This window comes from Carassius carassius, chromosome 37 (genome assembly GCF_963082965.1).
Source record: "Carassius carassius chromosome 37, fCarCar2.1, whole genome shotgun sequence".
NCBI classification, from domain to species: Eukaryota; Metazoa; Chordata; class Actinopteri; order Cypriniformes; family Cyprinidae; genus Carassius; species Carassius carassius.
The window spans coordinates 18,725,019-18,829,998 of NC_081791.1; the positions used below are offsets into that span (position 1 = coordinate 18,725,019).

Consider the following 104,980-nt stretch of genomic DNA (forward strand, 5'->3'; position numbering starts at 1 on the left):
ACATTAGGTGCTAATAAATGTTACTGTAATTTTATTAAGATAGAAAACATATTTCCTCTCTTAGCTCACATTCTCTTTTTCCAAGTCGGCTAAAAACACCCTTTTTGCTTTCTCTCTTTCTCTTTTTGCTCACTCTCTCACACACATACACACATCCAAAACACTGAAAAAACAGTGTGTCGGTGTGAACGGGGCTTATGAGAAACAATGAAAACAATCAATTTTGTGTGACAGCTGTAATGTGTAAAAAGATTTTTATTGTTTCCGCATCATGACTTCAGTCACCGCTGCTAAGAACTGCTATCAAGTATGAAAGATCAGTCAAGTTTTTTAGAGGATCAGATAACAGGGTCCATTTGTTTACACAGTAACACCAGTGAGACACTACAATATCTAGTCTACATACAGACACCTTCCATCTCTTCACCTTTCTAGTCACCTCAAATCAAAATAAAGACAGACAAGTTTCATAAGGCATGGAACTCTCTTGATCTCCAAACATTTCTGTCAATCTCAATATAAGTTTAATGCATATAGATGTCACGTTACGAATGTATTGTGTTAAAATTGCTTTGCTTTAAGTGAGGACAATGTCACAAATCCCTCCTCACTCCAATTCTTACGGTTGGCAATGTGAGTAAAAAAAAAAAAAACACCTGTTCAAGCAATGGTAAAATGCGGTGCATTTATTTTAAAACCATAAAAATGACTAGCAGTTTTGAGTAAAAGAAGATATGTTTGTTTTGCTGGTGATACTGTTGATCCATAAAACTAAGTTAGCACTTCCAGAATGAAAACTGAAGGGCACTCCTCTGGCCATGAGAAGAGATAAAGTGCGCAGAAAAGCTTTGTGTTAGTCCCTCGGGTCTAACTGCAAGAGCACAAGCGCTGCTCTATGGAAAAGGCAAATCGGAAGTGGCACCAGAAGTTGGACATTGAAGTCAATGCAAGTGGCGAAGATGTGGTTTCACCTGTTTTAAAGGGCAGAAATATGTTCTAAAAGAAGAGCACCACCCTCCTGGATGTCCAGAGAAGGTCGGATGGCTTGAGCCAGGGGACCGCCATTGGTCGAACAGGCCACAATCACATTAAAAAGAACATAAAAATATGTACAAGGCTCAGCGCAGGGGCAGAGAGGACTAGCCAGCTTCTTCCTCCATGTTGCGTGCTGACGGCCCAGAGGAACAGCTTGTTGTGAGTGGTTATTTTGGGTGAGCTTTAAGCACGTTAGTCCACGCTCACATGTTGTACGCCACGTAGATAGGGTCCAGCTGGTCGGCCAGGAAGGAGTCGCGCAGGTGCATGCGTTGCTTCTCGCCTCGCGAGTTGATAGGGATGACTCCGGGGTCCACGATGACCACCACACCGACTATGAGGTGATGCTCTTTCAGAACTACATTAGTGACCAGGGGGACCAAATCGAGAGCTTCCTGCTCAGATCCACTGAGCTCCACTACAACCACCAGAAGGTTGGTCCATGTAAAGACGGCACTGTAAGATAAAGCATATGATCCAATCAGAGACATGAACTTAAAAACTCAAGTATAATGTGCAGTAACAACAAAGCTTGTTTAGCGTGGTAATCTGAAATGGATATGTTCAGACAGGAGTGTCACCTCTCAGCGATGCTGCGTTGCGCACGAGACACAGAGGTCTCAATGTCAATGGGATGATAACGCAAACCTCGCAACTCCAGTGTTTCATCGAGTGAACCCACCACAAACAGGGCATCATGGGGATCTGATGTGGAAGATAAAGAAGAAAAAGGAGCATTAGAAAATGTCTCTTGTCCTATTGGAGCAGTACTATACTGTATGTTACATTGTCTGAACATAGGGCTGTGCAAAAAATCGAATGCGATTTTCATTAACATCTCGTCAGTAAAGATCAGGGTTGCCAGGTTTTCAAAACAAAACCTGCCTAATCGTGTTTCTTTCCGAGCGATAAAATACAAGTATTTTGGCGGCGTTCCTTGGTAAAATTCACATTTTAGGAGCTAAATATGATGTATTGGGATTGGGGTCTCTTCGACCTGCGGACATGGAAAACAACCACAGACTTGGCAACACTGGTTGGGATTTACTATACAGAGCCTTAGTTAACCGACAGTATACACAAAATTTATTTCAAAATCGCAGGTGATTCATTGCCGATTTTGAAAGTTATTTTGTGTAGCTTGTCAGTACATACGGCGCTGTGTAGTAAATGCCACTCCACCTGAACCAGTGTTGCCAAGTCTGCATTGTTTTTCATGTTCGCGGATTGAAGCGACCCCAATAGCGTGATATTTAGCCCCTAAAATGCTAATTTTACCAAGGCAACCCTGCCAAAAAACGTGTATATTATCCCCGGGATGCAATTTTTTATCGGGAAACACCCTGGAAACGCGATTGGGCTAGTTTTGGACTAGTTTTGAGAAGCAACTGGGCAGGCTTTGTTGTGTAAACCTGGCAACCCTGATCTGAACACACGTGCTAGAGATACACTACTAATCACAGCAGGACCTTTACTGACGAGATGCACATGAAAATCACATTTGATTTTTTGCACAGCCCTATCTGAACATATATGTGCATTTTTATCCCCTGCAAATTAAAACATTTGGTTGTGAATATGTTTCTGTATAATTAACAAAAAAAAAAAAATCCATCTATTATTGCATTTTTTTGAAAACTGAACATTTGATGTATAAATAAAAGAAATTCCATGTAAAAAAAAATGATAAAGTTTAGGGTCAGTCCCTATTATTTCCAATAATACTTTCACAATAATCATCATTATGTAATATAGTACAGACCTCCTCTTGCATCCAGTAGCTCTGTCCTCGTGACAAATCCCAGATATCCAGTTCTGGCCCAGAGCGTTTCAGTGTCTCCAAAGCTCAGCCGTGTGTTGAAGTGGTCTGCCTGCAGGCTCTCCTCACCGTAGATGGTATAATAACCACTGGCATTATGAGGACTGCTCACCCAGATCTGGAAAACAAGGCAAGAAAGCCATGAAGATGTTAGCCATCAAATGGAGTATATTGAGGGATCTCCGATGTGGACAGCCGTGGATACATCACTAAAACAAGTTGTTTTTGTGTTATTACTCAAATAATAGAGTATTTGATCACCTCTCCTAGATGAGAGTCTCCTAATGGTCCTCTCGTCTCTGGGTTCACAATGATTACTCTCACTCCAGGAAGAATCTAAGGTAAGGCAGAGAAAACAATATGGGATGACTGATATGTCTTTTAATAACAGTGTAAGGTAAAGTAGGACAGAAGTAGGATGGTCTTACAGTTCCAGACTCCATCAGCGGCAGACTCTGAGGAGCTCCTTTCTCCACCAGCCTCACTCTATGACAGAGAAAGTAGGACAATGTCACACTGCAAGCATGTAGCAGACTGTCTTTATGTCGCCACCAGGTTCATCTCACACATACCTGTCATGCCGGAGGGACTTCATGTCTACATAAACAGTGGATGGGTCTGGACCAGCAGTGCCCTGATGGAAGGAGACGGAAATTAAAAATAAGGCCCTGCTCTTGCATCATGACACTGTTTATGCAATACATGTTTTGCCCCAACCTGTAGACAGATGGCCAGGTTGACTCTGGCGCCGAAAGCTGTGCTCACTGCACGTGGAGACAGGCCCAGGTCTTTGAAGAGCTTGGAGAATGACTGCCTGAGTGCCAGACGAGGCCTCTCTTCGGCTATGACGACACAGCTCCTTACACATGAGAGGTTCACGCCGCGCGCCTGCACATATATCTCTCGTCAGCTTTTATAGACACTTCCACACTGTTTATCTTGAGCATCCCTTTCTGAAAGCTATTTTTCCCCACTATTGCAGGATTAGTCACCCAAAAATTTTGTTATTTACTCAACCTCATGCTATTCCAAACCTGTATGACTTCAGAGGAATACAAAATAAGGATGGTTAATAATGTACTGGCTGTTCTATTGAAGTACATGGAGAATGAAAAGGGGTTCATTTGGCTTGTGTGTTTCAATTCTTCTGAAGCTATACGATAGCTTTGTGTGAGAAACTGACCAAAATGTATGTTATTTCAAATCCGATCTGCCCCTGGCAGTGAGATGAAATGGGAACTGCATCAGTCCTTTTGGTGAATAAATCATTCACTGGTTTTGTGTACTAGATTGATCGAAACATAAAAAATATCTAACTAACATTGTCTACAAAACGGACATTGCTTTTACATGCCAACCAGAGAGGAGTCTCTTCATGTACTTGAACCTATTGTATGGTAAGTTGAATGGATCACTTTTATGTTTTTTTTTTTCGAGCTGTAAAGAGTGGTCAGGATATTCCTCAAGAATATTCCTTTTGTGTTTCACTGGAGTCATAAAGGTTCAGAATGACATGTAGATGAATAAGAACTTTTATGTGACAGTGTGTGACCATACACTACCGTTCGACCAAAATTTGGGGTGAGAAACACATTCAGCAAGGATGCATTGATCAAAAGTGACCGTATTTTAAAGACATTTACATTACTACCAGCATTATTTCCTAACTTTCTAATCAAAGAATTTAGAGAAATCATGGGTTCCAGAATTTTTTTTTCAACATCAATAATAAAAAAATTATTTTGAGCAGATTCGAATGCTTTCTGAAGGATCATGTGACACTGTTGACTAGAGTAGAGCTGAAGATCTTTGCCCGAAGATCTTTGCCTGGGTGCGATGGGACCCGACGGGTTCGGGCTTAATTTATATCATCTTACGCGGGCTCGGGTCATGCTCGGGCTTGCACTCCGGTTTGCAAGGTAAACGAGCGGTCACGTGATGTGTTTCGGTTAGTGCGAGAAAGATGGGAAAATGGAGAAAGATGCGAAAATGGATGCTGAGTAGGTGTAAAGGAGGCTTGCCTCTGGCGATTACGTTATGGTTGCACTAGCAACTAAAGCAAAGTCTGAGGTGTGGAAAAATTTTGATCATGTTTATAATGAGAATAATGAGTGAATAATGACGCACCATCAGTGAGCACAGGAACGCGCTGAAGACATCTACAGTGGATTCAATCATTTTCCTCCACAAAAACATGTAGGCTTAGCCTAATCTCTGTGAGTAAAGGTTTTTTTAAATGATAACTAAATATTCATTGAGTGTTAAAATGCATAATGTGGACTGAGTATTTACGCTAATGTTGGCATTATTTTTTTATTAAATGTCAGCTGCTAGTGGCGAAGCAAATCCGGCGGAGCCTTTATCTTAATTTCGTTATTGCCAAATACACATCTTAATTTAAAATTGATCTTAAAAAAAGACTCGTTTTTATTGGTGCGTTGGTCTATTTATAGGCTAAATTAGCTTATGCCTATTTGTTAAGATGTCACAGAGGACTTATTTTATTTATTCCAACTTCCAAGTGGTGTAGTCTACATTAGTTATGAATAAATTGTTAAAACATCTATAAATGACTCATTCTTGACAAAAGAGCTGTGTGCGTGCGCACATTTGAATAATGTCGGGCTGTAAACGGGTTCGGGCTTTTAAAAAGCTGTCAATCAAAATGTACTTGTCGGGCTCGGGCCGAAACCTGTCGGGCTCGGGTCCTGTTGGGCCTAACTTTTAAGGCCCGATTACAGCTCTAGACTGGAGTGATGGCTGCGGAAAATTCAGCTGTCATCACATAAATAAATAATATTTTAAAATATATTAAAATAGTAAATACTGATTTTAAATATTAATAATATTTTGTTTTTTAATGTTTTTTTGAACAAATAAATGCAGCCTTGATGAGCATTAGAAACTTAGTTCAAAAACAAATCATAGCAACCCCAATATTTTGAACTGTAGTGAGTCTACATCCTGTTGACTCACCTTCAGAGCTTCAGTCTGTGTGCCAAGGCCCTTGGTGCACAGCTCCATGACCGAGTATGAACAGAAGGTGTCTCTGATCTTATACTGACTAAGCGTGCTCAGCCACAGAGGCAGAGACGTCTCCAACTCCATGGGAGGGATCAGGATTGACTGATGACCTGAATAAACACTAGACACACAGATACAAATTACAGTGGTTATTCTAGAAATTCCATGCATGGCATCCTGTCCTAACTAGGTGCGGTCTCATCTTAACCTCAGATTATAGATTTGATTTATTGCATTACGCATGGTTAGGTCATATATATAAGGTTTGACTGTGTGTGCTACCTAGACATACACCACAGTACAAAGCCAAAGCCACAGTAGGGGTCCATGCAGATGGCAATTTGTCTGGACGAGTACAGCTCACACTGCAGTTTGATGGACCGACACAGAGCATTGACCGCTGAGTGAGATATCTAAAAGAAACAGATAAACAAGTTGTTTAGCATATAACCAGTCAAAGATCCTACATACCTGTAAATGTATGTTGTAAATGAATAGATAAGTCTTGCCTTAACTCCGGTCAGCATGCCAGTGGTGGACACACTGAAGTCCAGGTAGGCCAGCATTTCTGCAGTGGGAGGTTTATAGATGTGTGATGGCCGTTTCCTGGGAAGATCATCTGCACACACAAAATCATTCAAGTCAGGGACAGTTGTCATAAAAGCTATGTGAATATATTTCATTTCTGTACCTGTGTCTATGATATTCGGCCAAGTCTTCACATTCACACTGGCCGCCGCTTCTTTAGACCGCAAAGTCTTCATCAGGGTCTGAGTTGTGAGGATGCAGACTGCTTTGCTCACCTAAAAAAGGCAACATTTGTCAGATTAACATGCTAGACTTCATAAAAACATAAATGGATGCCATATGCAAAACAGACTGACATCTATGATCATTCGGACTGTGGGGAGAGTGGCAGCGAGGTTCTGTGGATGAGGAGGCCTGACGGTGACCGGAATGCAGCCAGCATACAGACAGCCATAAAAGGAGGCAATTAAGTCTATGCCTGTAGAAAAAAGAAAAACATATTTCTTGATAACATTCCATTGTGATGATTCATGCTGAGGGTGCTGAGAAATGCACCTGGTGATTTTAATGACCGGTAGATAAAACCAAAAGGTTTTCTATGTGCCTACCAGTAACTAAAGTTACCATATTTAAATCATCTTAAAAAACACGCACACTTGAAAGTTGCAAAATAAATGCATATTAAAAGTCTGTGCATTAATGTGTTAAATTCTAGCTGTAAATTCACATTAATAAATGTTTGAATATTCCTGGGCCAACAAACAATGTTATTAATGTTTGCTCACAGAATTTAAATGGAATTTCGTTGGAGTGACCACATCCTAAAATATACAGTCGTGGCCAAAAGTTTTGAGAATTACATAAAAATTAGTTTTCAAAAAGTTTGCTACTAAACTGCTTTTACATCTTTGTTTCAGTTGTTTCTGTGATGTACTGAAATATAATTACAAGCACTTCATACGTTTCAAAGGCTTTTATCGACAATTACATGACATTTATGCAAAGAGTCAGTATTTGCAGTGTTGGCCCTTCTTTTTCAGGACCTCTGCAATTCGACTGGGCATGCTCTCAATCAACTTCTGGGCCAAATCCTGACTGATAGCAACCCATTCTTTCATAATCACTTCTTGGAGTTTGTCAGAATTAGTGGGTTTTTGTTTGTCCACCCGCCTCTTGAGGATTGACCACAAGTTCTCAATGGGATTAAGATCTGGGGAGTTTCCAGGCCATGGACCCAAAATTTCAACATTCCGGTCCCCGAGCCACTTAGTTATCACTTTTGCCTTATGGCACGGTGCTCCATCGTGCTGGAAAATGCATTGTTCTTCACCAAACTGTTGTTGGATTGTTGGAAGAAGTTGCTGTTGGAGGGTGTTTTGGTTACCATTCTTTATTCATGGCTATGTTTTTGGGCAGAATTGTGAGTGAGCCCACTCCCTTGGATGAGAAGCAACCCCACACATGAATGGTGTCAGGATGCTTTACTGTTGGCATGACTCAGGACTGATGGTAGCGCTCACCTTTTCTTCTCCGGACAAGCCTTTTTCCAGATACCCCAAACATTAGGAAAGGGGCTTCATCGGAGAATATGACTTTGCCCCACTCCTCAGCAGTCCATTCACTATACTTTCTGCAGAAGATCAATCTGTCCCTGATGTTTTTTTTGGAGAGAAGTGGCTTCTTTGCTGCCCTTCTTGACACCAGGCCATCTTCCAAAAGTCTTCGCCTCACTGTGCGTGCAGATGCGCTCACACCTGCCTGCTGCCATTCCTGAGCAAGCTCTGCACTGGTGGCACTCCGATCCCGCAGCTGAATCCTCTTTAGGAGACGATCCTGGCGCTTGCTGGACTTTCTTGCACCCCCTGAAGCCTTCTTTACAAGAATTGAACCTCTTTCCTTGAAGTTCTTGATGATCCTATAAATTGTTGATTTAGGTGCAATCTTAGTAGCCACAATATCCTTGCCTGTGAAGCCATTTTTATGCAACGCAATGATGGCTGCACGCGTTTCTTTGCAGGTCACCATGGTTAACAATGGAAGAACAATGATTTCAAGCATCACCCTCTTTTTAACATGTCAAGTCTGCCATTCTAACCCAATCAGCCAGACATAATGATCTCCAGCCTTGTGCTCGTCAACATTCTCACCAGAGTTAACAAGACGATTACTGAAATGATCTCAGCAGGTCTTTTAATGACAGCAATGAAATGCAGTGGAAAGGTTTTTTGGGGATTAAGTTAATTTTCATGGCAAAGAAGGACTATGCAATTCATCTGATCACTCTTCATAACATTCTGGAGTATATGCAAATTGCTATTATAAAAACTTAAGAAGCAACTTTTCCAATTTCCAATATTTATGTAATTCTCAAAACTTTTGCCCACGACTGTACTATGAAAGCCAAGATGGACATCGTTACCGGGAGGATAGAGCAGTACTACATTGTCTCCAGTGTTAATTCCTCCTCTTTCCAGCAAAGCTGCAGTGATCTTCTCTGCTCGCTTGTGCAGTTGAGAACACGTTGCTGTGCTCACTGCTACACCCTGAAGACCAAAGCAAGAAGAGTCTCAGTACAAAACGGTTTGACTAAACGATCAGGTTTTTTTCATGGGGGTTGTATGCGTGTCACCTTTGCATTCAGCAGCATATAGAGCACATGATCAGGATCAGTCTGTGCTCTCCACTGCAGGGCTTCAGACAGGAACTGATGCTGTAGAACAGAAGAGGACAGGTCTCAACTTACTATCCATGCAAAGACCTCAACAGAAATCTTAGCCTTGAATATGATTACAGGAGACAAAAATCAACTCATTATTTCAGCAAACAGCATTACTAAGCCAGCAAACAAAAAAGGATCTAAGGTTTATAATATATATTTGGGGGGATGAAAGTTAGCATAGTTTGTCTGTATATTTAAACACTCATAGCAGGACTCATGCAGGTAGAGGCAATAATAACCACACCATGCAGCAAAAGAGCAAGTGTATTCCTTCTGTTTTCAAAACATAATGTTTTGTCTCGGTGTAGAAAAAAAAGAGGTACTTTAACATTTAAAATATTATAAGATATAAATATGAATTGCGACATATACAAAGTCATAGTTAAAAGAAACAAAGTCACAATTCTGAGATATTAAGAGATCTTTCTCCATTTTGCTTTTTTTTGTTGAAGTAAAACCAAAATTTCTTAAATAAAATCTGAATCTTTATGTATGTTTTTCAACTCTAAGGCCATGAGGTTGCTGTTTTTATGGCTGGTTGCAAAGGGGAATCGAAGCTCAGCGCACACAAATAGCAGAGCATTGCTGGTATACAGGCTTACCATGTTAGTGGGCCACACACAGAGCTACAGCCCCGAGTACAAGAGAAAAAGAAAGACCAGAACACAAGCTTAGAGGAGACAAGACTCTCTTGATCCCCAGTTTTCTTTTTAAACTCTATTTGTGTTGAGTTAATGACACTATCATTTAAATCAAATAGAAAGGTGGTGTCTGGAGGTACTTAGAAACTGGAAGCTTGATGTTGCTAAATAATTATAAGAGTTGTGTATTATGATACAATTACAGATTTTATTACTTTATTATAGAGACCAGAGGGATTAATAAAATTGCCTATCATCATATCCTGGGACATCTAGCTCTACAGTGAATTTACTAAGCAGTGTTCCTGAAATCTTTGACTAACCTTTTTGGATTGCTCTTGTTCATCAATGAGCCTAAGATCTCTCCCACTAGCCTGTGCGATCCTCTTTCCTGCCACAAGGTTGCCCACCATAATGGAGGCGGGACCGACTCCCACTGTGAAAAAAGGACAGTATATTTTAATAGCAAATTTCACACATAATGGTAATTTAAAGTGCTTTACAGATGAATAATAAAGATTATGATAAATATATATATATATATATATATTTTAAATGAACAAAAAATAATAAATAAAGTTTATATTAAAAAATAAACTAATTGATTAAAAAAAGAAAAGGAAAATAAATGCAAATTTCACACATAATGGTAATTTAAAGTGCTTTACAGATTAATAATAAAGATTATGATAAATATATATATATATTTTTTAAATGTACAAAAAATAATAAAAGTTTATATTAAAAAATAAACTAATCGATTAAAAAAAGAAAAGGAAAATAAATATAAAAGGACAATCTGTAAACATAAGTGCAGGCTATAATAGAGGAAATAGTTAAAAAAAATCTGATGTTCTTATAAATTTTTCTCAGTTAACTTGATGCTTAAAAGTTATTCCCGTCATCATATTAACAAAAAAGTGAGCAGTTCTTTAAGTTTTGACTTAGGTGCATATTGAGAGTACCTGGTTGCTTTTGTCTGGGTTTCGGAAGGTTGGTCACACATGTATGAGGGCACATCAGAACATTGCAAGGGTGCAGACATCCCTCCAGAAAGTGCTGCTTGGTCTCAGACAAATGAATACCACCCAGAGGAGTTTTGGGTAATGTGTTAGCAGGGACCAGGGCCAAACAGTACAAGCCCACCTGGTGGATACTGTCTATCGCCTGTGGGAAAGCATGCAGAAAACAGGGAGCCATGACACCTATTACTGTCAAACAGAGAGTCAAAATCTATAAATGGCAATATTGTATAATGTAAATTTGTCATTGTTTTCTGCCTCATTACATTTAGCCTGTCAGCTCAGGCCGATTCATCTCAATGACCTACTTTAAGACTAATCTAAATAGATTTTAGCTAGGTCATTCAGGGTAACTTGTGCATTACCTGTAGGACTCTACTCATCCACTGGAAACTGTCCTCTTCGTTGGCATCAGGCCTCTGCTCTGCCACAATCACTATTCTCTCGTCATAGAAAACAGTGACGGAGAACACAGCAATTCTGCGTACACGAGACACAGTCTCAGAAGAACCACATCACACTATGACATTAGTCTACACACTTTCACCTGTAATCGGAATGAGTTTCGTGACATTCGTACCTCCCTCGATAGACAGTTTTGACTGGCTCCACCGCAAGCGCTGTGGCCACCAGGTCGTCTGCATTGTGTCTGCGCCCACTGACTGAAAGCAGACCCTCTATCTTTCCAACCACAAACACTAAACTTCCCTGAAGGCACAGAGAAGAGGTTTTTCAATAAAAGACAGATAACCCGTCACAAATCTGCAAATAGGCTTTGTTCTACAGGTAATCCAACTGGCCCCAAATGGTCAGAATGGCAGAGAGGCTTTATAAATGCAACAAAGTCTACTATACTTTTACTTACCGGACCCACAAAGCCCAACAGTCCAGTGCGTATGAAGGGAACATCTCCAATAGGGGTACCACCTGAGTTTATAGGAATCACCTGCAGACAATAAGGTCAGTGAGACATTGTTTTGAGTGAATGTGTTTTTTCTGTGTATTGATTGTAAAAATATTTCTTCCTATGCATTTTATCCATACCTCAAAAGAGTTTTTGGTCACCCCGGGCAGGCCGTAATACATGGTGCCTCCGGCACGGGAGTTCAAAACTATCTCTCCGATCTCATCGGTCTTACAGAGCATGGGCGGCCCATCAGGCTTCACAATACACATCAGAGCTGTGGTTCAGAAAGAAAAAACAGAAATGCTCTTTAATGGAATGAATTTACTGAAATCTTAAAATATTCAAATCCAAAATTATTAAATTAACTGAAATGGGGAAAAAAAATCAATGGTACAATTAAGACTATACAATAATTTATATTTATTAAAAGAAATAATAATACAAAATACATTTTTCCCACAGCATTGCAGTGAGCATTCAGACAAATTAAAAATTATGCATGAATGAGGTTTGGACTGTTTATACTCATTGCATTTTGTGCATGCTACTAAAAAGATTAAAATCTGATACAGTTTTTTTTATGTATTGCATGCTAAATTTGTTGCCAATACCCATTAGTAGTTTCCAAGTTGGCAGTTGGTTTCAAACTTGGCAACAGTTCACGTCATGTATACATGATCTACAGTGAAATTTTTAAATGGTTGTGGAGTCTCACCTCCAGGCATGACATGTCCTACATCTTGCACGGTAAGGGCAGAGTTCTTATCCTCTGTGTTGACCCGAATCACCCCGTGACTGAGTCCTGCCATTGACAGAATGGCCCTGGCAGGGAGCGGAGCGCCCTGAGTGCCAGGCCTAAACACATAAAGTAACTTTATAACATATCTATGGCAATTAAGTGTATACTGATGATGTGTATGCCTCTTGATACATGCAGGTACCTGCGGATAGCCACCGTCATGGCCTCAGGAGAGGAAGCACATGGACAGATCATCTCAGGTTTCAATCCATGAGACTGAAACACGTTCAGGAATGCATCACATGAAGAGACAGACCCTAAGACAGAAATATGGATCATTTATTTGCACTGAAATACAGAAAAACAGCCACTTCAAGCTATTTCTCACAGCTGTTAACTCACAAGGATTGGCTCCATCAGCTACGATCAGCATGCGCAGGGAAGACAGATTGGTGTCTTTCTGATCTTTGTGAGCCATCATAGCCCAGTGCAGATCTCTACATTTCACCAAGGCCACACGAGCTATGCACACACATATTCATGAAAGACATTTAGATATTGTAGCACAGAACTGTTGCTCTTTTGATAATGTGCCATGATTTCTTTCTAGATGACCGACCATCAACCAGACTGCTGAAACAATTAGATGCACAGATGTTGAGGATGTCTTTACCTTTGTGAACATGAACTCTCTGCACCCAGGACAGAGGACAAGCCTTCATGACGGAGTATGACACACAAATAATGTGGATCCTGTTCATGACACTCTGTAAGAAAACAGAGTAAGTCATGCGGGAAGTCTGTAAAACTAAAAAAAGAACTCACAAAACATAAATAGTCAGTAATACTCACTGTTAAAACTCCATGCCAAAGGCCTGAGTCTTTCTTGAAATCCAGGACATTAACCAGTGTTTCTCCTAAGAAAGAGAACAGAAAAATACAATTCTCTTTGTAAAAAGAACATTAATATAATAGCATCATGTCATTATATTATATTATCTATTAAATTATTTGTTGTTATTGTTAACTAAACGATTAAGAATAGTTTCCGGTACCTGAAATAAAGCTGAAATAAAATAAAATATAAATATTAGATGAAAAACTTAAATTATAAAGTAATTGCCTTGGCCACTATCTGATATAAATACATTTTAAATTCAAGCACTTAAACTAGCAAATAAGTGCTAAGATTTACACTAAAATTCAAATGAAACAAAAAAAAAAAAAGCTAATTCAAAATAATTCATAATAAATACTATAATACTAAAATAACACAAAACTGCAACTGCAAAAATTATTTTAGACCTAAATTTAAAGTATACAAATTTAAATTCTAAAATTAAGATAAGCCAGTCAGCAGGTCAAGATTCAAGAATTAAATGGAAAAAAAAAAAGACAGAAAACAAGTATCTCCACAAATCTCCACTTCAAATTGCTATTCAGAAAAATATAATTGGTATAAATCTAATGAAATAATCTACGACTAAGCACTGGCTATAAATTCATTTATCTCAATACTTAATTCTAGAGCCAAGAGGCACTCAGCATTTAATAACTGCAATAACAGGATTACGTGCGTTTGTTGTACAGCAGCACGGTAGCACTCACCTTCACAGTAATTACAGGCCTGCGTTAGAGCCTGACAGTGTGTCAGCATGGAGATTTTCGACACAGCCACTCCCATCACTGTACCCTCCTTAGAGGCCTTGTACTGAAAACACACACATCACAGATTTAGACAGACTGAAAGGATTCTTACTCATCTAAACAAACGTGCGCTCTCCTGCCTGCACTCACCTCTATGTAAGCAGTGTCAGTGTTTGCAGTAGGAATGTGTGGCTGCCAGTCCTTGGAGGGTTTGGTGAGATACTTGGTATCAGTGACCACCCATTTGAGCCGAGGCCATCCTGTAAGAAAACAGGTTAGACTTCCATTCTACAGCTTCAACAGAAAACTTAATGAATTTGATGAAGCAAGGTGATTAAATGAGAGAAAGCAACAGGGAGCTAACCTTTAAATTGCATTATTTCTCCATTCTGGGTCTTTGGAAGTCCTTTTAGACACACTTCACTAGTGAGAGCGAGACCCACACCACAGCTGCCCAATAAGAAGCCTATCTGCTGACTTCCTGCATCCTGAAAATCAGATAAACAACTGTGAACACTTCATTTTTAATCAATATCACGTTTGAAGAGTTGTTAATACTTAATCTTCTCTTATACCTTCCGAGATAAAGGCACCTCTATCGGGACAGGAATGACCTCGGCGAGAAGGCACCCATAAAAGGCCACCCAGAACATCCCAGGGTCACTGTTGGGATAAACTAACGCCACCTAAAGGGAGAAATATGGAGAATAAGACGAAGCCTTGAGCTGAGAGCAGTATATAGTACCAAGTACTGTGTTGAAATCTTACCCTATCTCCAGGTTTCAGAACTGGTTCATTTTTGGTGCCAAGTTTGTTTAACAGCGTGTATGCCAACTTCAGACTGCGACTCCACAGTTTGCCTACAGAGATCAAGGGGTGACACGAGCTCAGACAAATAATAAATATAGTAGAATATGGGTTTTGAATGACATGAAGGGTGAGTAAATAGTAAAAGCTTTCATTTTTGGTGAACTATTCAAACTATTAAATTTAAAACATTTCTAAACTATTGTGCCAGTCCAAACATCATACCATAAGTAAGGGTGTAGAGTGGTTTGCCGGTGATGTCCAAAGCAGTAATGGCTGGACTCTTGGCCTGTGTGGCTCCCCAACGTGCCAGTGCCGCCTGCAGAGCTGGAGGCCAGTTACTCACCACCCCTAGTGGCTCCCCCTTTACTGGAATGATCTGTCGCCCCTCTGGCCTGGGTGTGTTGGGATCTGGCTGGGGAACTGTAAATAGAGAAGACAAAGCATAGTAACAGTAAGATCCAAATGACTGGGAACACACTGAAAATCTGGGACTAATTCTAGGTCACTAATAAGATAAATTTGGGACTCTGATCAAGTGATACCTTCAACAATCTCTTCGGTGTCATCCAGGAAGAACTCGCAGAGTGGAGGCCGCTTGGGTCTCTTTAACGTGTTGAGCAGCTGCTGTATTTTGGTGGAGACACGACTGTGTGCTGGGACACCTGTTGACAGAAATATTCTCATTCACCTGTTCATATTACTGGAACATGAATTTGTCAAAGCACACCATATGGAACAGACAGAGTCAAAGCAAATACAGATGATTCAGGTTTGTCACAACAAGCAAGCTGGAACACCACACATAATCATACAGGACCAAGTTGGGAGGACAAAACCATGGGTGTCACTGCACTGCACTAAACACCCCTCCGCCCCTACCTTTTCCTACAGTCAGATGGCATCACGAACAAGAAGGAAGCAAAAAACATTAAAATGTCAACAGAAGAAACTCTCTTACAAAAGGCACAGACAGGAAAATTTCTGTGTTGCTCATTCGGGAAAGTGAATAGTGCTAATAAACGGAAGTGATGAACCAGGCATCACTTTTATACGTAACAGGAAGTGAAAAAAGCCATTCAAATCAATGAATTCACATTATATTTTACAGTCGCTTGTGATTACTGGATAAGGATTTTTTTGAAATAGGTTTTCTTGCAAACAAAATTTGTATGAGCTGAGCTTAACTGGAATTGCTCATATACAAAAAAATATATATATAATTATAATTAATATATTTGAAAAACTAATTCTAAATCTAATTTTTTAATCCTCATAAAATTAAGATATAAACTGCAATCATACTTTCCATCAATTAGTTATACCTTACTATATCTTCTAAAACCGAAAAGTAATAATTAATTTATGATTAATTTAATATAAAATATTTATGTTTTTAATAACAGCTAATTAGCTATCTACCAAAGGTAATATTAAAATTGAATATGGGATGTTGTAAAAAAAAAAAAAAAAAAAAATGCTATTGTGTAAGAAAATACACAAAAAAAATGCTTTGAATCAAATATTCAACACAAGCTAGATATGTGGTGTTGCTCATACCGCCGGCAGTGTCCATCATGCTTGAGCGGCTCTGGCCGCGGCTCATGCCCCTCACTACGATGTTGGGTGGCACGTCCACTCTGGAGTTCCTGTCCTGAGGCGCTGTGGACGTGACGTCAGGCGGAACACTGCTGCTCTCTGAAGTGAGGACACATGACAGCACAGTGATTCATCCGGTGAACATGCTCAATATGAAACACAATTGAACAAACAGGTTTGATTAGTCTTACTAATGCTGACTGATTTGGAAATTATGATTTGCTACTGCTTTGTTTCGCCTTGACCAAGTCAAATAGTGCCTACGCAAGTGCGAGACAACTATAAAACTGAAGCTCTTTTGTGTGTGTATTTGTGGTTGTCTATGATTCAGCACCTGAACATGTGTGTATGTGAGTCATTATCCTGCAGTACCTATGCGGGTGTGTGCCAGCACGTCAGCGAGCACGCTGGTCTGCCCCTGGCTGTGAGTTTTGCCTTCTCCATGAGAGAGGGTTGAGGAGGCAGAAGAGGAGGTGGAGGAGCCCTGGACAGAGCGATTGATCCAGTACTCGGGACTCTGGAGATTCTGAGCCAGCATTGCACTGATTGCGGCCTGACGCCTCCGTAGGGAGCCCTCGTCCTCTGACGCCGATGATGTATCTGTGGTGACACATATACGACAACAATAAAAAAAATAAATAAAAAAAAGCTATTTTTGCACAGTGACAAAAAACAAAATGCAGACAAGACAACAAAGGGCAGACATATATATTGCCTTAAGAGTGTATAAGCTATATATATGGGGCCAGGGTGTGCCCTAAAGGTTTGGGTGTGCTTGTAGTTTCTGAAACCCTGCTGGTCAGTGTGATCTGGACAGAAGGAGCAGCAGAAGGCTTGTGGGCGAAGTGGGACCAACCGGGAGGTGTGCAGTTTTCCGCAGGAGATTGGACGAAGGCTGAACGACGCTTAGTGGGCATGGGAAGGGCCATCTTCCCCTCTTTATGCCTGGCCAGAGCTGCCTGCACAGCCTCTGTGTGGATATCTATCAGACGGATGCAAAGAACAATGAGAAGAGAGAACAATACAGAAAGGCAAATGGAGAGAAAAACAGTTACACAATGTCACATGACAGGAGGCAGATGAGGCATCCAGCAATGTCACAAAATAGTAAATGTAGTTACTAAACTGACTCATGTGGAGACAAAGAAATGTCTCTTTATGGTGACAAATACATTAGAGAGCTACACAGAACCATTCAGTAACACAATGTACATTTATTTGGGCCTGATTTAAGAAACGACTTGAGGTTTGGCTGGTTAGTACCCTCTGGTTGATGCTGTAACTATATAATAAGTAGATGCATCAATGCATCTTTCTCCACTGCTAACTTTTAAAAAATCCTCCATCTTCCAAATATTATAGATATATTTTGATACTTTGGGTCAGTCTCAAAAAGCAACAATAGAAATATAAACTGCTGTTCCAAAATGTTGTTCCAAACTCATTAGACATCTTCGGAAGAGAAAAAATTATTGAATACATTTGTTATTTTTGTTTTCTCTGCACACCAAAATTATTCTTGTAGCTTCATAAATGTCACATGGACTATTTTAATGATGTCTTTACTACCTTTCTGGGCCTTGAAAGTGTTGTTTCCCTTGCTGTCTATGCAGGGTCAGAAAGCTCTCGGATTTGATCAAATATATTATAATTTGTGTTTGGAAGATATACGAAGATCTTACAGGTTTGGAATGACATGAGGGTGAGTAATTAATGACAGAATTTAAATTTTTGGGTGAACTATCCCTTTAAGACTGGAGTAATGGCTGCTGAAAATTCAGCTGTCATCACATGAATCCATTGCATTTTAAAATATATTAAAATAGAAAAAGTTATTTTAAATAGTAATATTTCACAATATTACTGTATATCTTATAACACAAATACAGACGAGAAACATAAAAAAATAAATAAAAAAACACTTTCAAACTAGGGCTGCAGCCCTATTACCAAACCAAAAAACTGATTTTGCTTACCTGACCGGTAGCGGTCATCTCGTGTTCCCCCGCTGCGGTGAGCTCGGAGTTGCCGTGGGGCGGCAACAGGGACTGCATTTGGGGTAGAGGTAGGGTCTGAAGAAAGGCCCGGGGTTAGCTGGATGCTCTCATCCACATCTATAAAAATCACAGGGTGAGTAATGGTGTCAGGGTAAATAATGGTGAGTAAATAATGAAAGTAAGCTGTTAACATGTTTGGTATAACATATGTTATATATACAGTATGGGGATGGAAATTAGGTGCAGAAAAGGCAGAAGTGGACAGCAGGGGGTGAACTTTAACTTCAAAGCGTTAAAATGGCACCTTTGAAGACACAATGGCACATCTGATATCGGCGGTTTCAAATGAAAACATATCTACACAACAAATATGGCTACGTATTGCGATTGAGATATTTGAAGGTCAAACCTATATTGTGTAAACAACTTGTCCCTTCAATCTAGTATGTAATGATTTGTGTAACTATAGAAAAAGGACGTCAAATATGAGGCCAATGAACTGTCAGAACCCACCAATATTGTGAACTTACCTGTTTCTGTTCCTCTTTCTTGCCTGCCAGTGGGCTGCTGCTTACAGGAAGCCTATATGTATGTGTGTGTGTTTGAGTGTGGACATTAACAGGCCGGAAAGACACTGAGAAGTGTGATGGCATGATCGGAAAAGAATCAAATTTCTTGATGCTTCCAGATAAGATGGTTTACTAATCGCTGCTTTGGCCACAATACTATTTCAAATGTTCATTTTATTTTTAAAGTGCAGTCTCTGAATGAAGATATTAATGCATTCAGCAGTTGAAGTTCTACAGATCGCCATTAGGGTGCAGCAAAGGAAATAAAAACAAATCTCAGATGCATATTTTATGGAACTGGGTTAAAATAGTGCAACATAATTAATGCAATGTCACAGATGTCATACTTCTACATTATATTAATCAACTCAACCAGTGAGACGACGGCACTGTGTGGCATGCAAAAGAAGAAACAGAGAGGAGGAGGAAAATTAGCAGACAGGAAGTCTGCGTGGTAAGCCTTACTTTGGGTCTGTGGTACGAATGGTGCGAGAAGTTTAGCTCGTTTCTTTTCATAGCCCTTCTGTGTAATATCACCTGTAAGAACAAAATGCAAAAGACAGATATATATTCAGTTTGAGATGTGATGGGGCCACATGTCTACAAACATAAGCTGACCTTTCTGGCTTTGTGTCGACTGGTGAACAGACAACACACACAAGTTTCTCACAGTGTATTTCCCAATTAGCGGTTATTGCAAAAGCAAAGCATCCCTACTGTTGCTCATACTTATGGTTAACTTGTATCTTAATGCTTTTGTCTGTGGAACACAGAAGGAGAAATGTATAAAAAAAAAATTAAATTCATATTTTCAGTTGTTTTCATTTATATCTTATGTTGTTTTACCATTATAGTATTTATTATTCTGAATGAGCTTTGATCTGTATATTACGTTCATTTAAATATAGGCTATACTTCAAGTTTTATAATTTTGTGCTTTTTGAATTTTTATTTTTTTATATCTCTATTTTGCTTTATTCTTATGTCAGTTTTAGACATTTTTTGTTATTTGTCGACAAAACATTTCAAATTTTTATTTAAATGTACATTTTTCATGTGATATTTATTTTATTTTAGCTGTATTTCAATGAACAAAAAAAATTATAGTTCTGACCATAACACTGCACGAGACTATAAGCTATATTTTAAGTCTCCTAAAGTTAACATGATCAACATTCACTTATCTTCCCTTCATATCTCATTTGCACTTACACATATATTCAAACCAATTGCTTCATTATTGACCACCTGAAGGTTAAATGGATATGGATTGCATGACTTTCAGTCTGTTCCTCACATAAAGCTATCATCTTCAGAAAACCTGGAAGATAATAATTTTGACTGCTTTTCTAAAAAGTTTATGGTACTTTTGAATTATTTTGAAGCTTGGCAGCACAGATCCCCATTCACTTTCATTGTAAGGTAAACAGTGGCCAGTACATTTTCAACATTTCTCCTTGTGTGTCCCACAGAAAGAGGAAAGTCATAAGGTTTAAAACAACACAGAAGTGGGTAAATAATGACGGAATGTTCATTTGAGGGCTAACGGTTCCGTAAAGTTAAGGAAAAGCAAACAGAACAAGCGAAAACACAGAAGGATGGCCATGTGAGTTACCATCACGTGGCTCTACCTTGATTCTGTTGATTTTCTCATTTCTCTTTTGGCCTTTTACCATTAAAGACCACTATGAGAGCTCCTTAAACTTACACAAAACACCCCTCTCTCACCCATATTCACAAACACACACACACACATCTCCTCTAAGCTGTGGCAAACAAGTAGCTCCTAAACTCCAGTGACACACGGTTAGATGAGATTCACACCTCGTGGCCTGCAGCGAGTTTGAGGCAAAGTGCATTACACAGCCAAATCGGGGCTAAACAAAACCAGGAGTGACAGATCTGCTGACAACTGTTGTTTTTCCAGAGGATACAACCAGGCTCCCGGTAATTTTCTAAACCAGATCTGGTCTGTCTAGGAGACAGCTGTCAGCTTCAGGTGATAAGATTACACACAATGGTGTTTATGCTGAAAAATCAACATGCAACATGTCAGCATGAACTTTTGCAGACAAAGGAAGTGAAAAGGAGGCAGGTCAGAGGGGCCAAGTGGGTTAGTTCAGCTATGAGAGGAGAAAGAAAAAAAGAAACCAAGCAGAGAAAAGAGAAAGAGATGGCTCTTTCTGTGGTTGTATGAGAGGGGACGAGCCAAACTGAGCACAGACTTCATGCCTGGTTACTCTCTCTGCTTAAGAATGTGGCCTAGAAACACAACAGCCCTTTTCTGCCCCCTCTGCTCAGTATGTGACAGCTCACAGAAACACGCAACATTCCTTATTCAAAAATTTAACAAACATTATAAATGTTATTTTTGCACACAAAAAATAGTCGTGGTTTCATAATTTTAAGGTTGAACTACTGGTGTCACATGGACTATTTTAATAATGTCCATATAGAGTCCTGCATTTCAGTCCGGGCCCCCATTTTTTATGCCACTTGAGCTGGGCTTTGGGCCAAATTTCACGTCATAGTTCAGACGCGGGCAGGGCCTCGGGTCTGTTTTAGTCTTCTCCTTATTTTTATATTTTAGACATCCATCAATTAGTGATGAAAACAATTGCCGCCCTGGTGGAAACAACATGAGACCATGCTACCGTGACTGTCAAGAGTGGCTCGAAAGTTTACTGTCTCGCAGCAGCAGCATGTACGGTGTGTGGCATCTGCGCAGCTGAACAGTTGTGCGTTCAAATGCACACAATAGGCTTAAGCTTGCTGTAAAGCAACGGCAAAAGAAATTTCCATAAATGTGATGGGGGAAATAGTCAGGAAATATTTGAATTATTTACTATTAAACTATGGATTATGATTATAAATTAAGGAGTTTTTGTTTTCAGTTTTATTTCGTTAAGTAGTCATTTAAAGCTTTCTACAGATATATTTATGTCTGTGAGGCATGTATTCGCTGAGTTTAGGTTCATTATTGTGAAGTGCTCCTGTTAAAGACGACACGGCAGAAAGCGCATCATGTTTGTTTTCTTTATTTTTATAAAAGCACAACGTTTTGTTGACATTGTGCATGTACACAAATAAAATTAAACCCTTTGCAGTTACGAATGATTACTTTTACCTTTAATGAGCAAAAATTACGGCGTATCCTCTTTCTTCCCGATGATTATGGAGATTAAATTGTTACAGTGGTGCCGAAGCCCGGGAGAAGGAGGGACGCGCTCCTGAAGATCCCTGTGGCCGCTGTGGTGCATCCGCGGTGCCATCGTGCAGGCGAGGAGGTGTGCCGCCATGGACGCTCGAGGTGGTGGGCTGGAGTGAGTTGCCGGGGACGGGCGAGCTAGCTGCCAGCCGCCCGAGATGTGGAGGGGCGGCTGCCGTCCGTGAGGGAGCGGAGGAGTCGGCGCCGTTCGCCAGGGGGCCGGAGCCTGCTTGCCTCCGTGAAGGAATTCGGAGTAGCAGGGAACGGGGGACTCCTGCCGGCTGCCCAAAACTGGAGGAGCCGTCCAGTGCCACCGCCAGACACCGCGGAGGAGATCACCCAGCTGGTGGAGGGCCGAGCAGCAGTGCGTCTGGGAACCGGATTTTTTTTTTTTCTCATCTCTCCCCTCTCTCATCTCTGTCGCTCCTCCTTCCATCTCCTTTTCTCTCGCCTCGTCTGTCCTACCCCCAGGTTCCCGCAGGTCCCCGTGAGCGGTCCCCCCCGGAGGGAGGGAGGGGAGTAGAGCGCTGTCTCGAGGGTACCCCCCGGCCTGCGAGGGGCGATGGGGGTATGTGACGAGTGGGGCGGGGCCGAGAGACGTGGGAACAGAGCGAGACCGGTGGAGTGATTGGAGATGAACGACACCTGTTCGACCCACCGGTCTCGAGTCCCACGGAGGAAATGGAAGGATATAAAACTGGAGCGACGACAGTGAATGACGAGAGAGGACCAGGCCTGGGTTTTAGTTTGTGTTTGCTTTTTATTTGTGCGCGTCAGTCGTCTGTGAGGGGCTGACGCAGTGTTTTTTCTTTATTTTGATTATTAAAATATCATTTGATTGTCCGCCGGTTCCCGCCTCCTTCTTCCCGATGATTATGGAGATTAAATTGTTACATGCATGTCTAAAGTTTTATGATATGATAAAGATATGATATGATAGGTTCACGTGCTGCTTGAACTGAGGCACTACTCGCGATCGCGCCTGCCGCATGTCGCGTCTTTTGCGCGCTCAAGTTCGTTATTTCAAATGTAGGCGCGCGGTATGCGTGCGTGCTCATAATGGAAGCGACGCGCTCGTTTCTTTCCAGGCGCGCCCGCACCGCATCAAGTTAAAAAAAATCACAACTTTTCAGAATCCAGCGAGCGCACCGCAGGTCATGTGACAAGAACCAACCAATCAGCTTCATCCTTTCCAGTACCAACGTTGAAAGCTCAGCCAAGATGAAGGAACAGCTGATCATAGCTGTATATGAATAGCCATTTTTAAATAAATTTAGTAACAGAGCTACTGCAAGCAATTTTTAGTGCTGCAAATCCATTTATCCTTTGCTGAAATTTACTCGTCTTCATGGAGAGAGCAGGTCATGGTCGCTTAGCAACGGCAGACGCCTCAGGAGTGCAAGAGCCCGAAGGCTTTTGGAAAAGAATCAGAAAGCGGCGCGATATGTTTTCCACACGTTTTTAGGCGCGATATGTGAACAGCCCCTTAAAGAGCACCAAAACTGTATTTATTGTTTGAATTTTGTTATGAATTTGGAATAATTTTAAAGCTGATACTTAGTAAATTAAAAAGTAACAAAGCACAAAGCTTTTTGCGATTACTGGACGGCAAGTGCACTTCAAATAATGAAGTTCATGCATTAACAGAACACAGCATGGACTAAGATCTTGTTAAGAAAAAGCCTTATGATTATAAACGAGAACTGTTAATGATATTGCCAATATCCACACAGATGACAGCTTTACCTGTTGTAGTTGGTTCAAGTTATGAACGAAATGGAGGCTGTTTTCTGCACTTTCTCTTCAAGTCTCCATAATTTCTCTCTCTCGCGCGTTTATCAGGTGTGTGTCAGCGCTGCTGCGCGGCAGATGAGGACTGTTTAAAACTCTTTTTCCCACTAAAACTTCGATGTGCATTCTCTCAATGCGCGAACATAACAAAAGATGTGAATGCAAAACAATCAGGAAAAAAGGCATAACATGCAATTTTTTAAGAGATAGCATGTAAATACATAGGCTTAGTCGCCAGTGGCGACCTCAGCAAAAACTTCACTCGCATTTTAATATTTATGGTTGCAAATGCGACCGTTTTAGTCGCAGTTTGGAGCCCTGCTAACAATACAAGTAGTTATGTCTCTTTGTATTATTTTGTCCTGTTATTGACTTAATGCGTGTCATTGACAACATGCGCCACCAGATGTACGAATAGTTCGAATATTCGTGTTTTTCTTAGAGGGAATATTCGAACGTCATTTTTGAGCAATTTTGACAGCCCTATCGTGTACGCGCACCATCCGCGCGGTCTAAAAATATCTCGAGACTTTATGTTGGGTTTTTGTTCCCCATCCCACTGCATCTCATGTTTTTCAATGAAAAAAAATTATTCTGTGTGAGTGGTTTTCCGCCCTTTTTATTTATTTAACAATGCATGTATACATGAAACTGTTTTTTATAGTTCTTTAAGCAATTTAATTAATAATAATTGTTCACAAAAAAATTATTTTAAATATTATGTTGTTTTTTCAAAGTCATGTATTCTAATGCTTTGAATAAACATGCAGCAATATTTTGCTCTTGAGGCCTCAGAAGAGAAGCAAAAAGCTTTTCTTCACCCTAACTGAAATTATTATGCATTTTAAATTCGAATACAATTCGAATTTGTATCATATTTAAGTAAAAAATTCGAATTTAGTTTTTCAGCTATTTTGACAGCCCTAGGCGATTCTAGCCCGAATCTGTATCTGTATTAGGGCTGGGATAAACGATTATTTTTTAAACGATTAATCTAGCGATTATTTTTCCGATGCATCGATTTAATCTAACGATTAATTTTCCCAGACCGATTCGATTTTCGATTATCTCCCCATTAATTGACTACTAACAATTTATACATGTTGATTTACATATCTGAATGAAAAAAACATGAATTCCTTAACATTGCAATATATGTTTATTTCTCTTAAAATTACAAAATAAAAGACTGACTAAGAATGCATTACTTTGCACTTGTATAGAGATAGCATTCAATAAAACCTTGAAGCCTTGAAAACACATAGCTTACTGAAACAAGCTTACTGAACACATAGGGCCTAGCTTACTGAAAAAAAGTTCTTCTTTCAGATGAAAATAACAACAACTTGATGTCTAGCATTCAATAAAAAAAGTTCACCCAAAATACTTGTTTAGAGCAATTGAAAGAATACAGTAACCAATGTTAACTTTAGGGCTTTAAGCTAATACAGAGAGTGCTTTTCCAATAAATAAAAAATAAAAATTAACAGTGGGAGCCAGCAGCCTGTCATGTAGAAAAAAAAAATCTCCGAATGCTCCACGTGAAACTTTGGCGTTCCGCCCTTTTTCTATCGTGTCTAATGATTTTGGTTAATATGCACGAGGGAGAGAGAGAGAGAGAGAGAGCAAGAGAGAGAGAGAGAGAGCAAGACAGCGCTCGTGTAGTTTGAAGACAGTGAGTGCGCGAGCGCGCGTGAAACTTGGGTGTTTCGCCCTTTTTCTATCGTGTTTAATGATTTTGATTAATATGCACGAGGGAGAGAGAGAGCAAGAAGCGCTCGTGTTGTTTGAAGACTGTGAGTGGGCGCGCAGCCGGGGCTCTCTCTCGTACACGCCCTGTCACTGTCACTCACCGATCAAATAAGGCTTTGACAGCCGCCAAAAAAAAAAGACCAATGCAGAAAAACCCCTGGATTGGTTATATAATGTTGGACAGAATGTTGATCCGGCCATCGCGTATATTCAGCTCACATAAGGTAAACGTTTTGCAAACGTTTTTTAGAGAAATAAAAACAGGTCGACGAATTGATGCGCATATTTTGCGTCGACGTATTTTTTGCATCGACGTCATCGATGACCTCGACACGTTGTCCCAGCCCTAATCTGTATGCATGAGGCTGTCTGAATACCGGCAGAATTCACATTTCTGTTGTAAAAAGAGAAACAGTGTGCAGAAGTATTATTTGCTGTTATGCTTGTGTCCGAAGCTATAGTTGCTGTGTGATGCGTGTTCCAAAAAAAAAAAAAAAACCTGGACGCGCTCCGAGAGAAGGTCGTTAAAATCAATTTCCTATTTTCGTTTTCGAAACTTGTGTTGGTTGGTCCAATCGATTCGTGCAATAGATTTTCGAACACAAAGTGACAGTGGACACGGACATGCTTTTAGACTAGACGGGAGAAGGGATGGGAAAAGATCTGGGCACAGTTTTTCCAGAACTTCTTGCCAAGTTAAAGCGGTGTTGAGCTGTTTTAATGCATTTTTTAGATGTATTATAGAACCCATATGACTTTGAACAGTGACCGCAAACATTTTGTTTACTGCAGCCGCAGCCATCTTTACCAAGCGCAAACTGTTGACTCTGACAGTGAATGAGAGTATGAGACGAAGTGAACGCCATAGTGTGACATCCGTTATAGACGTCACAGGGTTTTTTTTAAATTAAGGAAGATAGCCTTCGTTTGTATGTAGGCCTAGAAAATTTATATATTTGCAATATTTAAATATAATTAATATTATTTTATTGGTTTTGCATTAGTAGTTTGAAGAGTAAAAAAAATTTGGTCGGTCTTAACGCAAATTAACAATAGGCAAGTCGGTCCCACTAAATGCAAAAAAATTTTTAAAAAAATTTACTCGGTCCTAAATTGACAGGGTCGGTCGGTTTACGGCAAACAATAATATTTTTAAGGATGGCCTAAAGATTTTATTTTAGGCAAGTCATGATGATTTGAGAAGGCTCAGTCACTGGCTGCTTGGTCGTTACTTAAAAGAAAGAAATAGATTATATTTAACAAACAAAAAATGCTCCAACAGTTTTTTCTAAATTAACTTAACTCAGAATGCTTTACATGCCAATGTTTCCTTAGGTTTAGGGATTTGATCAAAAACCTAAACATGTGTATCATCATCAGTAATAGAGGTGCTTTTCTCAAACTGGGCTAATAAAGGGCTCAGCTAAAAAAACTACACACACGTGTGAGAGTGTAAAGCTGCTCTTTGCATACGGGCAGCGTGCTGGGCATATGGAGGGATGGCTGACTAGAGTCTCATTGTGCGTGTGGGTGATGTGGGAGACTGATGTAATGCTGTGAAGGCAGCTGGGTCACACACACACACACAAACACACAGAGCAGGGTCTGTGTTCACACAACAACAGGTCCCCACAAACTGTCAGTGCCACTCCAGCACTGAGGGAGCTTTGTGCCCACTCGTTCTTCTCTAAAGACCAATTCTTTCCTTCCCTTTCTCACGTCCTTTCATCTGTTCATCTACACATACCTGTCTATTTAAGCACTGAGGAATCATGCCTGACTGTAACTGATTGGCTGACAAACTCCAGAGAACATTTTTTTTTGGTCTATTGTGACGTCTATGATGTCTCATACAAGTGTGTGTGTAAGGGTCAGAGCACAGGATATGAACATTACCCCACCCAGTGTGTCCTGCCAAAAGTGGTCCAAGTGTATACATGGGGAGGAATGTGCTGATTGGATGATGACTGGGGCCAACTGGCTAGCAGAAAGGCAATGGTGGCCAAATGGGATATCTAGCCAGTTCCCCTCAGGACTCAAAACACAGATTTCATGCTGAACGGACACACAAGCACACCAGCAGTGGCCACAATGTGAGTGTTTCTACAAATACCTGTTTTACGTCCTTGCTGTTATCTGTGTCAGTGTGTCAGCCCATGGATTCACCCTACAAGTCTGTCAGGATCTGAATGAGTGTGTTTACCATACACGCGGCTCAGGCAGAGTCAGAAGCAGAGGAAATGATAAGCTTGTGGGGCTTCCTCCTCCCTTGGGCCCCAGGGTGACTGGGAAAAACCCATGAGCACAAGGGAGGAAGTTCAATGAGAACACACACACACACAAACAAGAAAGTAAGCGCAAAAACAAAGAACCCGACTAAGAGGGTGCTGAATACCCCACCACAGGAGTGCTGTTTTTTTTTCTGTGGGTTGCTAAGCTTCAGGCTTTAGCCGTCTCTACAATGAGGCGAAGGCCCCGAGAAAGACAGGAATATAAATAACTCGCCTGATGATTTTTCATAATCTAGCCCATGCTAAACATAATTCCCATCAGCTAACAGCTCTCATTCCTCAATGGTAAAACAGTTGCTATGGTGACGTTCTTCTTTAACTCATACACCGCCTAATTAGACTTGTGCTGGTATTCGGTAATGCGATATATTGCGGTGATTAATATGCATGATATTGTTATCATGGGCACTTCTAAATACCGTGAATAAATATACATTACAAATTATTCAGAATTTGGAATGCATTTTAAGAATAGTATTCCCATCAGCTGCTTAAAATGCACAACATCGCTGTATGCTGCTTGAAAGAGCGCATGCACTCTGATGTAAACAAGCACGCATGAGAAGCACATGGAGGAACACGTGAGAGATGCGCTGAATGAAAGCAAATTCACTCTCTGACAGCAGATGGCGCTAAATGCAGCCCTGTAAACACAGTTAAAAAAAAAAGCAGCTGTTACTTTCTAAACCATAAATAATCTTAAATAACCATTCAGATTTTTGTTTTCCCTATGGTGTTTATTACAGTGCCAACTACTGAAATATTTAGACTTAATAGGCTATTTATCTTCAAACACTCATTTTTATTTTTTTTTATCTGGACTACAAATGCCCTAGATATTGTTTGAAAGTGTTTTGATCTTTTATTGTTCATTCATGTTTATGGCTTATTATGGGAATTATGGCTTCATTTATTAACATAAACTGCCAATGAAAAAAATTATTCTGAACATTCATTAATCTTAGGTATTCCAATATTTAATAACACATTGTTAAAATTGAAAGTTGCAACTGTGTTATTTAGTAAGCTAACATGAACTAAGACTTTTAAGATTTTATAACAAACGTCTATAGTAAATGTAGCTATTGCTCATTGTTTAGCTGTGCACTTATTGAACGAGCACTATGCGATGTCCGAACTGATTACACTATATTTTATGTATTGCACTATTTTATGTAAAACCATTTTCTATTTTTAAACTGTCTTAAATTCATTTTAAGTCAATTTTTAAATCATTTTCATTTTCAAGCTCTTAAATTGCTTGTTTTATTTTTGTGATTATTTTTCTTCATTGCTTTTTTTTTTTACTTTCTTTTTGAATTACCATTGTGTACGAAATGTGCTATATAAATAAACTTGCCTTGCCTTGAATGTTAATGCATTAACTAAGGTTAACTAATGAGGTCTTATTGTAAAGTGATAACTATTGATTTTTATAGTTCTTTTGCACTTTAATGTGTAAAACATTTAAGTTTTACATATTTTTCTGTATTGCTTTACGGTTTTAAATGTTTAGTTATTTTTGTTATAAGAAAAAAGTTATTTAACCTTTTATACTGTATTATGACCACTTTTTTAGGAAAAAAATTCAATACCGTCATAATACCGTATACCGTGATAAAAGCATTATCAATTAACTGCAACAGGAAAATTTGATACCGGCATATCCCTACGCCTAATAAACAAAGCTAGGTGAGGGGTTAAGTAAGTCCAAACTACAACGATTATTGCAGTACATTTTATAAGAAAATACCATTTCAGTATTTTATCTTCAAAATGTCACATTTAATTCAATATGTTACTTTCAAAATCAGAATCAGAAAGAGCTTTATTGGCAAGTGTTTGCACATACAAGAAATTTGTTTTGGTGACAGAAGCTTCCAGTACACAAAGATAACAACAAAGAGATAATGAAATAATAAAGATATATGAATAAAACACACACACATTTTTTTCTTAGAAACAATGTCAGTTGTACTCACAGTTTCTAAGTGAACATTGTTTTAATGTAAATTCTACCCCATTTCTGTCAGTGTAGTGCTATCGGAGTGACTTGTCATTAGAATTAAAAGCTGTGTGTGCTCCATGTATGCAGCATCTTTGTTTGGATTGTGATTAAAACACTGAACTGCAAAAAGGTATTCGTACTGACTGACACTGATTTGCAATGAAAAAGTGACTTCAAGTTGTTCATTTTCAGAGCAATTTGAGATGACACCATCTATTGGGAATTCAACAATGTTGAGCAGTTTAACATCATGTCCATCAAGAAAGATGATTCAATTCATGATTCTAAGTTCATATTTAGAATGATTTAGTTTGATTTAATTCACAATTAAATTTTATTTGAGTCAAATAATGATTCAATTACATCTTTTTTTAAATGCATTTTTTTTTAAACGCCATGAACCAAACTGATCATTGCTTGTTGTGACATATTCAAGAGAAAACATTATTCGTTTTGATGCATAAAAATCGATGACCTCCAGTGATTTAAACACCCTTCAAGGAAGAACTTGAGTAGTTAAACTGTCATGAGAGCACCATATTGGAGCCGTAAACATACTTGAGACAATCTAAATAACATATTTGAAAACATCATGATAGTATTTTACAACAGCAGCAACAAAAAAAGCTGTTTTTTCAGCAACACTTCTCAGTGCTGACTCGACAAATCTGTGGTCTGACTCTGAAAACTGGTTCACCGAAGCAAACAGGTCTTTCCAAAACAAACAAAAAAGAAAACCTAAATGACTGTTCTCTACACTGAAAACACTTATCAAGGCTCTGTATACAGTCCAACTGATTTAAGAGGACTCTTAATAAACACCCTCACAAAAGCTGCTTAACAACCGTTCAGTGTTACTAATAAAAACACAGTGCCAAAGAAGGTGTCCTGAAGGCAGGAATGCATATTTGCTGCATATTTGACTTTGACCACAATTGGGCCAAATTTAGCTGCTGATGCATGTCACAGGGTGCAGGGGTCAGTCCAAAAAGAATCAGCTGTTATTAAGACAATGTGATGAGCTGGTGAACATATTAACAGACTTAAAGGGACCAACTTGGCAGATGGAATGTGTGGAATTACACACGGATGTGCGAACACCCACATGCACACATACTCGGCACACTTTAAATTCATATTTCATCCATATGCTGCAGGGTTCAGCGATAGATCTGCATTGCTTCATTTTCACATTTACACAACTATCAAGGTTGTTATTTGTCAGTGTACATATGCAAGGTCATATGAGTGTGTTTTGAAAGCAAATGGTTGCCAGCATCTGCCATTTTCCCAAATATTTAACTCCGATCTAGCAGTGCAAACTAACACTCTTGGTCAAATACAACTTTGGGACTTAATGCTCTCGCAAATTTCCTTGCATCCCAAAGTTAAAGTCTGTTGAACTCTGCCCTGCAAATTTGTATCACGTTAAGATGCGTGACCAATAGAAGATCCATACGTCATCTCATTACCTCTCAGCTAAAAACAAAAAACAAACATAAAAAAAAAACCTTAACACATCAGTAGTACAGTGCTTCAGTAAAGTGTAGTAGATTATATATTTACATGATCAATTTAAATTATTTCAATACTTTAAATATGAATACATTTAAATAGTTTGCAACCTGAAAGAAAAAGTGTGCAGAGTGTGGCATCATATTACACAGACCAGTACATTTCTGCTTATTTTTTGCTGGCCAGTGTTATGTGGTGGCCATTTGCACTGCTAACAACAATGGCGAGATTTTATGCAGATGGAAGACAGGGCGTCTGGTGCTGATATCACTTCCAGTCAGCTTTTACAACCATCGTTACCACCACTCTCACACCACATGCAAACAACTCGCCTACTGCGTCTCATTTCAAACCTCTACTCAACAGTGTGGATTTCGAGGAGTCTATAGCACATAAAGATAAAATGAGTGTAGCGGTGCTAGGAATCAATCAATCCTAATTATGTTTGTGTGTCTGCAGTTCAAAGAGATGATCTGAATCAACTAAGAAGCAGGATCTAGCAGGGCCATACCGTATATCTCACCCACACGTGTAGTATTGTGATGCTGAACACTGCAATCTGTGATCAAATGATGTGAAACAAGATCTTTGAAACAAGGTGCTGATTGTAGTGGGTGATTTCCGGTTCTTCATGTATTGGTGACAGTCTGCTCTGTAGCTTCCGGAGTGAGAAAAAGCTCCTTGTGAGCAGCATAGAGCACTGATGGACAAACAGACTGGATGCCGACAAGAAAATAAAGAAAACCTGTGTCATGCCATGTCAACTGATTATTTCCCGAGAGAGGAAATACCAAGTGTCACACCAAGTGTCACCAAAACCAAGGGAGCCTCTAAACTAGACAACATTTTTTGCCCTCATTGGTTTGTTCGCTATGTAGGTAGCTCACTAGGTTTGAATACAAAGTTATAGTCCCTTTTAAATATAAATGTTTGGTACTAATGACAGTATTTTTAGGAGACAAACACATTACAAAGAATGAAAATGAGGCGACCAACAGCCTATAGCGGTTGTAGCATGATTGGAACCCGTTCTTTTGGCCTGTTCCGAGATGTTTAACTGCCTCCAATTTTTAATATAAGAATTAAAGCCACCTAAATGCAAGGAATAAGTTACATTTAAAATATAAAATAAACAACTACTCTTATATTAACCCCTTACCAGTCACCCCCCATTTTTGGCATGGAGACAGAAACGACATACCCAAAATAAAAATGTTTTTGCTCATGATTCTATCATGAGCCCATCAAGCCTATCAAGGGATGCAAAATGGAAATTATCATATTCTACATTCTCTATATGTACAATACAAATTATTCAGCTGCTTCTTGGCTGGAATCATGATATTTGCACCGTTCCCACCTAAATAAACCAATGAATAAATAAAAAAGAACTGCTCTTCTATTTAACATTATTAAATTTGTTGTTAACAATCTAACTTTTGAAATAAATTTTTAGCTAAATGATTTTTAAATACTTTATATTTTAATAAAAATTTAAACACAGCACTACTTAAATTATAAAACCCATTATCAAAGTAATAATAAATTATAAAATATTAGAAAAATAAATCTAATAATACAGTATAATTTTAAATGTTAATATGAATAATACTACCTTATTACATTGATATTACATAGCAGATTATCAGAGTATATAGCAATACATATAAATATAATTCTATGAAATATGTAAAAATAATTTTATAAAAATAATTTTCTATAATTCTAAATATTAAATAATAATACCAGGGCTGCTCCGATCACGATCAGACGATCGTTAATGCGCATCTCGTCAGTAAAGCCGGTTCTATAATCAGCGGTAAATTCCATCAGGTGCGTGATTTCACATAGAGCAGCTGTTACTACATAGTAAAGGTCGACCGATATATCGGGCCGATATTTGTCATTTTTTAATATATCGGCAACGGCCGATATCCGTGTTTAGTAGCGCCGATTTAAAGTCAGGCACGTCGGCGGGCAGCCCCGTGTTATTTGTGCGGTGGAAAGTGCTGCTGCTGCCGCTGCATGTGAAGCACCCCAAGCCAAAACTTTTGGAAGATTCAACAACAGTCCTGGGAGATAAAGGTAGTCAGAGAATTTCACTCTGTAAATGGGGTGGAGAAGTTGGCAGCTCAAACAAACAGCGTGACGTTACCAAAGTAAACTGTCTCTGACGTTACTCCGCCCCGCTCACAGACAGCACCGTGCTCGGAGAGACAGCTGTGCTGGAGCTGCCCAGAACGGTGAATGACATTTGTTCGGAAGCATGGTTTGATGCAGACAATAACCAGTTTTCCATCCAACTCATTTGTATTTAGGGATGTCAATATTCGATTATTTCCATGATCGATCGTCGTTTAAATTAATGATAAATCAATTAGCCTACCTTAATGCTGCAAAATGCGTCTGCAACGGTATTATTATTATGTGCAAAAGCCACTTGGAAACAAAGCTTTCTCACCCGAATTAAAGGGGTTTTAGTCTGAATAAAATGCTAGTAGCAGGACTATAAAATTAATAGATGTGATTATGATCATTTGATAAAATGAAGAGAGCGCGCCATACGTTGGAGATCATTTTACTTGTTGACTGTTTCCCGTCAAGGAGACCGCTGAATGAGCCTCTTTAAATGGTTTCGTGGTGCTCGTTGTTGTATTTTAAAACGCAACTGCAATGTTTTCAAATGACACACTATAGTAGTGGTGCAACGGATCATCATTGATCCGTGATCCGTTCGGATCAACATCTTCGGTTCGGCACACACGTGACCCGCGGATTGATTTATGGAAAAAAAAAAAAAGTTGCGCATGTTCAGTCCACACTCAGTGGTCATGGCAAGCAGAGGAATGGAGGAGCTTGAACGGCCCGCGCATTTTGGATTCCCTGTCAGATATAATGATGAAGGAAAGAGGTTAGAGTGAAAAGATTGTGCCAGATCTTTGTGAACAGGAGAAGAAAAAAGTTGTGGATGAACTATCCCGAGCATCCTCTGTTGCGCTCACGACTCTGTGACTCTGCGCTCTGTGACGATAACTGCTCACTTCATCACAGCACACTGGAAGATGAGAAGTTGGGCTATTATGTTAAAAAGAAGATATTATGTGCACTTTAAGTTGATTACATATATTTTAATTTAATAATTTAATGTTAATAAAAAAAGACAAAACGTATGTTTATTTGTCTTGGCCTTTTTTTTTTTTTTGCTGATTGTTATATTACCATATATATATTACCTGTTTTATATATTTAATACTTGATCAGTTTAGCACAGATCAGTGCTCAATAAATGATGATAAGTTTAGAAATGTTGTGCCTCGGCAGCACATATCGGCCATCGGCTGACCCTGACCTCTAAACATCGGCATCGGCTATAGAAAAACCCATATCGGTCGATCTCTATTGCACATCCTCCACTCAGAAGTGATGAACGCGGAAGCGCAGGGGATCACTAATTTATCTTCACGAATTTAGGGGATCACTTCTAATTTAGCAGTATGTTAGCTGATAATAAGAAAGTGAAAATAAGAAATCGTCGGAGCATAGAAGATGAACTTGTGCCATTGCCATTGTCAGCTCCTGCTTTTCCTGTTTGTTTTGTGTGTGTTTGTGTGAGGTGGTTTATCCACATCAGTGGTTGACTTTAACTGGCCTGTGTTGAATGTGTTGCCTAACTGTAGTTCTGACCCACTGGATGGGTTTGTCTCTGAATCTGTATTCAGATATCAGTACAGTTACACAGATTCTTTGAGTCAGTGGTGTGCCGTTGATTCCACCATCTGTCACGCCAGACAAGTCTCGAATACAAAGCCCTCCAGACATCCAGTTGCGACATGAAACCTCCTTTTTCCATTTAGAGAAGACTTAGATGTCATACCTGCACAGACACACGTTAGTTGTAGTGCTTGACCCAACATACATTCTTATACACTGTGGGTGTTATACATGGATTAAAAAGTAACTTGTCTGTTCAAGTAAACTTTTTTTAGTCATCAAAGTATTCATTTAGTGTGACTATCCTAGACACGTACAATTAAAATGCATCTTATTTTTTTTTATATAATTTTACTTTTTACATTTACGTTTAACCAAATGTTTCTGAAACAAATCAGTAATTTTTATTTTTTCAAATTTATTTCCTGTATTTTTTGTAAATTGTCATGCATATATTTTATGAAAAATAAAAAAACCTGTACTTCCATTTTTTTTTGGGCAATATTACAAAATTACAAAAAAAAAAAGTTTTAGCTTTTTTCAAATTATTGATACACTCTATAAGTCCTCATACACTATATGTATGTACACGTATTTGCTTTGACCGTCCTTTATTGATCCTTCTCACATGCCACAATTTGTCAACTATGTGGACCCTAAAGTGCTTTATAAAGTTTATTATAAAGTTTGAAGTACACAAAACAATAGGAAAACAAAGCCAAAACCTTGACATTTAATGCATTTTAGAAATCCTTACCAGGAATTGTACTGGAAAAAGAGAAACTTTATAATCTACTGAAAACCTCACAGAGGTCATTGAAGCCTTAATATTACCCTTAGAGTCTGACATTGACACTTTAAATGACTCCAATCGAGCCTGGATGAACCGGACACATCAGCTCTGTTTCAGCTTCAACATAGTGAGCTGCCTCACTGCCTATATTTTAGTGATAGGTCACGATTTTCAGTCGTGACCCAGTCGAATTCACCATAGAATAAACATCTCTGTGAACTCTTGTGAGAAGCATTCAAATTTGTCGCAGAATTCTGTAAAAGCTGATATCAGCACAAACGCCACTGATGTGGAAACTAGGAAAAACATTGTTTAGTAAACACAAATCTCCACCACCGTTCACCATGGATTTAACATAGTAAAATTACAGGAACAACTTGTGACAGAAATGTTCTAATGTTTTCGAGTGATTTTAAATGCTTCACACAAATTTTCCCAGCACTTCAAAGCTTAAAGTATTACCGAATTTAAAACTTATTTTTAATGTGAGGATATCGGTTCATCTTTAAACTAAAGGTTTCATAATGTAGGAAAGCAAACAATTATTTAAAAATAAAAAATATATTAAATTACCACTAGTAGATGGCTGCAGAGAAGTACTTATAGGCCATTTCCATTCCCTAATATATATATATATATATATATATATATATATATATATATATATTTTTTTTTTTTTTTTTTTTTCATTAAATTATATTTAGACATTATGAATGACTAATAAAAGTACTTTTTATCAGATTCAGTAATATATTTACTAAAGATCTGGGAATCATCTGCTGTGTACTCTGATAAACGTTTCAGACATGCAAATGTTTTACATGCAAATGTCTATTTGACATCTGACAGGAAACGTCTTAAGAGACGTACTGCAGATCAGAAAGCACTCTTAAAAATACATCTTGCAGACATCAGATAAACATCTCTGAGATGTACATGTGTGATTAGGGTGAGTGCTTTACTGTCAGGTGCTGGTGCCTCCTTCTGTAGAACTTAATGGCACTAGTGCTGGTTAGGGCTGGGCGATATATCGAATATTAGCGATAATATCGGAATAATTTTGACGACGATGTACAATTTGAATATATCGGGAATATCGAATATTTCAAATTCAAGCATACTTTCCCAAAAGAACGCGCCGAATGACTAAAAAAAGGAACCTGTAACTGCTGACTGCTCTACGCCCCTCTACTACGAGAGCTGTAATGATAGCGGTTGCCAGATAACAAGAGTTTAAATCTCCGAATCAGAGCTCCACTGTTACAAGGATACATTTTCTGCCCGGTGTTTGCTTATTTTAAGCAATCTGGCAACCATGCGCACGTGCTCACTCCTCATTGCGGAAGAGCCGCAGACGATAATCTGAAAACATTAACAAGCTGGAATTGAGCGATCTAATGAAAGCGTCGTTCAGCCGGTCTGTGTTCTGTCGTGAGATCTCAACTGTATTGTTTGCATTTGTGATCGCAAAATAAATGCACTTACTCGACCGCTGATGTTTGAATAGAGAAACATAGGCTATGGCCATTTGGAATTACTATTGGGGAATTTCACTGATATGTTTACCAGTTTCCATAATATAGACAGAGAGAATGCAAAAATCTTTGGTATTCATTTATATATATTTATATATAAGAAATAGCTATGTGCTTCAGCAACTAGCTCCCCATCTAAGAGGGTTTTTAGTGTCAGTAGGAACATAGTTTCATGCCACAGAGCTTCTCTTAAAACCACAGACAGTTGACAGACTTGTGTTCTTAGCTTAAAAACTTGTTAAAAAAATTAAAATAAAATACTTATCCCAGTTGCATAGTTTAAATTGTGAATTGCACGCACTAAAAAGTTGACAGAATGCACTTTCTGTAACTGTTACTTAATTTGCACTGCTTCAGTTACATATAGGCCTACATGTATTCATTTAATAAAAAGCAGTAAGTGATCCCTTGGTCTAGATTTTTCAACTGCTTAAATTAGCTGTTTAATCTAAATGTTTTTTTTAATGGGCAAAAGAAAATCATGTTTTATTTTTTATTATTTAAATGCAAATGCAAACATATCGAGATATATATCGAATATCGTAAAAATTTTGACAATATCGAGATATCTTTTTTTTTTGTATATAGTGCTGGTGTCCTCAAACGTTAGTCTGGAGACATACAGTGGTTCTCAAAGTCAGAAAAGTCATAAGTCTTATTTTCATTGCAATAAGAATAAGAAATGCTGCAAATATGACAGCAAATTTTGAGAAAAACAGCAGCAAAATATGTCATTTTGGGCCGCAAAAATCAGAAAAAAGTTATGCGAAATCCTGGAGGGACTGATACAGTACATAACATTTCTTTTGCTAAATAAACGTGTGCTCATAAGTGATTTCAATGCTCCACATATTAATACCGACTCCCTGATGCCCGTAGTTTATATACAGTATAATTACCCAATGATTTAATTGTGACAGAAGATACTGAAGTAGATTTTTCCTCCCATCTCGTATCTATTCCCTTTAGGGGTTCCATTTTTTTTTTTTTAAATTGAAGTGTCCTAGCCTTATGAGCAGTAGATTTATGCTAATTCGACAGACCATTTGGTTATGTTTATATTATATTGATATGTTGTAGCACGTTGCAATCATTATATGGCTTGAGTTAAGGTAGTCTATCGTCTAAACAGTTTATCAAACAGATTGAAAGTGTGAATCTCGTCTCTCTCCCTCTCTCTCTGTTTATGAGTGTTTTTGTGTGCATACGGGGGAGGGGTGTGATTTTTGAATAATAATCAAATAATACCCAGTGATTTTTCAATATTTTTGCTTTAAATGCACATTCCTACTATATAGGTAGCTGCTTCCTATAGGTCAGATCCATTAGTCACTGGTTTGATACTCTTTAGTTAAACAGCACTCATAATGCAAAGCGCACAGGGCACTGAAAACTTATTTTAATTTAATCAGGAAAGTGATGCATTGATGCATATACATGGAAGAATGGAAGTCACATTTAAAAATATATTTCATTTTTAATTGATGCATTTTGCTAAATATTTATTAATGTTTACATGCATTTTTGTAGGTATGCACTGAATATTGGGCTGAAAATAGTTTAGCCAAATAAGCTAAAAGATGAGATAAGTTGAAATGAACAATGACGTGACATGATCAAATAAGAGGCGTGCACTAATGCAGCAAACATGACATCAGTGTGAAAGCATTTAAAAGTGTCCGAGAAAGACCGACAGTGACAAGCACCGACAGCAAGAGAATGCTTTCTTTGGAGGCAGCACAATTAAGTTACCTATTTTTTTGGAAAAACCATACTGCTGGGCCTATGATGCCTAAACTGCCTCTGTAGACACCTTATTATGTTTTGAAGTGGAGCAATCAACTCAACAAAATTTCCATTACAGCTTCTGTATGAATCATCCATCACACATGGTGATCATATGAATGTAGCATTGTTTAGTCGTTTCCGTTTTGTTGTCAGTGTAATGTTTTATGACTGTTGTGAAAGTGTTTTGGGGAACTGATGTGGGACAGAGTACATTTGGCTGAAGTTAAAGCACTATAGAGGTTTCATGGAGGGATCCAGTCTGGTCTCTTATGAATGCTGTGGTTTGGGGAATGGGCTGATGTTTTTGTCATAGAGACCAAGGGAATTTTTTCGAAGAGAATCATGCTGACTCTCTGCAGTTTAGCTCTAGTTCAGGCTTGTCTGTTTCTCTCACGGCCCTACAACAGAGACGGCTCCCCGGGGTCCATGTTCATCTGCATTAGAGAGACTGTAACCCTCAAATGCAAGAACAAGTACACATGTTCTTAAAGTCTCCTTAAGCCACACCCTTGCATGGCCTGTTCATTAGTTGCTCTGGGGGAAGCTTAGCGAGGTGTAGTGTCCTGATTTAGCTGGTTAAATGAGGCCAGAGCCCCGTAGGGATGTGTCTGCAATAGTCTGAAACACAGACACAAATACTTATCAAAACTGAATGTGCAGCAATGCTGACAATGTATAGCACCCATAATGAATGGATGGATGGATGGATGGATGGATGGATGGATGTGGTTATATTGCAATATAGACCAAATAAGTAATAGATAGAAGTGGTTATAGATGCACTAGATTGAAGTGATTATAGGTAGATATAGGTAGAATACACAGAAGTTATTACAGATAGAAGTGAATTGATTATAAATAGACAAAACCAATAGAAGTGGTTGTAGATATTGGTTTTAATTAGACGTGAATATAGATCAATATAGAGAAAAGTGATAAAGTTTTTCCATGTGTTATTTAGTTGTTATTTATTTATTTTATTTTTTTTTTATATAACAAATGTTTTTTAGTGATAACACAGGGTCCAAGTTGTTAGGGTCCAAGATTTGCGAAATATTGGCACCTTACAGTTTAAATTATGTTGTTTGACTTTTTGTACCGGTATACCACACAATCTTAATCCGCCCTCCCATTTGTAGTTGTTGCACATTGAATGAATTCAAAACGAATTATTTGTGGTTGCTTTGTCAATGCAAATCGCAGCCAGAGTGAACGCCCATTATATAGTGCGGTGACTCAATTTTGTATCCTGTGTGTTGATTTACAGTGGATATTCCTCCGTCTGTGACGTGTTAATATCTCATATGAATCATACCATTCACACAGTCACATATTATTGTTTTAGTACATTCAGTGGAAAATGCTCCCCCAATTTTCATTTATTTAGAGGATTAGTGGCTAAATTCACACATTGTTTAAATAGCTGGCATTCCCCTGGTGTTAATTCTGGCCTGTTGGGTCATTTCATTGTTACTGGGACTGCAGAGCTTTTATTGAGCCATTGATGACTGTTGAACTGCCTTGGTGTGTAAATAATAAAGACAGGAACACATCTGTGAGCACTTCTGTGATGGAGAGTGTCAGCCTGTTAAATGCTAGTGACACGACTCTTTACACAGTGCACTTTACAAACCAGCAGATCTCAAAGGTCAGTGTGATTATTGATTTGTTTGGTGCTCTATGACTGATCTCACTTGTTCGACTAAAGGCCAACCTGCTGGAGGATGTGTGTCTTCCTGTTTCTTTTAACTGTAGTTTAGGAATTATTATAAATCTCATGCACTACTGAAGTTTATTTAGTCTGATAGTCTAATGGTCTAATGGTCTCTCTTTATGTGAAACAACAAGCTGCAGTTCAGACAATCAGCTTTTACTTTCCGACCCTGATTGTAGTCAAAGTGATGGTATCCAGGATGTAGCCCTGTAGTGTAGCATTATTGGATCTGATGTACTGAATTCTCTCTTCTGTTGGAAGAATTAAATACAGATTACAGGGAATTCCTGCCTCTTTGCCTGTTTGACTTTATCCTCTCAGCTCTTCTAGAACAGAATCTCGTCAGTAAAGCCGGTTCTCTAATCAGCGGTAAATTCCCTCAGGTCCATGATTTTACATAGAGCAGCTGTTACTACACGGAGCCATTGTTAACTGAGAAGATGCGCAAATCCACTTCATTTTCAGCGTTTATTTTATTATATCTGACAGGGAATCCAAAATGTGCGGGCCGTTCAAGCTCCTCTGTTCCTCTGCTCGCCATGACCACTGAGTGTGGACTGAACATTTTTTTTTTTTTTCCATAAATCAATCCGCGGGTCACGTGTGTGCCGAACCGAAGATATTGATCCGAACGGATCACGGATCAATGATGATCCGTTGCACCACTACTATAGTGTGTCATTTGAAAACATTGCAGTTCCGTTTTAAAATACAACAACGAGCACCACGAAACCATTTAAAGAGGCTCATTCAGCGGTCTCCTTGACGGGAAACAGTCAACAAAGTAAAATGATCTCCAACGTATGGCGCACTCTCTTCATTTTATCAAATGATCATAATCACATCTATTCATTTTATAGTCCTGCTACTAGCATTTTATTCAGACTAAAACCCCTTTAATTCGGGTGAGAAAGCTTTGTTTCCAAGTAGGGATGGGACGATAACCGGTTTTATTGATAACCGTGATAAAATGTGCTGAAGGTTAGTAATATCGTTTAAAAATGAATTATCATTAAAACCGTGTTTGATTATCGCGGTTTTAATAACTCACTATTAAATCATGTCCAGCCAGCAACAGTCTGACGCAAGCGCAGCGCACAATGTTTTTTTTGTTTTTTTTCGAGAAGGAATGGCGAAAGTCAGTGACTTTTCTATGCTTTTCTATGCTTCTACACTTTTCATTGTAAGGAAGGAAATGCCACAGAATTTAATCTTTCTTTAAATTAAGTGCATAGAGTTGCTTGTTTTATTAGTTGTTTGTTGATTATTAAATATAAAACTTGCTGAAATGTTTTCAGTGTGAGCATCAACTATTTTTGAACACTTTCATCTCGTTTCAACAAAACCGTGATAATATTGATAATCGTGATAATTTTAGTCACTATAATCGTGATATTAAATTTTCATACCGTCCCATCCCTATTTCCAAGTGGCTTTTGCACATAATAATAATACCACTGCAGACACATTTTGCAGTATTAACCCTATCAAGTCGATTAACGCGGATACGCGTTTTGAGTCACTTTCTCCTGATAACACCGAAAGGAACTTAAATTACACTTTCAGTTTTAATCGTACAGATAAGAGCAATACATCAATCGAATCTGTAAAGGGTCTACTTTTTTTTGGATACAGACATAATAACAACAAAACTTTGTGCACTTATAAAATAAAGATAACAAACAAGGTGCGCTGTCTGCAGCCTTTGTCTGCGCTGATCTTCTTTTACAAACACGTCATTTAAATGAACTGTAACTCCGTGAATACTCAACGAAAATACATGAGAGAGATATCTATAGAAAGCTTGACATGTCTACTTTTAAACTAAACAAGTGCCGCCGAAAACAGATATTCTGTGATAAAGTAATCCATATGAAAACAACGCTATGTCTGTTTTTCATGTCTCCCTTCATTATATCTAATGTGACCACGCCCCCGCGCCGAACGCGCTATTCAGATTCAAACTGAAGCGCGCGGCTTGAATACGCCCATAACAGAAGAAAAAGCAGTGAGACTGTTCTTCAAGTGTTTATTTTACTGTTTGCTTAGCGATGAGAGGAATAAGACATAATTCACCCCAAAAAGATGTGATGTGGTTGAGGATTTGAGAAATGGATTTCCTCAGAAAAAAAGAATGAAGCACTTTATTCAGCAGAGATCATAAACATGAGTAAGTCTCTTTTTATTTATTTATATACTTGTACTAGTTTTCACATAACGTTTTACTAGTTAGACTTTTTCCAAATTATAATTCCTGACTAAATGTATAATCAAGTGAAACATTATGAAGTTGCAATAACAATATACAACACTATACCCTTCGAAAGCTTGATGTAAATAATATAAATGTAACAAATAGATAACTGTAACAAATGTAAAAACAATGCTTTTCTTTCAAATTATTCCCCCTAAAAACCCAGAAAAATATTCTCAGCTCTTTTCAACATTAATAATAATGATGATAATAATAACAACAAACGTTTTTTTTTTTTTTTTGTAGAAAATAAGATTGTTAAAAGGATTTCTGAAGGATTGTGTGACTGGAGTAAGCATGCCAAACAATTTGTTTGAAAGTCAGCTTTGATTGTTTCTAATAAACTGTTTAACTGCTCCCCCAAGTGGATATTAAATTATGTTGTGGGATAATTAAATATATTCTTAATAAACTACAAACATAAAATTATATAGATTTATTTTGTTCTCACATTCTCTCTTGTAACTCCTCACTCACAGTGGCACAGATGACTGAATGGCTCATTATGCAGGCCTTTGTCTTCTCAGGTGTAAATCACAATGATATTCATGGTAGTTGACGCCTACTCGCATATGACTTTTACCAACAAAAAGTGTCTTAGAAAAATTTAAATCAATATATTTTTTTCTGTGAGTGAGTAAACAAGATGATTTTCACATCATTTAGAAAGAAAAATTCTAGGCTACAAGCTCCAGTTCTCAAAAATCCCGGGAACCATTGTTCTTTATGTGTTTTTTTGCCTTATTCAAGCGTTTTAAAATTTTTAGTTTTTCACTAACCACGCATAATATTTTTTTTCTCAAAAACACAATCATGTACATACATGCATTTCACATATTATTACAGCCCAGTTTGTGCTGATTACAGTGAGATTAGTCTTTACCCATTTAGATATTTATAAGAAACTGAAAAAAGCACAAATGTCAAGGCATGACAAAACTTCTCCAGGCCCCAAAAATACCCTTAGACTCCAGAGGGTTAAGGTAATTAATTGATCATTAATTTAAACGACGATCGATCATGGAAATAATCGAATATTGACATCCCTAAATACAAATGAGTTGGATGGAAAACTGGTTATTTTCTGCATCAAACCATGCCTCTGAACAAATGTCATTCACCATTCTGGGCAGCTCCAGCACAGCTGTCTCACCTGTCTGCTGTCTGTGAGCGGGGCGGAGTAACGTCAGAGACAGTTTACTTTGGTAACGTCACGCTGTTTGTTAGACCTGCCAACTTCTCCACTCCATTTACAGAGTGAAATTCTCTGACTACCTTTATCTCCCAGGACTGTTGTTGAATCTTCCAAAAGTTTTGGCTTGGGGTGCTTCTAGGGCTGTGTAAAAAATCGAATGCGATTTTCATGACCATCTCATCAGTAAAGACGCTCCTGTAATTAGTAGTATATCTCCAGCACGTGCGTTCGGATCAGGGTTGCCAGGTTTTCACAACAAATCCTGCCCAGTTGCTTCTCAAAACTAGTCCAAAACTAGCCCAATCGCGTTTCCAGGAGGTTCCCCGATAAAAATTGCTTCCGGGGTTCAAATATACGTTTTTTAGCAGGGATGCCTTGGTAAAATTCGCATTTTAGGGGCTAAATATCACGTTATTTGTATTGGGGTCGCTTCGACCCGAGGACATGAAAAACAACCACAGACTTGGCAACACTGGTTGGCATTTACTACACCGAGCCGTAATTCACTGGCAATCTACACAAAATCGATGTTAAAATCGCAGGCGATTCTTTGTCGATTTTGAAAACGATTTTGTGTTAGTTGTCGGTAGACTACGGCTTTGTGTAGTAACTGCCGCTCCACCTGAACCAGTGTTGCCAAGTCTGCAATTGTTTTTTTTATGTCCGCGGTTTGAAGCAACCCCAATACAAATAACGTGATATTTAGCCCCTAAAATGCAAATTTTACCAAGGCAATCCTTCCAAAAAAATTATATTTTAACCCCGGGAAGCAATTTTTATCGGGGAACCTCCTTGAAGCGCGATTGGACTAGTTTTGGACTAGTTTTAAGAAGCAACTGGGCAGGATTTGTTGTGAAAACCTGGCAACCCTGATCTGAACGCATGTGTTGGAGATATACTTCTAATCACAGGAGCATCTTTACTGATGAGATGCGCATGAAAATCGCATTCGATTTTTTGCACAGACCTAGGTGCTTCACATGCAGCGGCAGCAGCAGCACTTTCCACCGCACCAATTACACGGGGCTGCCCGCCGACGTGCCTGACTTTAAATCGGCGCTACTAAACACAGATATTGGCCGATGCCGATATATTAAAAAATGACAAATATCGGCCCGATATATCGGTCGACCTCTAATGTGCAAGGCCGACCTCATACATCATCCTCTTGGAGGTGCTTCTGTGTAAAACAGTGAGTGTAAGCTAGATTCAATTGATTATTACCTTTTAAATATGGTTATTTTTCTTACAAAAATGCATCGATTCATTACAGGAGGACTTTATTCACCCCCTGGAGCTCTGAGAGACACTTTTTATTAAAGATGGGCGCTTTTTATTTCCCCTTATTTGGACTGATGGAGTGATGCACTGCAACTCCCGCTGAGTGGCATTAAACAGCTTGAAAGATCAAAGACAATTTTTTATATAACTCCGACTGGATTCGTCTGAAAGAAAAAAGTCTTATACACCTAGGATGACTTGAGGGGAGTAATTTTTAGGCTAATTTTCATTTTGGGTTTATATTAGCCTTTATATTATGAAGGGAAAAAATATATATAATTTCACTTTCTCAAACACGGATATGCCATATTAAAAGCTATTTCTCAAGCCACTCTTCTCAAGAAACCATCCAGCCTTCAAAACCACATAAACATGAGGAAGCACAGAAACATGTGCCCTTACAACATGACTTCTCACAGCCAAATGTAGATTTATAACGTTTATTAAAACAATCCTGACTCCCTTTCCCCCACATCTCTTACTGTAGTGGGATAAGACTGAATTTTCAGCTTCAAACTTGCAGTTTCCAAAGAGAGTGAGCATTGCTCACTCCAAACTGTTTACATGGAAAACTGTGACATCATCTAGGCCGGCCCTGTAAGAAAATAGCTGATTTAAACATGACCAGGAGGGGAAAGCCCAGCTTTCAGGATATGTTTACTCCGACTGCTGTAAATACACACTGATACATGCAAAAGTTGGCTGATCATTATATCAGAGTGTATCGTAAGGCGGCTTGGGATTGGTTGAGCTGCCAAGCTCTGACGCGTCCTGGTCTCCATCCAACACTTTGGAAACATGGAAAAAGTCTCTGAGCAACAGGGTGTGTCCGCCGGGAGAAGAGCGGGAGGAAGGGAGAGTTTCATTGCGAAAGAAACACATGCGATCCTGATTCATTTCTTGCCACTTTGTGACCTCACACCCCCTTGACCCTCACTCACTTCTAGGTGGAACCTATAGACAAGCAGATGAGTCATTTGACAAGCAAACCACTAGATGAGCCATAAGGCAGGATGGGATACATGAGAATTTTCTTCCAGGAAATGAGGGAGAGGCAATAAAAACAGGTGACTGGTAGGTCAGCCCACCTTTTTTTAGGAATCGATTTCTGTCACCAGATTTAATGATGTTTACAACAAATTGCAGCCTAGATCATACTACAGAAAACCTTGATGCTTGACAGCTTCATGATGTGGCAAAGTGCCAAGACATCTCAACTGCTGACAGAGTCCAGGCATCTGTGCAACCACACCTTTAAATATATCCAGCTTTTGTTCTTTTGTAGTCTAAATAAACTTCACTAAAGAGACTGCCTTTGAGTCAGAGTTAGTAGTGGACACCTATATGTTACATATATAAACATATATGTGGTATTCATTTAAATTTGTCCTAACTGCCCCAAAGCAAAAATGTCACGTCGAGTCAGATTCACAACCCATTTTACTACTGTAATGTGATACTTGTAGTGTATTTCCAAGTGCAGTAGCATATTGAATGAGAAAAAAACTAACAAAAAAAACACAGGTTTGTAAACCATGAAATTGCTTCGATCTGATTACATACTAGAGATATGTATATAGCCCAATTTTTTTGCCTTCTTGAGAAGTGACAAAATCTTGCAAGCCCTTCTGTGCCTCATGATGTCACACTTGGATTTAAAATTAGACCGTGTAGAGCTCCTGTTAAAATGCTTAACAGTGGTGACACCCTCCACCAACAATCGAGTGTTCATAATCTGATTCAGCAGGCCCGACTCCAGCACAATGACACACTGAGAACAGACAGAGCAAGGAAACAAGGGAGGAAAGAAGATATTGGAGAGAGGATTAGAGCTGAACTTTTGTTAAAACACAAGAAGTGTTACTTTATCTGTGTATACTGTTCCTTAAGTTTTTTTTTTCATTACTCAAGGGTTAAATGCAGTTCACAACAACATAGGCCAGAGTAGACTTGACAAGAAACACAACAATTCGAGAGAATGCGAGTGTTGTGACTAACTTCCGACTGGGTCATTTGCTAGCAGAACAATAAAAGTAGTGATAGACTGACTGATTAATGGCCAATAATTAGTCATTTTGAGCTTAACACCATAATATTACCAAACCCACTGGGCCGATTCTCAGAAATGGCATCAACCAAAAGTCTCTATGAATAATTGGCTTCAAATGTTTTTGTGTAAAATAAATGTTAATTAGTTATGCTTGAAAAGCAAACTGACTTCATTTTTGACTAAAATAGAAAGAAAACAGCCCTGGAGTCTTGGCGGCACATTTGGTCAACAACTAAAGCAACTTAAACCATGCTGTGTTTTTTTTTTACAACATATTATGCAAGAACTCCCACAAGTGAGTCGTGAAAGTCATACACGCATCTGAGAGAAACAACATGCAAAGTTTCGACCCAGAACCTCCCGTTCACCTATATCACAACAGATCTGAAGTCAAACAAACTGTTGTAAAGAAGCTCTGACTGAAACCTGATGTCAGTGAACATGACATGGGAGTTCAGGAGGGATCTGTCAGCACTTGCCAGTCAATTCACACTAACTTTGGGCCTACAGGACAATAGTGTGCATTGCAGCTCACATGTCAAGCATCAAGAACTCAAAACTCAGGTTAATCCGGTGCTTGTCTGAACTGTGGGGGTACAATACCCTTTTCCTGAAATGTAAGATCTCATTCTAGGTGCTTTTAATCTGAGAAAAGTGCAGAGCAAAATCCCACAAGTTATGTGTGCAAATCGAGCAAAAACATTAGGACAAATGCAGGGAAAACTGGTTTTCACAGTCTGAACGTGTGTGAAACGCTTTTCCCTGGAGGGAAGCGCAGGATGGAGGGATACAAAAACAGGAGTGTCCCGGGTGATTTGAATAAAAGCTGTAAACAAGGATGAGGTTTGCAAACAGCAGCAGACTGAAGACTGGAGAAAGGTCTTGAATTCTATTGGTCTGTAAATGTTCAGATTTTTCCCTAACAACTGGAATTTGTTCAGTAAACAACTTTGTCAGGATTTAACTAACCTAAAATGTACTTTTTGGGCAGCATCAGCGAATTACTCGCTAAATATAGACTTGGGTCTTACACATTACTGCAACTCCAAAACAAGCCATTTTATATCATTTTACTGTTCCAAAGTAGTTCAATTATATCCTTAATCAAGGTTTCTTTCACCGTGCAGTTGTAATTTACTTTTACATGTCCATTTTCCATCTTATCTATGAATCTAAGAAAATAGGCTGTTGTTATGACTCATATGTAAATGAGCTTTGTTTTGATTGGTTAAGCTCTGTGCACCAGTGTCGTTCACGGTGTTGCTAATCAGAGCGAGCCATGATGGAAACAATAGGAGATAATGTGTAAGTGTGTGTGAGAATATGCAGGCCCAGACAGATATTTTAACACTGATGTTTGGAGTAAACTCTGAGGAATTCTGTTGAAAAGATTGTGGTCAGTAAGTTTATAAAGAAAGTTTCTTATGCAAACCTAGGCTACACTTCTTTAAAACTTTTTTTAAGCATACGCCTATGTCCTACATTCTCTGTCCTCCACTGGAATGCCAATCTCTAGTGAACATGAGTATGAGAGCTAGTGGAAGCTAGAGATTATGCTTTATGAAGTTTTAAATATGGATATTATTCTCACACAAACACATCGATTCACTTCAGAAGGCCTCTATTAACCCCCTAGAGCCATGCGGAGTAATTTTTATGATGGATGGACACACTTTTTTGGGCTTCAAAATCTTAACCATCATTCATTGCCATTATAAACCTTTGAAGAGCCAGGAAATGAATTAATAAAACTCTGATTGCATTCATTTGAAAGAAAAAAAAGTTGTATACACCTAGAATGGCTTGAAGATGAGTAAATCATGGGGTAATTTTCTTTTTTGTCCAATTCCTTGTTGAACATTTTAAAGAAAATTTAATAAAAGAAAAAACTTGAGCCCAAACATTTGAGCAGCCACAGCTCTAGGACATCTTATTTCAAACACGTAAGGAAATGTTTTGATATTGCCTTTATAAGAAGACCTCATCCTGTTCATGGATGGCACATTGTGTTGTGAGTTATCAGTGTTCCCTTGGCAGCGCATAGCTCCGTTATACCAAAACACTAATTTTCACTCATGGAGCAGTATGACGGCACTTCCCCCGTACACACCCTGGTTCACATAGTGCCCGTAAAGGGAGGTTCAAGCAAAGCCTCATGGTATTTAATGAAGGCATGTTAATAATTCAGGCTCAGCACCATTTAAGACCACAGTGATGAAGCATTAACTATTCACAGCCAAAGGGCAGCCTGGACCGGTTTCTTATACAACCCACGCTGAGGGAGCAGACCCAGTGGGCCCTGTACCAGGAGAAGAGGCTCTGGGCTTTTGTTTGAGGGAAAGGGAATCTGTGTGAAGCCTGGACATCTGATCATGTCCCATCTGTCTAAGCTTAGCACTCGGTATAAATATGATGCTCCCACAAAGAAAGCATTTTGTGCTTGATTCCCATGAGGTCCCTCCTGAGGACAGATTGGAGGTTAAGTTTGACAATGTAAACCTTGACATGCAAACCTTGGTCACATGCGGTGACCCAAAAAGGGGTTTGAACACTTTTAGACACTTAAGCCACCCTTAAAAATGTCTCGATGTTTGCATTAGATATGAACATCCAAACCAAATGACATCTGGTAAAGGGGTCATATGACGATGCGATTTCAATTTTTCCTTTCTCTTTGGAGTGTTACAAGCTCTTGGTGCATAAAGAAGATTTGTAAAGTTGCAAAGACTAAAGTCTCAAATCCAAAGAGATATTCTTTATAAAAGTTTAAGACTCATCCACACCCCGCTAAAATGGCTCATTCTAACACGCCCCCACATCTCTACGTCACTATGTGGGAAGATTTGCATAATGCCGCCCAAATGTTCACGCAAAGAAAAAAGGAGTAACTTTTATTCTCGCTGTTGCCACTGGCGCCATGTTATGTAGTCGCGGTGTGTTTCGTTGTGAAAGCTAAACTACTTTGTTTGGCCTTTCAAAAGAGGACACAACTAGAAATCAGTGATTATGTTATATTTCAGGACTGTTTCCTGAACCAGGAGCCTGCAATGCATCTTTGCCACAATGGCTGTTATATAAAGCTGGGCAGTTCAAACGTTGCAAGGACAGTCTGGACTTCTGACACACAGCCTTTAAGTAAGTTTTTAATATTTAAATAATTTGCCAATAATGATTCAAACAAGAGTTTTGAGCAGTGTAGAGTAGATTTGTTTGTTGTTTCTCAGATCACAAATGGAGATATGGTTTTATGTTTACGCACCACGACGTGTAAAAACACAGTATAAGTCATTATAAGCAGTAATTATGTACCCACTTGATGCAACAAATGCCTCGTGTGTAATGGCTTTTATTGGTTTTGTCTCATCTAGTGATGTCCGGACCGTGATCCGGACATCACTAGACCAGTTCAACCAAATCGATCTGAATTGTTTAAAATGGTTTGTGTCTCCAGTACACACTAATCCATAAATTACTTAAGTTATACGGTTTATAAACCTGCTTGTCACTCCCTCTGAAGTGAAAAAAACCAATACCCCAAATGATTTGGGGCGCAACATTTACGTCACACGCTTGAGGCATTCAGTAATCACAAAGCAATGGATAGCTGGCCAATCAGGGCACATCTCGATTTTCCAGAATGATGCGCTTTGTAAAAATTGATGCGTTTCAGAAGGCGGGGCATAGGGGAGAAACAATAATGTGCATTATATGGAAATAATGTGTTTTTTGAAACTTAAACTACACACATTGCATTACACCAAATACACAAAATAATGTTCTTTTTAGCGGCATCAAATGACCCCTTTAACAAATGTATCCAACTCCTTGTCTTGATTTAAACATCTGTTTTATTGTTTTATAGTTTCTATCAAACAAATGTCACTTGGTTCGATATTTATAAATGAAATGAAACTCATATCATTTTAAGTTTGTTTAAAGTGAAGAAACTTTGTTTGTTTATCCAACAATTATGTGACAAACCTTTCCTCCATAAAATGTGTAACAAAGGGACATTTACAGAAAAGAGGAACTTTTTGTGACTTTCCAATGGAAAAAATCCTCAGTCAAACTCAATTTGAGCAATTTGATGGATTACACAAAACTACAGATGGAAAAAGGGGAACAACTTTATGGCAAAAATAGATATCTGTGGCTTCCCTTAATGGTTAGAGCTCAGAGGACAGTTGAACTGAGAGAGAGAAACGGAGAGAATGACTCAAGAGCAAATGAGACAAACAAAGTTCAGTCCATGTTCGGTCACTCTGTGTCATAGATAGGAAGCAACTGGCAATAACATTCCTCCTCCATCAGTATGGCGACAGTAAAGTCTCAATACTGAAGTCAGCCTGAACTCAACCCTCTTCATAACAGCAATCAATACTAACAGACTACACACATTAGCTTCACGTCACAGCGGTCCACAGAGGTCAAAGTGACAGGAGTGATTTAAGTAAGATGGCACACCATAGGGGCCATCCATGATGTTCAGAAGATGCAGGGTAGCATATCAGACTAATTTTCCTTTGTTCTTAAGAAGAACAATAAACTATTTAGAAGAGATTAGAGAGCTAAGTATCTTCCGACCAGATGTCACCAGGAGCTTGCAATATTGCATTATTTTTTATTGTTTGAGTTCAATTGTACATTAAGCCGGTTAGACAAAGAGTGGCACATATTCAAAAGCAGAGTCAGGTTGCACTCGACTTCCTGCAAAACCTTTATAAGACTCACAGATGACAGCATTGGTTTTATTACATGGTGTACAAGCACTACTAGACAGAAGAATTATAATTAGGAGCTCACTTGAATATAGAGATTATTAAGGTGTTTTTTTTTGTTTATAAGAGTCTAGATTTATCACAATTGTTGATGGGATGCTTCATTTGGTAAGGAGGCGATAGGGTGGATGAGCACGCACACACACACTGGCAGACTGAGACCATGTCTCCTCTCTCAGAGCTGGTCATTTGGGACACAAAGGTTTCAGTTGAAAGCTTCAAATGCCAGTTTAGATCAAAACCACCATAGTCCAGATCAGCTCAATGGTGCTTATTGTTACTATTATCACTACAACCCTGCAGAATTAGGTCATTATGTAGGAGATCATTTGGACAGAGTCTTTTCACTGTAAAAAGCCCCAGTGGAGCATGGTAATGAGAAATATCTCTACCCTCTAAGGTCATTGTGTGCCCTTGTGGAAACCACGCACAGATCCAGAATTATAGGACAGACGCAAGAGATGGCAACAGCACAAACACCTTTTACACAGCTATTCATTTTTTTTTTAAATCATTATGGTGATCACTGGTGCAGATTTCCATTTGGATGTCTGGAAAATAGGCCCAATTTTATGAATTAATAGATTTAAACATTTATAGCTACTTATTAGTGTACAAATGTTTGTAATAAGATGCTTAGTGGGCAGACTTAGTGCTGACTTGCGGTCAAGCTTTACTTTATATGCAGCCAAAGCATTATTTTACAGCAAAGCAAAACTAGAATAAAAAAATAAAAAACCATTCACAATTTTCAAGTCTTTACATTGTATATGGGGTTTTAATGCATTTTCTTTTTAATTTAATAGAAAAATACCTTTTATGAAAGTACGAGAATACTTTTTGAGCAAATTTATTTTTTTTATCAAATAACTTTATTCAACCATTTCTTCTCTTCGATGTCATTCTTTGATGCATGTTCACGAATCACGACATTACCACGACGCTTCATAAAATTAGGGTTGAACCACTGATATCATATGGACTATTTTATTGATATCTTTACTACGTTTCTGGGCCTTGAGCTGCGTTGCTGTCTATGCAGGGTCAGGAAGCTCTCGGATTTTATCAAAAATATCCTAATTTGCGTTCCGAAGAAGAACGAAGGTTTTACGGCTTTGGAAAGACATGAGGGTGAGTAATTAATGACATTTTTGTATATAATTAATTTTGACAATTTTCATTTTTGGTTGAACAATCCCTTTAACAACATTAAATACTTTTATTAAAGTATTTGCATTTTTAAAGAGATGCTTTGGTGAGAGTGAGGGATTCTTACATACGTGCAGAATTGACGTGCTACATGTAAACAATATTCTTTGTTTTTTTTTTACAGTCAAAATAGTTCCTTTGGACAAAAGCAAGATGGCGGCGCAGTGAACGAATGCGTGAAGTTTGCCTCCCGAATACATAAAACTTTTCTCTAGATTGCACCAAACCCTTTGAAGCTGCCTTGCTATCCAAAGCCGCCGAAAGCCTAATCTTTCATTCCTGGACGACAAAATGAGCAAATCCCACGGTGGTCGCAGTAAAAACCAGCCTCAACTTACTCAGCACTTCAACTCGCCGACGCCAAGCAAGGAAGCTAGCGGGCCGCTTCTACAACAGCAAGTAGCACGGGGCAGCTAACCCTCGAAATGCTAGACGGAGAATTAGAGAAACTACGTAAAAGTGTAACCGGTGAACTCACCAACTCTCTGCACAAAGCGCTGGCTCAAAACAATGCCTCACTTCAGTCTATATCTGACACGGTAGCGGCCCACGCCAACACCATTTCTGAAATGGAAACTGCTCTCACTGCCCATTCAGAGGGACTATCCACTTTGGACAATGAAGTATCCTCACTGAAATCGAAGTTGGAGTCCACGATGCAGGCGAATGAAGCATTACAATTGGCAGTCGAAGACCTAATTTCCCGCTCCAAACGCAAGAATCTCTGCATTATCGGTATTCCTGAAGGAGCGGAGGGGAGTGACACTCGACTGTTTATGTCCAAGCTGCTCAAAGAGTTAACCGGCGACACACAACAGGACCTGGAGCTGGAACGCACACACCGTGGCCTGACCCTGAGACCATCAGAAGGCTGCCGTCCCTTTATCATCCGTTTTCACAAGTATATTCATAAAGAGTGCGTGCTTTTGTGGGCCAAGAAGTACAGGGACATCTCGTTCCATGGCCAATCTATCAGGATCTTTGAGGACTTTAGCGCCACGCTCGCCAAGAAACGGGCCAAGTTCAACAAAGTGAAATCTCTGCACTACATTGACGGCATACGCTTCGGTATGGTCTACCCGGCTTGGCTGCGGGTCACTATCAACGGACAGACTCGCACTTTCGACTTGGCGGAGGATGCAGAACTTTTCTACCAGAATTTTAAGAGTAAGTGGCATAATATGGACCTTGCAGACGGACAGCCCGGTTTACTGCATGGTGCGAGGACATTCGGAAAATAACTATGGTGGCTTAGAATGTTTACTCTGTGTCAGATGAACAGCAATTTAAAAGGTGTTTTATTTATTTTACTATTTTTTTACATTGAAATTGAGCAATTTAAAGGGTGTTTTATTTATTTTATTTTAAAATAGTTCCTTTGGATTTGTTCAGTTTTTAAGAACTTTAGGTTTTCCAGTAGTGAGCAGAACTAATGCACAAACGGCAATCTCATTAGCTGGCACTCATCTATTATCATCCCTGGTTTGATTTCAGCGAATCACTTCGAGTGAACAAATACAACCTGATTAATATTCATGAATCCAGGAGCTCACTAATCCTTAATGCATTTAATACTGTTCTTATTAGTAGAATGTATATTATTATTATTATTATTATTATTATTATTATTATTACCATCATCTTGTTGGTTTTTCCCCATTTTTTATTTTACAGAAATGCTGAATGACCAAAAAAGCACCACCACCAGTCCTAAATTAAATTGTATATACATTCATACTTGGTTACCAAATTGTTATTCTAATTGCTAAAGTTCTATCATTAAATAATACTTGATTATCATAATAATATATTATAATGCTTGACTGACTGATGTTAAGAGCGTACTTTCAGATATTTAAAAAAACATATACAGTATTATATAGTAGGAATATATATATTATATATCTCGGTCTGGCAAATTAATACAAAAATTTACTAGCCAATGGCGATTCAATTGCCAAGGTGTCCGTACAGGGTTGAATTGTTCTCCTGAAAAAAATTCTTCATGAATTCTGGCATATCAGCCCCTCCTTATAGTGCTTAATAAACATGATTACTGAATATTGAGCAAAATATCCAAATATCTTATCTGTTTGTCTGATTAAGATGATTAATGTGCTTGTGCTGAATTTACGTGTCTTTTGATAGGTCAGTGAGCAGTGATTGATTTGAGTCATATCTGAAGGAACAACTTAGCCCACGTGTTAGAGAGAGAAAGAAAGATGGTGGAAGCAGAAGAGAAGCAGGGACAGGAGTGTGACACACTAGTGGGGAGGTGACCAACCGGGGGGGGCGATAGCGAGACTGGCAGCTGCTCCTGTAGGACTGGGCCTGCAACCGCCCTCTAATTGACCAAACACTCCAGATCACTCATCTGCCCCAAGGGCACTAAGTGCCCTCCACTAAACACACAGTTGCAAGAGCTTTCATGTTGTTTTCACACACTCTCAAAAGTCACAGACCTCTAGTTCACATGCAAAACACTGGTTTAAAACACAGTTCACTCAAAAATGAACATTCTGTCATGATTTACTCACCCCATGTCATTGCAAAGTCATAAGAACTTTCTCGCTCCAACATTGGGGTAAACAATTCCATTACTTTCTTTTGCATTTAGCAATCATTTTTTACTGTGGCTGAATGACAAAAAATATGTGACTCAACAGTCATCAGTAATTATATGGTCATAATTTATAGTATATCATCATACAGTCATAAAATGTTGTGTTTCTCCAGTTACAGTTTCTAAGGCTAGTTTTCTTGATAAGCAGCCTGGAGCTGCACACGTCAACAAGCTGTTTGAGAGTGTGGCCCACACACTAAATGCTTCCAGTTGTGTAACACTATTACTTAGCTGAAAACTGACACATCTCCCCCACATAGTGCTCTCTGACAGAGTGAATGAGTACAGCGGCCCTGCCTTTCACAGACAGATGATACAACGGTGAGAAGATGCATGACGGTGCATGAAACACCATCGCTGTGATGTCATGAACATTGAATGAACTTATAAACCCTGTGAATAGACAGGATGGATGATGTATCACATAAGAACACTAACATAATAATATCATATTGGTCAAACCGTTAAACATTTATCGTTGCAAAAAGGTTCTTTATGATACTGAAGGAATCGGTATGATTCTATGCATGGTCTTAAATATTAACAAAAATTCAATACAATATCATTCCAATAATAAAAGTAAGATTTTTTTTAAGTACCGGTAGTAATTATTTTATTCAGCAAGGATGCATTAAACAAATCAAAAGAGACATTAAAGTGTTTGTAATGCTGTTCTTCTGAACTTTGCATTCATGATTCAAAAATGTACCATGGTTTCCACAAAATTATTAAGCAAAACAACTGGTTGCAACTAGAGGTCGACCGGTATATATCGCTCGGCCGATATATCGGGCCGATATTTGCCATTTTTTTATATATCGGCATCGGTCGATATCCGTGTTTAGTAGCGCCGATTTAAAGTTAGGCACGTCAGCGGGCAGCCCCGTGTTATTGTTGCAGTGGAAAGTGCTGCTGCTCATGTGAAGGACCCCAAGCCAAAACTTTTGGAAGATTCAACAACAGTCCTTGGGAGATAAAGGTAGTCAGAGAATCTCACTCTGTAAATGGGGTGGAGAAGTTGTCAGCTCTTACAAACACTGCAGCGTGATTGAGGGCTCCGTTACTCTGCCCCGCTCACAGACAGCACTGTGCTCGGAGAGACAGCTGTCCTGGAGCTGCCCAGAACGGTGAATGACATTTGTTCGGAATCATGGTTTGATGCAGACAATAGCCAGGTTTCCATCCAACTCATTTGTATTTAGGGATGTCAATATTCGATCATTTCCATGATCGATCAACATTTAAATTAACAATCAATTAATAACCTTAATGCTACAAAATGCGTCTGCAGCGGTATTATTATTATGTGCAAAAGCCACTTGAAAAAAAAAGCTTTCTTACCCGAATTAAAGGGGTTTTAGTCTGAATAAAATGCTAGTAGCAGGACTATAAAATGAATAGATGTGATTATGATCATTTGATAAAATGAAGAGAGTGCGCCATACGTTTTAGATCATGTAACTTTGTTGACTGTTTCCTGTCAAGGAGACCGCTGAATGAGCCTCTTTAAATGGTTTCGTGGTGCTCGTTGTTGTATTTTAAAACGCAATTGCAATGTTTTCAAATGACACTATATTATTAAAAATAAAATGATCCTAAACGTAACTGTGGCGCTTGTGGCTGTGCTGCGCAGTCAGTGAACCGCTTTTTCACATCAAACATTTTATGCAAGTATTATGACTAGAGCCCGACCGATATATCGGCCGGCCGAAATTATCGGCCGATATAAGCTAATTGCATTTAAATCGGCATCGGAAACAGAGTCTCATGCTTCACTCATGTTATGAGTGTTGCATAGTGTGCCCACCAGAGGGAGCTCTGCAGCTCCAGAGTTAACAACAGCGCCAGAAGTCCACTACAGAAGAAAGCGATCAACTGTTTTGACGGTGAGTCTGTCGTTCGTCATGTGAAATGATTGTAGATTTAGTTCATACCCTGTATATAAAAACTGTGTGGTAGTTCTAGCTAACGGTCCTATCATTATTACTTCTAAATATTCTGCAACATCACTTACAGCCGCTGATGCATTGCTATATTAGATAAGCCACAAAGCTAATACCATGTTTATCAGTGGAAGAGCGCGAACGTTAATAGGAGGTCAAACTATAACGTTAGCGTTTAACTTATTCTTATTCTATTGCGGTGTGTTTCCCACATAATGACCGCGTAATTGGGCCTTTCACACAGTACGCGGTATGCACGGCGCTTGCCGCTGGGCTCAGCGTTGCCCTTCAGATACAACGCGATTTGCGCTGCGCTATGGCATAGGCGGAGTTTTAAAAACGTTTAGCAGGAGCTCTTTCATAGTCTGTTCCTCCTCCTTTCGGTCAGCAGCAAACATGTATCTGTCCCGTTGTAAGAAGCGAGCGATAGCGCTAGTCCTGCTGATGAGAATTAAGAGAGAAGCAAGGAAGAAGAGGCTACCCTCAGGTCCAGAGAACAATTTGGTGAATTCAGGCTGGTTACGTTACTTTAACGCTAATAGCTTCCTTTTTAGCAGGCCCCTTAAATGCTTGCTATTAACTTGTTTGAAGGTGGTTCTTCTCAAAATTGACAGCGGTGTGTTCATGACACTAACGTTAACCATTCAACTTTGAATTGATTCCGTAATCTTCCGGTAATAGTAGGCAAGACGATGTTTTGATTCAGACTGCACAAAGAGAAGAGGAGAAGATATACGGGTCTGTTGTGAATGTGTCTGTGAGAGCAAATATAGTGTAGTTACAGTAACTACAGTAGGTGCGTCAGAAATGATTAAACCAGAGGGGACATGTGATATAAATGTGAGCTGAACAAGCGCTTTTTTTTTTTTTTTTTTTACATAGTTTCAAAGCAGCTTTACAGACATAACAGGAAAATGTTGAAATAATATTGTTAAATATAAGTAGGTAATACCTATTGCTTCACAAATTAAAACAAATATATATATTTCTCATTTTTGCCTATGTAGGAGATCCCAGTTTATTATTATTATAATTCTAATGATGACATGAGTAATGATACATGGTGATATTATTAATACACATGCTTATTCTTTCTCCGTCTCTCTTTCTGCCTACCGATGGCTGAAAAAGGTGAATGCTGTAGCAGCAAAGTGTGGGACTACTTCTGCAAATACTTTAACTTTAGTATTATAATTTATTTACAGTAAACACACAGACTGTTAAAACCAGCTTCAACTGGAAGAAAGTAAAAGTGTTAAATGTTTAAAACCAGACTGTTTTTTGATCATTAAAAAATATATACTTTTGATGTGCAATTGTTTAGTCATTGAGACTGTAATCTAAGGCTTTTTTTTTAATATAGTCCATTCTGGAAAATGGTTTATACAGCCCACATACATAGAACAGGCAGATATTTTGCTATTGAATGTTGTGTAAATGCAGTTTATAGGAAATGGGTCTAATATCCAGATTATTTTTAAAATCAAAATATCAGCTTATAAATCGGCTCTTTTCGAGTTAATATCGGCATCGGCCCCCAAAAATCCATATCGGTCTGGCTCTAATTATGACCAGTACTTTTTTGTTTGATCCTGTTCTGCAAAATATTAGATTTAGAATTTTTGCGTTCCGCTAGGCCTATTTGTTTTTTAAAAAATCCTGCATTTACAGAGCATTAGATCGAGACGCATGAGTACATGAGTGTGTGCATGCGTGCGTGCATACGAGGACGAGCGAGCGCAGGTTTGACTAGATATATTTGGAGGTTATTGCTCATGTCTCGTTCTGCGAATATACAAATGTTTCCACATTCGCAATGTATCTGAATGTTAAACTATAATATTTGTTTATTTTTTTAATGTAAACTAGACGGAAAAGATCATCCTCTTCACATGAGCAAAAACGTCCTTGGCATAACAGCAGAGTGGACCGGTATACTACGGTCTATTTAAACTGACCAGCGTAACCTTTTATATGTTTGGTTGACTGTACTTTATTTTTATTAGTGTGACATTTTAGCATGCAAATGAAGGGGAAAACTTCAAGATATTGGCCCTAAAAATCGGCAACACATATCGGCCATCGGCTGACCCTGAACTCTAAACATCGGCATCGGCTATAGAAAAACCCATATTGGTCGATCTCTAGTTGCAACATTCATAAAAGTTTTATGAGCACCAAACCAGCATATTAGAATGATTTCTGTAGGATCATGTGACACTAAAGCCTGGAGTAAAGGCTGCTGAAAATGCAGCTTTGCCATGGAAGGAATAAATTACATTTAAAATTTACAGATGCACTGATCGATCAGCCAGTGATCGGAATCGGACGATCAGTCTTTCGTCTATTTTTTCAATTCTTAAATCCCAAGATTTGATTAGTCTAGCCTGTGTATATATATGCACCATAACATATTCATTATAATTTTTACTGTTCTTATGTTTAATTTATGTTTGAATAAATCCAATTTTTTATGACAGCCACCATTTAAAATTTTATATTTAAAATATATATAAAAAAAATAACAATTGTAACTTTATTCTTTTAAAAACTTCATTGTGTAATTTTAACAGTTGTATGCTATAGCTTATAGATCAGTACATTTTAACCTTCAAATGGATAAATGGATAAATGTAAATGTAAATATACTGTATCCAAAGTAACTGATATTGAAATGAATTCATATCAATATTCATGCTTGTGAATGAGAATCTAATCGAATCATAAAATTTGTGTCAAAATGTAATGCAAACATGTCGTTGGCATGGAAGTTTTTTTAACTGTGAGTGAAGAAAACACTAAGTTTGCTATCTGTGAAACTTGTAAGGCTAAAATAAACCACAGAGGAACCACTTGCCATTAATGCTCAAGTAGCATTTTGCCTATAGATATGCTGGCAACATTTATTACCCCCTTACTGCACTATTATTATTTGGAAGAGTATTGTACACTTCAGTTTTGTTCATTCAGGATCTTTTGACTTTTGCAAGACAAGTAAAAAAGGTCAATTTATAAGTCAAGTTGTTTTGTTTTATAACTCATTTTCAGTTAATTGTTATCTCTACTTCTTTCCAGTCACAAAGCACTTTTATTTTTTTAGAGTTGTTTAAGTGAGAGAAGATCCTGTAAGTTGGGAAATTGTTATGTTTAATAATTTCTTTTATTATGAAAATAAAATGTTGCTTTGAAGAAAAGTAAATTTTTGTTTGTATATGCTGTCAATTACAGTTCTTAGAAAGAAAATCGGAATCAGCAAAAATTGGTATAGGCAGATCACACTTACAAAGAATCGGAATCGTCCAAGAAAATTGCAATTGGTGCATCTCATTAAAATTTATCAAAATATATATTTAAAAAAACTCAATAAAATATTAAAATATTTCTGTTTTTACTGTGTGTCAAATGCAGCCTTTGTGAACCTAAGAAATTTATTTCAGAGAAGATAATTACAAAGATCTTAAAGAACCTAAAACTTTGAATGGTTGTGTATACATTCTTTACAATATACAAAAAATGAATTATGGCTTCCATCAAATGCACTGCTGAACTGTACAGTCAAGTGTCAATGTCAACCAGAAGTCTGGGTGAAAGGTACTGTAGGAGGCCTGTGACAGAAATACAGAACTATTTATAAACTATATATAAAACTACTTGAATGAACTAAAGTAGTGACTGATAAGTAATACATTTAATAATGGAGCCCCTAAGCTGACAAGAGTCTGTAAGGGCTGAAAATATAGTTTACAAGAATCAAACAATGGAAATATCAATTTGGATAATCATCATTTTATAATAATGACTAAAGGGAGAGAGGACATGTCTATAGAAAAGGTGTGTTTAACAGACGTCTGTGTGCAAACAAGGAGTAACGTTACAGGAAAAAAACAGACCAGCGCTGCCATTGAGTTTCGCATTAAAGCCCAGACACACTGATGACAGCAAAAGTGCTGCCCCTTTAACATTGTCTCAAATCTGAAAACAAAGGGCTTCGAGAACAACAAAGATGGTAACATACATAAACCCATATTTACTCGATGTGTCTCGGTATTGTGTCTAGCAGAACTGTCAAGGGCTCTCTTTTCTTTGAGGTCTAGATCACTGAAGAAACAATAGTCTCAGTCTCTTGAGGTGAAATTAACGACCGGATGCAGCATTGTTGTTATACTACTTCATTCACGTTCGGTTCTTTTAATTTACACGAGTTTAAAAGCACATTTGTGAAAGGGAAATCATAATTCCTGCCGACACACTACGGCTGTGTGTAGAAACCTACTGAGCTGCCTACCTAGACAGCATGTCTGGGCATCAAAGGCGCGTTCGGAACGTTGGAAACTACATTTTGGGCATCCAGACATCCTCTCTAGGAAGGCAGCGCACTAGTTTTTGAGACAGCCTGTTTGAAATGAAATTCTCTTAATTGAAACAGAGGGCATTCAAACAGTAGACAGCCGTAAGGTTGAGGCGATAACTCCCTCTCTTACCTTCAGACAGCTCGAGCTCCAACTCCGCCAACTGCTCCCTAAGCTCTTTCGGTAGAGCTGCCAAATCCACACCGCGGTCTGCCATCGTCGTGAAAATACGCTGAAGTTGTTTTAAGTGTGATGAAATGCGTTTCGATAGCCAAAAATCCTCCCGTCAAGACAGAAAACATGAATTTAAAGGGGAGTAACAATCCATCCGGACAACTACTCCTTCCGCCATGCTGTAAGAACTCACCAACGGCACTGCGCGGTCACGTGATCGCGTTTACCTCCTGTGTGTGATCAGACACCCCCAAACACGCGCGCGCACACACACACAAACACACCTCGAGACGACACGCACGCGCCCTCTAGCGACAGGTTGTAATACTACCATGGCTGTATTATGATGTTATGTACTATCACTACTATCTGATAGACAAGACAAGGAGTCGGTAATCTACCGACTTACCACCTAAGTAAATAAATCCTCTTCAGAGTTGTATGAGTGAGTGAAGAACAACGCACAGTACTGCGCTTGCATCGACTTCCTTTTTTAAATGACAACTTGCAAAGGTGCCCATTTTGTCATATTTTTGTTACACAAAGAATCTCTTATTTACAATGCGTGTATGATGTGTAATAATGAGTAGATTCGCGATTTTATACTGAGCAAGGAAACAGCCTTTTGAGTGGTGAGTGGATTCTAACTCCTCTGATTGGTCATCACCTTCAAGAAATCAGTAGATATGTCTGTGATTGGTTACACTGCTCAGCGCTGCAAAAATACATTGTAAAAAGAAACATTTGGCACTCTGTGAGAGCCTAACACAACTATGGTATAGAGATGTTTTTACAACTTCAACTGAGGGTGCTCTTGCTTTCGATTTAAATCCAGATTTTCAATTTCAAATATTTATTATAAAAACTGATTATTTTTTCCCCAAAATGCAATAAATCCATTGAATCAATATAAGTTTCTTTTCATATTTAAACAGTTGAAAATACACAACAAAGTAAGTTGATACACATATGACAGCCTCTGCAATTGGTCAATAATCTTATTAATAGCTTATGTTTCTTCCCTACTCCAGAAACCACCACAGGTTCATCAATGCTCTCAAAATTATTTTTTTAGGGCGCATCGCTACAGTAAAGCCGGTTCTGTGATTAGTAGTAAATCTTCATCACATGCTTTCAGATGGGGCATTTAAGCCATAGATCGCTGACAAGCTAAGCAATATCGCGTTCATAATCAAAGTGGATGTATCGCATTCTGTAGAGAAGGAAGACTGGCATTTGTCGCAAGTTTGGAAAGATAGGGAGAAAACATGGCAGAATAACACAACGGATATCGCATTTTGCCTAAAATTAAAAATCTAAATTTAAATCTCTTTTCAATAGCGACCGGATACAATACGGATTTAGGGTTAGGGTTAGGGTTAGGGTTAGGGTTAACCCTGGCGGTAACTAAATAAAAAAATTGCTGATGGCATTTTGGAACCAAACTCTTCATATATATAAAAAAAAAAAAACAGTCCTGGGGTCTGACAGTTCACCCCCCTACCGTGTGTGACCTAAAGTGTGACCTCGCACTGCAGACACAAAGGGAGGGACGGAGGGGGGCTTGGAAGGAGGACAAACAGAGTGGAGAAGGGATGGTAACACGGGATGGTGAAGGGCTGGCAGGAAGGTAGGCAGATGACCAGGTAGAGGTTTGGGTGGAGGACGGACTTCCAGGAGGAGGAGGACAGACAGAGTTCAAGGAGGAGACGATGGAAGGAGAAGCCATGTAGGAAATGGGAGGAGCCAGAAAAGACCCAGATCCCAGCCAGTATGGCAGACCAAGGTGGAGCCAACAGAGGAAGGAGCCATGGTGGAGGAAGGGCTGACAACTCCATGGGGCCGACCGACAGCAGGTGGTGGTGGAGCCCAAGGTGGAGACGGAGAGCCGAAGAGCCAGGGCGACGGGGAGGATCCGGAGGGCCAAGGCAGAACAGATGGCTCTGGTGATTGAGGCAGAAGCAGGGATCCAGAAGGCCGCAGTGGAGCCGGAGCAGCAGAGGACCAAGGTGGAGCTGGAGGGAAGGTGGAGCCTGACAGATCCGGAGGGATGAGGCGCAGCCAGGAGAGTGGAGCTCCGTGAAGCAGGGTGTTGGCTGGCTGAGCTCTGGATCGAACATAACTAAAATAAAAACTGACAAATATCGAAAAACAAAACGTAGGAATACATGTCATGTTTCTCTCACGATTATAGACACACTAACATCTGCAGCACCGCACAAAACTGCCATAGCGCCAGAAATGTAAGTAATCACAACATTACCATTAACATATGGCAACTGCAAAAATGCACCTATACAGCATCCTTCTAAAGTGATCGCACAAACAATTACAGCACTTTCAGAAACTTTTTTTGTTGCTGTTCATTTTCTATAAAATGTTATTAATGTTTATAATGTTTTTGATACTGATATGTATGTATGTTATATATTTATTTTTATTTTAAAAATTTTTTTATATATATATTAAATATTATCATTATATATGTACATTATTGCTATATTACTATTATAGTGTTTGGTATAATAAATATTACTTGTTAATAAATTATTTTATTATTTTATTTTATTTTAATATAGTAATGTATTTTTACTACTTCCATATTACTGATATTTAAAAAATACTTTATGTGAATTTTATAATATAAGACCATTATAATGTTTGGTGTGAGAAACATTACCTGTTATTGCATAAATTTTTTTAATGTATATATATATATATATATATATATATATATATATATATATATACATAATTGTAGAGTCACACTGAAGGCATCAAGGGCTATTTGACCAAGAAGGAGAGTGATGGGGTGCTGCGCCAGATGACCTGGCCTCCACAGTCACCGGACCTGAACCCAATCGAGATGGTTTAGGGGTGAGCTGGACCGCAGACTGAAGGCAAAAGGGCCAACAAGTGCTAAGCATCTCTCGGGGAACTCCTTCAAGACTGTTGGAAGACCATTTCAGGTGACTACCTCTTGAAGCTCATCAAGAGAATGCCAAGAGTGTGCAAAGCAGTAATCAAAGCAAAAGGTGGCTACTTTGAAGAACCTACAATATGACATATTTTTTTATACACACACTTTTTTGTTATGTATATAATTCCATATATTATTCCACATGTGTTAATTCATAGTTTTGATGCCTTCAGTGTGAATCTACAATTTTCATAGTCATGAAAATAAAGAAAACTCTTTAAATGAGAAGGTGTGTCCAAACTTTTGGTCTGTACTGTATATATATATATATATATATACACATTTAATATTTTACTTGTATAGGTATATTATTATTATTGTAAGTTATTTTATATTATTGATATGCAAAAAAATATATATTTATAGAAAATGTTGTTTTGTATAAAACAGGTTTAGCACTGAATATAAAAAAATAAAACAAATTCCATAACATTTTAAATCATATAAATGGATATATTACAATGTCACACTTCCAAACATTTTGTATATCACAAAAAATAATAATATAATATAAAAGATTAAAAACGATTCCATGAATTTAGTTTAGTGGACCAATAAATCTCCAAATCAAAGTTTACAAGAATCAACAATTTTTTATTTTATCATCATTATATTATTTCAAAACAAAACTATAATAACATACAAACATTTTAAGTATGTATAGTCTCTAATGGTGCCTAAATAAAACTAGAAACATTTGTTTTGTTTTGTTTTTTGTTTAATCAAATCTGCAGCACTGTGTTCAGAATATTTCACTTCAGCATGCATGAAAAATAGTAAATATATATGGTACACATGTCATAACCAGGACAATTCCAAAAACTATCAGTCCAACTTGGAGTGAGGTTATTTCCCATAAAACACATACACTTAAAACAACTTTTATTTCCACAATATCCTCTTTTATCTTTGGCCTAAAATCATCCTATTCAAAATGACTTTTGTTTTGTTAAGTCTATCTAAGGGAAACTGCATTGAATTCACCTTGCATGAACTAATTCCGTAATAAATTAATTGTGCATCATGTTGGAATTATGGATCATTAAGTCCATCAGAAATTTGGTACAACTTTAAAGTGATTATCAGTAAAAGGGGGAATCAAACAGGCATTCTTATTAATCTATACAAATAAAAATACTTACAAATATTTGAGTACAAAGTGTTAGAAGAACACGAAATAGAAAGAGAAAGAAAATTACAAAAGAATTTCTACTTTTCTGTCTTACAACACACACACACACACAAAAAGATTTATTGTAATAGGTTACTTCTATAGGCCTGGCAGCGTACAATGAAAAAAAGTGCCAGTGAAGCTAAAAATTCTCCATTCTGCTCATTTCAGATCAACAATCCTCTACATGGGTTTGGCTGAACGACTACAGTGCCAGCAGATAACAGAACACAAAAGCCAGGGTCAACACTTAAACCAGGAGTCATTTGGGAGATATCGGTTAAGTGGTAACCTTGACATGCTATTTAAAAGACACCAAACTGGAAAAATGAACCCAAAATGTTTTTTTAGTGCATTCTGACAGGCCTATATACATTTTGGACTGACGTTGTGTTAACTGTCATTGTGTTAATATTGAAAAAGTTCAAGTTACAAAAATTGAGCAACAACAGTACATTGAAGTCCCTTATATATCTTTTTTAAAGTGTCTGATATTGCGTAAAAAGAGCATGTGTTTGGATAAACATCTTAGTAGAGATAAAAGCATTCAAACAACAGTAGAATTGGACACTCTTTGCTCCCTGCAGCCTTTCTAGTTACATGTAATAGCACCCTATTACATCCAGATGGCAGTATAGAATATGCTTAGAATTAAGGGCAGTGCTCTCTGGTAGTTATTAAAGGTATTACTGTTAATTCATTACCCCAGGTCTGATGGTACAGATGCCTGAATATGCTAGGTGACCAGTTGTCTCAGCGACACGGAGTGAGGTTAACCAATAAAGAGGCACTCGTGTGATTAATAAGGCAGAATCCCTATCTCTTCTAACAGTTATAAGGGATTGTGCATGTTAATGAGTTGATAAGCAACCAGAGAAACAAATAGTGTTACAAAGCATGGTGATATCAACTTTAACAGTCAGGTAATCGTGAAAATAACTGAACGGGAGGCACTAGGTCTGTATTTCTGTAAATTGAGCAAAATGGAAGCCAATTTCTGCCAAAAAATAAATAATAATAATAATTCATAAATATATATATGTATATAGTCAAAATTGTTAGATAGTGAGAGAAGTCTTTATTGTAAAGACCATATCATGAAATTATGAAATTGTAAATAAATAAAAAAAAGTCAAAATCATGACATACTAAGTCATCATTATGAGAAAATAATTATGACTTTTCATTTGTTCTGATTTCTGACAATTATGAATTTTATCAATTTTTGGGGGACAATTTTTACTTTTATGAATTGTTATGACATACTTCATAAGTCATAATTATGGGATAAAAGTAAAAAAAAAAAAGATCTCCTTTTCATAAAGTACTTTTTCATAATTTTAATTTTGACCATCTCTGTTATGTTTTTTACATCATGGCGTTTATGCTCTATAGACTACTTTTTAATCTCATAATTATGCATGTCATACTTGGTATGTCATATTTTTTATGTTTGATCTCATAATGACTTTGTATCTAATAATATTGACGTTTTATCTAATAATTATTTACCAAAGCATGTTTTTTCCCTCTTATGTAGCAGAAATGGGATTCCATAAAGAACACAGCAGCAGAGATAGACAAAAACTAATAAAAAAGAAAAAGACGGGGCAAAAAAAGTCTCAGACTACTTTAGGAGGCTCAACATAACTCTATCTAAAGCTGCATTTAAAACACTGTGATCACAGGGAAAAGAAATGGCATCATTTAAAACAGTAAATATATTGATTTCTCAACACAAGCGTCCTCATCGTACATAATGACCTCGGACAGTATGCCGTTTGCTGTTTCTGAGTTTGTCGTACACAAGAAAACAATGATAGAACCAAACTATGAGGTTCCATAGCCCAAACTGAACACAATGTGCCAATACAATACAGTTTATATATAGCAAAAAGTTTGCATGCTAACAAGGCAGTCTTAGTGTATCAGTCCTTTACAAACTGCTATCTTCCATTGTACATCATTGTACACCCACACGAGAAGCACACATGCACACGTCGATTATAAACGTATATAACAGATTAAAAATGAGGTAAGATGAGCGCGGATCAGATGAGGGGGATGGCCACCAGAAAACTAAAAACCTGCTGTAAAATAGCAAGGTAGAAGATCCTACAGAACATTAAAGCATCATGTTTCTCTCAAACACACACTTACTGATACATATATATAAGAATATATAAAGTATTGCATCGTCGCAACTCGTGACATACACCGGGTGCTCAGTCACGGTTCAAACGAACAATGTCTTTATTGCAGCGTGTGTCTGTGGGGATACGTTTAATGACAGGAAGTGCTTTGCAGCCCTACAGCCAGTGGAGGAGCAGGAGGAAGTTGAAGGAAGGAGCAGGAGTTACAGAGGATGCAAATGAGAGCATGGTTTGGAGTCCAGCCCCCGTAGTCTATGGCATAGTGAACGACAATCTCCTTCTGTCTCTCTCTATATGTGTACATATTCCCAGTTTCATTCCCAGAATGCAGCTGAGCTCCAGGCCAGAGCGTGATGGCATGAGAGGGAACCAGCATTCTCCTCTGGCAGATCTGCCCCCCTCTCCCGGGATGCAGAGAGTCCCAGGCAGACTGTTACCTGCTCTCATCATCTGTTGGATGGGTGGGACTGTGTGGCCATGATGACGTGTGACGGGCCGCCACTCTCCCCTCGTTGGCTGCCCATCCCTGCCAGCACTGACATGGCCACTGCCTCGGCTGCAGCGCGGGAGTTCAGGCCGTTGGCGCCTACCGCAGACGAGTGGGTGGGGGCCAGAGAGCTGTGCTGAATGACCGGTGCCGGGGAGCCTGTGGGCTCAGACGTCTCTTTCATGTGCTCCTCTCCTGAGAGACATCAATACATGAAGGTTAGATCCCGCAGATGCAGGTCAGAGACCTCAATGTGGGCTCCACTCACCCAAGTAGACGGCTTTCTTCTGGAGGTTGGTGACGGGACAGTCTTTGTGAGCTAACAGCAACTGCTTCAGATGAGCAACTTCGTTTCGCAGATGAGACACCTCGTTCTTGTACACGGAAATACAGGAAAACGAAAAAAGTGTGAACATCACTCTTGGACAAACTAGCTGACAACAAAGCACTTGAAAACACATTTGTATCTACTCAATTTCAAAGTACAATGCCAAACCATCAATGCACACAACAAAACGAATGAAGAAAAAAATAATAAGAAACATGACAAAAGTCAAACAAAATAAGGCAATGAATAGTAAAACAATTGAATAAATATGCAAATAAAATTATTTTATATTATAAATATAAAGCTAATGATTATAAAATAGTGAACAAAAATAACAAAAAAAAACTAAATGAAATAACTAAAATAATAAATCCATAAATAATACATAAAAATGTTTTATTCCTACAAAAAATACAATTATTATTTTTTAATAGTATCAATGATAAAGTCAATTTGAAATAATCTCAGTCTCAAATAAGAAAAATCTAGTCTCAGGTTATGTATGAAATATGAAAATATTTTAAAAAACAGGATGTGAAACAGTTTGCAGTAAAGTTATGCATTTCAGACCATGATTTGCTACAAATTGGATATATAATTTCATAATATTACATATTTACATCTTGGTGAGCAACATCCAGTTATCTATGAAATAAATACAGCTTTTTTTTTTTTGTGCAAACAAAATGTATCTTAACTTTTGCCACACCAAAGTAACAAAACATCACAGTTGATATTGCTTTTGGTTCAATCTTGATTTTTGAGATATTATAGACAAATGAAGAGATTCATGGGATACGGAATCCCACACAGTATGTTCTGGTTTCATAAAATCTGGGTTTTCCATGCGTTGCATTCAGAACTGTACATACTGTCAAAATTTGGAAGGACACAGAGGAACCATGTCACACATTTCTCAAATTGCAATAAGCAATATCAGTGCTCATTCACATATTTTAAGATTAAAAAACCTTTCGCACACACTAACCGACAGCGAGACGTTGATGGAGGAGAGTTCTTCGGCTTTCTTCTCCAGAGAGCTGACCCATATCTTGCGCTTCTGTCTGCAACGAGAAGCTGCAGCCCGGTTCCGCTCCAGGAAGCGCTGCCTCCTCTCATCAGGGTCGTCATCAGTCGTCCTCCGCCTGCGACCTCCGGTGGGCTGAGCTGGTGACACCTGAACACAGCAGGGAAGAGTAAATGGAGATGTTTACGGCGTAATCCCACAGCGAAGTGAAAGATTGCTCCCTGACAAACACAATGGCATCTGTTGTATACAGAATGTTTACACTCAACAATTCGAGGGTGAAGACACGCCATACCTGTGGCTGAGCAGGGGACGGGGCGTCTGGATGCTGGACCAGCAGCTGGCTTTGCTCCACTCTCTGAGGGATCATCGCACTGGACCCCATCGCCACACCAAGGCAACCCTGAGCTGTGGGCATCTGCTGAGATAATGCTGCCTTCAACCTCTAAGGACAACAACAAAAACATCAAGATAATACGGAACAAGACGGCATTCGGTCTAATTATAAGGCAGTTTACAGCCGCAACATTCAATTTTATTACTCTTTCATGTGGAATGGACATGAACTGTGAAATGTATACCACAACTCATCGAGCACTGAAAAGAGAGAAATCATGTGACAGAAAGGAAATAAGAGTGTGAACTTCTGCTTTTTATTTCTGTAGTTTAGGACGGTAATCTAGATATTTTTCTCCATGGCTTATCTTTTTTTTCTTAAATCTTATGCAAACACCTCTCAAGAAACCAAGACACGTAGTGCTATTTATTAATAATAAAGAGAATATAAACACAGCAATGTTTTTCTAGTGTTATTTTAATATTCTTTATTATTATAGCATTTATTAAAAATGTTTGAATGGGCTTTTTTTGCCTCAGTTTTCATTTCAATTTTAGAAACAAATTTACACAGCCCCACTAGTCATAAAACCACCCACCAACTAGCCTATTACGAAAAAACCCTAATCTTTGTATATCTGAAATTTGAGTGTATCTTGTATCTGAAATACAAACTGTTAATGACAGAGCTGCTTTGTTCCAAAGTGACGTGACATTCAGCCAAGTATGGTGACCCATACTCAGAATTCGTGCTCTGCATTTAACCCATCCAAAGTTCACACACACAGAGCAGTGAACACACACACACACACTGTGAACACACAACCGGAGTAGTGGGCAGCCATTTATGCTGCAGCGCCCGGGGAGCAGTTGGGGGTTCAGTGCCTTTTTCAAGGGAACGTAAGTCATGGTATTGCCGGCCCGAGATTCGAACCCACAACCCTAGGGTTAGGAGTCAAACTCTCTAACCACTAGGCCACGTTTTCCAACAGCCTAGTTGTTTGTTTTTTGTGAAAACTATGACCCATGTGATGTGCTGGATAAAGAGTTGCAACACGGGAACACTAGGCAAGGCAAGGCATCCGAACATTCTGCAAAATGATCCACAGGCTGGGTTAAGAAGAAAACAGATTTGCCCTCACCATCTTTGCCTCATTGTGGGGGTAATAGCCTGAGGGTGAAGACGAGCCGCTGCTGCTGCCCCCTAGTGGAGGGCCGGGAATTCCTGGAATGTTGGGCACCATACACAGGGGCCTCGCCAGCTACACCACAGGCCAAATGCAAAACATATTATAAGGCAAATTATGAATGACTCCAAAGATCAGAGATGACAGCTCACATGAACAACACTTTTAAAGAGAAGTGGGGCATTTTTGAGTTACAAGTGACTTTTGTATGGCACTTTAACATTGGAAAAATATTACACACTTTGTCTTAAATTGAATCACAGCAAAGTCCCTTCAAGGTAAGCCATGGACTCCTAAAAATAATACTAAAGACCTCTTTCTCAAATTATAAAGGCAGCTATATATTTAAAAGCCGATATATATTATGTGAGAAAAAAATAGTGTGATAAGAAAAACAAACTTTTACAATTTTTTTTATAAAAATGAAATAATTAATACTATTGTTAACTGTACTAAAGTCAAAATAAACTATTTAAATATTTTTTGGAAAATATCAGTATTTATAAAAAATAATAATAATAATAATAATTTAAAATAAGTTACTGTAAACTTTTCTGAAGTACTATTTTAGTATTATTTATATACTATTATAGTAGTTATTAATACATTTTGCATTTAATTTTAAATGTCCAGTTTTCATTTCGATTTTAGTTTTAAGTTTTAGTAAATTTGTAATGTACTTTGTCATTTTGTTATTTCTATTTACTGTTATATTCTAGCTATCTTAGTACTTTAACTAAAACTTATTTTATTTCAGTTTCAAGGCAACAGGTTTTTCTTTTCACATAATATTTATCTTACTTTATTTCAGCATTAATAAAGTAAAAAATTATTTTAATAGTTTCAGTTTTAATTACAATGAATTTTAGACAGATCTTGCAGACCCTATAAATGAAAATCTATTTTACAGTAAACAAAAAGGCAAGTGTCAGCATATCTCCCATTCCTTTTCCTTTGAGTGGGCCATCCCTTTATATTCCACATATTCACATTCCAATACTTAGAAATACACTTCAAACTTACAGATATTACAGAGGGCATCTGCATAGGACCTGGAAGCACAGGAACTGTTTGACCATTGGGAAGCATCATCATTGGGTACGGCACTGTGGGAGATCTAAAACAGAAGGAGAGAAATGCCCAGTTTGCACAAGCAGCGCGAACAGAAAGCAATGCACAGACTGAAGTTCTGCTCTCTTCCTGTCCACTATCTCACCAAACATTCGTGGAACGTCAAGCACAGCATAAATGAGCCAGCTGCCCACAGTTTCCTAAGCATTCCTACCAAATCTACTTAAAGCAGCACAGTGAGTCATATAGAAATGAGTCACACAGAATAAGCTGATGGCCCAAAACACTGGCTGCTCATTGATAGGTTGTGGTTGTGCTCTTACCCCAGTGTACGGTTGGATGGTGGGGTGTGTGTGATGACAGAGGTAGGGGAGGGCATAGTGGGCTGCAGGCCGTCATAACCCAGGTGCAGTGGGAGGGAGCCAGGACGCCCTATGGTAGGGGTGGGAGCCGAACTCACGGCAGGCTTAAGAGGAGAATTCTGTAAGAAAGATAATCAGGCAGCTAAGCACATAAAATTAAAAAAGCAGCACTGTTTCCTTGCAAAAGCAATGTCAACCAGCAACACATCCGGTTCATACACAGATTAGTGAAATGTACAATTATGGTCTCTATAGTGGCCATATGAATGCCAAATAAGCAACATCTGACTGCCTGTACAAAAATACACCTGATCAATAACAATCTTAAATGTTCATTTTACATGTGTTTCAAAATCCTAACGTTCTAGGTTTAAATCAGGCTTCGAATTGGAGATTTTCAATGTTGTTTCAGATTTTTGGGTTTTGCTCTAGCAAGTCTGGTTTGCATAAAGCATGTACCTTTCCTCTGCTGACGGGCTCTTTGCTGCTGTCTGACATGCTGGAGATGGAGTCAGGGCTGGAAGGCGGAGAAGAGTCCACCTCCACAGGGTCCTCCTCCTTCACCTTAATGTCTGAAGGCGTCTGCAAACTCATGTCAAGTGCTCCTGAATTAGGAGCAGGCAACTGCATGGAAAAAAGACAGACAGATGAAGAACGTGACAGACAGAGAAAGAGAGAGCGAGACGAGATGGGGAACTGATTGGGAACTCTGCACTTCATAAATCTGAGTTTTTGGCAGCAGGCAGCCGAGCTCCTCATTTTTGGAGCACGTCTGACTGTATGACTGAATCCCTCCACCCAGTCCCATAGCTCACCGGGTTCTTAGCCCTCTTGTCCTCATCTTCCTGGGCCTTGGGGAACTCCTGCTCGAACGAGCTGGCCAGCTCATTGAACAGGCCCACCTCTTCACAGTTTTTCAGGAAACGAGTGGGAGTCGGCGTCTGGTCTGGAGTACACAGCGAGAAACAGAGAGATCTCATTGTTTCCTTATGCAAGACAGCCTCAAGGACAGTATAAACTCTGCCACACAGCTAAACGGCTCTACGTACAAGTACTAACCAAATCTGCTTGCTATTTAACATGATTAATCTGGGAGAGTTCAAGGCTGTTATTACATTTGTTTTTTTCCCAAGGGTTTAATGTGACAAAAAAAAAACTGCACATTGTGCATTTTCCCCCTTAAAATTACTAGTTTAAGGGGACTTAGCTTCACTCCACAACTATAAAGTAATGATATCGAATTACATTGTTAAATCTCTGTACTACTTGTTTTGTCAGTACCATTAAAACATGCCAAGTTACCATTAACCACAAAAGAAGTGACAAAAAACATGCACATAAATATGGGATGGATGGTAGAAATATGCACCTACCAAGACAAATTAATAATCACTATTTATTTTATACATATAAAAATTAATTCAGTATTTCCATCATTTAAAATAATCAAAATCAAGTTAAACATAATAATTACATAATTAAAATTACACACGTTAACCCAAACGTTTTAAATGTTTTATCTAAAAAAATTATATAATATATATGTAGTGTTGCTAAACAATTAATCGAGATACTGCAAAAAAAATATACTGTAGAAATATACCGTGTATATTTATTATGTATATATAAATACAAACACATTTATATATTAAAAAATTTGTCGTTTCGATATATATATATATATATATATATATATATATATATATATATATATATATATATATATATATATATATATATATATATATATATATATATATATATATACTCAAACACAAACACAAACAAACAGACTGACATGTATATAATTATACAAAGTGCAAAGTACCTGCAATGATGACGGAGTCAGTTCTAATGGGTCCAAACTTCAGCGTCATTTCATGTTTGTGTTTATGAACAGCCAGGTGGTCCTCATTAGTAAACCTCTACAAAGCGACACAGATGAACAGATGGATTACCAGACAAATCTGACCAGAAAAAGAGAAAGGATCATTTCAAGACCTCAGGGCAGAGATATATTTCCAAATTAAGAAGAGGGAGTGGCACTGACAAGATTTGTCTTTCCAAACAGATATTGTAGGCCAGAGAGGACTTAATAATGATCGTTTTTCACCAAACCCATGCTCTGCTCAAAGTCTCTGAGGTATTGAATGTAACTATACAGTGTCAGTGTCAAAGCCGTACAGTGGCTTTCGGTTTCACAGCTGACTTTGTGCCCTTATACAGCCTCAAGGCTTACAGCGCTTACGTTTCTTTACGCTTCCGTTCAGAAGTGCAGCTCTGCATTACACAGTAAGTATTGAACTTCCACATTTGCCACATAATAAAAAAAGTTCTACCAGCTTTCATGCAATACAAAAATACATTGTGCAAATGACAAAAGAACTATCACTAAGGTGGAGTTTTGTGGTTTAGCACTTTGTCTTTGACCCAGTGGCGAAGCCATGATGTTATGCATGCAAGACACAACAGCTCATGGGCAGAGCAAACTACACAGATGTATTCAATTAACATTTATGACAGGCAATCATGCATTCTCCAGCGTGCTTTTATATTTACCTTTGAAACAAAACAGCTGTTAAGGTGGTAGGGTAAAACTGTACACTGCAGATGCACAGCCAGTGAATCATGGATATTTAAAGGTGCTGTATGTAAGATTTTGACTCTAATAAAGCATAAAAATACCATAATATGTTTGCAGATATTTAAGAAACATGCTAAGTTAACAAACTGAAAAACAATGCTACAGTCAGTTATTCTCCTTTGAAAATGTGTGTTCCGGGCGGAATGTCTGTCGTTGTTTTGGTTTGTGGAACCCGCCGTCTGCCAGTTTACCCAACTGTATTTCAGCACCCGGGTTGCCAGTTGGCAGAAAACACAGCATATTATTTTTCATTCATCGTCAAGTGCACTCGTTCCTGTTGGTGTCCTCAACCCTCTCCAATATTTTGAATTTGGACTGCAATACCTAGTTCAACCACTCGGTGTCAATCCTACAAACAGCACCTTCAAGAAACCAGTATTAAAGATGCTTTTTTAGGAATATGATGCATACATGCCCCTATGATCTGACAGATGAACAATGAAATGGGTGTGCTAAGAAGGAAAGGAAATCTAATTAAAGATATACATAATCCTCCTTTTGTTTCATTGTTATGATTTCAGTTCCTTAACAGTTCCATTACTGAATCTTTCACAATTTTCACAACAGAAAATCTGGAAAAAAAACCCAACTCCATTGTCAAATGATAAGATAACTTTACTTTATAAATATAATATTTTAACAATTATTGTAAAAAGTATTTAGTTTTTTTAAAGACTTTTCAGTCTTCTTAGAAGCAGCATTGTCATATTGTCTGTTTTAACTACATGTTAAAGGAATAATATTAATAATATAATATGGACAACTAGAGTAAGTACAAGATACTCTTTATTTTTGATTCACTAAAAAACAGCTCATAAGAGTCAATCGTTTAGGAATCAGACTACTTTGGATGTATTCTAGGCTATGTTTCATTCAATTGGGAATCCAATACACTGATTGACAGCACTGTACTGTATGTGTTTGATTCACTAAAAAGATCTAGTAAAAAAAAAAAAGGAATTCGTTCAGGAGTTATTTGCTCAGGACTACACTGTTTACACTGTATGTTTGTGATTCACTACAGAAGTGATGGATTTGGACAAAATTGGTTGCGATGCAAAATCTGGATTCACTAAAAAGTTTGACTCAAAATAGTAATTTGCTCAGGAATCAGAACTACACTGTTTGTGCCATATGTTTCTGATTCACTAAAAACAATGGAATCAAACAGGTGATTTGTTTGGGAGTTAGACACCACCTGTCATGTTGTTATGTTTTTGATTCGCTAAAAAGAATCTACTCAAAATAGCTACTTGCTCAGGATTCAGACCACATCATCTGTGATGCGGGTTCTTGATTCACGAAAAAGAACCTATTCAAAAGAGTCATTTGTTCAGGAATCTGACTTTATGGTAAGCTTTATGGTTTATTGTTGAATTCATTAAAAAAAGACCTGGCTCATTTGCAATCAAAATACACTGTTCAAGCATCATCCAGTTCAGTTTTTTTTTTTTTTTAATATAATGGAACGTTTTGCGGAAAATAACAGTTGTTTGACGAAGCGCCTCAACTACTGGATCCTTGTGGTCTCTTCCAAAACAGCTCGAGCAGACATGGAGCCTCTAGGATTAGCTTTTCCTCCTTCTGAGTGGATTTCATGACTCAAGCCATGTTCTCTGGGCTTCACAGTCTTCTTCAGACTATTTCTGGCTCCGTGTCACGGTTACAGTTCAGCCGTGACAGTGCAAAGTGGAAACACAGTCAAGTGTCAGAGGCGTATTTTTAGATGTGCCAGCATCACCAATACAACAACTGCATGGCCCGTTGCTTCTTCTCCCTCGACTTAAATGAGTTACTCCGGCAAGGACAACACACAATGACAACACAAGGACAACAGAATGACTGAAGCAAACAGAGCAACTCATTAACAACAACAAACAAGAGCCACAGCTAGAGTGCCTTATGTGCATGGAGTAGACTTTTTATACTTCCGCTTTTGTAGGTGTATCTTAAGTTTGTACTTTCCTCTCAGAAAGGAGAATGTGACACTGGGAAATGCAACAAATAGAGCTTATCTAGTAATCAAGATGGAGAATGAATGTTATATAGCAGCATAGTCTAGTATTAAACTGACCTTACTACGATCAATATTATATGCATTTCTCATTAATTCACTTAAGCATAAAAGGGAAACGCAGTTAGCTTAAATAACGTCATGCAATGCACAAAGCAATGCACATTATTCGTCAAATACCAAAGTATAAATACTCTGACCAAGTTCTCCCAGTAGGGCATGGTCATCTGTGCATAAAATCGGAGTTTTTGTTGGACTAAGGTTAGTACACAAGCTCCTACATGTTGAGCTGCGGTGCTCATGCGGGCAGAAAGAAAGCTTGAGCCCAGCTCACTTCTTTTCCTGGTCTAGTTCACATTATTTCCTGTTTTTTCCTATACCATTATCTAGCAAAAACTTAAAAAAAAAAAAAACAGCCTAAATATACTGTAGTAACAGTTCATTATAAACAGTCTTCGTTTGCTCATTCCAATTGCTAATATCTATTGGTATACAATAGATCTGAATCCTAATTAAAAAAAGGTTAAAGCAGCAAAAACACACATATATATATATATATATATATATTTTGTAAATGCAGTAAAACAAGTAATACTATAAAATATTTCTAGAAAATATATCTACAATCTAAATAACTGTTTAAAAATATCAATATATGTTAAAATGTCATTTATTCCTGTGATAGCAAAGCTGAATTTTCAGCCGTTATTCCAGTCTTCAGTGTCACATGATCCATCAGAAATCATTCATATATTCTGATTTGATGTTCAAGAAACATTTCTTCTTATTATTATCAATCTTGAAACCAGTTGTGCTGCTTCACATTTTCAAAAAAGTTCAAAAGTGCAGCATTTATTTGAAATCGAAATCTTTTGTAATGTTATGTCTTCACAGTCGCTTTTGATCAATCGAATGCTTTCTTACTGAATAAACTATTCATTTCTTTCAAAAAAGTAAAACTTATTGAACCCAAATAATTGAATGTATGTCCCGGATTTCCTTTTGTAAAAGCTAAACCACAAACTGACTAGCAAGCACTAACTAAAGTGTAGCCTTTAGTTAAACCCAATTAGAAATTTTTGCACAATGACTATGATACAGAGAAAATTAGTCCAAAATATGCATTAAAAAGGATTCATTTACTCTGAAAATAGCTTTAAACAAGCACTAGCATTAAGAATCTCAAATCTCAGTTTCCTCCAGCGTGTTCTTTTTCAGTAAAAGTTTGACGAAACAGAGGACTCGCATGAAAATCTGGTTCACTGGGAAGAAGCAAAACAATCTTAAACCCCTATGGACTTCAGTATGACGCAAACAGCGTTTGCTCGTCAACAAAAGAACAATACCTCCACTAGAGTAAACCCTCACTCCCCTTATCCAACTACACACCGGTGTTAATAGAGCCTGACAGATGTGCACAACCTGATCTCTAGTTCAACTATTAGCCTTTTTTCCCTCTTATCTGGCCTTTAGTTTCGGTTTACAGGAGCTGAGTGGTCATATTTTCACCTCACAAATCACGACATGATACGTTATTACCACTTCTGAACTAAGATAGTCAACTTAGAAACCTGGATGCTTCAATGTAAGCTTTGGGTTCAGTAAGATAAAGAAATTAAAATATTTATTCGGCAAAGATGCGTTAAATTGATGAAAAGTGACTGCAAAGACATTGTAGTTTTATTTGTCAAAAAATGCCCTAGTTTCCACTAATATACTACACCGTTTTCAAAATTGATAATAATAAGAAATGTTTCTTGTGCAGCAAATCTAGACTAATGATGCTAAAAATTCATTTTGCCATTACAAGACTAGAAACAGATAGAAAATGAAAACGAAATATATCCTAGGCCTATATCCTATGTATTAGCAATAGTGTTATCTAAGGCAATTTTTTACGTAAGGAAAACAGATTTCTCCTGCTCGAAATCTGGCTAGGTCAGAGCAAGAAGTATTAAACAGTCATGGTCCCTGTGGCATCTGAGAAAGAAACATCTGCAAACGACTAACTCACATAAATTATTCATCAAGTTCATGTTGTTCCTCTCAATTCTCAAGATTATGTTGCCAACGGTACGGTTAAATGATCATTGTTGCTTTCAGTATTGGGGAGGCAGTCTAACTGTTAAATTGCCTCACTCTGATCCATGCTACTTTTCTCATGCTGTTTTCTACGTAACTGCGGAGGAGAATATTCAGATCAAAACCACAGAACGAACATGAGTGTCTCACTGAGTAGGACGGGTCTCGATCACTTCCTCTTTCGGTTTTCAATGCCCTCAGATCAGCACATGCCTCCAAAGGCCACAATGTTTTTCAGTTCTTACACTGGAAAAAATTATTTTCTGGTATAATGATCCTTAAACCAAAATCTATTTAATTGAGAAGCAAAATTATATATATATATATACAACCCGAATTCCGGAAAAGTTGGGACGTTTTTTAAATTTTAATAAAATGAAAACTAAAAGACTTTCAAATCACATGAGCCAATATTTTATTCACAATAGAACATAGATAACATAGCAAATGTTTAAACTGAGAAAGTTTACAATTTTATGCACAAAATGAGCTCATTTCAATTTTGATTTCTGCTACAGGTCTCAAAATAGTTGGGACGGGGCATGTTTACCATGGTGTAGCATCTCCTTTTCTTTTCAAAACAGTTTGAAGACGTCTGGGCATTGAGGCTATGAGTTGCTGGAGTTTTGCTGTTGGAATTTGGTCCCATTCTTGCCTTATATAGATTTCCAGCTGCTGAAGAGTTCGTGGTCGTCTTTGACGTATTTTTCGTTTAATGATGCGCCAAATGTTCTCTATAGGTGAAAGATCTGGACTGCAGGCAGGCCAGGTTGGCACCCGGACTCTTCTACGACGAAGCCATGCTGTTGTTATAGCTGCAGTATGTGGTTTTGCATTGTCCTGCTGAAATAAACAAGGCCTTCCCTGAAATAGACGTTGTTTGGAGGGAAGCATATGTTGCTCTAAAACCTTTATATACCTTTCAGCATTCACAGAGCCTTCCAAAACAGGCAAGCTGCCCATACCGTATGCACTTATGCACCCCCATACCATCAGAGATGCTGGCTTTTGAACTGAACGCTGATAACATGCTGGAAGGTCTCCCTCCTCTTTAGCCCGGAGGACACGGCGTCCGTGATTTCCAACAAGAATGTCAAATTTGGACTCGTCTGACCATAAAACACTATTCCACTTTGAAATAGTCCATTTTAAATGAGCCTTGGCCCACAGGACACGACGGCGCTTCTGGACCATGTTCACATATGGCTTCCTTTTTGCATGATAGAGCTTTAGTTGGCATCTGCTGATGGCACGGCGGATTGTGTTTACCGACAGTGGTTTCTGAAAGTATTCCTGGGCCCATTTAGTAATGTCATTGACACAATCATGCCGATGAGTGATGCAGTGTCGTCTGAGAGCCCGAAGACCACGGGCATCCAATAAAGGTCTCCGGCCTTGTCCCTTACGCACAGAGATTTCTCCAGTTTCTCTGAATCTTTTGATGATGTTATGCACTGTAGATGATGAGATTTGCAAAGCCTTTGCAATTTGACGTTGAGGAACATTGTTTTTAAAGTTTTCCACAATTTTTTTACGCAGTCTTTCACAGATTGGAGAGCCTCTGCCCATCTTTACTTCTGAGAGACTCTGCTTCTCTAAGACAAAGCTTTTGTAGCTAATCATGTTACAGACCTGATATCAATTAACTTAATTAATCACTAGATGTTCCCAGCTGAATCTTTTCAAAACTGCTTGCTTTTTTAGCCATTTGTTGCCCCCGTGCCAACTTTTTTGAGACCTGTAGCAGGCATTAAATTTTAAATGAGCTAATTAAGTGGATAAAAGTGTAAAATTTCTCAGTTTAAACATTTGCTACGTTATCTATGTTCTATTGTGAATAAAATATTGGCTCATGTGATTTGAAATTCCTTTAGTTTTCATTTTATTAAAATTAAAAAAACGTCCCAACTTTTCCGGAATTCGGGTTGTATATATATATATATATATATATATATATATATATATATATATAGCAAAAAATATATATATATATGCAATTAATTTGATTCAAATATTATTATTTATATATTGTAAAATGTAACATTTTCATTTTTATTAGGTGGTTTTTATTTACAAATGTAATCAGGAAATAAATTCTCAGTTAACAGATTTACTACATTATGCAATTTTGCTTTTAAGGTCCTTTTTTGTTTTAGTGATATTTTTACTGGAAGAAAAAAAAGAGATTAAATGATTGTTTTGCAGTGCACTCACTCTCAAACTGCTTTGTCTGCAAGTTCATCATAAATGCACTTATTAGCATAAATAACATCATCACAGCGTCTGCGTGGACTTTGACTCAAACCAGACGAGTGCAGACGATAACTGAGCTGCGATTACTCATTGGCCAAGTTTGTGAGTGAGTCAGACAGCGCAAGAGACGTTAGCGCAGTTTCACAAGCGCGCTATCAGCTTCATCAGTTTGGCCCTGGGCTGCAGTGTGACAAAAACAACACATTCTCAAAGCGGTGCAGTTGGCACTCCTCCTTCCACACACACGCCGGGCAGACGTCTGGCTACCGTGCAGCTGAGAGAACGACTCTTCAATAACCAGAGAATGCCCTATGAACCAGAAAAGCAGAGCACCACCTGAAACCCAAGACCAAGTGAAAGTGAACTTACCTGCCCACAGCCAGGAGCACTGCACACAAAAGGCTTGTCGTCCCCCATCTTTGCAAAGGCTTTGCAATATAACTGTGGAAGAGAAGACGAGAACATTACTGAAGGGTTTTTCTAGAGGTTCAAGCCAGCAAAAGTTCTACAGCCAATCCCAGGGATGATTTTGCCTGGATCCTCGCTCAGTGCAGGAAGCGCCGGGTGTTTAAAAATAACGAAGAACCGAGCACATGCATGTTAGTGTAGCGACTACAAGTTTCCCTGGTGATACTTCCTTTACACTGGGGGCATCTGGCAGACCAATGACACGCGGAGTTCAGGATTTGCTCAAAGTAAAGTCTTTTTAGCCCCTCCTTTACTTTTCATTGTAGTCCTCCTGACACCATCTCCACAAAGCTCTTCTGCGGCGACGACTCTAGTGCCACTCTATACCTTTTGTCTGCAGTCATTCTCTGAACTCCTCCACCCGATTCTCAGGCTCAAATATCAGCAACCCACACTCCCAGACGCTCATCACTTTTCACAGGAACTCAAGACATCTACACTGACATCAAGAGCTTGTGCTGGTACCGTTTTGCCAGACGCCGGGAAACGATTTCCCTCAGAGATAAGATTGATTGATTGCTTTCATCTAATTCAAGAGGGTGTAAAGCAGGCAAGTTTTGGAATTGAGGAATGGAGAGTGCAATTTTGGTAATTCTGGAGAGACATGTCTGGAATGAGCCGCTCAGATCTAGGAGAATGGCATGCGTGTGTATTGGCTTGTCATAGACACTCCTTCTTTTCCTATTAGCTGAACCACTGCAGTTATTCCAGACAATCTGCCAGCACCTTCCACACAAACCCACACATGTTCAACATTACACTGTAATCAAACTAAATGAATGCTTCCCTGGACTCTGATGGATCCATGAGATGTTCAGAAAACGTCTGGGCAGCTAAAACTTATGTACAGGTTTGTCCAAAATTTGGACCAATTATCTTTTAATGACTTTTCCAGTTGTCCGTGATTACGTGACAAAGTTGGCACGGAATGAAAATCTACTCTCTTTTCTTAATTCTTCATCATGTTTAATTAAAATGTCATAACTGCAAAAAAGAACACAAATTAAGATATTTTTGAAATCGGAGAGCTTTCTGACCCTGCATAGACAGCAACGCAAGGCCTAGAAAGGCACTGTAGTAAGGAAGGACACCATTAAAATAGTCCATGTGACATCAGTGGTTCAACCTTAATTTTATGAAGCTACGAGAATACATTTGTGCACAAAGAAAACAGAAATGACGACTTGGTTCAACATATTCTTCTTTGAACCTTGAACATGTCAGTTGTGTCGCTGGCTATGCAGGGTCAGAAAGCTCTTGGATTTAATCAAAAATATCTTAAGGGGGCCATATGAAGTTGCTAAAAGAGAACATTATTTTGTGTATTTGGTGTAATAAAATGTTTTTATGCGGATTAAGGTAAAAAAAAACATTATTTTCCACATACTGTACATAATTGTTTCTCTCCTATGCCCTGCCTTTCTGAAACGCTTCGATTTTTACAAAGCTCATCATTCTGAAAAGTGAAGTTTGCTCTGGCCAGCTATCCAGTGCGTTATGATTGGCCGAATACCTCAAGCGTGTGACGGAAATGTTACGCCCCTTACCATACAGTTATGCAGTGTCCCGGTGCAAAGAGACCAAAACCAATAAAACCCATTATAAACGAGGCATTTGTAGCATCCAGTAGGGACATAATTACTGATTATAATGACTTATTACTTTATATGCCTTTTTATGCTAGTTTTTTTACGCGTTGCATCACGCCATGTAAAGATAAAACCATGTCTGCATTTGTGATCAGAGAAATGACAAACAACGAACACTACTCTACACTGCTCAAAACTCATGTTTTAACCATCAGTGGCAAATTCTTTAAATATGAAAATGTACTTACAAGCTGTGAGTCAGAACAGCTGACATTGTGGCAAATATTTGGGTTGGACTGTTCTGAAACAGAGTGGTAAATACAACTTAAACGAAACACACAGCATCTCCACGACATGGTGGCGGCGGCAACAACAACAAGAATAAGTTACGCCTTCTTTCTCTGCGTGAACATTTGGGCGGTGTTATGCAAATCTTCCCACACAGTGATGTTTAAATTAGGTGTTTTAGCGGGGTGAGGATGAGTCTTAACTTTTAAAAAGAATATCTCTTCGTGTTTGAGACTTTAGTCTTTGCAACTTTAGGGATCTTATCTATTCACTAACAGCTTGTAACACTCCAAAGTGAAAGGGAAAATTGAAATTGCATCATATGACCCCTTTAACTTGTGTCCTGAAGATGAACGAAGGTCTTGGACTGACATGAGGGTGAGTAATTAATGAAAGAATTTTCATTTTGCGTGAAATATCCCTTTAAGTGAAACAAATAAATAGCTTCAAGTCATCATTTATATAAAGGTTTCAACTTATCTTTCTTAGAAAAGATTGCAAAACTACTCAAATGTCAAGGTCCTCGGGACGTTTTGGTCAAATAATAGGCATTAAAGATCATAACAGTGTTTTAAACAGACAAAAAAACTCTAAAGTATTTTGTAATAATCAATATATTGCCTAGCTCTAGTTTTAAATGTGTTCATGAACTACACACTTATGTTTAATATCCATTATATATATGCGTTTTTACATTTAGTTGTGGTGGCCTTCACAGCAGTTCACCTCAGTCTACGCTCCACACGCATAGAGAGAATGGGAATTTTGGAAAAAGTAACACGTTCATTAAATTTAAATGGAGGGAAGTTTCATTAAACTTTCAACATGCCCCACCAGCTCAGAATGACGTCTGGTGCGTTACACAACCACCACTGCAAACAAAAGGTGAAGAATGAACCAAACATCTTCCTTGACTATAACAACAGGGATTTAAATGGATAAAGCTTACGTATGTCATCTGTAAAAATTTAAAAAGCCATTTAGGCTGAGATGCTGCTAATTTATGCAACATTACTGCTGTAATGTTACAGCAAACAAAAGCAACTGCTCTCAAAGTGCAAATAGAATAGAAAACATTACAATACAAAAATGCACATATTTTAAAAATCAATTATTTGCTGGGTTGCCTGAATGACTAGTTGACTAATCAGTGTGTATTAAGGCTAACTTCAGTTTACCTATATTGCTCTCATATGGGCATGCTATTTAGGAGGCCTTTACAAAAAAATATTTAATTAAAGGGATAATACACCCATAAATGAAAATTCTGTCATTAATTACTCACACTCATTGTGCAAAGTAACACTCATTTTTACTTTGTCTTTTTGTTTTCTTTGCACACAAAAAGTACTCATAGCTTCATAGCTTCATAAAATTAAGGTTGAACCACTGATGTCACACGGACTATTTTAACAATGTCCTTACTACCTTTCTGGGCCTAGAACGTGGTAGGAACAAAACAGAATACTGTATATTTCCTTATTTCATTTGTGTTCAAGTGTCTCATGTGGAAGGATGCACAGTTAAAAGCTGAAATCAGCAGCCTCTGCAAAGACCTTTGCTCTGTTTTCCATACAGAAAATAACTGCATCTTGTTTGCCCCAAAAGGCCCTTCCTATTACAGCTGAGATCAAAGTGGCATACAAGCTAACCAGCTTGATTCCTTGCAGACCTCACATGCTCTACAAGTGAGCCAACAGCTTGGTGCCAGATCTTTCGTTCTGGTTGTGATACACACAGACAGTATGGTCAGAGAAACGCATGGAGAGACCATATACAAATGAGAACCACCAATTCGTTATACCCTTGGTGAAGTGTCCGCATATCAGTAAGCCTCAAACTAAAAGAGCGCACTCATGCAGGAGTCTGAAGTTTAACATTGCACAATAAATCAGCCAAACAGAGATCAAGCCACCTGTGTCAATGTGTGCTACAACTGACTGTCCAAAACAAAAATAGAGCCTTGATGGATTATTCACAAAGACATTCTGCAGTAATCTAAGACCACTTCCTGTTATGATTAAGATTATTGTTTGTAATATAAAAGCATGGGAAGCATTTTTAATTTAAGTCTGTTTAAGCATGTTTATACTTTAATTGTTTTCAACAAATGCTCAATAATTTTTTTTTTTTTTTAAATATGAAATGACATTCTCTTAACATCTCAAAAAGCTTGCATTATAACAAACTAAATTAAACTAATCAAGATAAATAAATCTGTAACACGACAAAAATTCAGCAACCAACCGAAAAAAAAAAACAGTTTTTTTGTTTTTGGCCAAAATAGTTTTCTGTTATCAAAACAGTGATGTTTGATGAGCATTTTTCCAAGTACATGTTTTAATTGTGTCAGCCATAATATTTTGTGCACTCAATATACTGCAGATAAACAAACTAGCAGAGTGGGCACACTTCACAGTGAGCAAAAAGGATAATAAATTAGCATATGTATCATTTGTTCAGCTGAAATAACGAGAGGTGACTTGTTGCTGAAAAACATTACTATAATAGTAAAAAAACCTGGTGTGTCAGAGCCTATTCATCACTGTTGCGCTACGGGCATTCCGAGTTCGAATCCTGGCTGATGGACCTTTCGCAATCCTGCCCCCTCTCTCTTGCAGATTCCTTCCTTTCATTACACTGACCTACAAAACTGGTGTAGGACCAGAAATTGCTAATAAATTTTACAAATAACTTTAAAAAACTGTAAGTTAAAGAGTGAAAGAAAGATAACATTTTGAAGAAAAAAGACAAACATTCTCCAATAATCTGTTTTATCTACAACTTACAACTAAATTTTGTTTAGTAAAAATTCATTTTGGTGCATCACTAAAAAAATAATTCAACCAGAGTCTCCTACATGAGAACCACATTATCTCTGCATGAGTGCTTGTTGCTACACCAGGGCTCTGACAACATCCTCCATCTTTGATAGCACTACTGAAGACAAACTGAACAGCTGGGTTCATCTATCATCAACATTTCAAACAGGAAGACAGCTGGCAGTACTAGCAACGCACTGCTTGAGTTTTTAAAATGCAATACATTCAGTGATCCCACACTTTCCCACCAACTGATTTCCATGACTTTCACATTTACATTTAGGCTATATTTGCATCAAACCATTATACTCTTTGGAGTGTTACAAGCTCTTGGTATATAAAGAAGATCTGTAAAGTTGCAAAGACTAAAGTCTTAAACACAAAGAGATATTCTTTATCAAAGTAAAGGCCACGCCCCCCTAAAACGGATCGTTCAAACACGCCCCCACATGTCTACATCACTATGTGGAAATATTTGCGCAATGCCACCCAAATGTTCACGCAAAGAAAGAAGACATGGTTTCAGTAACCGCAGTTAGTGTTGAAGCAGCCATGTCAGGGAGATGTTGTGTGTTTCTAGGCGAAAGAAAAAGCACTTTATTTGGCCTTCCGAAAGTAGATGCATTTAGGAATCTTTAAGATTACTTACAACAGAAAAGCAACGCATTTTATGGACGACTGTTTCATGAACCTAAGAGAGGAGGTCATTCTGACTTTGCTACGACAGTCTGACAAACATTTTAGATAATTATATTGACTACAAAAATTTTCATTTTCCTGACTTTTCAAAATCAGATTTTTTCCAGATTTTTTTCCACAACTGTGGGAACTCTGTGAAATGCATTTTTTGAATTCATAGCCCAGTTCCTCAGGACCAATTGGGCCTTAGTGGTCCGAGACCGGGACAAACAGCATCCTGCTGTTAACTTGGATTTCTCCTACTCAGCAGGTGGACGTTGTAGCAAGGTCCGGCTATAATCTGCCTCAGGCGTGCACTGTTTGATGCTGTCTGCTAGGAAACTGACAAAACAAACTATATTAATAGCTCCAGCTGGAGCCAAGAATGAGGAATCGGAGAGTGAGCTGCCAGAGAGTAAGGGAGACCCCACAAAAAAAGAGCGACGGAAAAGGGGGACAGGGAGCAGAGAATGGAACGAAAGCTTTTGGAGGGTGTTCGGTAACTCGCAGGTAAAGGCCAAGGGTCCCGCGGATGGTTTCGGGGACAGGGGATCTAGGGTGCGGGTGTGTTTTATGGTTGATTTGGATTTATGTAACCTTAGTGAACCTGAGCTTTGGAAAATGGAACAAATGAAACTTTAGATCCATGTCTGCATGACTGCAGTGTGCCCAGTGCTAAATCCATGGTGAGGAAATACACAATGTAGCCCAATGCAGTCCCCAGGGCCTGTATTCTGCTAGGAACAATGTGGACTCCAAGTCCCCCCTCTGTAAACCCATAACCCTCCTCAGATCAGATCAAACTGTTGCAGCAACAATGTTGGACATGCTACAAGTCAACAAAATGGCAACAGTGTGTCTTGTCTCCTGCCTACAGAAATATATCAAACATCCATGATGTATTTGCAATTATGTTGCTGGCAATATGTTATGCGACACTGATTCAAATGGACTTATTTGTATCAATCTCTACGAAATACAGTAGTAAAAACACATGTAGGTAAATATTACTGTTTATTAATGTATAACAGTGTTATAAGGTGCAAACACAGCTGTTCAAAAGTCTGGGGTCACACTGAACTTGCCAAAACAATTGACAGTAAAACATGTATGATGTTACAAAATATTACTATTTCAAATAAATGCAGTTCTTTTGAGCTTTCTAGTCAAAGACTCTATACATACCACGAAAATATCAAGCAGCAAAAACAACAATTTTCAACAATGACTATAATAAATGTTTCTTAAACAGCAAATCAGCTTATTAAAATGATTTCTAAAGGGTCATGTGACACTGAAGACTGAAGTAAAGGCTGCTGAAGATTGAGCTTTGCCATCGCAGGAATACTGTAAATTACATTTTACAATGCATTTAGAACGTCATTTTAAATTGTAATATTTACAGTATTACAGACTTCACTGTATTTTTTTTATCAAATACAGTATATGCAGAAAATTTCATTCAAAAACATTCAAGAATTTTTGCAGACCCCAAACTTTTGAAACTATGAAAATAAAAATGTTGTGTTCCTTTGATGTAAAACAGTGTGAAAAAAACATCTTATCAATTATTATTATCTAGACTGCTCACCATATTGTACTTCTTGAGTGTATGGTCAAGATGATGGTTTCTATGATATGACTGCAAAACAAAAAATTTTTAAGCAATTTCAGAGCAAATACACATCAAGATCATACTAAATGGCTGGAAACAAATATCAAGATATATTGCTGTCAGTATGGCAATGTTCTGAAAGAGTGGCTAATTACATTATAATGGACATACCATTTCAATTTTGGCATAATCTACTGTTTCTCTAAACATCTACAGCATCTACAGCACCATGATGGCATGCGAATATCATATTTTAATGATTCCTAAATCAGAGCTATCCATCAACCCTGGTGTGCTTGCCAAAAACCGGACGAAAACAGTTTCCAGCCACCCACATTGCCCATTCATTATTTCTACTATGCAGTATCTCCCTTCATCTTTGTGAGCTCTTTCACAGTACTCCATGAGCCTGGCACACCTTTTGAAGCAGACCAAATATTACATAACTTTAGCAGAGCACAGATGCCCTGAATCAACTCAAGCATGGCTGGAAGTTTACCCTTATTGTCTGTTTTATTTGAACAGTCTGTTACTTGGTCTGCTGGATATTTGAAACAGTGTTATTTGGTTTACTATATTACTCTATTGTCGCATCTGGGCAACTATCATTATATGCTGCCAATTGTATTATCCTGTATACAATTGTTGCCAGGACAACTTCCATAATCATAACATAATCCTTCATTCACAGTTCTGACTTTTAATGGTTAGCGGGATTCAACAAATGACCTGGCAGTCACAAACAGTGCCGATTTCATCATATGAAAGACGTCAAACTGGCATATGAAGTTCCTTCCTGTAAAACATCCTCACTTAACACATTGTGAACCGCTGCAGATGCATTACAGCAGAGGTGAAAGTACCAAGACTCTGAACTCTTATTAACCAAACTGATATGAGGCAATTATTTTAACAGCAGCAAAAATGCTCACTAGTGCACAAGGAAACATGTCTACTGAAAGGATGATGTGTTATATTGAGACGTACAGTCATTCCAAAGAGTAACATTATAGGAATTCAACAAGTGCCATATGAAGATGACCTATATCTACAGTTTCAGGTTCTTAGACATACAGATGGTGTTTACAGGTCTAAGATGGGACATTCACATGCCCAGATGAAATCAAGTGGATTTTTATCAGCTGTTTTAGGAGGCATCTTATGCATTATGAAAAAAGATGTCTTAATATTATCTTTATTTTATCTGACTTATCTGGACAAATACCCACAACAATTTCATGGGATAACAAACTGATTAATAGCAGGTGCTTGTTGTATATAATATATTAATACAGCTAACAAACGCCACAAAAACAGATATTGTTTGTTTAAATTGCAAGGAATAGGACAATTGTGTCATAAAAAAACAAATAAACATCTACCTTAACCTAACAGTAATTACAGCAAAGCTTTTAAAAAAGAGTTTAGTTGGGGGTAAAAAGTTAAATATGAAAAGTTATTCATCCTACTTCAAATCATGACTGTCTCTATAAGCAACAAAAATAGAGCTTTTATGGAAATGTACTAAAAACACAAGGCACGGTTGCGGAGTTTTGTTTTATACATAGTTTTATGACACTTTAATGTGCAATTTCTAACTCCTATGTTGAATTGCTGCACTGCACCAAAAAAAAAAAGTTCATTTCTAGCGCCCTCGCCGAAAATAAACGTCGCTAACTATTTAGCAAACCCATGCTAGCTTGATGTTTAGCGATCATGCCAACTTTAAAGCCAGCCTTTTCCCGCATGTGCCCGCCCTACCCTCATTCTGATTGGTCATCTGCGCGTCAATCAAATATATCGAATTGTTGTTTGGCTACAATAAACGTCAATCACGATTATTAGTTGTGTCTCATTGGCGCACGGAAATCCCACTCAAAAAAAAGGAATTCACGTACTTGGAAGCCTACAGGCCGCTTATACTCCCCCCGCTAGACACAAAAGTATGCAAAGAGTACTTTGAAGCAAACAAACTGACCGCGGCATCAAATTTCTCGTTTCAGATAAGCAAAATAACCTATATATTGACAGATAAATGAAAAACGCTATATTATATAGTAATATGGTATATACATGTACAATATAATAAATGACGCTAAGGGCACTTTTCTGTTCGTAAGATGTTCTTCTCTCGCTTGTCAAGAGCTCTGAACGCGCTGCAGTGCTCGCGCAGACTTCGACTGTAACCCACCGCCAATCTGACAGCCTCTCAGTCTCCTCATAAAAGTTACTCTTGATCACAGACAAACCTTGCTAACGGATATGAATAACAATCTGGGCGTTGTTTCGAATCAAGACAATCGTCGATTCCACATTTTTGACAAAAGAAGAATGTTTACAAACTTACCACAGCGCCCCTCTATCCCACTCTCTCTCTCTCTCTCTCTCCTCTTGGAATCTGACACGCCCCTCCTTGTGAAATGTCGCGAGATTTTGGCGTCATACAACGCCAATACCTCAGCGCTCACCTGGGATGGGATGTTTACGATCCTTTCAACTTGTTGGTTGTTTAATGTTTATGTTGTTGATTGCTTGTTTCTGTTCTGATTATAATAATGTAATAACATTTAGTCACGAACTGTGAATGTTGCTATGAACGTGAATGTAAACCACGTTCTTACTCTAAAATAGCTTTAAAAATGTGAAAATAAGTCAAATTTAATTTACCTTTTTTTCAGTCTTACTGGTTCCTAAATAACAAAGTCTTTGTAGGGAACTACACGGTCTTGTTTTAGAATAGTGGTTCTCAAGAACATTAAATTGAAGATCATATTTCATTTTAACCCTGTCAGTAACTATGGAAGGACATACAGTTATTGAAACTTCTGGAATCACAGAAGGTATCATGTTTAATTAATTTAATATATCGTTCTCTATTAAATGTTGGTGAAGAAATAACTAATAGTTAGAAAATATCTTATTAAAATATAATAACTGATTGTACACTCAATTTCTTTGCACTTTTTTATAGCGCTTCCTCATTCCTTATATTACAAAATGGCAACAAAAATAATAATAATAATAATGTTTTTAATTATTCATACCCTTAGATTGTCATGAATAATATTTTGTTCCCATCCCGGCCTCGCTAACTCTATTCACAAGTGGTCAGTGATTCATTCTGCTATCGAGTGAATCATACTGATTTTGCTGTGCATTAGGCTATGTAAAGTCATGATGAAGATGAAAACTGTGATGTAAACTGAAGGTGACGGCTTTGAACGCAGAGGAAGGTGATCTGCAGAGGGCCTTTATTCAGTCCTACTGTAGTTTCCTTCCTGACCGATTTACATTCTCTTAAAGAGGACATCCTGTGCTAAGGAGTTTAAAAAAAAACACTTGATTTAGTTAAAAAGCTAAATGTACACATTTAAAATATGCTTCTTTCTCGCTATTAAATTTCATATTATGAAAACAAAACATGGTTTAACGGAGATCGTTTTTTAAAGTCTTAGTAAAGTACAGAAAATGTTAATACATTTTTGCTAATTTATATAAAATAGTAAGCATCAGATGGACGACTTCTGTTTATTTAGCTATTATAAGTAAAAATAGTTTTTACTTTTTCCTGGAGGTCAAATATTTGACAGTTTTTTTCTTTCATGAAAAATACAGAACATAATTTTGTATTTTACAACCAAGGCAAATGGCAAAATTGTGTAGCTTTAGCTGACTAATATATATATATATATATATATATATATATATATATATATATGATATAATGTGGTATTCCAGCACCCTCTACTGGTTAAAATTACACACACAGCTCATCTGTGAGAAGGCAAATGATGTGTTCATAATCACGTGCACGTTTCACTTGGTTTGAAGAAAACAACTGCAGTGAAACACTTGAACAATGCATGGAGGCTTTTACTGGTTAGTCTGCATGCATAAAACTAGACGTGAGCACTACATACGTCAACAGAGAGATGAAAGCAGAGCTGGAAAAAATAAGTGGGGGTTCCCAACATGTGACACCAGCGTTGGCATAAATTCATTTAAGACATCCCGTTCATGGTCAGCCAGCGTTTGGTATGATTATGCTTACATGACACTGCGAAGCTTAAAAGAGCATTCAAATTACTGATACAGAATATACTTATTAAGGTTCATTGTTTTTATCTCAAACGTAAATGCAGCTCATTTTCAGCAATCATCAGCACCAAAATAAGTAATACAATCCAAGACTCTAAACCAGTTAGTTTTCAAGAGAAATATTCAAGATTACAAATGTGATAGATGGACAGAAATAGAAAATGTTTTGAAATACAATGAAGTGTCCTAACATTAAACAAATGTAAAACAAGGTTACTTGGAAGCCTCATAAAATGATTCAACAAAAATGTTAATATTTATTTGACTTTAAAATGTAAAGGTTTTAGTTCTCTTAAAAAAAATATTACTGCATAAATAAAAACTTTAACTTCAAATAGAAGAAATAAAGTTAATATATAATCATAACTTATAAGTGCTGTTAAAGTGTTATCTGCGTGTACATAGGACTTACTGGTAAATAATATTTTAAATTATTTTCTTGTTTTTGCAATTAAGAGTATTTCACACAATGTTATCTACTGATATTTTAACATTATGGGTTCAACAGTGCATTATCGACATCTCTCCTACCAGATCAATATTTTTCTGCACCAAAGCAGACAATCGTATGGCAACTGAATTTGTCTGATGGCATTATAGCAACAAAAGATACATGAAACTTCCTCACTTCTTCACCAACTGTATATGGACAGACACGCTTCAGATTGCAGTCTGATTACAATCACGTTCACATGCACAGAAGACGTCTGACATTAAGAACAGTCTTCTCGCTCAGTCTCTGAGGAGCACATATTCTTTCACTGACTCTGGAAGCGGGAGCTGTTTCACCGCAGATGGGAGGTACTGAACTCCCAGGCTGTTACGAACGGAGCAGCGCGCCAAGGCTCGCAACGAGGGCGGCTGGGCTACGAGGCTAGTGAGTCGAGCCAGTAACTGAGGATCTTTGCTGAGCTCACGTGGTAAAGAGCCGTCGGCCCTGCGGATCTCGAACCTCCCCGCGGCGCGGGAAAGCAGCTCCAGGCACTCTTCCTCCTGTTCCGTGCCCAGGCCACGAGCCAGCAGCGCCACCAGCCGTGAGATGGGCGTCTGGCCCTTTAGGTTGGTGACGTGGACTTGAGCGCCGTACTCCAGCAGCACACGGACGCTCTCCAGGTTGCCCTTCATGGCCGCCCAACTGAGGGGTGTATCGTTATTGTAATCGCGAACATTCGGGCATGCGCCGCTCTCTAACAGGGCCCGTACACACTCAGGGTTATCTTTGAAGGCGGCCCAGTGCAGTGGGGTATCCTTGTTGCCATCCAGAGCATTCGGCTGGGCCCCGTATTCTAGAAGCAGCTCCACACAACCCTCGTCCTTCTCCGCTGCGTAATGCAGGGCAGTGCGGTTGTAGCCATCCAAGGCATTTACCTGTGTGAGAGAGTTAGATTATGAAAATTATTAATATATATATATATATATATATATATATATATATACACATATATACAGTACAGACCAATAATTTGGACACACCTCCTCATTCAAAGAGTTTTCTTGATTTTCATGACTATGAAAATTGTAGAGTCACACTGTAGGCATCAAGGGCTATTTGACCAAGAAGGAGAGTGATGGGGTGCTGCGCCAGATGACCTGGCCTCCACAGTCACCGGACCTGAACCCAATCAAGATGGTTTAGGGGTGAGCTGGACCGCAGACAGAAGGCAAAAGGGCCAACAAGTGCTAAGCATCTCTCGGGGAACTCCTTCAAGACTGTTGGAAGACCATTTCAGGTGACTACCTCTTGAAGCTCATCAAGAGAATGCCAAGAGTGTGCAAATCGGTAATCAAAGCAAAAGGTGGCTACTTTGAAGAACCTAGAATATGACATATTTTCAGTTGTTTCACACTTTTTTGTTATGTATATAATTCCATATATGATTCCACATGTGTTAATTCATAGTTTTGATGCCTTCAGTGTGAATCTACAATTTTCATAGTCATGAAAATAAAGAAAACTCTTTGAATGAGAAGGTGTGTCCAAACTTTTGGTCTGTACTGTATATACACACATATACATATATATATATATATAATTCTGAATTCAAAAAATTGTCAAAAATGTTGGGGTGATATAACTTTCCTGATACTATAATGAAGAAAAAAGCCATTATAAAAAATTTAACTAAAAGCCATAACTTCAGTGTCACATGACTCTTCAGAAAATTTTGTTTAAAAACATTTCTTATCAATTTTGAAAACAGATGGGCTGTTTAATATTTTGATTCTAACCATGATTCTTTGATGAATAGAAAGCTCAAATCATCAAGTTTATTTTGAAATATAAATCTTTTGTAACATTATTAATGTCTTTACTGTCTGTTTTACTTTTGGTCAATTTAATCCTTTCTGAAAGTTTTTGATTTCTTTAATAAAAAAATAAAATAAATTAAATAATAAAAAATCATACTGACTGACCCCAAACTTTTTTGGTGTGTATATATATATATATATATAACTTATTCTAATTTCTCAACAATATTTAAAAACTTTTGTCTGCCAAATCAAAGTCATCTGCTGAAAACAAAAAGCTAAATTATACAGGAAAAAACAAAACAGGAATTGATGTCATAGAGGACCCTTGCAGACTGAGTATCAAAGTCAATCATATATTTTGACCTTTTAATGACAAGTTAGTTTATTTTTATTTCATTTTATTTTTTTAAATGAACATTTAACTTGAAAATATAATTAATAACTTTTTGGAAAATTAAAGATTAAGATTCTCCTCACAATTTTTCAAAATGTAAGAAAAAACATTATATATAACTTGACGTGTTTTAGATTACATTTGAAAAGACCTTTTAATCACTTACTTGTCACAGACTCCTTAATAACTTAACAATAAAATGTGTCATTTCTTCACCCCTAGTGGCACCAAAATTGCATGCTTTACTTTTAAACTGTCAAAACACTGAATTTAGGTAATTGACTTTAGTTTGCAAACTCAAAGAATGATTCTTGTTACGATGTACCTCGGCACCTTTCTCCAGCAAAAGCTCCACACAGTCAGCATCAGCCACCATACAGGCACAGTGCAGGGGCTTCAGCGTGCCATGCATCCGGTTCACATCTGCTCCCTGTGAAAGCAGCATGTTTTCATTCAGAATGCAATATATGACACGCTTTCTGAAGCTTTGGTAACAACTCACCCTTCGTATAAGATCTTCCACATTGTCATGTGGGAAGGAGCGAATGGCAGCTATGGTTCGAATAAGCCTTTCCGACAATGAGTATTTGCTCTGAATACTCTGCATGATGTACCACATAGTAGAGCTCATGTGGAACTAAAAGACATTTCACCCAGATCGGGTGACACCGCACCAAAATGAGATGGCTGTGAAAGCTAGAAAATAATAGAAAACGGATTAACAAGAGACTAAAGTTGATAGAACAAGTAATATATTTACATTAGGAATCATACAATCTCTTTACTGGTTTATGTCAGTGTGGATATGCCACATTTACAATTTATTTAATAATAATAATAATAATAATAATAATAAAACAATCATCAAAATAAATAGATTAAATGCCAATAAATACATATTAAACAAATTTTTAATGTTTAAATAATAATACAAATACATATTTATATAATAATTTGTAATATAACAGTTTATTCATTATTTATTATAATAACCTGGCAAACATTAAAAAATAAATAGATACATGTAAATAACTTATAAACACTAAATTATAAATAAATGCTTCATTTCTTTAAAAAAATTATTTATTTTTACATTAATTAAGAACATACAATTTACAATAGTTTTACTTGTTTTATTAATGGTGTTGTTTATAGATTTATTGCTTTTATTTATACTCATTTCTATATTTGTTTAAATTTTTCACTTCATTTCCAAAATCAGTTTTTCCTACATTCATTTTAATATTTATTTTTCCATGTGTTAATGAGGGTTAATAATGTATCTTTTCGAAACATGTCTTCATTCATTAATATTTTCTTGGACAAATTTCGCTCCTCCATCTAGGTCTAGGTAATAGTCTAATGGGTTATATCAAGCTGTAGACATAATACTAACAAAATATAGTTATTCTTTGTGTAGCAGGTGCCTGACACACTCGACTTGTTTTATAAATACTGATCAAAACATGCGTGCAACAAAGTCATGCAAATAAATAAAGTTCGCTGTTCGTCTCGTCTTGTTGCAACAAAAGGTCGAATGACAGATCAGCTAGCGAAGAAACACAAGATTTAACAAGCAAATAAAGTCTAAAACTTGACAGCTTTATAGCGACAGTCTAAAAAATATATCTGGCTCTATTAAAATGAAATGTTTTTCTGTTTTTTGAAAAAGGCAGAGTTGTGTTTATGTTTATTACTCCTTTCGGTATGTGTCCTACCGGAGTGAACTATCGTTAGCCGTTTGGAGCTAGTTTCGACACCCGGGAGGTGAAATTACAGATTGATTGTCTTACCTCTGGATCTTCTTAGACGCAAGTACTCGAGTAAAGAGCAGAAGTATGTAATCGATAGACGATTAAGCGTTAAAACATTACCTGCAGGAAATGAAAACAGCTGCAGGTTTGTAGCTAATCTGCCAGTGTGTCAGCGCTCAACACAAACACGGTGACGTCACGAGTAGTCGTCACGGAAGTGACAAACAATTTGAAACGCCATTTATCTTTTACTGTCTATGCATTTATCCGTCTGTTTCCACTGGCGAAATACATTTGTAGCGTGGACATGCAGCTAGAAATACAGCTAAAATTAGTTATAAGCGTCTGTAAGTGTGAGAGGCCATTCTTCACATACCGTACTGTTCCTGCCAAATATAGACACAAAGTGAATGACACTTTCTGTCACTCAGTTCCCTTTCACATTATTGATGGTGTTCCGGTTACAGTACAATAATAATAATAATAATAAGATAAACATCAAATGAAGCAGTGTTATAATTTCACAGTTTACTGTGACAAATTACATTAAATTAACAAGTCATATTTTCAGTGGATTTTGAGATGACAATATCTAGAAATTAACTTTATTTGACATTTGCCTTAGAGCAATGCTCTTATTAAAATGTACCCTCCGGATTAACAGTTAGATAAATTAGTCAAAGATTTATTATACTTTATGTATAATTTTGAAATTATATTACATACATTAATTATATGACATAGTACATAAACATTACCATCAAAAATTCATTAGAGTAATTCATATTTTTTATTAATATTTATATATATTTAACAAGGATGAACCACAAAGAACCCATTTAATGCCACTAGTCACAATAGTGACCGTAAGAAAGGTTTTCGTTTATAAAGCTCTAAAAACCTTACTGACTGATGTATGCTATTTACATTAAGTGCAAATAGCATATTTTCTTAGCGATAGATACTATTCACAGTAATGGATTCTATATACACTATTTTAAAATAGCAAGATTTATTAAAAATAGTTATAATTATCAGCACCTCAGTACTGTAGTATAAAGCAGTACACAATAATAAAGTATTGAGTGTAAATTATAACTTTATTTCAAAGATTTCAAATTATTAAATGCATGCCACCTTATTGGGACAATAAAATCCTTCCTACACCTACCGATACTTTATTTTCAACTTTTATTCCTTGAATTTGATTGAAACTGAATGCCTTTCCGATGCGATATGAGATTTGAAAAGGAAACGAAGTTAATCAAAAGACGGGTTCGAACTCGGGTCGATCGCATCAAAAGGTAAAAAAGCCTTACCATCTACGCCGCTGAAACTGAAGTTTAAAGAGTGTTTTTTTCAGTGATGACTTTCCCAATCACAAGTCGGTGGGCACTATTCCAGTGTGAATACTCGCGAAAGTCTGCTGCTGCAGTGACGATGTAGTTGCGCGGACGCGCTGCTCGCGCACCGCTCACGCTTGCGGTGTGAAAGAGGGGTTAGTGTAAATAGACACTCCGAAAAAGGCAAAGGTCTCAATTAAATATGCGCAGTTTCACATTATTAGTGCAAATTGTCACATGACCAGAGCAGTTTAAATAGCTGTGCTAACATATATATAAAATGTATGACTGCAGAAATGTTAATTTAAAAATAATAATTATCATTATAATTATTATTTCAAATGGTTACCAATGACACATAATTTGGATATTTTCATGCCGGGAATAATTCGAGATTAAACTGGTTAAGATGATCAAAAGTGACACTTACATGGTTACATTTTATTCAAAAAATCCTGAAAAAAAGCATTGTGGTTTTCAAAAAAATTTTAAGCAGCACAACTGTTTTTAACATTGATAAGAAGAAATGTTTAAGCACCAAATCAGCATATTAGAATGATTTCTGAAGCATCATGGGACACTGAAGGCTGAAGTGACAGCTGCTGGAAACTCGGCTTTGCCATCACAGAGACAAATTGCATTTTACAATATATTAAAATGGAAAATAGTTATTTTAACTTACTTTTAATATTAAGCAATATTACTGTATTTTTAATCAAATAAATGCAGCCTTGGTGAGCATGAGACTTTCAAAAAAATATCCAACCAGTAAATGTCAGAAAAATACTACAAACTTTCTCTTTAATTTACTATATTTTAAATAAGTTAATTTACTATATTTTAAATAAGTTGAATTTGAATTTAACAGAGTACTAAAAGCCCCGCCTTAAGTAAAAAAAAAAAAAAAAAAAAAAAGTTTTTGTATTGACTTTAAATCTGTATAAATTTCTTCTTAACCAGTCAAAGGCAACACAAAACAGTTTGACAACAAATTAGAAACAATGCAGCAAAATGAACCAGTCAAGGGTAAGGCCAAAACAAAATAATTTATTTTCTTTTTGTGACAATTTATGCAGACAGCTAGAATTTAGTGTCTCACTTCAATCCAATGTTATATAATTCTTCCCTTTGCCACACCAACCCCTAAATCAATTAACAGTAATAACCCAAACATTAAAGAGAAATTTGCTTTTTTTCTGTAGATTTCTGCAAGCCGGTCAACATCAATATCATTACCTTATGCTCCTATTATAATTTCACATTACATAATAAGATTTTTTTTTTTAAAACAAGTTAGTGCATTTCATTATCCTAAACCACTATCTGCTCATATTCATTAATGAAAACAAGGAGGGAAAAAAAGCCCCAGTGATTTATTATTTACTAAGCCTCTTGTAAATGCATCAAGTATTTTCTCTGCTGAAATCGCCAAAAAAAATAATAATTATATACACAAATATGATAAATCTGTGATTCTCTCCCAATGTCTTTTTGTACATAGTCATGATAACAAACTTACAAGGGACAGGGTTTGCATGGGGGATGGACAGCAGAATTAAAATAAATTAAAAAACAATTTTTAAAAGCAATACTTTACAATGAATTGAACAGCAATACTGTATCCTCCTGATTAAACGTCCAAATAACAGCATCAATTCACCACAGCAACTTCTTTTTTTATAATGAATGCACCCCTGCTATTTATATTCCCCAGTGTCACTATCAGGTAACATCTACCAAAGCAACTGTCAATTTCTAATTATGCAAACACATGCAACCCTATCAAAAAAAAAAAAGAGAAAAAAAAGAAAAAAAGAAAAAAAAAGAAAACACACTGGCACTGGCATAGCAATGACAAGACTCACATTACCATAGCAGAGCTATATGAAACTTTGCAGCATTCATAACGAGTGGATTTTGCAGATATTGCTATTTATCCAACAGTCAAAATGCTCTGTTTAGGGAGGAAGAAATGTATCGGTTTAAATAAGGGGTTTGTATTACAATTCATGGAGGACACATTCAGGGACTACCTAGCACATAACATTAAATTCTCCTTTCAATCTCATCTCCTTCAAACAATAAAACTGCATGAAATGCCCATGCCTTTTAAGCTTTGCAGAATTGGAAGTTCATAAAAATGCGAGACCAGTATTGGTGCTGTAAATGACAGGAATGAGATGAAACGTCACCCTGAGCCAGATAACCCACTCTGGGCATTAGATTTGCAATCAATAAATCATCATAAAAATGACTGAAAGAGACCTGCACTGTTGATTTTGGATTCCAAATGAACAAAAGCTGAAAAGAAATCAGGATTTCTTTTACTGAAACAAAAAAAAAGTTGAGCTGATGAATGTGCCATAATTTAGATATAACAGTGGTAACCATATTTTATCAATTCAACAGTAATGGATAGAAACTAAACTTCAGACCAGCTTGAGCTAAATCATCATGATGGCCAACTGCTCCATACAGTCAAGCCAACTCTGAATGTACTGATAATGAACATAAGAAACCCTCTAAATAAAAACTAATCCACATAACGAACATGATTCGGACTCTGCCTTGCATTATATTTCAATCCACCACCACCTTGTTGTAAACATAGTCAAGAGCCTGACCGATTATCAGGATATTTGAGCAGTCCAGGAAGGAGAATGCACAAAAACAAAAAGGACAAATCTGAGATGACACAAAGTTCATGGGTGCCTATGTACCTGACTGTTAGAGTTGTCATTCACAGGCTGTTGGTTACTCAAACTAGCTACAAAAACAATGACAAATCACATAAAATTAAAAAGAAACAAATCAGCAAATCAGTGACATAACATCATAATTGGCAGGCTTTGACATCATGAAGTGACAGTAGGCTATATATTTGAATCATTAACAAGGCTCCAAAGTTGATCGCAAGTAAATCTGAACGCCTGTTCCAGAATGAATCATGAGCTACAATATGTCACGCAAACTAATGCAAAACTCCAGACCAAATCGCACTGTCAGCCCTAAAGTTACTTGCAAAATTATTCACTGAAGCACACGTCGCATATTCTACACAGGATCTAAATCCCAGATGAATAGACTATAAAGCAAACCACAATTTAATTTACACAGTCAAACCACCCCGGGGGTCGAGCGCCCTGTGTCCTGGGATTGCGAATGAAGCAACCAAAAAACAAAAAGATGAATCATTGCATGTCAGAGTGATATCTTTGTATAGGTACATAACATTGTTTATGCATGTTCTTTTTCTTAGTGCATATGCTCTTTGCAGACACCCACCCATTTTCCCCTCTCCCAAACTAAGAGAGGCCACCCTCCTTTCTAGAAGAAAAAAAAAATCTCACATGGATTTACATTCTGAAGGGATATTGTCAAGTTAGAAGCATAAAATGTTTTGTTTGTTGTTGTTTGTTTCCTATTCGATGGCGTCCTTCAGCAAGCAACAGCTGCTTCCAATTTCTGATGCCCGTTTTGCCTGGATACCCCAGTCTGTGCATTGTCACTTCATGAGACTTTTCCTCTGGAAGTGCTCCAGGCAGGAGAGGTGAATACCATTGTAAATGTTGAATTTTATATCATATTTCATCTCTTTATTTATATATATATATATATATGTAAATATATATATATATATATATATATATTTATATATATATTTATATATATATATATATATATATATATATATATATATATATATATATATATATATATATATATTTACATATATATATATATATATATATATATATACATATATATATATATATATATATTTACATATATATATATATATCATATATATGAGTGCGTAAATATTCATACAATAAGGATTTCTGTTTAGAGTCATTACTTTGGCGATATGGGGGGGATGTTCTGCTCTTTTCCAGTGTGTCTGGAACCTCCCTGGGGGGAACCGCGATGGCCAAAAGGAGGGCGTCTCTGCTGCTCCCGTAGCTTGAACCCCCCTGCACCGCTTCTGGGGGGTCCACTGCTGCGAGAAAAGCCCTGGGAGTCACGGGCCTGTCGGCCCTCCCTGGCCTTGTAGTTACCCCCGGTTTCCTGAGGCCGCTCCTGTTTGTTTGCAGAGCTGGAGGGCTGCTGCTCCTCCACCTTGTTGACGCGCAGCTCTCTCAGAGGCTGCGTGCATGCATTGTTGGGGCTGGAAGTGGATGCTGGAGGAGGGGGATCCTTAGGTGGTCGCTGACATACTTCAGCGTAACTGAGTTTGCGAGGTTCCTGAGGAGAAGAGGGGACAAATTAGAAAGGTTTCTCATTTTGCACTAGCCTTTAAGTACTGGGAGACACATCTCTACTACACATTCAAAGATAGGTTACAGAACTTTGAATAGCTGAGTATAGCCCTATTCGGACGGGACTAGTTTTACAGGGGGTCGTTAGAGAAATCTGTGTTTCACAGACGTACTTGGTGATTTTAATCCTGTCCGAATCGGTCACGTCTGTGTTTTTCTCACACAACCTCTGTGATAATTTCAGAGCAAATTACCTACTGTTTTTCAGCAAACTCGGTGATCCTCTGAGAAAACTAATCCTATCCGAAT

At 37.8% G+C, this 104,980-nt stretch overlaps 4 protein-coding genes across 9 annotated transcripts in view; all 4 read right to left on the bottom strand.

Annotated features, from left to right (window-relative positions):
- Positions 1–237: 237 nt before the first annotated feature.
- LOC132118263 (disco-interacting protein 2 homolog B-A-like) lies at positions 238–63,226 on the bottom strand. 2 transcript variants are annotated; one of them, XM_059527974.1, is made up of 39 exons: positions 62,974–63,226; positions 19,519–19,590; positions 18,464–18,601; positions 17,344–17,469; positions 16,860–17,087; positions 16,449–16,586; positions 15,434–15,553; positions 15,114–15,311; positions 14,850–14,941; positions 14,657–14,767; positions 14,446–14,569; positions 14,232–14,341; positions 14,043–14,145; positions 13,287–13,351; positions 13,108–13,201; positions 12,837–12,956; positions 12,637–12,751; positions 12,411–12,550; positions 11,833–11,969; positions 11,654–11,734; positions 11,369–11,496; positions 11,154–11,268; positions 10,732–10,933; positions 10,090–10,202; positions 9,728–9,751; positions 9,036–9,116; positions 8,826–8,949; positions 6,763–6,884; positions 6,570–6,681; positions 6,388–6,497; positions 6,161–6,291; positions 5,831–5,999; positions 3,572–3,742; positions 3,427–3,488; positions 3,283–3,340; positions 3,116–3,190; positions 2,798–2,972; positions 1,617–1,740; positions 238–1,491 (listed from the first exon to the last, which is right to left on the bottom strand). In XM_059527974.1, the coding sequence occupies exons 1-39, from the start codon at positions 63,056–63,058 to the stop codon at positions 1,239–1,241; spliced, it is 4,746 nt and encodes a 1,581-aa protein (XP_059383957.1). In that variant the 5' UTR covers positions 63,059–63,226; the 3' UTR covers positions 238–1,238. The 2 variants fall into 2 exon arrangements, with proteins under 2 accessions (XP_059383957.1, XP_059383958.1); XM_059527975.1 differs by lacking the exon at positions 9,728–9,751.
- Positions 63,227–66,691: 3,465 nt separating this feature from the next.
- Positions 66,692–92,958, bottom strand: LOC132118265 (cyclic AMP-dependent transcription factor ATF-7-like). 2 transcript variants are annotated; one of them, XM_059527977.1, is made up of 13 exons: positions 92,918–92,958; positions 90,547–90,597; positions 83,480–83,551; positions 75,946–76,042; positions 74,933–75,063; positions 74,577–74,741; positions 74,079–74,236; positions 73,708–73,801; positions 72,640–72,759; positions 71,457–71,606; positions 71,123–71,311; positions 70,075–70,180; positions 66,692–70,001 (listed from the first exon to the last, which is right to left on the bottom strand). In XM_059527977.1, the coding sequence occupies exons 2-13, from the start codon at positions 90,547–90,549 to the stop codon at positions 69,766–69,768; spliced, it is 1,521 nt and encodes a 506-aa protein (XP_059383960.1). In that variant the 5' UTR covers positions 90,550–90,597; positions 92,918–92,958; the 3' UTR covers positions 66,692–69,765. The 2 variants fall into 2 exon arrangements, with proteins under 2 accessions (XP_059383960.1, XP_059383961.1); XM_059527978.1 differs by lacking the exon at positions 90,547–90,597.
- A 1,587-nt stretch (positions 92,959–94,545) lies between these two features.
- Positions 94,546–99,368, bottom strand: LOC132118267 (ankyrin repeat and SOCS box protein 8-like). Of its 2 annotated transcripts, none has more exons than XM_059527980.1 (4): positions 99,190–99,368; positions 97,818–98,002; positions 97,641–97,745; positions 94,546–96,036 (listed from the first exon to the last, which is right to left on the bottom strand). In XM_059527980.1, the coding sequence occupies exons 2-4, from the start codon at positions 97,944–97,946 to the stop codon at positions 95,401–95,403; spliced, it is 870 nt and encodes a 289-aa protein (XP_059383963.1). In that variant the 5' UTR covers positions 97,947–98,002; positions 99,190–99,368; the 3' UTR covers positions 94,546–95,400. The 2 variants fall into 2 exon arrangements, with proteins under 2 accessions (XP_059383963.1, XP_059383962.1); XM_059527979.1 differs by having other exon boundaries at positions 99,109–99,368.
- Positions 99,369–104,220: 4,852 nt separating this feature from the next.
- LOC132118268 (la-related protein 4-like) overlaps positions 104,221–104,980 on the bottom strand; it is an 18,482-nt gene continuing 17,722 nt past the window's right edge. For all 3 annotated transcript variants that reach the window (XM_059527984.1, XM_059527983.1, XM_059527981.1), the window contains one exon: positions 104,221–104,657. In XM_059527984.1, coding sequence (XP_059383967.1) covers positions 104,268–104,657 — 390 coding nt within the window. In that variant the 3' untranslated portion in view covers positions 104,221–104,267. The remainder of the gene's footprint in view (positions 104,658–104,980) is intronic.

Coding starts and splice junctions, on each gene's coding strand:
- LOC132118263 (XM_059527974.1), bottom strand. CDS start 63,058: ATGGCAGACCGCGGTGTGGATTTGGCAGCTCTACCGAAAGAGCTTAGG. Junction 13,202..13,286: donor TTTGGCATGGAGTTTTAACA/GTGAGTATTACT, acceptor GTTTTCTTACAG/AGTGTCATGAACAGGATCCA. Junction 1,741..2,797: donor GCTACTGGATGCAAGAGGAG/GTCTGTACTATA, acceptor CTTCCACATCAG/ATCCCCATGATGCCCTGTTT.
- LOC132118265 (XM_059527977.1), bottom strand. Junction 76,043..83,479: donor GTGCTCCTGGCTGTGGGCAG/GTAAGTTCACTT, acceptor GTCGCTTTGTAG/AGGTTTACTAATGAGGACCA. Junction 74,237..74,576: donor AGCCCGTCAGCAGAGGAAAG/GTACATGCTTTA, acceptor TCTTTCTTACAG/AATTCTCCTCTTAAGCCTGC.
- LOC132118267 (XM_059527980.1), bottom strand. CDS start 97,946: ATGAGCTCTACTATGTGGTACATCATGCAGAGTATTCAGAGCAAATAC. Junction 97,746..97,817: donor TGGAAGATCTTATACGAAGG/GTGAGTTGTTAC, acceptor CTGCTTTCACAG/GGAGCAGATGTGAACCGGAT. Junction 96,037..97,640: donor TGCTGGAGAAAGGTGCCGAG/GTACATCGTAAC, acceptor TCTCTCACACAG/GTAAATGCCTTGGATGGCTA.